This window comes from Coloeus monedula (genome assembly GCF_965178545.1).
Source record: "Coloeus monedula genome assembly, chromosome: 9".
Lineage (NCBI taxonomy): Eukaryota > Metazoa > Chordata > Aves > Passeriformes > Corvidae > Coloeus > Coloeus monedula.
Window position 1 is genome coordinate 1410478 of NC_138789.1, and position 116539 is coordinate 1527016.

Below are 116539 nucleotides of genomic sequence, written 5' to 3' on the forward strand. Positions count from 1 at the left end.
TGAGCTAATCAGCCACTGGATGGCCAACAGGATTGGGATGGGGTTTTTTGCTCTTGTAAAGCATGAGGTCTGGGTGAGACCTGAGCGAGCAGCGGTGCCGTTGATAGGCAGAGCTGGAGTGCTGTCATCAGCTGGGGTGAAGAGACAGGGGCATTGTGACCCCATCTCCTCAGGTTCTTCTGCCATGGTCAAAACTCACATGTGCTCCAAGATGCAGAGTCCTCCAGAACAAAAGCAGCTTGGCCTCAGGGCCAGTGGTCAGCTGGACATAGTGAGCTTTCTTCTTGAGGGACCACACTCCCAGGAAGTCAACTTTAAAATCCTTTCTATTATTTTTTTTTACCCACCACAATAAAAGCTTTGAAGCAACATCCAGCTGCTGCTGAGGAGAGCCCAGCAAGGGGAGCAGCAGCCTGATGGCACAGACAAGATGTTCTGCACCAGTGGTATAGCCCAGGCTCTGCGTGGTGAGGGGAGAGGGATGCAGGATATCCTAGTGCCGTGGTGCAGGATGGCCCTGAAGGTTCTGGTCCCAGAGAGGGCATGGAGGACAGGCTTCTGGGGGTGTTTCTTGCCTGTGTTCAGGCTCACACCTGCCTCTTCCTCTGGTAACTTTTTTCTTTGAAGCCAGAGAGCTGGGGTTGTACTGGGACACTCGGTTTGGTTCAGAGCAAATGATTCTCCACATCCCTGTCACTGCAGATGGTGTTGGAGGCAGAAAGCAGGTTCCTTTTAGCTTCAGCTTCCTGCCTGGTTTGCAGAGGAGGCAGCTCTGGACTTGCCAGCTGCGCACCTTTGATCCGGACAAGACTGGAGCCCTACAGTGGGATTTTTACGATGCCTGTAGAGGGAAATTTCCTTTTCATTTTTTTCAGTCTTGGCAGGAACACTCTTCAGCCTGTCTCATATGATTTTCTGCTTCATTCCTCCTCCTACCTGCCAAGGACATGGCTTGAATATTTGCATGGTGCTGAGAGGGAGGCGGCTGTGGTCTGCACCCAGTCACTGCCAGCAGCGCTGCGTCCCTGTATTTTCACAACAGCAGTTCAGTATCTTCCTGCAGGACCACACAGTGCTTTGCTCTTTCCTTCTCATGGGCAGACCTCTCTCCAGGGGCAGCTGGCCTGGACTGGGGAGCGGCTGGGAGCAGCCACCAGCAGTCAGTATGACCTGGGCATCCCTGTATCGTTGCTGTAATGAATGGGTCTAGCAGGGGTCATCAGACAAATGTCTGCTCTGTGCAAGAAGAAAGCCTCCTGGATCCTTTTGGCTTTTTCTCATGTGTTTGTCCTTACATTTTGATGTGCCTGATGCTGCCAAGTGCTTAGGGCTCAGAGCAAGACCAAGTGCCACCTCCATGCACAGGTATATGCAGGCAGGCGATCTGTACTGCGTCATCACTCCTTTTCCTTTCAGCCAGAGAGAATCTTGGCCAAGACACTTCTGTTTGTCCTTTTGCTTATCCCAGCAGATGCTGAGACAACTTTTAACTTCCAGCTGGGCAGCCATCCAGGCCTGGGCAAAGGGCACCTCTGCTCAACGCCTCGAAGGGATGCTTGAACGAAGGCTGCTCTGGCCCAGACGCCAGCTGGTTTCTCGCCAAGTAATACCATGTACATGGTCTTTATATGAAATGCAGACTGTTTTCCTTTGGGTAGCAGACTCCTCTCTTTTATTGCTTGCTAGGTGCAGCAGCAAGGATGGGAGCAGTGCCGTCTGCCAGCCACTCGCTGTGACGCTGCCAGGAAAACCCTGGACACCCCATGCATCCACACCTGCCTAGGTTACTTTTTCATCTGGCCCCAAGATTTACACTGAGGCTCTGCAGATATTTCTGTTCTGCTTCTGTGCTGACACTTCAAAGCCCTTGCATGGGCAACCAAAGCCCTGCAGCATCATCAGCCAGCTGGGCCAGACTCTGCTCCCTGGGCCCCGGCTTCCCCATGGTCTGGGATTTGGAGGGTGAGGGGAAAGCCACCCCTCCAAAGTCATTTGGCAGCACCCTTGCACAGCTGGATGGGGCCCAGCATCCTCGTCCCATGACGGACTGTGCAGGCTGCTGGCAGGGCTGTGCTCTGCCCGTTTGCCCGCCGTGGTGCCCCTGCAGCCGCCGTGCTGGCACGGCTGTGGGGCATTTTCACGGTGACCCTGGCTTTGTGAGGGCTTCCTTCTTGGTTTCCTCACGCTGGCTTTGCAAGTCAGAGCCTTGCCCAAGCCTGGATTTTCTTGCCCGAGTCTCTCAGCTACCACGCGAGTCCATCTCAGGCAAATGCCAGCAGCCACCATGGGGCACCAGACCGATGTGCCATGGGGGGCTGCGCCGTGGCTGAAGGCCTGACCTTGGCAACAGGTGTTGTGTGGGGCTTACCCATCCAAAACAGGTGTGCCCTGGCCTAGTGGAAGGTGTCTCTGCCCACAGCAGCAGGGTTGGAACGAGATGGTCCTTTTAGGGTTCCTTCCAACCTAAACCATCCTATCACTCTGTGATTCCCTGCAGAGCTGACCCCACCCGCATCTGCTGCAGGGCCCTACTGCTGGGCCTGCACAACATTTTCTGTCTTGGACTCCCAGTTCTTCCCAAGCTGCCAGCAACATGAAAACTGGACGAGAACTGTTTTCCAACCATTTCTGCAACCTCCTTCACCCCCTGCCCTTTCTTTTTGTTTTATTTCTGAATTAATGAGCAATCATTCACCTGAGATGAACCTCTGGGTCGTTAACTTTTCTTTGCTGCATCCGTACCCCTGTAATAGCATTACTACCTTTTACTTGTCGTGGAGTTATTTAACATATAAAGACGGTTTGGTCCTTTTCTTTACAAAGATGGCTACAATTCATGTTCCTTGATGTTCTATTAAAACTCTAATGTGACGTTTTACTACTGTAGATTGAAAGTAGGGTGCTTTAGGGTGAGCTAGCCATGTGGCAAGAAATACAAAACCCTTCTGGATTAATTAAAAAAAGAGAATAATAAAAAAACCCAAGGTTTTAAACAACAGCAACAAAATCATTGTAACACTATGTAAAACTCCAGATGATAATTTAACTGACTATTAAACGGAGCTGTTAGTAATCCCTGGCTCTGGCAAGCTGGAGTGTTTGTTTATAGTTTTGGTCCAGTTGATGTCATCTTTGGTCACAGATGAAACACTCCCAGCCTTTGAACTCGGCTGAGTCTTCACACAAGTTTAGCATTAGCCCATCTGCCTGCTGGGTTAGCCAAGTCCCAAACCACTCAGCACACACAGATGGAGCCGTGTCCTGCACCTCGCCTTGCCCACCTGCTCTGCCGGACCTGGGAAGGTAAAGATGTCTCCAGTCACCTTTGGGGGAAAAACCACACTTATTTACGCATCCTCGGCAAGGGCCTCTCAGCCCTTGATTTGCAAGCCTCCACAGAGGCTGGGAACTTGGAAGCGGCGTCCAAAAAAGCCTCTTTCAGCCGTTCTTTTAGTATAAAAGGGGGATGGAATGGTGCTGTCTGGTGGTCAGCCACCCCCAGAGCATGTCCTAGTCCATCTGGCAGACTTTTGAGAGAGGACTAGCAGCAACACGAGTGTTAACATCCCACAAAGAATGCGAAAAGCAGCGCCTGAACCGAGGTGAGGTCTGCCAAGGATGCCAGAAGCCACTCAGAGTGCAGTGTTGTGCCTAATGGCCAGGCCATCGGGACGTACAAGGGCAGGTCCCTTGGCCAAGCCCAGCGTGTATTGCCACCTGCCCTGCCAGAAGGGTGGAAGACCCAGGGAGAGCCTGGGGTTCCTGCAGGCAGACAGACAGGACACCTAGGAGGACACAGCGGGAATTTAGGGGCTGTAGCACACGAATCCGTAGGAAACCAGACTTCATCGAGTCTCATGGAACAACTTGACTTTTTTTTTTTCTTTTCCCAGTGCTAAATTGCAGGAAAATAAGCTAAAAATACACCCCGATACTTTCCTTCTGCTATTTTCCATGCAGTTAACCACCAGCTCACTGCACAATAAGCTGTGGCTATGTAACGAGATGGAGGAGGAGGAAGAGGAGGAGGAGGAGGAGGAGGAGAGGGTCTGTCTGGCAGCAGCGTGTGCAGCTGCAAGCCTAAACTGCTGTGTAAGAAGATCTCAGCACAGCTGGCTCATCACAAAATCTCCTCAGGGCTCATCTGGCCTGCAATCCATGGGGGTTTGGAGAAAGAAAGTGGACTGTAAGGGGCACGTCACCAGCACACTGGTAGGTTTTTAGGAAGGCTTTGGTGATATGTGTGTGTGTTGGAAGGGTTGGCGTTGGCCAGCAGGCCCTGTTCATCCCCAGAAAGCAGGGGGCAGCAGGGACCACTCCTTTTCAACAAATCTGGCTGCTCTCCAGAGTGCATGATCTGGGGAGCTTTGCCCTAGAGGGGACATTTGAGGTCACCAGGAGATGCTGTTCCTCCTCTGGGACTGAGTCCCTGTGCAAAGACCAGACACCAAGAAAGGACCGATGAGGGGCATCAGAGATGGCTGGAGGAAGAAAAGTGGGGTTTAAACACAGGGCAAGGGCTTTTTGGGGTTTCTCATCCCATAGGTACGAAGTTTACCTGGTTGCTTAAAGAAACAAAGAAAAAAAATCCCCAAATCTTAAAGTAACTTTATTGTCCTGGGTTTTAACTTTCTTGCCAGGATACCACAGGGTCCTCTGGCTCTAGTGTGAGCTACCTTCTGCTCCCCATGCCCAGGGAGGTGGGGCGTGAACACACACACACACACACACACACACACAGAGATTTCACTACATTTTAAGTGGATTAATTAGAAAAAGTGACCAGCCTTGACCCAGTTTGTAGCATAACCAGCAGAAGACCTTCTGCAAAAGTGTTCTTGCAGCTGATGGCACAGCAAAAGCTGCCTGGGTGGCACTCACTGGAGGTGAGTGTCCCTACACACCCCAAAACCTGAAGGAAATCTCCAACTGGGCTGTGACTGTTCTGGGAGAGTCCGTGGTTTGGGAAGAGGAGAATGTGTCTGACCGAAGGTGTCGGGACAGGCAAACCACCTCCCTGGCCCCCTTTTGGGTGAATCAAGGAGGCAAAAGAGATGGAGGATGAGAAGATTATTTATTTTTCATAGATTTTTATAAAAAATAATTATCAAATACAAAAAAATAAAAATAGCAGCAGCCTCCGTTGTGAATAAAACCCTAAAGGGGACAAAAACCGCTCAGTGTCGCTATAGAAGAACAATATTTCAGTACATAGAAGCTGTCTGGTCATGAGAAGCACAAATGTCTACCAGCCAAGCCAGCATTTCCCATCCCAACCCCCCAGTTCCCCTCTCCATGGGGCACAGTCCCTTCCCTGCACACACAGGCGAGCAGAGAAAAAAAAACCAATGGGATTTTCATGCCAAGAGGATAAAAATTTGGCATATAAACACATAGGCATGCTGACACCAGGCAGGGAAGGCTTTGTCATGGCAAGATGCTGGGACTTGAAATTCTGCTTCTGCATGTCATGCTCATCCCACGTCCCTGCTGTCCCCACCTGTGGGGGCTGCCAGGACCCCACTCCTGCTGTGTTGGCACCCCTGGGTCTCCCCTTTCCTGCACTGATGGAGCAGGACAGGCTGCCCGAGCTGCACATCCTGGGGGTGTTGGGCCAGCTATTATTTGAATTTCCTTGGGTTGCTTGAGAGCTGGTTTTTTTATTGAAAAGTGGGTATCTGATGTTGCTGCTCTCTGCCCAGCTGACGGTGAATTTTGGGGTGTCGTCACCTGTGCATGACGAGAACAGAAATGTCGGCGTCCCTACTGCAAGAGGGGATGGGGCTCATTGTCCCCCACCTCTCTTCAAATCCCTGCCTAGGCCAAGTAGATGGGGTCAGGAAAGGGTTTGGAGAAGGAAAAGGCATCTCCTGCCTGGATGCTGGCAGGATGTCCAAGCACCTCTGCCCCTACTCGGGTCCTCCAGTAAAACACAACCGTAGGCAGTGCCCGACAGAACAGCATGGGCTAGAGCTAGTGGAAGCCAAACGATGCCTTGAAAATTCCTGGTCTCTCCACACCGTGTCACCCTCTCTCCACCACTTCTTCACCAGACAAACTCCGGCTTGAAGCCTGTATCCAACAGCACAGGCCATGCAGGCAGGACACAGCCAGGCAGCCTGGAGTCCTTTGGTCCCAGCCTGCAGCTCACCCGGGGACACTGCAGTGAGTTCCAACTCTGTGGTCCCTTCTCTGCTCTCCTCTCCTCTTTCTATCCCTTTTCTCTGCCTCTTTGCAGCACAAAGCCATCCATGATACTCCCAGCTGGAGCCAGGCACCTTCCCTATTGCTGCCTTTATGCGGCTGGGTCCAAGCTGAGCTTCTGGGAATCAATTTTATGGGGGGCAGAGTTTCTTGCTGGGCTTCTTTGAGGCCAGAACTGAATCTGCAGATTTTCACTTAGTGCCTACAGGAGCAGGAGCCTCTTGGAAGTCAGCAATTGTATGTCCAGTGTGAGGGGCTTGGACAGAGATAATAATACTACTTCTGCTAAGGAAAATCTCAGTGAGACATGATGCTCAAAGTCTCCTGACAGGTTTTTTTTGGTCCCTTTGGCATTACAGGGTCTAGTCTCCTCTGAGAGCTGCTGACAACACAACTCAGTTGGAGCTCAGACGTGGGGGGAAGAGAAGAAGGACCGCCTCAGCATCCTTCATTCAAGCATCACACAGCTACGCTGGTTTGGCCTCTACGTCCAGTTGGGTGTGCAGTGGCTGGGGGAGTGAGACAGGGAGGGAGCATGGTGAGTCTTTGCTCCTATTGACCATGCAGTGATCCCCATGGACACACAGCCCTGCCCAGAGGGCTCTAAAATAATGTGTGATGGATGCCTGTGGTGCCCTTGGAATCTGCTGTGCTCACTGGGATGATTCAAGGGCACAGCAACATTTTTTCTCAACCCCAGATTCCTGATCCTGATCCACACCCTAAGCAGAACAAGGCAAAGCATTGGTAAATACCAAGGGCAAAACTTGGTCCCTGCAAGATGCCCAAATCACCTTGAGGTGGGAGCCTCCACGCCTGGGGAGCTCTCTCCTGGCATGGCCTGGATGTTTGGCTTCTCTCTCTGTCCTCATTCCAGCTCCCTCTCAGCAAGGAAGGGGAAAATCCCTGCTCCTCCTGTGCTTTTCCCAACGGTTTGTACTTCACAGCAGCATGGGTGTGTGATAAAGGATATCCTTTCTCAGCTTCATCAAGAGCAAAGAAAATATAATATATATTTATATATATATATTATATATATGTATATAGATATAATTAAGTTTAAATATTTGCAGAGAGATCACAACTACCTCAACCTTGCTAAAAGAAGCCTGTACAGCAGAGAGGGGTGAATAGTGACAAAATCCAGAGCAAAGACAGACACCCAGGAGCCAGACCAGGACAACCATCCATGGCAGCACCTGGGCTCTCGGCGTGGACCCTAGCCCAGCGTGTGGCTGAGGTGGCACCAGACCCCTGCCTGAGCCCCTCGCGTGGGCTCTGGAGGGAGCAGCGATGGGGAGGGGACCACGTGCTTGCCCTCCTGGGCTCCTTGGTGGCCTGGACTCGAGCCCTCCGTGTGCAGTCGCCATCCCCCTGCCCGGCTCTCCCTCACGCTCCTGCCCCTTGCCCCGCCATGCCCACGGCCCCGCCGCTGCCCCTTCGCTCCTGCGGCGCTGCCTGACCGAGAGAGGCCCCTCAGCTGCCGCTACTGGTTCTCCTCGGCCGCCGGGTCACGGCACGTGCACTCGTCCTGGTCGCAGTCAGCAGCAAACGGGATCACCTGCGGGACAAAGGGAGAGCTCAGCCTCCGCCCCGAGACACCCCCATGCACCCACAAGGCCTCTCCAGCCCCGCTGTGGACAAATGGACATTTTGGGCTGTGCCCAGTTGCTGGCACTGCCAGGCTCTGCGCTCGCTGGGGAATGGGCTCTGATATGACCTGTCTCCAGCTGAGTTTTGTTCTTAGCCTTTTCCTTTTTGTTAACGTGTTTCAAATTTTGTGGCCAAAGGTCAGATTGAATCTTGTGCCCCCAATGTCAAGCCCTGGGAAGAAGTGTCCCCTGATGGGTGTAAGATGTTCGGACTAGGGCTGGCAGTGGTGAGGCACCTCTAGATTTAGGTTTGGTCCCTATTAGAAAACCCCCTTCATCCACGTCTGAACCTGTGGACCTGTGACTCTTCCAGCAAAGCATGAAGATAATGCAGCCTCATCTGCAGCTCTTGGAGGAGCTCAGCCAAGCTCCCAGCTGCAGAGCTGACCTCCACACTGCCCAACATGAGGTTGTATTGTCCTTGTGCATGGTGGATTAAGGAAAGCCAGGCAGGAGGGAGGCTCTGTGAGCAGGAACAGCCTCCGTGGGGCAGGCAGTGGGTTCATCTCGGGCCACTCACAAGCTGGGCAGCTTTGAGACACCCCATGCAGGTAGGGAGGCTCATTGCACGTTACTTTCTCTACAACAACCGCATGTGACTGAGCAAGCCTGCGTCCCCTTAGCTGGTGGTAGCAGAGAAAGGAGGGAGGGCATGCGCTGAGCATCTGACTCCTGGTTGACAGTGGCCTGGTGATGAGCCATGGGAGCTGAGAAAACAGTTTCCTTCAGAGGTTTTATACACACCAGGCTCAGAGCCAGGAGTCTTTCTTACTGTGAAAACACATTTGATTTTTCACAGACTGGATCAGTGAAGGAATGGCTGGAGTGCTTTGGGGATCTTGTGATGTTTAAACCCTGTATTTCTCCATCTGCCTTAACAGAGATGTGCTAGAGGCTTGTTGAGCAGCTGATCTGGGACCTGTGGGGGATGCAAGCTGGGTCTGGGTCTCCTGAGAGCCATGGGACTGAACCCCTCCACTTTCCGCTGTGAACCCAACCTTTATTTTGGCCATGCCTTGCTCCGAGATGTCATGATACTGTTGTGGGGATTTCACTCATCACTTGGGTGTAAAGCCTTTTCTTTCCTATCTCAAGTGGATCTTCCCAGGATTTTATTTTTTCTTTCCTCTGTGTATGTATGCGTGATGAAAGGAGAAATGATTCGAGCTCCACAACAAAGATGAGAAGATCCAAATTCACATATTTTCGCAGTGAGAAGTTATTTCATGCCCTGTGATTTGTTTTGCTGTTGGATATGATTAGGAAGAATGGGCTGTGAGTGCTGGATAGCGAGTTAGGTGGGAGGGAAGGTTGTGACGGGAGACAAAGAAGGGTCTGAGCAACCTGAACGCCAAGTTGCTCCCTCTACACTATTCTTCCTTCCTCAGAGAGGGGAGGAAACATCATTTGTAGCAGATGCCAGTGGACCATACCAAAAATCCCCTGAGACAGCTCAATTACACAACAAGGTGACTTCTGACTCACCATGTCTAGCACTATGTCCTGTGGAAGTCATTTCTTTGGGACTTGTTTCCCAAAATGAGAGGAAATCCCATGAACCTCAGGGGGAGCTGGGCTGAAGCTTCAATCACACTGGCCTGTGTCCAAACCCCACTCTTAATCAGTGCAACGATGTCCATCAGCTTCAGCTGGCTTTGGTTTAAAATCATGGGTTTGTTCTCCGTTCATGGGAGAATTGCATTGCAGGCTCAGTTCCACAGCCAGGAAAGCCAAAGAACGTCGATAGCAGTCACCCCTGAATCCATAGATCCTGGCCAAGGCCCTGGGAGGTGCTCTCTTACCTTCCTGGAGGACAGTGTGGAGGAGCAGCAGTCCCCGCCGTCGTACTGGCAGTATGCCCGGTTGTTGATGGTGTCACACCAGCCGTCTGCTTGGAAGGGCTAAGGCAGAGAGGAACAAGGCTTTGTGAAAGGTCATTCAAAAGCATAAGGTTGCCCCCAAAAGTACAGGTCCCAGGTCCTCAGCAAGGTCCCTGTGCCCACTTCCACCATACACAACCCCCTCTTCAAAGCCAAAGGGCACCAGATATCCCAGCTGGTGTGGATGGGAGTAGTGGGTGTTCCAAGGGCAGCAGCTAGAGGATCATGGAATCGTGTCAGAAATGTTAAATGGCACAAGCAGCCATTCAGAAAACCAGTTTTTTGTTGTTTTAGTTACATGAGTCATCTGATCAGAGAAGAGAAACGAGCAGCTGGGGCTGGGAAGCAGCCAGCGATGGCTGGAAAACTGTCCCGTGCACCGGCTGTGAGCAGGGCAGCGCTTGCAAGGAGGGTCAGGAGCGGTCAGCAGCCAAGGTTTATTTATCACAGATACACACCAGCACCGCCAGGCAGCAGCTGAACGAGCCACAGCATGGAGAAGCCATTCGTTGATAGGGTGATTAGCAATTAAATGCTTCTTCCATTTCGGGCTCTCTGATGGTACTTGCTGGCCCAGCAACCATGGCCGACCTCCAGAAGGACGGTTTCCATCAGAATCGTGGAATCATGGAATGGTTTTGATTGGAAGGGGCTTTAAAGACCATCTCATTCCAACACCCCTGCCATGGGCAGGGACATCTTCCACTATACCAGGTGTCCTGTCCACTCTGGTCTTGAACATTTTCAGGGATAGAGTGGCCAAAACTTCTCTGGGCAGCCTGTGCCTGTGTCCCAACACCCTCAGAGTCAAAAATGTCTTCCTAATATCAAGTCTAAACCCACCCTCTTTCAGTTTAAAGCCACTACCCCTTATCCTATTGCTCAATGCCCTTGCCGAAAGTCCCTCCCCAGCTCTTGTGTAGCCCCTTTTAGTCCGGGAAGGTGCTTTAAGGTTTCCAGAGTCTTCTCCAGACTGAACAGGACTCTTGGTGGAAACCTGGCTATCCCGTTGTTCATGGAAACAGCTGACTAGTTTCATTGGATCTGGTTGGCTCCAAACAACAACCAGACTCCCAAAAATGCCCAGACTCAGCCTTTGATGATGGACATTCACATGTAGCACCCTTAAACTGAATGACAGCCTGCTGAAAAACACCACTGCCCCACAACAGCCCTGCACCCCCTGTGCCAAAGCCAACATGTGGGCCTGGTGATAATGCCAGTAAATTCACATGAAGAAACCATGCCAAAAGCAGAGAACCTATGTGGCTTTTTGTCCTTGCGACTCACAAGGAACAGAAATGGGCTCAACACAGGCTACTAACACTTTAGGCAGTAGCAGCAGGGATTATGGCAAACCACCAAGTCTGGTCTCAGGCAGCCACAGAGAGATCACTTTAGCCTGGAAGACCTCGGAAGAGCAATAGAAAGAGCACACCTTCCTGCAGCTGGGAAATTGAGGCACAGCCGAGTTAGGTAGCTCGCTCAAAAACAAAAAGGGATTTGACCCCAATCGTTGCTGTCACAAACCACATCCAGAGGAGACCAGGGTGCACTTTCTTCAAGGCAACAGTGTTAACACTCCTCTTCCACTAAAAAGCATCAGGTGGGTCTTAAATGATTGTGATCAAAGAAGGTTTCTTAGTCTCGAAGCAGCTTTGAGCACCGGGAGGGCTAGGGCAGGGATGTCGGGGTTGGCAGGTGCCAGGATGCAGTCAGGGGACTGGCCAGGGCCGCTGGCAGGGGAAGGCTCTTCTGGGTGTGATTTGCTTTTGCAGCCTTCCCCGCGGTGGAGTTTTTCCTTGAGCTTTGCTCCATATGTCATGAGTCACTGGCAAAACAACACCCGTCGCTTTGGTAGTTTCCATACAATTATGGGGAGGTTTGCCCATCCTGGCTGCACAGGTCTGAAACGATTTCCAGATCTTGCGTGCAAGGTGGGGGGAGGACAGAGGCAGGGACAGGATGGGGAAGGAGAGGCTCTCAGCCTCTCACTACACCTTTCAGGGCTAACTGCCCCCTCCTCTCACCCAGCCGGAGCCCGTACCCCACCCTAAACAAATACAGGCTCCTATGGCAACACTTGTTGGGGAAACTTAACAACTCATGCTCCAAATCACATTGGAAAAACATATGAAGGGAAAATAAAAAATGACTAATTGGACTCGAGGCTCAGGAGAGCCAGGCACAGGGTTTGGGGATTTCTGTCCCCGCTCCTTGCCTAGTGTTTGGAGAACATGGTGACTCCTGTGCCTTTGCCTTACTGGGAACCTCCAGATGATTTTGTCTTTGCAAGCAGAAAGAGCCAAGTAAAGTGCTGGTTACCCTCGAGGGCACAGGAGCCCTTGTCCTTGCATCAGTCTCATTTTGGCCTTGCAGGAATCATGGCAAGGGAGGACACAGGCGATGCAATGTGCTGAGGATAGGCGATGTGAGGGAGCAGACCCTGTACAGACTCTGCTCAGCCTGTGCTCGAGTCACACTACAGAAAGCAATGCCAGTGGTGGGAGAAGGCCACTCGCAAAACCACCTGACGATGTCGGAAGGTGCTGCCAAGAAAAAGGAAAACACCAATGCCCAGCTGTGCCACACGAAGGTGACGGATGTGATCCAGGGAAATGGTCAGCTGGGTCCCAACTGCCGGAACACGCACCCTGCAGCCTGGGGGGGGTCGTGGGCTGGTTGAAATGTCTCTTATAAACAGGGAAAAAATGAATAAGGCAATTGCAGCAGCCGCTCTGTGCTGTGTTGAGTGGTGGGGAGCTGCTGGGCCAGGCGGCGTGCCACCGAGGCAGCCAGGGAGACGGGCTGTGTCAGCGGATCTCCCGCTCGCCCATCCATCTTCCTTGTTTGTTCAGACAGGAGCTGCAGCGGGGCGTGTGTCAGCACGTGGAGGTGCAGCATCTGGCACTGCTGGGCCAGGGCCCTGTGCTGCCGGCACGAAAATAGTAACAGCAAATCAAGGGCTTGGCAATTTAAATAGGCTAAAAAAACAGAGGCTCTCAAAGCTGGGAGCAGGCACAGCTGAAAAGAGAAAAAATCGAAGGAGGGAAAAGAATGGAAGAGGGAAAAATATTGCAGGCAGAGGAAGGATGGGAGAAAGGGCTGGTTAGATCCCAGTGCATGCCAGCCAGAAGCATCTCTGAGTGCTCAGTGGGTCCATCTCTCAAGGATGCTGGGAGATGTCACGCAGGGTACAGTGCCTGTGCACAGTATTTTTCCACAGCCCTTGAAGAGTCCCCAGGCTGGCTCCATCCTCGGGGCTGCTGTCCTGCCCAGCAGGGAGTCCCCAGTGCCATCAGTGAGGAAGAAAGGCTCCAGGCATTTTTCTTCAAATCCACCTCACACGTAGGTTGATTCAGTGTGAAAGAGCACAAAAAGGTGCAACAGGTGAGTGAAAGGTGGATCATGAAGGCTCAATCACAGATCCCATCAGTGTTGTGCATATTTCAGTGTTGCATTGCCGGTGCTTGGGAGACATTATTTTCCAGGAATGAAGGTTTTGCTCTGGTTGAGCACACCTGAAGGCCCAGCCCCTTGCTTTTGGCCATCACCCCTTCCAGATGCTTTGGAGGAAGGTGGAATAAAGAGGGGAAAAAAAAAAAAAAAAAATCAGCATTCACCTGGCCAGCTGTGTAACTGAGGAGCTGAAAGACTCCCCTGATCTGAGGTGGAAAGTGCTTGTCATTTCTATCTGCACACAGCCATTGAAAGGCCAAATCCCAGTTTCCAGGAGTCAAGTCTAGCCTTAAGAAGCAAAATGCTTTCTCCCAGACTGGTCCAGGGTGTTGTGACTGTGCTGATCCACCCAAGGAGGGTGCATAGTTTGCTTTCATGGAGCTTCTAAGTCGGCCTGGGTTTTGCTGTCCTTTCATTTTTCCCTTTGGGAATTGGTATTCTGAGCATCAAGCTGATACAGCCACGTGGCTGAGAAGGCGCAGGTGTCTTTGCCCTCCTCAGCTGTTGCCTTGAAAGCACCCCCAGAGAAACAGGGGAACCACCATTTGGGCAGGGACCAGCCCTGGAAAAGCTGCTGCTGCTGCTGCCCTCAGACTCACGCCTCATGCCTCAGCTTCGCCACCAGTAACTCTGCTCCTGAGATGGACGAGTCACTAGTGGTGGGAAGCTCAGTTGGAAACCCCATCCCTTTGGTGGCAGAGGGATGTCGGCCCAAACCAGGGTTCACAGAACCATGGCACACGAGCCTGAGTTGCCCCAGGGCTGCAGAGTGCTACAGCTCCAGGGGTCTGGAGCAAGAGAAGCCATGTCCCAGGTGAAGGTGCTGCCCGTGGCAGGGAGGGACAGGCAGGGTGTGTGGGGAAAGGAAAGCATGGAGGGGCTGCAGGAGCCCTCCGAGAGGCAGAGGGGAGCTTCTCCCTGCCGGGTGTCTTTCCTTCCTCCCCACCTCAGTCACTAGCAAGATCTTTCCAAAAGCTCTGGGAGGCCCCTGGGAGGACCTGAAGAGTGCCCAAAGCCTTGTTAAACATCTGGTTCACTTAAAGCCCCAATACATCCACCACCCCAGCTTGGGTCCCTGAAAATTCCCCCTCCCATCCCTGTCCCAATCCCTCCAACACCCTTGCAAACCACTGTTCCCCTGCAGAAGACTGTCAGTCCTTAAGGCCAGAGATGTGACAGGAGCTGGCTAAAGGGATGCTATAGCACCGTGTCCCCAGGACACAGCCCTTTCCTTACACACATTCACGCTGGTGAGGCAGAGCGCCCGGTCATTCTTGGCTCTCCCTGCTTGCCCAGGGAAGTTGACTGGGAATGCAGACTGTGGGAGGAAATGACAATGTTCATTGTTTGGATTAAATATTTTTCTTGGCCCTCTCTCTGTTGCAGTGTCTTTTATTTTATTTTTTCTCCCCCCCTTGACACCCCGAGCACATTCACTTTCCTTCTCTCTTTTTGGAGGCTCTCTGGCACAAGGAGGAAATCGGCTCTCAAAACCAGAGAGGGACAGAGAGGGAACAGGTCTGGCTTATGCTCAGAAAGTTTTTTGGGATGTCTTTGTGCCCTGAGCAGTGAGCAAGGTCTACCTGGCCCATTGTAAAGAGGGAAGCAGGGTGAGCACCACCCAGAGGAAGAGACCACTAGAAATTTGGAAACAGGAACCTGGGACCAAGTGGCCCGAAGAAGAGAAACAAAATCCTACAGACTTAGTACTTCATTGCCCATTTTTATGTCTTCCAGTTTCTGTCCCCTGAGCCATCCCTCTGCTCCTTTCAAACTGTGGCAGCTGTCCCTTGGAGGTACATGCCTGTAGCACGGCTTGCTGGAGACATCATGGACCTGCCCCATCACCTCAGACACAGACAGAAAGCAAAACAGAGAAATTCCAACTGCTTCTGAGCCTGCTGGTGTCCCTGAGGCACTCGTCAGCTAAGCACGCACCTTGCTGATATCACATCTCAGGTCTCCAGCCCCAATGTCTTCTCCCCAACTCTCACTACAGAAACAGAGGCTTGTTGCTTGAAAACATGCTCCATACACCTGAAGGAACACTTCAGGGCAGAGGTGATGGGCTGGAGGGTTGTGACATCCTGCTGCCTGGTTTCAGCTCGTGGACCATCACTGGCACTACCATACCAGCTCCCAGCAGTCTTGGTGTGGAGCTCCAGGTGTTCTTCAGGACAGTGGGGTCCCTTGGACATGGGTTTCCTGCAGACAGCCAAGCTCATGTGAACCAGTTTGTGCTGAGGTTGTGCAGGATTGGTGTCTGTAGGGGGGAGGGAGTGCACAGAGGCTCCGTGGGCTGCTGTCGATGGCCATCCAAGGAGAGCGGGTCCTTGCCTTCATGGTGCCTGAAAGTGCTCCGGTGTCCTGGCCAGGATTTGGCTCAGACATGCTTCTGCTGTGGCACTTTGGACTCCTGCATGGGGATGTGTTTCCTTATCCCTGTGCTGCTCAGAGGCCTCACGTCTCAGCAGAGAGCCATCTGGAAAGGTCTTTGCACAGTCCAAAGGACAAGAGGGAAGAAAGGGATGAAAAGCTTGTGTAGATCACCGCATCGGAGCAGGCCTTTGCTTCCATCAAAACATCCATGTCTATGATCTATTCATGGTGAGCTCCTTAGCCTTGTCCTTTTTACACCCTGATCTCAATGCTAGCAGGAGAAGAGAAACAGAAGCAGGAAGGAACAGGGAGAGAGGAGCAGGGGAAGTTGCTGTGTGCCAATAGTGCTCCTGGCAAGCATGGTGGCTCCCAGAGATAGTCCCCAGTGCTCACCATTCACAGGGACACTGCTGTGACACACAAGGGAAGGCAGGACTTCCCATGCCACGAGCACCAGCCTGCCATCCTGCCCTCAGCAGCTTGCCTGCTGCATGGATTAGATCTGCTGCCAAGCCCTTTGTGCAAAATATGTTACAGGATAGAACGGGTTATGGAAAACAAGCCTTGAAAACCACAAGGGCCTCCTGACCCACTTGTATCTGGTTTCTGCCAAGTTCTTGTTACAGATCTTAAACAGAAAGAAAAACAATGTACAAGGGATGAAGGAGCTGAAGGGGAATGAATATTCGTGTTGGAAGAGCAGTTGGCTGGGCTACGCTTGGGGATGTTTATTATCAGAAACGACTCATTGATTTTTATTTCGGCGGGTGCTTTCAGTGGTTTTCCACTCTGTCTGTAGCACCGGCTGCACGACTGTGACTGCTGGGAGGGGGGAAAGCAGGACCTGGGCAGGGATGAAGGGAAGGCACCTGAACTGAAGAGGGTAGAGAAGCAGCACATCCCAAGTGCTGGCACAATGCAGCTCGGGGAAGCTGAGGCTGCTCCCACCTCTTCAGGGCTCCACCACCACTGGGGGTGTGTCTGGGTGCTGGAGCCCTACCCATGCCAAAATACCTCCCCATCTTTTGGGGTCCTGTGAGTCTGTCCCTGCAGGTAGGGGAGGGGCACCTGTCCCTTGTCCTTGCACCGTGCTGCTGTGTGATCAGTTTGTTTCCCTCTGCTTTGTTACTTAATGAAATGATGCTTCTACAATCACCCTCTATGTGTGTGCAGGGGACAGAGATCTTCTGACTGTTTAGGAAAAGCATGCCTCAGCTGAGATTTTTGGAAGAGGAATAGATTTCTTTGGGATTAGCCCCTGGAAGGCTATATCCCATGCTGAGCAGCCCACACTGCCCATGTTAAAAGCAGCATGAAAATGTACCCAGCAGGGATGTAAAGAACTCCCTGTCTTGCCTTCCACCTCCCCAGCATGAAGGGGTTTGCCTTCACCAGTCAGAGGCCAGGTCTGATCCAGAAGTGACCACTACCTGCAGTCCTTGCTCCTTATGCTCCCCCACCATCTGCACAGGCTGCATGAAAGCAGGGTGGAAGGTACAGCACTGCCTGGTCCAAGAGAGGAGAGAGTGATGACGTGTGAATCATGAGAGGGTGACTAAATTCTGGCCATGCTGCTCTAGTTGCTCTAGAGACGCTCCTTGGAGCGGCTGGCGTGCCTGTAGTCCTCGCTGCCTTAAGCCCCAGAAGCACGGAAGAGAATCTTTCCTGGAGCAGAGCATTCCACCAGCAACACACATTCCTTACCAGTTTCCTGTGCTGAGTTTTGCCATGGCACAAAAGCAGAGACCCCCAAGCCTGGGATGAGGGAGAACAGAGGGTCCCTGGCCCTGCTGATACTGAGGAGCAGAGGCAGCTGGACCCCAGCTGCAAGGCTTGCCCAGGGAACAAGCCTCACCCTGTCTCCCATCTCAGGAAAGAACAGCAGATTTTCAGTGACACTTCCCACCATCCTTATTGCATGTGCCTTCAAAAGGGTTAATTCTGACTGAGAAATGCTGGACACGAGCCACAGATGTGCCGAGTGAGGGTTTAGTGCATGCCGGTGGGAAGAGCCAAGGATCCTTCAGGGTCCTTCACTACCTGTTGGATCGGGAGACTCAGGAACAACTTGCAACCACAAACACACTTCAGTCCCTATTTAATCATTTCCATTGTAATACCTCAGGAAAACCACAAAACAGAGAACAGATTAACATTTTACGATTGTGATAACGTGACCAGCAGCATGAGAGGCCAGCAAGACCTTGTCCTCGTGCAGGGAAGACCTGAGAAATTCCCAGCAGCTCATGCTCACAACAGTGTTCTGGTATGGCCCATCTTCATCCAGGGCATGAGGCAGAGATCTCAAGTAAAGGTCCCTTCCTATTATCCCTTTATTACCTGCACATAATGACGTGCAGCTGGAGGTGAGAATGAGGCCAGCATGCTGCACAATGTGTTGGCTGCCCAAAAAAAGCTGCCCACGTTCACTCTGGTCACTGCAAGAGCAGCCTAGCTTTCTCTGAATGCATTTGAGCAGGACAGTGGTGGTTACCCCGTCCTGTGAACAACACTGGGTAAGCACAATGATGATAAAATAAGTGAACTTTTGCGCCTTAACCACATCTACAATGTGAAGCACAGGAGCCCCTGTGGTGGGAGGTAGAAGGGTGCAGAGGTAGGGCACTGCACAGACTAGGAGGTGCTCTGTAGCAGCCACGCTCATGCACAGACTGTTTTGGACTGTGGCAGGAATAGCCCAAGGGAGCAACCTGGATCTCTGTACATGCTGTCTCTTCCTCTGAAGCCAACAGTCTCACCTGCTTTTGAGCACAGGAGGAGGACGCATCACGGGTGATCACCTTGGGATGGGCTTAGGAGAACGTGACCCAGATGCTGCAAACACCTCCCTCACGGCAGTCAAACACACCACCAGGACCAAAACCACCTCCTCCCAAACCACGGTGGGGAGGAGGGGTTTCTCTCCTCCTCCACTCTCCTCTCCCCATGGCCCCAAGCCCCCTCCCTTGGTGCCGCCATCTGTTTTTCTACTGATGGCAGGGGACGAGATGTTCCGCTGGCCCTCGAAAGGCGAAGCGCGCTCAGTGCTAACTTGTATTCCTGACGGGCTCCTGGAAGGGTTTGCATCCATCCCTCCCTCCCTGAAGTACGTGCCTCGCTGCTCCAGCGCCGGGGAACTTGGCAAGGCACAGCAAGAGAGCGGGAGGCGGATGGATGACCAGATTAACAGAAAGAGAAGGGAGGTGGGGAGAGGAGTGAGAGGGATGAGCAGGCAGGCTGATCCACCGCCAGCGCGGGATAGAGATGAGCGAGAGTCCCTCTAATGCTACTGCACAGTGACTTGGACTTTCCAACATGAGGCAGAGCTCCAGGTGGAGCTGGGAAGGTTGAGCCTTGGCTACTGCTCCCATGCCCCGGCCTGAAGTGACTCCACCAGGGAGAGACGGTACGAGCTGCCAGGTGGCCTGGATTTCTCTTACGTAGGGTTGCTCCGCTCACTGAGGCATCCAGAAGAGAAAGCTCCCTGATCCAACACACACTTGGCAGTCAATGGAGAGACAACGGAATCTCCAAGGGGTGACTCAGACCTGAGGCGACATGGACAGTCCCCTGGAACAGCACTTCACTGCCCAGTGATGGCAGAGTCTGGGCTCTTAAAGGAGGTGTCTCCACTGAGGGACTCCTATGAAATGAGAGGGAACCTGGGACTAAGATGACCCACGGACATGGCAAGTGAAGCTGAACCATGTGTGTGAGGGGGGCCACCATACAGTGAGGACAGAGTACAGGTTGTGTTCTTTCTCTACCCTGCTGCTGCTGCCTGATGCCTCCACATCCCCAAGGGATCGGGGGAAGTGAAACAGCCTCCGAGAACTGCAGTGGTTTGGTCACAAGGAGGAGGGCAGGAGAGGAATAGGAACGAGGATGGAAGTCAGCATGGATGAGGTAGAAACCACATTCAGGGTGTTCTGTGGTCAAATAGGGAGACTGGTAACATCTCCCTTCTTCCCGGTGCCAAGCAGCAGCAATTCTTTGAATGAGACTCTTTCAGTAAGAGTTACTCTTTATGGCAAGACAATGACTGCTGTGAAACTCATGTGGGGAGAAAAAATGTTATCTAGGAAAATTTGGATTACGGGTCCAACCTTAACAGCTTGCAGCACCGTAGGAGGAAACATAAGGAAAAGAATAAACAAAGACATGGATGTGAGAAGTGAGGAGAAGGAAAACAGGGATGAGGAGGAGAGTCAAAAAGGAGAGCATAAGGGTGAAAGAAACTGAGGATGAATCTTCATTAGTGTTACAGTGAGTGACTGTGACCTTAAAAATAGGCCTGCCCTAATGAAACTGCTAAGAAGGAAGAAGGCTCTGTTCCACAGAGGAGGATCAGGGTATCTAACAATTAGTTAGATGACCTGAAGGACTAGGAAGAGAAACAGGATGACATTCTCCTGCATAAAATTGAAGGGCAAGCTCTTGCACTGATGGCAAAACATCTGCTGTTAGCTTGGTGCTCATCAGTTGGAAACAAAGGAGGAAGAGAAAGATCTGGGTGTACTTGCTGACCTCAGGATGTCTGAGCTGCCAGACTGATGCAACTGCAGGAACAACAGATATAGTCCTGTGTCCCATCAAAAGAGACATTTCCAGCACAAGGAAGCTTTGTGCAGGGCTTTGGTGAGACCTCGGTTGGAAGAATATGTACTGCCTGCTTGGTCATTCCTGATAAAACAATAATTGAAAGCAGAAAAACCATTAAAAGGTCTACAAGGGTAATGAAGAACATGGAATCTCTCCATCATCTGGTGGGACACTGCAGCATTTTGGCTTGGTTAACCTCATGTATGCCAAGAGTCCTGCCTAGGGCTGCTTTCTAAGAGTAAAGGAGTGTGACAAGCAAACAGGAACAGAAAGAGCCCTTGCTGGCTGTGAGCACGTTTGGGTGGTTGATGAGAGCACAGTGACTTACACTGAGACACTGGGACTGCAGGTACTCGGTGTCTCTCTCTCTCTCTCTCTCTCACACACACACACACACAAATAAGCTGGCATTTTTCATCATTCCCTACGGGATCTCTCACTGAAGACACAGAGCCAAGGTGAAGCACAGGGACTCCAGAGGAGGAAACACTAGGGTCAGTCTGGTGTACCTGAGCCTAAGGTAGAATCCTCACGTTTGTGTCAGCTTTGTGTTACCTGAGCTGCACAGGAAGGGAAGAAGCAGCACCTCACACTCCATCTGCTTTTTTGAAAGGACCAGCTCCCAGAGAGCACAAGGAGAAGTTCTCCCTCGCGAGCAGAACCACCACAGAGACAACCACTCAACCATCTGGTCTGCTCTTCCACCTGAGCCATCCCATTTCAAACACATTACACCAGATTTGTGCTAAAAGACGTGGTTTAGAAGGCTTAGAACTCCCAAAGTGTCAGAGGGTCACTCACTTCTGGTACTCAATCACCAAACACCTCTCTAGCACGCAGCACCTCATTCCCCCACTCTTACTGCCTGTGTCTCGCAGTAGACGCGCACAACACAGACATTGACTTTGGGCAATAACTGCTGCACCTTCTGCTGACCATAAGGTTTCCTTCCTGGGGACGTGCCCCCTGCAAAATCGCCCTTTCCCCCACACTTGAGTCGACAAAGAGCTGAGCTCGGCAGAACCAGTGAGGAAAAGCAATCATTCGCATTGAAATGAGCACAAGAAAAAATACAATCAGCAAACCCCAAAGCTATTTTTGGTGTGCAAACTCCATTTACATTTTCCCTTTTGGTAAAAATCCCAAATTTTCAGCATACAACATTCCAAAATTTCCCCCCTTTTTCCTTTTATCCTCAATCATAATAACAACTAGTGCTTGACAAAGACTGCCTATTTTTAATTTCCTTTGCAAACTGACTCCAGGCTGCCTATGATTTTCTCCTGCCTGGTCATTATTCAAAGCTAAATGAGTGGCTAACCAATTTCTGCAAGGAATTCTTTGTCTGCAGATTCTTCAGGAGCAGTTTGTTTTGCATGTACAAGGCTGGAAATCCTGATTGTTTGGTTTGGACAGGTGAGCCACGCAGGGCTTTTCTGGACCCATGTTACTCCAGAACTGCGGTTCTGGTTAAGGAAATATTCCAGCCTGGAGCCAGCTCAGGCTTTTGGGGGATACCCCTTGCCAGTGAAATCCTTTTGCTAGAATATTCCGCCTGGGCTGGCCAACAAGAAGCAGGCAAGGAAGGAAATGGGTTATTGTGCAGCTCTTGCTCCCCAGCATCGCCCTGGCTGTGGGGACCCTACCCAAGGATAGCTTCCTCTGCTATCTCCGCTCATCCAGCAAGCCCTGGCCCAGCTCGGAGCAAACACAAGGTCAAAGCAGTCTGGTGTGTGCTGGAGCAGGTCTTCACTGCCAGGAGCTCTCCTGCAAGGAGCAGGCACAGCTTGTGCTGGGGACAGGGAGGGCTTACCTCGCACGACTGGATGCAGTGGATGGCGGAGGGGTCCGGGTACCACCGCAGCCTGCCCGTGCACACAATGTTCTGGGAGAGAAGGAGAAGACAGCGGTTAGGTGAGGTGGAGGAGGGAGGGAAACAGCCAGCAGTGCTTTCTGGAGCTAGAGGGTCTCCTACAACACTGCACTGCTCACTCTGGGGCAGAACAGCAGGGACACCGCCAGGACCCTCTCTGCACCCTTTGAGGCCCACCAAATCCAGGGCAGCTGCTGATCCCACGGAGCAGGGTACATTGTTCAAGGCAGAGGCCAGATACACGTGTCTGTGTGTGTGTGTAGATGTATATTGGTTGGACTTGGTGATCTGGAAAGTCTTTTCCAGTCTCAGTGATTCTATGTTTCTATATTGATACAAAACTGGAAGAGGACAAAAGGAGAGGACAGGGATTACCTGAGAAGTGGGTTTGGCTGGCAGTGCCACCACAGTGCCTAACTTGGCCAGGAGCTGCTGCTGGGGGTAAGCCACACAAGGCTGGAGCCTACCATCATGTCTCTGTGTGATGCTGAATTCTCCAGCTTCTCAGCTGGTCATCACTCAGAGCCTACAACAATTGGCTCATGGATCCCTGCTCAGGCTCCAAAAACTGCATCCTGGGAGGACTCATCTCCCCAGACCTGACCTGAAGTAGATACACCGGACTCGTGGTCACTCTGAGGTTCTCACTGGTATTTACAAGGCACAAACTCAGCTGCTGCAGCCAGATGGACACAGGAGCGAGATGTGAAGGGCTCGGTTTCCCGGCCCTGGAACACACCGCCCTGCTCATTTAGCTGGGGTTTGTGGGGAACACTCATGATTACACAGGGGGAAGAAAAGCCCCACCGCACATGCAATTTCCTCCTTGTAAAGCTCGGGCAGGCTTTGAAATCTGAGGCCTCATAAAACAGCGTCTGGCCTGTGAAAGTGTCCTAGGATGCCCTTCACAGCACGGGAATCGCACTGAGGGGTAGGTGTGTTTTCTCCCAGCCTCTTCTTTGATAGGTCCAGAAGCAGGAAGACCGGCTCCAGCATTCCCAGGTGGCACAGCAGCTAGGGATGGGGCAGTTCTGCCCACACAGAAGGACCAGCTGCAGGTCCTTCTGCAGCATCTTTGGTCAAGACTGTAATGAGGCTGGAGCAGGATGAGGTCCTGGCCATCCTCAACCAGTGCAGGGAGGGCAGACCCAGAGGGAGCCATCCTAATGGGGCAAAGGCTGGGAAATTCCAGAGCCCACCAGTTCCTGCTCAGCCTAGAGGATGTGTGCATCCCAACCCCGTGGAGTTGTTGCGTATGTGCTTGTTGAGCAACTCGGATGCCATTTTAGCATACTCATATTAGCATACTCATATTAGCATACTCCTATTCCAGGCTGGGAAATCAGGGCAGAGAGACAAACTTGCTCAGCTGTGGGATGCAATGAATCAGAAAGCAAAACGGGACTGTGCCTTCCCTGTGTTGTTTGCCCCATCCTCTCCATCTCATGGAGCATGGCAGCTCCCGGGAACAGCAAACTGTTGGAGGCTTGGGGGAGCCAAGTGGGGAGCGGAGACAGAAGCCAGGACAGAGAGGAAAACAAGACAGTCCAGGGAGAGAGGTCCTGGCAGAGGACAGAGCTACTTCTTAAAATAGCGTCTCCTCTCCCTCCTCCTCCTCTCTGCAAAATGCCTCCCTTGCACGAAAGCCTGCAGCGGTGGTGAAAGGGAAGCCGAACACCACTGCCTCAACGGGCCAAGCCATCCGATCCCTCAAAGGCGAGGACTCCTTCCAAGGCCCGTGCTTAACCATCCCACATGCCCCAGGCATCCTCACCCCCCCGGCAGCGTCCGCCGTGGGTCTGATTCAAGGCGACGCACGGTAGTATCCACAGGCATGATGCTGGGCCTCCTGCGGCTTCCCAGGAGGAGGGGAAAGCATTTGGATGGGAGCACTGGCTCCTGGGAAGACTGTTTGCTTTTCTTTGTTCCACCTCCTTCCTTATACATCTCATTTTTATTTTAAGAAATATTACCCCGGCAGAGCTGCTTTTTGGTAAAGTCGTGCCACGGGGATCCAAACTATTTGAGCTATTTGAGCTGCCTTGCCTACAAAATGAGTAAGAGGTGGGGAGGGAAAGGCTCCCCTGTTCCAGCAGCAGAGGCACCCGCCTGGCCAGCAGGTCCTGGCAGCTAGAGACACCTTTCAGCTGACAGTGCCCTGCCTCTTCCTTGGCAGGGAAATGCCTGCCTGGGATTGCATCTCCGCTGCCAGGTAGCTGGGGACCCAGGCTCACACTGTGCCAGAGGCGGCTTCTGCTCTCCCAGCACACTGGCTGACAATAAACAGCAGCTTAACAGGTTTAGGCACACAGCACGTCCTGAAAAATCAGTGGGATTCTTGCATTAAACTTCACATATTGTGGTATCCTGCAATTCCTTGAAAGCTGGCTGGGGAGCTGATAGCTGTGCTGAACTTTGGTATAGGAGAGCAGGAGGAGGCGTAGCAGCACCCATTGCTTGTCTTTCCAAGCCTGACCCTTCTCCACCTGAGGCAGGAATTTTGGGTTCAAACACCAGATGGAGAGAAAGGGAGGTTCCTTCTCCATGCTGCCAGCAACCCCCCCCCTGCTAGAAGAATTCATCTCCCCTCTTACCTGGACTCTGGTGGGCTGCAGCCGGTGGTCCATTGTCTCAGCAGTGACATTTTTGGGCAGTATGACGGGGTCGCTGGGAGGAATGATACAGGAAGGAATGCACACAGCACCTGTGGGAGGAGGGAGAGCCTTGAGGACCTCACCAGGATGCCATTTTAGCATACTCATATTAGCATACTCTAATGGCTAAAAAGCATCGATGTCTTATAGGAGGCCACCAGTGATAGTAGAGACAGACGTGGAGGGGACCCTTTTCCTCCCAGCCTGGGACAGCAATTCCTTCCCCAAATCCTGAATTATCCAAGAGCCCCCAGGAGTTGTGCCCAATTCTCTTCTCCCAGACGAAAGGAAAACTGAACACAGCCTAAGAGAAAGACTCCAACCTTGATGGCAGGACATGGGACCCAGCATGAAAATAAGTCTGGCCTGGATGTTATGTGATGTTTGCTGACATGCTAAGAAGCGTCTTTCACAATTTTCCTACCTCAGAGAATTCCCACTGCCTTCCCACGACCCAGGAGGAAAACAAGCTGCAAAAACCACCTTGGAAAACCAGGTGTGATCCCAGCCCTAATCCTAGCCTCATATCAGGTCTGTCCTGAGCTTAACCTCAGTAGTCCTTGTCATTAGACTCTCCTCAGCCTGGTTTGCTGGTGCGTTTGCTTCGGAGTAACACGGGCTGTGCTCGAGCATCCTGTCCAGAGGGATGCTAGACCAGATGCAATGACTACGGCTGAGTTGTTGCAGCTTTTCCTGAAAGCACAAAGCAGCCAGGTCCTGCAGGCAGAAATGGAGGATGCGGTCCCTCATCTGGTGAAAGTGCCCTGTTACACTCAGCTGTCACTGCAGCTTTTATGGCTCTTGTCTAGGACCTGTCACACGAACCCTGCAAACAGCAACAGACGCAGCAAGTGGAGAGATCTTGGGAAAGATGGAGGGTTACAGATCAGGAAAATGAAGGCAAAGAGCTGGGTTTACCCTAAAGACAATCCCTGCTGCTTCTGAAAAGAGAGATGCTTAATGCTGGAGACAGCTTTAGCTTTGGGTCTTGCCCAAGAGTGCAACCAGGGTGAGCACAAGGCTAAAGCCACCCCTGGCTCTGTGTTTATAAAGATGACAGAAGAGGAAACAAGATTTTTTTTTTTTTTTTTTTTATTTTGTGGGGACTGATACAGGAAAAGTCACTGTGATTCCCAACTCCCTGGGACGATTGAGTCAACACCAAGTTTGGCTTTCATCTGCCCTCACCTATGCCATGCCCCTGCTCACACTTGTACTCCACGAGATTCAGCTCCGGGGGTGGTGGGCAGGTGCCCCGCAAGCTCTCACACAGTTTGAACTCCTGTGTCCACAAGCCCTCCTTAGTGCAGATGATGGGAACCTGCAAAGCAGAGGGAGAGTGGCTGGCATTACTTGGCCTGCCTGGGCACTGCCCATCCCTGGGAAGCACTGTGCAAGGACGGCCCTCCCACCGGCCACGTCCAGATAAACGCTCCCCGAGGCAGCTGGGTTGCAGCCATCTGGTCCAGCCTATGTGCACTGACCCAAAAGCCAATGGTGTTCCAGCTGCTGCTGGATCCCACCAGAGGGAATCAGCCACACTTCTTTTGACAAGACCCCTTCCAAGCATCGGTAAGATACCAGGTGGAAGGGCTGGCAGGCAGCAGCCTCCATCCCCAGGGAAGCCCCTTGGTGAACACAACTGCTGCAGTGTGGTGCCATCATCCCAAGTGAATGCTTTCACAGCAGCTCCCAAAAGCCACTGGAAACCCGCTGCTTATGCTTTCTGACCCTTTTCACCCAACATGAGCCGGCTTGCTTAGGATCACTGCTTTCCAGACAAGGTCCCCAGGGAGCCGGCGAGCATCCCCAGGCAGTGGTGCACCTTGTGCCAACTATGGGGCCCAGCAAGAACAGTTTTGGGCTTGTAGAGGGTCTGCTCTTTGGTGGTACAAGGGTATTTGGCCTTGGGGATGGGTCAGACTGGTGCAGGGCCCCTCTGCACAGCAGGACACAGGGAGTCCTGCGCTTCCCAGGTGCTCTGACACATGAGGTGTGGTCAATGTCAGCCTCCCCCCAGACACTCACCTGCTGTTCCTGCTGCTCGCAGTTGAGGACACACTGGCTGTCCAGCTCAAAGCCCTGGGTGCAGTTGTACATGCCCTCGAAGACCAGGGGCGGGGGCTTGCACACCACGGGGACACAGTGTCCCTCTTCCCACTGCCCGCTCTCCAGGCACTGGACCTTCAGGAACTTCCTGGGGAAACACAGACACCAGACTGGCCTGCAGAACCCCAAACACTCCATCTTGGCTGTACCAGGCATCCCACAGATGTCAGGAACAGACTGAAGATACCTCTTCTGGAGCGCAATCACGCCCTGCCATGTGTAGGACTTTCCCACACCATACAATCCCTCATCGTGGGCACGTCCTTCCAGACGGACACCCCATACTTAACCAGGACCCTTTCTTCTCCTCACTGGGGAGATTGCATTGATCTAGGGGCACTGGCAAGACTTCCCTTGCACTCGCCACCCCACTGCTCCCTACCTCTTGTGGTGCCCCATAACCATTCCTCCCACAGTCCCTGCAGGTCCTGGGCTGCTTTGTCCCATCGCCAGTAGCTGCATAGTTTGCTGTATGGAGTTTGCCTTCACCACTAAAAATCCTCTGGCCTGTGCCCAGCTACTCCTGAGGCTCCTCTTTGTAATCCAGCCAGATATGTCAATCCCACTCTTGCCAAGGGGTTGCCGTGCCACAGCACACCAGTACCACCCTGTGCTGCTAAAACAGCCCAGACACAAACTACGGAGGGAAGGAGGGAAGGAGGGAAGGAGGGAAGGAGGGAAGGAGGGAAGGAGGGAAGGAGGGAAGGAGGGAAGGAGGGAAGGAGGGAAGGAGGGAAGGAGGGAAGGAGGGAAGGAGGGAAGGAGGGAAGGAGGGAAGGAGGGAAGGAGGGAAGGAGGGAAGGAGGGAAGGAGGGAAGGAGGGAAGGAGGGAAGGAGGGAAGGAGGGAAGGAGGGAAGGAGCAGAGCCCACCCACTTTTCAGTCTCCCATCCCTGGCACTGGTAGACACACTACATCTTTTACACAGAGGCATCAAAACTGGTGAGGCATCAGGCTGGCTCTCTTGGCAGAGAACGTGTCACCACCTTGATGGGCTTTACCTGAGCCAGAGCTGATTGCTCCATCCTTAACGAGACTTTTCCCCCACTCCTGACCTCCTCTACTAGACAGCACACTCCAGCTGCCTGCCCCTGCCCTCTCCCACCACGGGTGCCAGCAAGCAGGGCTCCAGGCGCCACGTTAGGGAGTTTATAGCCTGCCACAGGTATGTGCAGAGGGCCGCCAGGGGTTAGAGGAACTCCTGGGGGAAGGCACTAAATTGCCCCTGGTTTTGACAGAGCATGGGGCCACCTATGTGCCCCCTAACACCTGATGCAGGGTCATGACATTGTGTGGGGCCACCCAGCTGCCCCTCAACACAGGGTGCAAGGTCACACAGCCTGGAGAAGCAAGGGGACCCTGTTTGCACCCCACTGCCAGACCAGGGGTGCTCCCTGTCAGATTTCTGCTGGGAACTCATGGATGAGATATTTTAGAGGTTTTTGAAGCATTCTCATATTTTAACATAGCTGCAGCTCTTGGAGAGTCCCCTTCTCCCTTCAGAAATCAGGGACCTGTTTTTTCTCAAGACCGTATAAAGGGGCAGTGGGTGCCTGCCAAGGTCAATGCGGGCTCCAGCAGGTAACACGGAGGCAGGCAGGGTAGGGAATGGGCCACAGCAAGTCCACTGGCACAGAGCTCTGCACAAATCTTCCCACCAGCCCACCTGAGCAGTGAGGGTTGCTGCAATATCACCCAAGCAGCGGCAGCAGCCTTGGATTAACTAAGGGAGCTGCAACTATGAAGTGTTTCAGAAAGCTGGTGAGGCGGAGGGACTCTGGATTCCATTGTAGGCATCTGTGGTTTCGGTCCATTCCTCATTTAACTCTCTCATTTGCCTGCCCTTTCCATGAGGATGACAGCCACTGCCTCACAAAGATGTCCCCATCAGACTTTGCCTTCTCCCAAATCTGACTGAATGCTTTGCTCTGCCTAACGTTCAAGGTAAGCAAAGGCACGTGCCAAGAAGTACTAATCCATGCTGCATATCCAGCTCCACAAGTAGCACTTTCCCCTTCTTGAACTTCCTGGCTCACGGGGTGTGATCCAGCTGTAGGACTGGCAAGGGGGAAAGCACTGGGGGTTACGGAGATAGAAGCAAACCGGTAGTGGGAAGTCCCTGCAACAGCAACACCTCAGGCACTGAGGCAGCTCCTTTGAAGACCAGGAGCATCCCAGCCACACGTGACTTCTCACCGGCCACTGCACCTCCCTGCTGCTCTCCCAGTCGTGGCGGAGGCCCTGTGCCCAGGAAGGCCTGGGGAGGTGGGTCAGCCATGGGGAGGACACGCTGTGGCAGCTGCACTTTGCACAGGTGCAGGCTGTGGTTTGCAGCCCTGTCATCCTCACAGGGGCTCCTCGCTTTGATGTGGTGCTGGAGTGACCCCAGTGGGAGCCAGCACCGTGCACGGCCTCTCACACCTCTCCCCATGGCCTCTCACACCTCTCCCCCTAACCTGCACCCCCCTCCAGAGCACCTTGCTCTTGGAGGCTCGACCCACTGCCAGCATCCATCCAGGGACTTCAAACACAGCCCAGGCTGAGCCCGGAGTAGAGGGTGGGATGTGGACCACTCCCACATATAGGAAATAAGCAGTTCATGTGGAAGCATGGAGAAGGGAAGGGAGAGGCTTTTAGAAAGAAAGTATATACCGAAATACACACAACTTCATAGAAGCTTGACATTTCCGGACCCCCTCCCACCCCCTAACTTCTTCTGATCTGGGTCAGCGGCACTTCTTGAGGATTAACAAGGAAGCCAGGAAAATCAGAGTCAACCCTCCAACCAGGCAAGCCTAGTGGACAGAGGAGGCAAGGAGACATCTGAGGCCAGCGAGGGCTGTCTCTGAGGTGAAGGAATGAGCACTTGCCCAGCTCCAGGAGCTGAGCATGCAGGGCCTGGCAGGGATCCAGCCATCTTCTGAGGCAGCCAGCCTGGGGGGAGCGGGTTTGCTGTGCAGGAATGGTGACAAATGAGTCTGAAGCCTCATCTTCTATGGCAGGAGACTTATGGCTTCAAAGAGAATAGGGGGAAAAGAGAGATTTGTCAGTAAATGGAAGGGAAGCTGCACCAGTGTGCGGGACTCTCTGCTGCTGTGCTCCGAACAGCCTGGCCAAGCTGGGCTGTAAATGCTCAGAGACCTTAGAGGTGGAAGTGACAGAGGAACCTGGTTGACAGCCTGGGTTTTCTTTACCTGGCTCTTTGGCCCCCACAGCTGTGTGTGTTTGCCTTTTATCTGCAAGGGGCCAGACATGGGCAGAGGCAGCGAGTGCCTTTGTGCCCACCTCACCTGTGCCTGGTGCCCTACTAAGCTGCAGTGCCCCTGGGTTAGAGGCCGTCCTGCTTGCCCAGCTGTGAACTTTCTGGTTTCCAGTTCCCGGTCTGCTGACTCCTTCCAGTCCCCATTTTCTCCTCCACACTCTCCCACCTCCTCTCCTTCTTCTTCCATGGTCTCTGCAGTTTTTGAGCAGGGGGAGAAGGAAGAGGGACCGACATCTCCATGGAAGCTCACTGGGGACTGTGCTGGGCTCCCTCGATCTCTGGTCAAAATGCAGGCTGAGACTTTCAAATCTGCCTGAAAATGCCCAAATGGTTCTTTGCTTCATTCCCTCAAGCTAGCAGAAGGAGCTCAACCCCTCACAAAGGCTGCTTGGAGATCACCAAATCTCTTATCTCCAGGGAATCATCCCACAATGGGCAAGTGAAACAAGTCCTCTGAAGGGTCTGACCTCTTAGGTCCCCAAATTGAGAGCATCCTCCCAATATCACAGTGCTCCTCTAAAGGATCTCCTAGCTATTATCACACAATCATGGATCTGTCTTGGGTTGGAAGGGACCTTAAAGATCATCTTGTTCCAACCCCCTTGCCATGGACAGGGACACCTTCTACCTGACCAAGCTGCTCCAAGCCCCATCCAACCTGACCTTGTCTATTCTTGTCAGAGAACTGCTTCAGATGGCACTTCTCATGCTGGGAACAACAGCAAGGAGCACTGTGGGCGTGATGCCCTTTTCCCCAAAGTATCTGACACCCCTGACTTTCAGGCCAGTGCTTTTCAATGCTACAGCTCTGGGTGATGCTGAACATTTCTCCTTGACAGTTCACATCTTTGTGTGATCCAGGTGATGGGTTGGTACTGCCATGGAACAGGTCCTGCCTGAATCCAGAGAGCTCCCATCACGAAGCACAAATGTGCATGCTAAGTTTCACTTACTACCCTTCCTCTGGAATTAGAAGTGCAGTGCCTTGGCAGCTGGAAGCCGGGCTGTTACATGGCCTCTCCAGGCTGATAACAGATCTCCTTTAGGAAGAGTCAAAGAAGCTTTACCCTTCATGTCAGCATTGTCAGTCAGATTAATCTGCCAGCAGGAAGGCAGCAAATTTCTGGCAGGATCTTGATTACACGATCAGTATTTCCTCAAGGATCCCTTGCTGACAAGCAGCGACTTCCCAAGGGCCTTTCCTCACCCAGGTTAACAGACAAAAGCATCTCCGAGACAACTGATTTCTTCATCCCTTTCTCTTCAGCTATGGGAAATGAAATTTCAACTATGATCTCAGCCCCTTCTAAGCATCCTTACGGCTTCTGAAGTAAAATTCAACTGAAAAAACAGAAGTGAGGGAATTGCATGAACATCCATGTCCAAGATCATCTTGGCTTGCACACAGACAGCTGGGTCCCAACCACGATTCAGGCCCGCATAAGGTGGGCACCTCCACACCAGGAGCAAAGTTAGAGCTGGAAGAACAATCAAAGGAAGCCTGACTATTATTCCAAGGGTGAAGCTAGTTAGTGGGCATGAGGAATCTTCAGTGTCAGTCACAGGTTATGCTTGACTTTTGTCCAATATATAGTACACAGAGAGTCTTGCTTCCTTCCGTGCATCGACACCTGTATGGCACTAAATCCTTTAGCAAGGCTTGTGCTTGCTGGGTTGGTGGAAAACAGGGAGACAATAGATCAAGAACTCAGTTTTCTGAGCCCAAAGAGACAGCAGAAAACCCCAAAAACCTGATGTCCAAGCCACCAGCTCAGACCCTACTTTCACACCAGCACATCAGGAACTTGAACCTCATCAGTGCTGGTTGCTTCCAGAACTCTCCATCACCTCACTCTCTCCAAAACTGGCATGATCAAAGAAACCAACCTCTCACTTGGGCTGCTCCCACCCTCTCCTTGCCAGTACTGAGACACCAGAAGGAATTCCAGCAATCCAGGAACTGACTTAATGGCTAGCAGCTGCTACACCCCACCAAGGGGTTTGTACTCCTGCTGAGTGTACACCAAGAGCTCCTGATGAGACGGTACAATGACATTTACAAGTCCAAGGAAAGGTTTTCACTTGGGGTGGGCCACTCATATAGGAGTTAGTCTGCATGACAGGAAAGCAATACTTTCCCTGGTTTTGTGAATGTGGTTTTTGTATTCCACCGTCAGAGATGTCCGATGAAGGAGCAGCAATGACAATTGCAAATGTGAAAATGTGATGTCAACACACATTGCTATGAAAACATAAACCACTTTGCATGATTCTCCTTGACTTGTCTCACAGGCTGCCCAGACCCACGTGGAAGTTACTCACACATCAGAGGAGCCTCGGGATCTCCCAGGGGTCATCATTTTTGCCAGCAGCTGCTGCAGCAGGACAAGAGGGGGCCTAATTTTGCAAGCTGAGTGGATCTGTTTGAATGCCCAGTGCCTGCAGTGCCACAGGCATGAAAGCTGCTCTAGAGTTTGCAAAGCAGTCCATGTGATTGCAGCCATAATCACCATTTGCTCAGCTCCCTTTGGCCCAAGAAATGCTCCTAACACTGTGAAAAGCTGTTTACAGAAACCACTTCCTTCATTACAAGGCAAGAAATTTGGCAACTGCTTCCCACTGCACAACAACTCTACCCCAGAGCAAAGAAGAGATGAAGTCTGCATCCAATTAAAACTGGAAGGGGGCATTAAACAATTAACACATAATTACCTGATTTGGGCTAGAATCAAGACTCTGGGGAGGACCCGGCCAGTGCCAGGGAATCTTTATTGACCAAACCCAGTGGGGACTTCGGCTGGAGGAGTCACAGACAAAATACTGCTTTACTCCCCAGCATCGCGACACTGGCTGAGAGCAGGGCTAGCGAACCACCAGGAATTTTTCCCCAAAGCATCAGGAAAAATCTTCCCCCATTGAAATGCCAATGCTACAGATTAAATTTAGCTGAGAGGCACAGCGGGTGAGACGTTAGCCCTGACAAAACACAGCCATTCATTCTTGCAGTGCCTCCGTTCTACGTTTTACCGCTTTTAGGACAGACAGGAGCTCCAGGAGTCTGCCAACATCTTGTAAATGTCTAATTACCTGAGAGTCTGCAAACACTTAATTTGGTGCTTAACTTTCACCAGTGAGGTGCACAGGAAGATCTGCTTGTTTCAGGTCAAAGTGCTTAACCCACACGTGTGTGCAACAGCACCTCGTTCCCACCGGGTTCACCCAGACCAGGGAATGCCTCTTGTATTTTGAGAAATCTCTCTGATCACAGCAAGCTGTTCTGCCTTCTACCTATCAAGTCAGGTCTTTGAGACTGCCATCATCCTATCACCTCTGCTCCTTGAGCACACTGGGAGGAGGAAAGAAATGGTGATAACAGACCTACCACAGACTTACTTCTTAGGCTTGTCCGCTGCGTTCTCGGCCACGTGGTAGCCAGGCTTGCACTTATAGCGACAGACTGAGCCCACATCGTGGTTCCCCTGCAGGCACCGAGGGACCAGGAGCTTGGCGTTGGCCACGGCGGGAGGCGCGTCACATTCCAGCTTGCAGTAGGCTTCGGGCAGCGACCAGAGACCATCCTCCAGGCAGGTGAGCCACTGGTTTGTTCCTGACCCCAAAAGAGAAGCAGCGTGTGGGGTTACAGCTGAGCCAGGGATGGAGCCCCGCTGAGGGGAGTTCAGAGCAACCAGCAGAAGTCCTCTTGTTAGAGTGTATACTGATACCAAAGGGGGCAACAAACATGAAGACCGCAGACTCCATCGCCTGCTTGGTCAGGCTATAGCAGAAAATACTTGAATGCAGACAGAAGTATGGAAGGGTCAACTTCTAGAGGTTGGAAAAAGGGCCTTGGTTCTGCAAATCTCCCCAGATCTTTCCCTTAAACTTGCCCTCTTCAGTGGTGCCTCAGGACAGCCAGGGGCCTTTGTGTAAGACACCTCTCTGTCATGTTCAGTTCAGCCCCCCTTCATTGTCCCCAAGTGCTTTTTGCAGCTTGTCCTTACCTATGCTGATCAAGCTGTCATACCCTACTACAGGTGCAGTGCAAGATCACAGAACCATGGAATGGCTTGGGCTGGAAAGGACCTTTAAAGGCCATCTGGTCCAACCTCCCTGTGCCATAGGCAGGGACATCTTCCACCAGATGAGGTAGCTCAGAGCCCTGCCCAACCTGGCTTTCAATGTTTTTAGGGATGGGGCATCTATCTGGGCAACCTGAAAGTCAAGAGGATGGAAAATGCCACAAGGACAGATGTGGGAGGCTTCACTGGTGGGAATTCAAACCACCCATCATTAGAGGTTTGGGTTGAGCATTACAGCCCAGCTCTTTGTTGTCCCTGGTAGACCCAGCTAAATGGGTGGCCAGAAACTGCTCGGCTCTGGGTGCCTGCGGGAAGTGCCCAGGACTACAACACCCACATAGTGTGGATGATGGATAGTTCACTGGGAACTACTGAGCAAGAAAAAGAGCTGGACTGGAGTGAATGGGACTCTTCCTACTGAGAGGTTTGGATCAGCACGTTTGTGGCGCAGCCAGGCTGCTCTACAATTCCTTCAAACATTCCTACAGAAATGCTTTTGGAGCGGAGACAAGCTCACATCTCTACTCAACGCTTGTGTTCCTCATGGGTCAAGGCTGCCAAGGGTCACGTCCCACCTCCGAGTGCCACACAGCCATGTCATCCTTTCCTTGCCTATTCTTAGCGTTTATTAGCCTTGACAGCTTGCTTGTAAGGATGCAAGTCTTGGGGGGGAAAAAGCATGGAGCATGTCCCTGCCTCAATGGCTCAGTTGTGTCAGCTGGACTCCAAGAGTTTCCCCACATGGCTTGGCAGCCTTGGCCAAGCACCTCCAGCCATCATGCTGGAAGTCACCCAGGGGCGCATCAAGGGGATGCCTTCCCACTGAGGGAGCCCACGGCAAACCTCACAGTGACTGCAGCTGTGAGTGAAAGATCAGATTAAAGCTCTGCCCTCAGTTGACCAACCCTAGGCAATGGGCATCAGTTCGTGCAGGATTTGTGTTGTTGAGATGACATTCGCATGCTACCCTTTGATCAGCTCACTCTGGGGATCTGCCACCATCCTCCCTGTCATGAAAGGAGACCTTAATTCTCTGCGGTTTTTGCTCCTTAGATTTAACTTTTAAAAAAAAAAAAAAGAAGTAAACAATTCTCATACATTTCAGTTATAAATGTCTCCATAAAATAGGGCACCCATTAAAATGATTTGTTGTATGTGATTTTTCAGAGCAAAGGCACTGGTGGAAATTCACAAAGTCCCAATGCTCGAAGCTGTCAAGGCAATTATCCCTGAAATCCCATCCAGCTCAGCCCTTGCATAGACAGAACAGTAGCTCTCTTTCTCTGACTTGGCTTAAAAAATTCCTGCGGCTACCGATGGAGTCGGCAGAATGAAAGCCAGGCCATGGTGTGTCTGGGTGGTGAACATCTCCCAGACCTCTCTGCAGCTGTGGGCATCGGTCTCTATGGCCTTATACAGCCCCAGGCCCCCTGAACCACAGGCTTTCCCAGAGCCACCAGGCACAGAGCCACTTCTGGCTCTCTGAAGTCCTGTCTGCCTGCATGCTGCTTGTCTCCATCACCCTGATGCTGGAGGCTGGACCAGTTATCAGGAGAGGACATTGCTACACCCGGAGGTGGATGAATAAAGGCTGCCTGCCAGGGGATGGGAGTCAGAGGGAATTATCCCCACACTAGGATGCCTCTGCTCCAGGGGGAGGGATACCCATAGTTTCAGGAAGCATCACAAGAGCCCATCCAGCTGGCAGAAGCCAGGAAAAGTGAGAAATTCCAAGTAGCAATGCTCTGTTTGAACTGCTTGGGACAGGCATGGAAAGGTAGCATCAAAAAGGGTGGTTAAATGTCTCGACACTCCAGACCATACCTTGAAGCTTGGCTGGGGGGATGCAGGAGAAGGAGCATCTCTGCAGGTAGGTGGTCCCCGTGGGGCAGGAGAACTCGGCATAGTACACGTGGGACTGGTCAGGGACACGGCAGTCAACGGGGTCACAAGTCACAGATCTGTCCCACTGTCCCGAACTGCACGTCAGCACCACCTCCTGCTGCAGAAAAAGCAAAGCTCCATCAGACTCCCAAAGGGAGCTTTGACCTACAGGTGTGCCACCACAGCAGAAAGGTCTGAGCCAAGTTTCAGGACGAGGAAAGCTTTCCAACATTTTTCCTCCCCCACTGTGCCCTTTCTCCCCACTCCAGACAACAAATCACGAAGCCCTGACCTGCTCACAGGGAGATGTGTGGGGTGTGAGAGCAGCACATGTGCCTTGGGGTAACAATCCAGCCACTGTGCATGTTATGTTGTCTGGCCACATTAAGGAAAAAAGGAAAATCCCTTCAAGATACACTGAAACCTCTTGAGCTAAGCTGTTCCCAGCTCTGTGCACTGCAATTTCCTCCCCTAAAAGATCAAGTCTTACTTCAGCTGTTGTCAGAAAGCTCTTCTGTTGATTGTTTTCCCCTAAATGTACCAATTCCCTCATGCCTCAGCCCACAGACCCCACTGAAATCATATAAACTCATTTACAAATCCTAATTATACAGCCCCTCTTACTCAACTGGGCAACTGCCTGACATCAAAAACCACCATGGTCCCACCACTAAATATGGTCAACATGTGCTACAGGCTTCATCAAAACCAAGTGGTGGATGATGGTTTGCTGTGAGCAACCGGGTTTAGTGCAAGGTGTTCCTAGCCACAACGGGGGGCTTGGACCAAGTGATCTTCTAAAGGTCCCTTCCAACCCCAACTGTTCTATGGTTTCCATTCCCAAACTGCTAGCCCCAGCCCAGCAGCCCTCAGCCAGGGGCTGCAGACCAATATTCCTGATGTCCCTTCACTGGCTGAGCACAGCCGAGCACATGACCTTATCCTCCCAACCACCACGTCTTGATTGAACCTGGATGTGGTGGCTCTGAAGGACATCATTAAATCTGAGTCCAGCACTCCCAAGTGTGCAGCAGGATCATAGTGTAGCTGAACTAGGTGGAGAGGATGCTTAGGAGAAGAGCTGTGTGCATTTTCCTAAACAGGGTCACAAGCCAGTCATCACTGCAACATCCCTGGAGGGCTCAGGGCAAGGCACTTGCAAGCTGCCCTCTGCTGTGACAGCCACTTGGGGTAAAGCTCTGTTCAGAAGTTTCCCATCTCACTGCCAAACACAGGAAAACTGTCACCCGAGGCAGATTTATTTTGTGTGGTTTCATTTCGGAGAATGGGAACATTTTGTTTTCCCTGGGCATGCCTTGGCCCACAGACCCCGTGGCCATGTAATTAATGACCTCCCAGTGATGAGCAGCGCATCTCCAGCTGTCCTGGTGCATTTCCCAGTGCCCACCTCTCCTTTGGCCAACACTGCAGCGTGGGAAACCTGCCTGCCAGGTGTCACAAGCAGATCTCCAAGGAGAGGAAGGGTCACCCTGCTGACATGGCCCAACCCACTTCTGTCTGAACCAAGCAAGCCCACGCTCTCGCTCAGTCTGGCATGTAGGCCAGCTCAGCCCCAGAGACTCCTGTTCCCCCCTCCAGAAACAGCCTAAGGACAGGACGCTCTGTCCCTACACCCCTGCCAAGGTGACTGCCTGGACCAAAGCAGCTCAGTTCCCAAGGACACATCATCCCAGGTCTCCTCAGTCAACAGCTAAGAGCTGTGCTGGCTCGTGACTTTAATGAGGTAACCCCCAACCCTCTGCAAAGTGGGACAAACTCTTTCACGGTGACCTCTGTGCCATTATTGCAACACAACACAAAGGAAGAAAAGCTCTCCATGCTCTCAGCTGCCTCTAAATATAGTTGCTCTGCAATGACTTCATTTTTTCCTGAGCCACTAACTTCAGCTTTAAGAGAGAAAACATCCCAGGGACGTTTAACTCTCCAAGCAATGTCCGTCTGGAAAGCAAAAGTATCGACCTCTCCCTCTGCTGGGGTGCATCACCCTGACTTGGGACATTCCCTGCATCAGCCTTTAGGCTGGCTGGAGCTTCAGTGAGCTGGGATTTGCTGGGAAAGCAGCAAAAAGGTCGGGGCTGGAGGAGCAAAGTGGTCTGTGCTCTCTCCAGCCACCTCAGGGTGGTTAAATCTTTTTCATCTAGGTCTTGGTCCCATGGGCCATCCTGAGGCCCACTCACCTGTGTGGAGCCCAGCTTCTTCCCACCACTGGAGTGGAGGACGAAGCCCTTTTCGCAGGCAACGGTGCACGTCATGTGCCTCGGGCCGTCGGAGCTGCAGTTGAGGGTGGCAGCGTGAGCCAGCGGTGGCCGCGTACAGCTTCCCGATCCTGTGCAGGAACCATGGGCACAGCTGTGGAGGAGAACAGAGGAGGGATCAACCAGTGGCTCCCAGGACTACTTCAGCAAGGAAGGGCTCTCTCCAGGAGGCACTTGTGTGGAATGAATGCTCAGCGGGTCACAGATGCCCAGAGATGCACACCTATCCCTCACAGCTCCAGCTTCTTCCAGGCTTGAAGTCTCCTGACAATGATGTCAGGAGAGTACTTCATCACAACTCTGTTTCAGCTGGACTTCATCCCAGCCCACACCTTCTCACCAACCTCCACCATGCTCTTCCAAGCTGATGAAAGGAGGCACAGCTCAACGATATTCCAAAATTTGTGCGCCTGCACACAGGCACAGAGTGTGCACGCTGCCGGGCACCAAAGGAGCTCACTGCAGGTAGACCAAGAGAACAAAAGGAGGGAGGTGACAAGGAGAGGGGAGCCAGAAGCTATACCTTTGTCTAACCTTTGAATCAGATATGTCAAACTCTCTATAGGATACTGGAGAATCCAGCTCCAAGGAAAGGTTTAGCTAAGAGGAAACCTCTGCAAATATTAGGGAATCATCTTTGAGACGTTCTTCAGGTCCTGTGCAGTCCCCCTTCATATCCATACAGCTACACCACAGCCTGTGGTGGAAGGGAGGAGCTGGATATACCACTGGCTCCTCAACCCCACTCCTGTCACCTTCCCCCTCTGCTCTGATGGTCTTCAGCACCTCTGCTCTTCCCACAGGCCAACACAGCACCCCAAGCCTATGCATGCTGATGCCAGGCTCTTGGGGACCAAGACCATCTCAACATGCACCTGTCCAGCTCCACAGCCTCAACCACGGCCACCAAGGTGAGATGCAGCTAAAGGGAAGAATAACCTTCCCCTCAGCACCACTGCAAGGTGCAAGAGGTCCCAGGAAAGTTTGCAATGCATCACCCATTCCTTGGTTTGCAATGCATCGCCCACACCTCCTCCTCATCACGGCAGCAGTCATTAGGTACTGACTATTCAAGCATCCCAATTCCATAATGAGAACCAGTGCTGGCCAAAGGGTTACAGTCTCCATCAGTGAAATGCAGCCAGTCGATTAATTACCTGGGATGGAACTGGGACAAGATGTAGGGCAATACAACAGCTCCATCAGCCTGGCTTTATCTGTTACCAGGTGATACAGGTGCAACACCCGACCCCAGCCCTCCTCAGTCAGGGACAGAGGTGCTGCATGCTCAGGCAATGATCGGGGAGAGAAGGGAGGGAGCTGTACCTGAATGCCTCGCTCTCCTCTGCTCCCTGCTTGGCACAGGGCTGCCGGCTGTTTTCAGGCACTGCCTTTCTCCCAGCGAGGCAGAGGCCTCTGCCTCTTGCCTTTACTCAACGTTTCCAGCCAAGGATGCACAGAGCTAGAAATACCACAAAAGACACACACACACAAAAAAAATAACCCCAAAAACCAGCAACCCCCAAAAAAACCAAATGGGTACCGACGCAGACGTTAAGGGAACGCAATGTGCTGTTGACTCTGGACAAGTCCACCGAGCCAAAGACATGGTGGAAACCTGCAGGCCACAGCCCCAAAAGAGCCGGTGGGCACAGGAGGGGACCACAAAGGAGAACAAGAAGAAAGGGGCTGTTTTTTCAATGCAGACCTGTTTATGAAGTGAGAAATGGTTTCAGGGCAGCTGCTGCAAATTCTTTCACTAGCTTATATTTCCATTTGCTTCCTTTTTAAAGAATTTGTTTTATGAGTGCAGCGTTTGTCAGGTCATTAGCTTCTGAGGGCATCTGGTACCAATTGTAGCCCTCTCCCCTCCCCTCCCGCAGTCACCTTCTCTGGGCAGTTGCTCTGCTCCCTGCCTGTGCCCCTGGCTCCTACTTGCTCCTGTCCCCAGTTCCACTGCCCAGTGGATTGAACCACTGTCCTAAACTTCCCTGTGTGTTTGTCTCTGGGCACCCACATCCTCTTTCCAGCCTCGCTTCTCCATTCCATCTCCTTCCTCACCAGTCAAAGGTACACAAGGACATGCAACCTTTCCACCAGACCAGGCTGCTCCAAGCCCCCTCCAAACTGGCCTGGAACACCTCTAGGGATGGGGCAGCCACAGCCTCTCTGGGCAGCCTGTGCCAGGGCCTCAGCACCCTCACAGCCCATGGTCAGGGTGTTGAGTTACGGAGCTCGCGCCCATCGCGGCACGGGTTTGAGGGCGTGCCGTGGCATCCTCCAGATGCATCCAGGCCAAGTGCTTGGCTGGAGCAACTCTGCTGGTGCTGCTGGAGAGACAGCACGTTGTCTGGGGCAGCCTTGGCAGTCGGGACAACACTGTTATTAAGTAACAATTAAACGAAGCGCTAATCCTTTTGAGCGCTACCGGGGACATTTCGGTTTTCCACCAGTTCAGAAACGTAACCAGCAGTGTGGTAGAAAGTAGATCAAGATTATCAGCAGGTTTCTTACGTATTATAAATACAAAATGTTACACAGGGTAGTTATGCATAAGAGATTGATAATTACAGGTCATAACAGCAAAATATTTCTGTTTATATACATCACATATATAAACACTCACGCACATGTTCTGTATGGGCATTAGAAATACTAGAAAGGTTTGGGTTTGAAAAATTACCTTTCTCTTTGTCCCCAAAGATGACTAGCTTAGCACTGTTTTCTCTGTGATTAACAACACCCCTAATCCTACAAATACCCCCTAGATTTTGTTTTGGAAATGATCCGAGACCAAGCAGCTCAAATTCTGAGCAGCTGTGCTTGTCCCACACCTAGCTTTGAAGTCTGGTGCTGCTCTTCCAGACCAGAAGGGGAGCTCACATCACTGAAAGCTGTCTGATTTTCTCAAATATATCAATAACATTAAGAAATACATATCAACGCAACCTGCAGACACTGCCTTGATTGCTTCCTTTATCAGCATCATCACAGCTATCACTGCCGTACTTGGGGCCAGGACACTTTTGAGCCTGATGGGGAACGAGTGCAGGTCAAAAGAGAAAAGAAGCCCTGTGATCTGGCCTCATCATGATCCACATGCTATGCCAGGGCTCGGGTAAAGTGATGGAATAAATGACAGCTCCCAGACCCTGGAACACCCTAACAAAGGCTGGACAAGGAAATGGTGCAGTTAGCCCAGTTCTGATCTCAGCATGAAGGAGCTCTTTCTGCTTTTGATAATAAATGAAATTCCTGTATCACAGCTGCAAACTCTTGACTTCTGCCCATTTCTGATTCAGGCCATATAAGATGTGGGACAAGCCAATATTTTTTTACTTTTTTTCTGCCCAAAACATCAAAAAAAATTTCCACTTCTATCCCAGCATCTTTTGAAGCTCAAACTAATGATTTGTCAACAACATTTTTACAAAATATCAAGGTTTTTCTCCTAACTTATTTCATGTCAGCACAAGCCTGCACGATACCCTGGGCTCACCAAGTCCCACAACTTAAACATCAAAGAAAGTTTCAGGTCTGGAAATCTGTGAAATTCTGCCTAGTGATGGCCCTAACTGCTCCAGAACGGTAAGAGCTTTGTTCTGAAATGGGAACAATTCTATAAACTAGAGCAAAGCTTTTCCTTTGGAATCCTTCATCCTTCTAGAATAAAAGCAGCAATAGAGCGTGTTAAGCCAGTGGTGGCAAAGCTAGTACGGTAATACTACTTTGTTGTGACAAATCCCAAATTCTCAAAAGCTGAAATTTCATGTTTTACAGCAATTACTTAATGCAACACAGAAAACACGGATGGATTTACCCACGTCAATTTAAGCCAAGTGAAATGCAGTGCAGCTGCCTAAAGTATAATAAATCATCTGCACATTGCTTCAGTGTCTGCTCAAGCTTTCAACCCCAAGATTGCTGCTGAAACATCCCTTATCATCAAGCTCCAACTCTCAACAGCAGAAACTTGTAAGTTCTTCTCATGGTGCGAATTTTTGGGAGAGGGGGGTTACAGGAGATGTTGACAGAAAAGTAAAGGCTCCAGCCAAATCTCCTGAAGTTAAAAGTCGTCACTGCACATACTCTGGTGGAGTCTGGATTGTAACACCCAGCATCAGCGAGATAAAAGGCGTTTACCCCAGTGCGGTCTAGCAAAAGAGAATAGCTAGGAAATGAGAAAAGGTGTTTTGGAAATACTTGGGAATGTCTCCCTTCGGGCGTGTTTCCCGCGAAGGTGAAAGGTCCCACTTTTCCAGTCAACCTGATGGCAACCATCCTTGTGGGAGCAGGCTGCGTGTACAGACCCAGCGGTGGTGATGGCTTCTTGATTACAATCTGCACTGAGGTTGCCATCTCAAGAAAAGGTGTTTGCTTCCGTACGTGACTCCAAAGGAAACTTTGCAAAAAATAACATCCCTGTGAGTCATCTGCTGTCATCTGCCTCAGAGACAGAAAAAAGGCCCCAGTAAGACATCAAATGACCTGTTGGCCCTCTGTAGCCATAGCAGCAAAGAGGGGAAAAAAAGAAGGAAGAGTAGATAAATGCATTTCCAGGCAGTTCCTTTCCATGTTTTTTTTGTTGTTTGCTACACCAAAATAATTGTGTAGAGGTACAGAAAACGAGGTTGAATGGGATGTCAGGTTTGGTCTAGTCACCTTCCCAACCCAAGCCAGGACAGGCCGCACCCAAAGAACATCTTTATCCCTATCAGATCTCCACAGGAACACACTCTACCTCATTTTCTCATCTTGTCCAGAGGAATTAATTTCTGAGCCACATCCATCACCATGAAAGACACAAAAATAGCAGAGGGATTTCAAAAGGGAGCTGCAAGCAGAAGCCATAGCTGGGCTGCAAGGCTTCTGCTGTAAGATTTAAGAACGAAAAAGTATTTATCATGACAGAGAGGAGACAGTGAGAGCATGTGATGGCTCTGTACAGACACACTGACACAGAAGAGTTCTCTGCTGGCAGGAGGCATTCAGACCTTTCCGACAAGGACGGAACAAAAGCAACAACTTTCATCTTGAAATCAGAGGCACCTTCTCAGCAGAAGGGGTTACTGGATATGAGAATAGCTCAGCAGGGGATATGGTGGACTCATCACCTCCTGCAGCTCGTGACAGGAGATGAGAGAACCTTCTGAAGGATGCATTTAATGCAGTTCCTGTGAAGAATCCCTGTGCCTGTGTACGGCATCAGGAAAGGCAGGGCAGAATGGGGGAGACTGGCTGTAGCCGAACACCGAGGGCTCTGCTGGCAAACCTGGGCTCTCCCGGTGCTTGCTCCCTTCTCCACTGGACATGGGAAGGACAGAAGGCTTCGTGTGATTCATACAAGGTCCGTGCTGGTAAGAGAACAAGGAATCGAGATCAGGTTCCAGGGTACCACTGGGAGGTGACGCCTGTGGCAAGGTCAGAAAGGAAAGGTGCCTTGCACCTCGCACAACTGCTCTGTGCTGTAACTCACATTCCCTCGAAGGGCCAGGGCTCAGCTCTGCTTGGAACAAGTGTGTCAGACCGGGGTGCTCCTTTCCAGGAGGTGACACCAAGCACCCTGTTTCAAAGCTGTTCAGCTACTGTGCTCGACTCAAGATCAAATTGGTGAAAAACTTGTGCTGGGACATATTTTTCCCTAGGCGAGACTGGCTACTCTCAGGGAAAGGCAGAAAACCTCTTGAGCATCCCCAAAAAAAGCCCATACACAGAGCACTGATCTCAAGAAACTTACTAGGCTGCAGAGAGCAAAAGGGATGGGGCAGTCCATGGAATGGTGCCTGGCCATCCAAGGGTTACCTGTGACACCTTCCAGCTGGACAGCAAAGCCACCAGTTAAAGTGAGTAACACATTCTACAGCACAGCCTTGGCCACTGCTGCCCATCAGCCAGCCAAGGACCCACAAGAGAAGTGCCAGAGGTCAACAGGCTTTGTTGCTGAAGGAGAAGCACCCTCCAGAGGTCTCAGAGGCAGAGGTGAGCCCATTCCCCAGGAAAGGTGGCCATCAGGACCCTGGAAACATAGAACCGCTTAGGCTGGAGAAGAGCTCTAAAATTGAGTCCGACCATTAACCCAGCAGTGCCAAGGCCACCACTAAACCATGTCCCCAAGTGCCACATTTACTGGTGTTTTAAATCCCTCCAAAGATGGGGACTCCATCCACAGGACACCTTAAGCCAGAGGCAAAGAATCAGGATTTTAAAGTCCTTTCCAACCCAAACTATTCTACATTTCTGTGAAATAAGACACCAGCATGTCTACCCAGGGTGCCCATAAATCTTCATACCATCACACATGCAGCTCATAAACTGACCCTACATAAATTTGATGCCTGGAAGAAAGAAAACAAACCAAATAAAACCTGTTTGGGAAACAGCCCTCTCTACTGAATAAAGTGTATCAATTGAAAACACGTAAACAACTCCCTCCCTCCATCTAATTTTCTCTCCCTCACATCCATTTTCCATACCAAAGGAATCCAAACCAGTCTCCCCTCGATGCCTTACACCCACTTTTGGGGAAGCAGAGGAGGGCATTCGTACAGGAAATACAAACGCAAAGCAGATCGCCTTTTGTAGCACCTTCCTATGAATTCACCCAGGCATTTCCCAGCATATGTGAACATAAAATAAAACACACGAAAAATAAAAGCAAGCTAAAAATAAATGTAGCAGAGGAAATGAAAAATGTTCCCCTGGTTCAGTGTATAGCCTGTACCAAGTTAAACAGGAGGAACTCTGGCTCAGTTTAAAAACGCAAAGAAAAGGATGAAAACCGGGAGACTTTGGGTCTCCTGGGTGGAAACTTGTTAGAAGTCTGATTTCTGCTCGACCTCATAAGGTTGTGATTGGGAGCAGAATGCACAGACAGCCCCATATCTGCTGGCAGAGACAGCAGAGAGGGGTTCCTGGTGATGACAGTGAGGACACCACACTGCTTTGGTCTGCAAGTGCTCTGCCAACCTTCAGCACCTCGAGTAGGTCCCAAAGCAGAAGGTGACACTTTCTTCAAAACAAGCACGTGCTTTTCTGGAGTCAAACACCTGCAGCATCCTGGCCTGGAGAAAGCTGCACTAGATCAGCATAAACACCATCTCTATGCTTTCTGCAGCCCGCAAAGCACTGCGAGATCCTTCAAGATGAAAGATGCTACAGAAATACCAACCTGTCACATATTTATTATTTTGGCAAGGAGCATTTCTAGGCTGAAGGCAGGAGACCCCATTGCTTTGTTGCTTTTGTTACTGTGCTTTCTCAGGTTATTTTAGGAAAGCCCTCACACGCACATACTGTGTACACGAGGCTGGGTGCGTGCAGACGGTCAGTTCAACTCTGTGCAGGAAGAACATGGATGGTCTGCGATCTTTCACACTCAAATGTCTCTCAGCCTCTGAAGATTTTCTATTCCTGGATTTTTATAGGGATCTCCCCCCCTCTCCCCCCCACCAGAGACCATCTACCTTATATGAAATGAATTGTTAGCCTTTAAAAATACTGCAAAGCATTCCTTTTGGAGATGGAACAGATTTTAAAAATATAATAAAGGGGGGATACTTGAATGTTTCCTGACTTAACAGAGGAAGATCCTTTATCATTAGCATGGCCACTTGAGGCTGAGAGCCTAACCCCCCTCCCCCCGAATATTCAAGACTTTAATTCTGAAAATCAATACTCTAGATAGATTTTTTCACTCTGAAAACTCTGGGAATCTGATTTACTTCGAGTATTTGCCAAGGACACACACATACCCTGCAATTCAGCATATTGCTGTGAAGTCAAGGCCATGGGGAGCCCATGGGACGGCAACGAGAGGAAGAGGAGACACGAGCATCCTGCTGGGCCCCTGGAAAAGGGACACAGCTTGGTGTGCCTTGGCAATATGGGAACTGGCCTGTGCTTCAGCTATAACGAGACTTTTATGAGGAAAACATCTATTTTCCTCTCTATTTGCCCCTATATGGGCATCTCCTCATCACCAGTCACTGCTCAGCTGTGACCAGGGAGTCTTTTCCTCCTTCCAGCCACTTCTCAGGGGAAGGGGGAAGCTCTCAAGCAACAAGAATGCAAAATTATTTTAAGGGATGAGAAAATGTAATTGAAAAACCACATCAGTTGGCCAGGGTCTTAGAAGCATGTGGGTACATTGCTGTAACAGCTACCAGGAGGAAACACGCTGCATTTCAGGTGAACACTGATCTTTTAATGTAAGGCTGAGAATAATATTTATATTCTGACTCACTAAGATTTACGTTTCTGTATAAATCACACATGCACTTAAAAAAAAAAAAAAAAAAAAAAAAAAAAAGTAAAATGCCACTTCAGGATATTCATGGCTTCCAGAACTCTACATAAATCAACTGTACCACAATTCCACAGACTTTAAGAAAAACACACACACCCATTTGTTATCAGGGACATTCATTCATCCAGAGCCATCAACAGAAGGAACATGACAAGAGCAGCGATGAGATGACCTTAGACAAAGCCCTTTTGTGCTTAACAACCCCAAAGCTCAACTCAAAAATCAGAACTCCCAGTGGTGTGGTTTGAGTAGCTGGCTGAACTGGAGCCCTGGATCAGCACATGCAGGTAACTTCAGGGGGCCTGTGACCCGAAAGCGAAGCCACCCTTGGCAGATCTGGCTGTCGTCATCCCCTCCACCCTTCTAGCACCCAGGCTGAGCACCATCCCATCACCCCTCCTTGGGCCTCCAGCTCTGCTCGGCACGCTCCTCCAGCCTGGGTGAATGGAGTCTGTGTTGGACACCAGTCCTCGCCCGTCCTTTTGCCAGCACAACCCGCTCGGAGAGCGGTGCCCTTCTGCAAGCGCCGCCCCTCGCTCGCTGCTTTGGAAGGCTTTAGCAAAACCCCCCAGTGATAATTTCTCAGCCATTTTCAAACTTCTGGTTTTCCCACCAGGAACCCGTCCTTTAGCGCTGTTTTGTACAGGCACAGAGGCCACGCGCAAAATCTGAGTTTCTGCCTTCCCACTTGCTCCAGCAAGATAAGCAAATCGAGACCCGTTACATCAAATCTCCCAATAATACCTCAAAAGCCATCTGAGGATAGTTGCAAAGCACTCAGTGAGAAGGTAAAAACTCCAGAATTCAAACACAAATTCCCAGAGGAGACCCTGGGCGGCCACTGGGACGTGCCCTGAGGAGACCGTACCTGTAGCACCGATGGCCACAACCCTCCTCATGCTGCAGGAGGCAGGTGGTGAGGGGGTCAGAGGAGCCAGGCTGAGCCAAGGTCCGCAAGGCCACGGCTGCGATGCCCACAAGCGGAGAGGAGAAGTTGAGAAGCACCGAAGCCACCTGTGGGGATGGGTCCTCCTGGCTGTGGGTCACATCGATGACGAGGGGGTTGTGCTGACACGACAGCTCATACATCCCTGCGAGACAGGGCAAAGAGAGAAGCGACTCGCCCAGCTCCGGGGATTTGCTTTTGGCTCACATCTGCGCCCCCCACATGCCAACAGACCAGCTTGGAGGGCAGAAGATCCTGCACGAGGGGCAGGGCACAGCAGTGAGAGATCACAGCCGTGGTGGCGGCTCCGGGTGTCCCTGCTGGTGTCACAGCCCACAGGCTGCTCACCTAAAGAGCGGTTCCGCCCATCGGTGTCAGTCAGCTGGACGGCAACCACCGGCTTGTGCTGCTGGCTTGGGACAGTGCCAGAGGAGGCCAGGAAAACCAGGAGAGAGGTGGGCACTGCAGGTCTCTCAAAGCAAACCTAGGAGAGAGGGCAGGAGAGACTCTGAGAGCAGAGGCACACCAAATACAGCTTCTCAGATCCCATATAGGCGAGAGAGAGAAAGAGCGAGAGCAGTAGGACAGCAGGAGCGGGCATAAGGGGTCAGAGACCCTGCAGGGCTGCAAATGGGTGCAAAGGTGGGGGCAGGGGAGGGGGAAGGGAGGGAGCCAAAAACAGTCCTTTCCCTCCTAATTTCTCTTCTCCCTTTTGCTAGCCTTCTCCTCACCTATTCAGTCCCACTTTGACATAAATTTACAGCATCTTCACAGCATTCACGTTTGCTACTCTTTAAATTGAGCAGGACCCAGATAACTTCTTTCCTGGTCTCCTTTCACCAGGCTCTGACTCCCACCCCACACAGAGCTGGCCAGGCAAGTGAGGCACCCAGAGAAAACAGCTACCAGCCTTACCACCAAAATATTTCCAATTAAAAAACCCCAAAGCCCAAGAATGTCCCCAGTACCCACTGATACGGCAAACTGTCCACCAGCCAACACGTGGAAAGGTTTGTGGGAAGAAGCCCTGCCTGCTGGGAGAGCCAGCAACTTGCCACTTGTCTACAACCCTGAAGGCAGCTGGAAGTAGCTGGGACTCTCATGGTATCAGTCATGGCAGAGCAGATGTTCTTTGGAAGTGAGAAGACAGAAATATTTTTCTCCCCCACCCTGGTACCCTCCCTTCCCCCCAGTGCCGAGATGTGTTTTGATCAAGATCTGCCCAACACCACGTTTTTGTCGAGTGCTGGCGTGAAGGAAGCCCAGAAATTCGAGGCAAAGGTGTATTTGGAAAGAAGACAAGTCCTGGCCAGCCAGGCACAGCCCAAGGAGCAGACTGTGGGAATGGAGGGGACAACCACGCAATCTGTGATGGCAGCCTAGCCTCAGGGTGGTTTGTGCCACGTCAGGCATTGTTCACGCACGGGAACAGGAGAAAACCTTGGGCTCCAGCCCAGGGGTCCCACCCTGCAGGGAGGTGCTCAGCAGCAAAAGCCCTGCGAGAGAGGCCCCACTGCTGTCTCCTCGCTCCCTTAGCCAGGGCTCGCTCACTTACAGGACTGACGTGGCTACAAGGAGTGGACCAGAGGGCTCAAACATTTTTATTTGGTATATCCCCACTGTCTCCTTTGGTGAGGTAAGTGGGGGAAGAAGGAAAAGAAATAGGAAAGCAAGAAGGGAGGAGAAGAAAGAGAGAAGAGCCAGCAGTGCTCACAGACAAGGAGCACCCCCCCAAGACAGAGCTACAGCTGTGATGCCCCAAGGACCTGGCTGATTTTAACCCAGCCTCCAAGCGTGGTCCCTCAGGGGAGGAGAGGTAGTTGGAGAAGTCAGGTGAGGCTTTCCCAGGAGTGGAGTGGAGAGTTCAGTCCTTCCCTTTCTACAGTACATCTGCATGAGGCCGAAAGACGCTGGCCCCAAGTTAGGCCAACAGCAGCTAACTTGATTAACATCCCAATCCTTTTCAATACATATTATGTGCTTGGCCACAGCAGGCTATCTTCTTAATTTTTCTCCCTCCCTCTCCCCCTTTCTTATTCAATTTCCTGCATTACACACCCTGACTTGCTTACATGTGATTTTGATGTCTTTCCTCGTCAGATGTATTAAAAAACTGATAACAAAGCATGGCTGGAGATCTGCAGATGGTAACGATTCCCACGTGCAGACAGACCCGAGGGGCACGGCAGATGCTCTGTTCGGTGGCACAGACACACACACACCTCTGGCCCCCAACCTAATCACGGCACGACAGCGAGCGTGGTAAAACACCAGCACCGCTTTTCCAGAGCGGCTGTGGGTCCCTGGAAACACTCAAGGTCTGATGGAGCTCTGAGCAAACTGGTCTAGTGGAAGGTGCCTCTGCTCATGGCAGTGGGGTTTGAGCTAGAGGGCATTTGAGCTCCTTTCCAACCCTAACCGTTCCACAATCCTATGAGCCAGCCTTTCCCTTGTTCGTTGGTGCCACCTCTTCAGAAACTATTCCTGCCATCTGATGAGTTTTGTGGTGCAGCTCTAGCCCAGGTGACACAGGTGCAACAGCTGTAAGATGGCCCTGGCAGTTGGCAGGCACCAAACACGCCCTGCACGTGGGTACACATGTGCATCAACAGCACCATTCCTGTCCGGGCAGGCAGCTGTGCTAGGCAAATTGTCAACAAAAAGCTCTCTTTCCTAACCCAATATGTTACCAATCAGGCCAACTCTTAAAAAAAAAAAAAAAGAAAGAAAGGCATATTTATTACTAGTCCATAAATAATTTTATGGGTGGAAAATAATAGCACTCCTAGAGAGAGCACGGAGAACCAGTAATGAAAGTCTTTAGTATAAACATCCACAGAGGAAGAGAACTGACCACAAGCTCCAATAAAACTGTAACATGTTTAACCCCTGCTGAGAAGTGGAAAGCCAGCTTTCATCTAGGTAAGGCAGAGGGGGAGGATTACTGCTTTCTCCTTAGCAAAGGAAGGAAGGAAGGAGGCACGTTTGTCATGGCCAGAGACTGCAGCCGGAAAGTGGGTTGTGAGCACACAGATGAGGAAGAGAGGGAAAATTGCAAGAAGGTTAAAGAAAGTTGCTTTGGAGAGACAGAGGACCTCAGAGCAATACCCGTGTTTATATTGACTCTGGTTTGATGATTCACCGAGCTGTCTGAGCATCTCGGGAAAGAGGCCTTCTCCAGAGAACCTTGAACTAAACAGGGAAGCTACCCCTTGGAGCACAGAGGGAGCAGCATGCCAGAGCCTGGCTTTCCAGCAACACAAGGCAGCAGCCACAAAACCTCTAAACTGTGCCTGTGGTCAGAAACCCAACACTGTAAAAATCCCAGTGGCCTAGCCCTCAGCTCTCCTCTGTCCCTCTCCTCTACCTGCTGGGACAGAGGGGTTTGACCCTCCCAAGGGCAGCCCCCCTGAGCCCCTGCTGGGCTGTAAGACCAGCCTCTTGGAGCATAGAAGTGCCACCTCTGGTCTGGAGTCATCAGAAGGACCTGCGTGCCACAGCTGATTGCTGTGGGCTTGGGGTGCTCAGGACCCCTCAGGACGGCAGAGGGCATCCAGCTGCCCTCTGCTGCTCTTCCCAGCCATGGGGACCCAAAGGCAACTAGGACTTCAAACACAGCCTGTGCCTACCCTTGGTGGGTGTTAAAGCACAGCTTGACTGCGAGGGAAGGTCAGGAGCAAGTTGTTTCTCAGCCTCGAGGCATTTCTGTGGTGGTTTGGTTTCATGCAGTCCTTCTCCTTGCAATCTACCCCAGGATGGGTTTGCTGTTCACAGTGGGAATGGGGCATCTGTGTAAGATCCAGACACAGGATTTAGGGGTTTGCAAGGAGTTCAGTAGGACATGAAGCACTATATGAGTAGTTTTAAAGGTTGCTCTAGCTCCTACGGGACAGAAAAGGATGGGTTTTGTCACCAGTGCTGGGTAGAGACAAACAAGTCCTTTGTGCCTGACCACATGCCCCCACTTACCTTGAGCCAAACCCCCTCATCACCCAAGAGCATCTTCTCATTCGGGTCCTGAGCATTCTCTGGGCTGGGAGCACAGGGAAACCAAGCAGCCTGCAAAAAGTCCTTTGGCACCTCATGGAGGCGGGATTTACACACCTGGAAGAAGAGATTTATGTCAACCCAGAAGGCTGCAAGGGAAGGAGAGAAAAACAGCACCTACAAAACCTCAAGGAAGATTCAACAAATGTTGAGAAGGACCCTGAGGTGGCTCCTAGCATGAAGACAGTTAGGATGTGGCTTCCTAAGTGACATCTCACTGCCCACACATGTGCACGGAAGGCCTTTACCATTTTTGGAGTGCTGTAACTTCGTTGTTCAAGCATCTCGTGGTGCCTGCAGGGCTGAGTAGCAAACAGTGAGCCAAGCTGTGAGCTGGTAGTGAGACCAGGGCATCCTGATTTTGGCTGGGCTCATGAGATACAAAGGAACAATTCATTTGCCTGAATAACACTCTTCTGTTCCATTCAATGCCCTGTGGCACCCCAGACAGCCCCACAGGCCTGGCAGACAAAACCTGGGAGATACAGGTGTCACTGTCAAGGAGCAGACACCTGAACCCAAGGCACCTCATTAGACATGTATATCTGCGCAGTTTAATCATGCTGCAGGTCTCAAGAAGATTGTTCCTCATATCAAGTCAGTAGAAACACACGTGTAAAGGGATAAATATGATCTCTTTACACATTTCTTGCCTTTCTTCAGCCTGCTAGGAAAGAACATACACACCACGTTAACACCGATCAGGCAAAATCCCCTCCAGGCTCTGCTCCAAGGCCCATATGAAAGATGGGAATTCTCCCATTGATTTTTCTTTGGCTTCAGATCAGAGGGCTTGGGAGCACAGTACAGATGCTGATGTGTGCGTGATTTCATCCTTTCAGGCCCTGACCTTATAAGGTATTAGACTTACAGGATTTTTTTTTTAAGCCAACAGTGGGACAAGTCACACGCTCCAAGTTGAGCGTTTGGCTGGTGGGATGAGGTGGTCACTGCTCAGTGAAATGCACGGCTGGGGGAGCTGCTCCCTGCCAGGATGAAGCACCTCTCCATGAACTGCGGTTCCTGAACTCAAGGCCTGATGCAAGAGGAGTGTGAGAAACGCCCAGGTCCTCCACTCACTCCCTGGCTGGGAATGTAGTAATCAATGAATGCTTCCAGAGCTGGTTTTGTTTGTGCCTTCCCCAGCACAGACTTTCCCAGAAAAGTGAGTGGTTTTGGTTTGTTTTTGTCCATGCCTTCACTCACCTTCACAACAGGCTCTCCAGTGACCAAGGAAGCAGGGCAGGACTTTGCATCCTGCTGGGAGGCATAGGCTTTCGCTGCCCACAGATCCACGTATCCCTCAGGAGTGTACGGGCCACAGTCCAGGATGCTGCTGGTCCTCTCGAAGGGCTCACACACACCGTCCCCGTCGTGAACGTAGCACAGGCTTGGCTCCCCTGCAGGGAGAACGGGGGTGAGCTGCTGACAAACCAGGCTCCAGGCACTCACACCTTGTTACAGGAGGTTTGCAGTCTCTTTAGCCTGGGGTTTTCCCACCACAAGGGCCTGACAAGATCCGTGGATCACTCCGGCTGCAAATCCAGGCTCTGTTGCGATGAGGTGCATCGCCCTCTGCTCCAAGGAGCAGGGTGAATTACATACAGTTCTGACTCCTACCTCGAAAGGAGCCAATCCATTGGGACCTGTCTCAACCCACTTGGACTCACCGACACAGTTGAAGCCTTTTTCCTTTTTACACTTCCTGGAACACCCATCTCCATCCAGCAAGTCCCCATCGTCACATTCCTCCTCCAGGCTCCTAAGAGGGCAACAGCCAGATGTATTAATAGCACCTTTGACTCAACACCCCTGTGCTCCTGCCCAGTCATGAGCGAGGAGCCTTGCCTTGGTTCTTTTTCTGCAGAAGCAGTTTGAAAGGAAGAGCCACACGTGGAATTAGATAGACAAGAGAAAACACCTTGCCAGGGGATAAAAGGAGGTTAAAATCACAGCATTTGGGAGCAGACATGATTGTACTGTGACTTTCCTCTAAGACCTGAGGCAAGAGCTATGGGAGAATGGAAGAAGTAGAGAACTAAGCATCAGGAAGATGTGTTGCTGGAGAAAGCAAGTTTTGGAGAGGGCAGGAGATTCTGAAATGGGGCTGAGGTTTCAGTGGGAGCTGGAGAAGGAGGTAGAAGGGAGAGACAGAAGGTTCCTCTCCCTTTCCTCACAGGGCTAAGAAAACTGGTTTCAAATGAAAGTGATCATGAGTATCCTGGAAGTTGAAGTCTGAAGAAGCTAGAATACGAAATAATTATCTCCCAGGTAGAGCAGGTGAAGCATTGGGCTCTCTCACCATAGAGGTGGTGCATCCCCCACGATTTGGGGTCTCTGAGCAGAGACTGGACAGCTCTCTAAAGGCACCTCAACATGTGGGACTGCACTTGTTGCAGAACCTACTCCTGCAGGGCCCTGTGTGAAAAGCTGCACTGCCCACTGCCAAAAGCAGCTCCTTAGGGTCAGACTCTGCAACAGTTCACTGAGATGGGCCAGAATCCAAGCACTGAAGTCAAGAACAGAGGCTGCTCAGGCCGGACCCCTCAGGGAGGGCATGCCTCTCGAAAAGACCACCTCCATCCCCTGCGCACGTGGCACCTTACAAAACACAAGCCCTACAGCTCGGTCTGCTGCGGGGATTCAGTGCAGCATCCTCAGCTGTGTACCTGTGTGTGGAGGACCCACCACCTGCCGCTTCCCTCTGGGGCAGGATGACCTGACAGCTTACAGAAGCTCAGCTGAGAGCTTGAGTTTTTCGACTTACGTGGTCACCTTGCCGTCCCCACAGTAGGGCGTTCCATGCACGTGGACGAGCGGCGGGGAGGCTTCTCCCGAGGTTGTCCCAGAGACCACCTGCACCTGGTAGCGGTACACCTGCCCAGGCACGACTTCCCTGCAGGAACAGGGAGAGAACTTGAGGGAAACAGCAACGTCTGCAACACTGAGATTTGCTCGCCACAGCTCTAGATACCACGTGCATGTCCATGCAGTATCACAATCTGACGTGTCTTCATACTCAGCCAGAGGCAGAGCGTGTGCGAAGAGAGTCTTTTAGGACACGCTGCTTATTTCCCAAGGGTCTTAGCTGAGGAGAAGCAGCATTAGCTTGAGTAATCATTTCACTGGTTGTATTGATGGGAGAAATGTTTTACTGATTGTATTGTTGGGGAAAATGTAATTTTACGGGTTATATTGATGGGGAAAATGTTTCTGGGTGTAATGAGCTCCTTCTAAGTTAACCTGGGCTCGTGCACAAGGGTTGTGCTGGCACGGTGGGCCTGCCACACGCCTGCTCAATGGCACTGGATCCAGTAATTCCCAGTGCAGGGGGACAGGAGGAAAACCAAAACAGAGGTGAAACCATCCAGGGGTTCCAAGACACAAGACACGAGGAGGGAATCAAAGCTGGCTCAGACACCCCCTCAGCCCAAGACAGAGCAGCCTGGTGACTCACGTGTCGACAAACTGGCGCTGTGCCTGCAGGGGGGTGGCAGGGGACCCGTCTGCAAACGGGGGCTCACGGAGCAGCCGGTACTGGATCAGCCGGCAGGCCGAGCACAGGGAGCTGTGGGGCACGGAGCTCAGCAGGGCCGTGTCTATCTCCATCCTCTCGTCAAAGGTGTAGATCTTAACTCCGGACATCTTCTTAGGGATATTGAGCTTCACAGTAAAGGGGACGTCACAGAAGGTGTCCAGGGGGCCCAGGTGGATGGACTCCCCCTGCTCTGTCAGGATTTCAATGTCGGACAGCGCCTTGGGGGAGCCCGTGGAGAGGTACGTGGTCCAGAGGGTGAGAGAGTCGGGGTAGACGGGGTGCAGGAAGCGCAGCTCCAGGATGCAGCCGTCCGGCTGGGGGCACGGCACCGTCATGTTCATGTCGTACAGGTGCAGCTCCGGGCTCCAGGCCTGCAGACTGGGCTCACAGGGCTGGTCCACGTCGGGAGGACCTGGGACAAGCAGGAAGCTGGTGAAAACCAGGGGGCAAGCTGGCTTCAGAGGAGACCCACAGGGGTGATCTTCCTCACCCATCTCCAGGCTGTAACTGCACACCCGTGTGGGTTTTCACCCACTACAGGCATGTCCTAAACTGGTGGCACCTGCCCTAACATCCTGGAAAGCAATAGTCCCCCCTGGTTTCCCAGCTGCTGGGTACTTGCACACATACACAAGGCTGAGCAGGTCTGGTGTCTCACAGCCCCCTCAGATGGGAACAATGGTATCCACACTGCAGCTGGACGCAGCTGAGGAGCATGAAGCTTTGCTCTGTAGTCCCACAGGTGCAGAAATTTTGCCAAGGGCACCTGAATGCTCCAAGCAGAGCAGAGACTGAAGCTTTGCACAAGCACATGCCAGAACATAGTCAGGAAGGGACCAGGTCCAAAGCAGGGAAGCAGGTCTGGAAGGCTGATTTTCCAGAAGAGCCTCCAGAGCAGTGCCCGGGCTAACCTCAGAGCCCCAGCCTGCCTCCCCTGACAGTGGATTAGCACTCAGCAAGAGAAATGGAGTTCTGGCCTTTCAGACCCAGAAAGGATCACTGGAATTTATCATTCTGTAGTAGAAATACCCTTGTCTTCATTAGCCACTGGAAGCATTTCTTAGGGCCCAGCACCAATTCAAAGCCTTAACACATTTAACACAAGTTTCTGAAACCCACAAACTCTCCCTTTTTATCAGAGCAAACAAGCACTTGTGATAACTACAGACACACAGAACCATGTCCTCTGGCTCTGCGTGGTTCAGCAGCAGCACACGCACCTCACACAGCTCCCAGGATCAGCTCCCCTGGTCTCCTGCCTCCTCTGCCCTGCTCTTGGAGGAGCTGAGGCAGCAAGAAAAGCCCAGCAGCTCCTATGGCAGCTGTGTGACCCTGAAAGTCACCAGCGTGCCCACAAGGTGGGTCTCTAAACCAACAGCTGGGTCTCGGCACAAGAGAAGCTGTAATGCCTGGCTGCTGTTCACCTTGCTGGGGAGGAATGGGCTGCCCAGGGCTTGGCACAGACTCAGCACAGAGCTCCTCTTGCTCTCTTTGGACAAGACTACATTAAAGTCTGCAAGTGTCCCTGAGGTCCCACAATCTGTATTTTAAGCTCGATTTCAGTTACATGTTCCTCCTCCCTTTGGTCAGTATCTCTCAACACCTGTCTGAACAATGATTTGGGTTAATACTGGCGTGCCAGTTGGTTTGTCCAAAGCCAGCTGGCCATTAATCACCAGGTTTCTCCTGGGCACCAAGAAGTCCTTCCTGCACTACAGAACCCCTGCAAAGGGAAGACAACTGATTCTCTAAAAGAAAAAAAAAAAAAAATGAATAAAATTGTTTTCTTGTACCAGCAAGATTCTGTCTGGGGATTCACAGACAGCAAAAGAGAGGAGACATTTTACCTTCTGCTTCTTCTGGGGTCCAGTAGCCAGAGGAGTCGCAGACCCGTGGGGAAGAGGCCTCGTGCACGTACTGGCGGAAGGTGCCGTCCTCGGCACAGCTGTCACAGAGCGTGTCCTGCTCCCTGCTGACAGAGCACAGACACTGCCATGTCAAACCTTCCACCCACGCCTGTCCAGGTGCCGTCAGGCAGCACGGTGGAACAGCAGAGCTAAGGCCTCAGAAACTCCCTGACTGCAATAAAGCTTCTTCAGAGACAGGGAAATAAGGGTGGCCCTGGGACAGGCTGGATTTCACCTCTCCTCTTCTCCATGCTCTCTGGGTAGTCTTGGATGGAAAACCTGTCCCCTCCCCACCAGTCAGAGCGAACAGACCCCACACTTCCCAGGGCAATGCCTCTGGACCAGAGTGGGTGCAATTAAGGCTCTCTCTGCTAAACCCAGAGTCAGGTTTTGGCTTCCCGCATTATTTTAATACAAACCAGTCACAACAATGTCAATTCCTGTGCTCTCCAAAAAAGATAAAAGGCCCCTTTCTATTATCAAGGCCAGCCTCAGCCACTTTCCTTGACCAGTTCATCTCAGGGGACGCAGGACTCCCACAATGGATCAGCTCCTAAGCCAGTTAAGAGTGACAACTTGGGACGGCTCAAAAGTGCCTCCCCTTACAGACCCATGGTTTCCTGCTCCCAAATCACTTCATCCCCCAACAAAGCAGCTTATTTGGATGACTCAAGGCTTGCTAGCCCTCAGAGCCTCTCCTGTCTGTGGGGTGACTCTTGCACGTGCTCTTGTTACTCCTGAGCAAAAAGCCCATTGCACAGAGCACCCGTCCTTTGAAAAGTCAGCAAACACCAACCCAAAAATGCCCCAGCTGCCTTCAAACAGCATTTTCCTTTTAATTACAAAAGACAACTTTGTGAAGCAGCTTCAAAACAAGTTCAAAAGCTCTTTATGTATGTGCTTATGATCCCATAAGCAAAAAAAAAAAAGTATATATATATATATATAAAGTCTCACCACCTAAAACCTGGCGGAAACTGAAATATTTTGGTAAGAGGGGCTGCTGAACAGAGACACTGGTGGGTGTATCCAGGTTTGGTGGCTCCCTTTTAGTGGGGAGAAGACAGCCAGCCTCCCAACACCCATGGCCATGCACTGCTCACCAGCCAAACAACTCTGGCTCCTTGGCATCATTTCTCCGGCTTGAACAGTTTCCTGACTTACCCCCAGTTAGCTGCTCTGCGAGTCCGTGACAGCGCTGGGAACGAAACCCAGCTCTTGTGGTTCGAGCTCCCTGCCTTAACCACAGGGCTGCATTTCCTCCTGGTAAATAGCTACTTTATACAATAAGTGCTAAATTAAGCTCATTTTTCATTCCCTGATTGCACTCTGGGGTTTAAGAGCTGGCTTTGCCTCCTGATGCTCTTTGGCTTCCCCTCCCGGCACCCCGACAGCAGGAAGCTTGCAGGAGAGCCCATCTGCCGGGGGGCCATCGCAGCAGCCTGGCTCCTGTGCCTGAGGGCTCTGCTGGACACGACCAGGGTGGGAAGGGGATTGGGGGTCCACGCCACAGAGACCCCTCGTCCCTTCTAGCAGGCTCCCGTGCCAGCCCAAGCGCACGGCAAGCACAGCAGCCTCACCTCTCGTGGAGGACACCGCTGATGGGAGGCAGCCAGTAGATGCTGAGGGAGTCCTGTGTCTGCCCCGTGACCATGGGAGGCATCGGGATGGGCGCCGGCTTCTTGCTGTGGCCCCAGCGCTGGTAGACCAGGTCCAGGTAGCAATGCATCCGGGCCACCTGGTTGGGGGTGAAGCTGTTGGTGCAGTCATCGTCTGCGGGAGAAGAGAGGCCGGGCTGAGGGTCGGGGCACGGCGACACGCACTCTTCCCTCCTGGCCAGACGTTTCTGGTCACTTCTTCTAGGGAAGGCTGGGAGGCACCAGCGGGCGGTGGCTGTGCTGCCGGGGCTCTGCGGTGTCGTGTGTCCCCGAAGCCACAAGATGGCACTGCCTGAGCAGCTCCGCGCCCCTGCACCTGCCCGGCGCCAGCGCCGACACCTGGGCAGTGCCACCGCCCGCACCGCGCCGCAGGAGCGCCAGCGCCGGGAGGGAAGCGCTCCTCCGGGCCCCGTCCTCCTGCATGCCAGGAGAAACACCAGCCCCCTGCGGCACGCCTTTGGGAGCCACGCCAAAAGGGGTCAGGAGGTTAATAATTAACAACAACAACAAGAATAAAAATAGCTTCAGGACTGGAGAACAAAGGCACACGCAGAGCAGCCTTGATGCATGTCCAGGGACCCACCGGCCAGAAGGGAGGGATGGATAGAAACAGCCCGAGGGAAGAAAGTGGCTAAGAAGATGCTGAAAGCACTGCCTGCCACATCCCAACACATCTGGAGGGACCATGTTGGCTAGGGAATGAGGGAAGGTACTACTGGCAGAGGTGGATGGGAGGGAAACCCAAGCTTTAAGGAAGATGACCCCTTGTGAGTCCCAACAACGATGACTCGGTACCTGTGTAGCTCATGTAGTTGTTGAAGGGCGTCCCCGTGAAATGTGTCTGGCCACAGGTGTCATTGGTGGGGTCGGGATCCCGGCAGAGTTTACTCTTTGGGGCGGGGGCAGTGTCGGCACAGAGGTCTCCGGTCTCCATAGATGGAGTGGTCTCCCTGCAGGGATCATCACAAGATTCCCGCTCGCTCACTCCCTTAAAGACGTGGTACAGCCCCAGGACGTGTCCCACTTCGTGGATCATGGTGTTGGTGTGGCCGGGCATACCGTAGTAAGCAGGGTTGAGGACAACTCCGCCTGGAATTGCAAGTACAAAGAGCATCATTCCACGAAAGGGACAGTGGGCATCGTCATTACTCACCTGTGAGAGGTGAAACTCCTCTCATTGTGCTTCCAGGCCACAGACAAGGGGCCAGATGGAGACCCAAAGATGGGCATATTCAGCTTCTTGTAGGACAGGAAGAGGCTCCTTTGCCCTCTTGGACTGGAACATCGTGGGTGGTTTTTCTTCCCCTCCTACCACGTTATTCCGCCCTCAACACCTTCAATCATTTCAGCTACCGTTTCCCTCTGCATCGTTTTTGCATGGCTGTAATTCCGTGTCTGCTTTGGATCACACAACTCCACAGGAGGTTTGGAGCCAGGGCACCAAACCGAGCCGTGCTGTGACTTTACAGGGATCATCTTTCGAACCAGAGGACAGAAGTCCTTCCCTGGCCTAGACAGGTGTCTGAGGCGGGCCAGCTCCCACGGCAGGCGAGGACCATGAGGTGCTGAGCAAAGTCCCGGCACACCCAGCTGTGCCAACCAGAAGCCAGCTTCAGCACAAACCCATATGGAGATTCATGTGCACTGCCCCCGGCCCCTGCTGAGAAATCACCCACGACCTATGGCTTCAACCTCCAAACCAGACTCTGAGGGGTAAACTAAAAGTCTCATGAGGTGCTGTTGAAATCCACTAAACTTCTACCACAAACCTGACCCGAATTCAGTGTATTTTATAGTGGGATTTCCCAAGACACAGCTTCTGAAGATCTCTTCCTCCCCTTCAGAGGGGTCTGCACGTGAGCAAGGTGCACCAAGTGAACCCAACAAGAGCCTCACAAACCATCACAAACCTTCTCCTCTTCACTGGGGCACCCCAACCCCTGACTCAAGGCAACACAGAGGGGCAGTTCGTCCCCAAGCCAGTTTGGTGCAGGTTCAGCTGTCAAAGATGCTGGAGCACAGGCACAGATCAAGTCCCCCAGAAACTGTGCCAGAGCTGCCACCTCATACTGAGAGCAACAGCATGGAGCTGGACAGGACCCATGGTGATCCTGCCCTAAACTGACCTGTGGCTGCAGGACAAGTTGCTTTTCCTTTCCTGTGAGCTCGTCTGTGATGGGAAGAACAAGGATCAAGGATACTGACAAAAGCCAGGTGGAACAGAGCCTTCCCTTTGCTCACTGCCAGCATCTCCAGCTCCTGACCTGGGATGAACACCCTGTCCTGACAGCTCTGTACCACACCTGCTAGGAAACTGTCCACAGAAGGTGCTCAAGAACAAAACAATTGGCTTCACTGGCCTCCTTTTATTTGCCTCCTTTCTTTTTTGCCCAGATTAAAATCTCTTTGGAATCTCCGCATTTTTCTCCCTGTTTTGAGGTTTTTCACTGGCCACTTCCCCCCCTTTTTCTCTTGACATTTTCATGCTCCATCCACTTTTCCATGCTGCTTTAGAGTGGAGGAGCAAGGGCTGGGGAGTAACAAGACAGGGGTGCTAAAAGCAGACCCCAGTGTGTGCCCAGGCTGACTCCAGGCAACTCCTCCATGTCTCGGGAGGCTGTTTTTACACAACCGCTTTTAACCCAGACAGCTTGGATGGCAGCGTGGTGAATAGTTGGCTCCAGCACAGCTTGCTCCCTTCTCCTTTGCAGGGCCCTGGAGGATTTACTGTGCCAGCTTCCTCACGGCAGAGCCTGTGCTACTGCATCTCTGCTGATGAGCACTGCCCTGCCAGCAAAGTTGGAGCTGGCAGGTGGCCACAGCGTGATCCTGTCTCCAGCCACACAGACTGCTTGAAATCTGCTCCTGGATCAGCTCCGTGCGCTACCGACTACCTCACGTCCTCGAGGACGGGGCATTCCTTCCAAGAGAGCATTTTCTTCAGATCGCAGTGTCTCTGGCAAGGCACCAGCAGGTCTGGGACTCCTATGGGGGAGCCATGCTGGGTGAACACGGAGCTGGGGGCTGGAAAGGGACCTTCAGAGATGCCCTGAGCAGTTCTCTCCCAAGCCCTTCCAACAAGGGGTGAAGAAATAAGGGTGGCGTCTTCTATGGAACATCCTGCGTGTGTGGCCCAGGGAAGGGCTGAGAGGCACCACTGACCTGTCAAGTGGCACCGTTTCTTAGCTCAAAATTCATGTTTATTGCTCTTCCTTCCCACAGCGTGGATCTTCTGTCCAGGGCTTGAGGCAAAGGATGGGTCACAAAGTAGCTGCAATTCCCTTTCTTCCTAGTTGTGAGACAACAGAGCAGAGGACTTTGCATCCCATCAATCAGCTCTTGACCCTTTAGTTGCCTGGAGATGGGTCACAAGAAGGTACAGAGGTTGAAAAATCCTTTTGGGGACCTCCACGTTCTGTGCTGTCAGCTCTTAGGTCTCTGGAAGCCATCGCCCTCTCAGTTACCACCCTGGTAAATGCTGTAGATAGCAAAGGGCATCCCATTGATGGGAAACCCAGTGGGCCCATAAAAAAAAAGAGCCCTGCTTCTCATTTCAATCAAAACAGGGCATGAGAGAAGAGAGAAAATAAAGAAAAGGCATCTCTACAGCCAAACCCAAGCCTCAGCAAGGCAGGGGGGCTGCCTGCCCAAAGGTCTGAAAGGAGGAATGCACACACAGAAAGAAAATAGAGTTCATAAACAAGTAAATGAGACGTGAAAGCCCTGCACGCATCCTGCAGCAGTAACCACAGGGAAAGGGGCTGAGCACCAGGGCGCAGGGGGCCCTGGGACCAAGCAGCCCAGCCCTCCTCCCTGTGGAAACCCCACGCTCTTCCCATGTGGTGAATAAACGGGATTCCAGTACAGGGAGGCAGAAAACCGTCACAAGAGAGGGGTGCCAAGGCCGGGGTACCCTGTCTCCTCCCCTCCTCTCTGCTGGCTTCCCCTGTCCCATTCCTCCCCCACACTCCACAAGGACGACCATATTTTTAGTACTCATTTTAACAGCTAATTAAACGGCAGAATTAGAAACAGCCTGAGAACTCTGCCTTCCAGAGCGTCCCTATCCCTTCATTCCCTGTCCCCACTGCTCCCTGATGAGTTGGGAGGGCTCCCAGCTTCGGACCAGGAAGTTCTACTTCCCCTCTGCAGGATCCTGGCTGTGAAGGCAAGATGTGGAATTGTTCACAACATCCCAACAGGACCACCCTCCCCTCTCTCTCCACTGCAGATCAGGCATTCCCTTCTCACCTCTGCCTCCTCCTGCCCTGGGAGAAGGGTTAAATTGGGCCTCCAGTGCCTGAGAACCGGCTCAAGGAGGTTCACAAGGTCAGCATTTACACAACAAAGCTAAAAACTTCCATGTCCCTGTGGTATCAAGGGGGTCCAGCACTCAGAGGCAGGTGAACCAGGGACTTCTTTGGACTTGCTCACCCAGCCAAGTCCGGGCATCTGGAAAGCTTCAGGTCTGACCCCACAACACCTTGTCCCTCCAGGCCAGACCTGCCAGCTGCACGACCTGCTCACGTCCCCAAGGGCAAGCCTCCACTCTGAACATGCAACAGGAGATTCCCAGCCCACCAGTACAGCCAACGATCCGTGCTGGTGTAGAGCGTGCTCCTCCTTTACTCACACAGCCCTGGAAGCTCCTGCTCCCAGGACGTTCTCTGCTACCAGCCAGGATCAATGGCAGTGCTGAAGGACTCCCAAAGGAGCCAAGCCATTCCTAGGTCAGGGCTGTCCCAGAGGACATCCTCAAGTGAGCGCAGGAGCTTCAAACAGTGAGGCACAAAGCTGAACCTGCACTGCAGGGCCAGTCTGCCCCAAGCACTGAGTCACAGCAATTAATGGAACAAACCCATGACAGTTAGTCAGACAGGAAGATGGCCATCGCCTAAGGTACCTCGGGTGGAAGGGCTGGCCCTCCTTCAGGATCCACTGACCTCTGCCAGATATATGAGCTGGCCTCAGCTTATATAACTACAGAAGGTATTTATAACATCAAATGTTCACAATTCCCTTGCCTTTCGACCATGTTTATGCAGTTCACATGTAGCTACACATGAAGTTTAAAGCATCTGCATTATTACATTGCTGGGTTTTTTGAACAAGGCTTTCCACCACAGAAAGCTAAGGTTTTGTTGGTTTGGTTTTTTTTTTAAGGAAGTTCCTTGACTCCTTCTGCTTTGTAGTTAAAAAGATTTACTTCTAAGTTCTCAGAAAACTCATTCCAGACTCCAAGAAATCTGAATTTGCGAGGAACTCACTGTGATTACGGTGGAAAGACTGAAACAGACAGTATAGTCACAGGGAGTGGTGCAAACAGACCTGAGCCCTTCTACCTCTGCTGCTGTCTGGCAGCAAGTTGTCTCTGTCTGGGAGCTCCACAGCAGCTGAAACACAGTCTATAGAAATTTCATAGACCACTTCAGCCCTCTCCAAGCCAGTAATTACCTTTTATGCTTCATTGAAAGTAGTTGCTGTTGGCTGTATTATTGGTAAACTCTCCCTAAGCCTTCAGAAAGGCTGCCTGAAAATTAAATTTACTCAGGAAAAAAGTCTGGAGAAGAGCAATAGAACTGTAAGTAACCAGCACACGAACAGTTGTGTAATTTCTGGTAGCCCCAAAGGAGCATTTTGAAGAGAAGGGGATGAAAAACAAAGTTCACTGAAGACTTCCAGAAGGTGATGACACCAGCAGGAAGGTGAGGAGGACCCTCTTGAGAAACACACTCAAAGATCATGAAAAAATGGTTTATAAGAAAATCAAAATCCAGATGGGCAGATTAAACAACAGCTGGAGAAGGACTGATGGAGAGCAAGAAACCCTAGTGATTTTTGGGCTGAGGCAAAGTATTAAAATAGATGAAGGGAAGGCAGTTGGAGGAGAAAAAGTCTCACGATGCTTCTGCTGAAAACACCTAAGAAAGTCCAGTTCAGAGAAACAAACAGAGCAAAATCTGACCAAGCCTCTCTGGGGACAAGAGGCAGTTTGGCTTCTCAGAGAAGTCAAGGAACCGACTTGATTCATGCAGAGAACTAAAGCAGGAGAGGGTCTGTCTGTGTGTAGGGAAAAATCAGCATGGCATTTCTGCTCCATGGGAGCAGACAGTGGCGTGAGGGGTGCAGGTCTTGCATGCTGACCCTCACATTTTAAGGTCAGGGTAGACAGGAGATTAGCAAGATCTAGCACAAGGAAAGGAGTCTGTCTTTTTGGAGACAGACCCCTCTCTTGTGTATAGACCTGTCTCCACCCGTGGCCACAGTTAGGTCCCTAAGCTCAGGAATTTTTCTCAAACTGCCATTAGCTCCTCCGAAGGTTTTCCTTTCTCTTTACTCACCACTTTACTTCCACATCTACTCAGATTCTCCAGCAGCCTCTTGTGAGAGTTTTTGTCAAAAGCCGCATATGCATGGCCTCCTCAGTCCTAGGTTTCTTCTGTGTGGGACAATAATATACATTGTGCATGGTACAAAGCAAGTGATGATGTGGTGGAGCTCACTGTTTACAGAGAACAGAGTCTGCCACCCGCCCTCCCGAGCTCATTAAATCTAAAACCAAGGACAGTCTTGAGCTGAAGTCTTCAGTCCGTGCCAGAGCCTTAAAGAAGCTGGGATCCAGCTTCATTCTTCACAGCTCTGGCACCAGAGTCAAGACAACACCCCTTCTCCCCTGAACCTCCACGCTAAAACCCTGATCCAACATTTCCAGATGGTGCCATTTCTCGTGTCCCTGGCTGGACACGAGCGCAGAGACTGGAGCTAAATGCAAGCTTTTGATGAGACCAGTCACCCCAATTACCCCTCTGTACAACTGCTTGCAAGCCATTGGAAGGGGTCTGAGGAGAACGTGTGTGGCTGAAGCACTTGCTGCAGTCAGATGATTGTCAAGCTGAGCCTTGGAAGTGATTTCTGGAAGCTGGAAGAATAAATTTCATGGAGATTTGCCTTCCTCAACAAGCAGCTGTAGCCATATGCTATTGAAAAAACAGCCCTGAAACCCATTGAGGGAGGGAAACTGGCAAAAAGGAACTTTAAAACAGGTCTTTAACAGCAGTGTAAAACTTTTAAGGGTTGAACATCACGCACTTGTAAAAGCAGAAGGTCTAGGTCTGCTGTGCAGGTGTCAGGAGTAATTATTTCCAGTTACTTATTGAGAAACACTTTAGACATTTTGACTGCAAAGTGTAAAGGGCTTTGCCAGAAAACCCCGACACTGAAGAGGTGGTAGGAAGGGGCAGGAAAAAGAGAAACAACAGAAATAGCAGAAAACACACAAAACAACCTCATTCTAGGGAACCAGTCGCCATTTGGGCTGTTTTGCAGCCTACGAGGACTTGCCTCCAGCAGGTAGTAGGCCAAGTTATAAAAACATGGTAAAATTTGATAGCTATCCTCACACTTGCAGCTGGATTCGGAAGTGGCTGGTTCTGGCTGCTGCCTGGGCAGCGCTGGGGTTGCTGAAATCTGCCATCTCAGCTCTGAAAACACTGACACTCCTGGTTTATGTCTGTTTGCTATTACGAGCTGCAGAGTGAAGTTCACTGTCTCCAGAATCCTAAAAGATAGACCTGGAAGATCCAGGAGAAACCAAATGTAAGTCTGGAGCCCTCTCCAGAGCCTGCACTCGTGGTAAACCTGTAATCCCACTGCCTCACCGCCTTCACCACCAGAAGTTTCTCATAACAATGCCGAAGTCCCTTGCCAGTGTGTAACCTCACCCTCTCACCCACACGGACTCGGGGAGCAGGCAGCTCTCTTCCTTACTGCAGCAGCTGTTGGAACACCCAAACCCTGTTATCATGACCTTCATATCAACCATCCCCAACGCTGAGGCACAGCACATTCGCCTCTTTTTGCCAAGTCAAGGAAGAGAGAGGAAAACCAGTAATTCTGAGACGCCGTGACTGGGATAACTCACTTACCCAGGTGACTAAGGGCCTCTTTATCCCACGGCCAAGTGGCAGCACCAGCCAGCTCTTCCCTCACCGAACTGGCGAAGTAAACATTGAGGAAATGGGTGCTGTTCAGCTGCAGAGCCTCCTTCAGCTCCTTCACGCTCATGTACGCCCTGCAAGGACAAAGGAGAGGAGACAGTCAGCACACAGTCCAGCAGAGCGAGGAGGAAAAGCAGGAGGCCACCCACAGACATCCTGCAAAGGGTGCAGCACACCTGGAGACATCCTCAACTCTCTGAAACCGAGAGCGCTTCAAGGCAGAGAAGAACTCAGCATTTCAACAGGATGTCCTGTGCCACTGCAAGCTCTGCTCTGCAAGGTTCAAGTTCTGCTGGCGAGGGGTTTGGGTGGGGGTGGAAGGCACTCGTGCAAGTCTGAAGAAGTTTTGCTAATTACAGTGGCTTTGTTCACAAGTTCTACTCTCAGAAAAGGTGTTCCAACTGTGGGGACAAAAGAAGCCCCACAAACGAGGATAATAGGGGAAAAAACAGGAGGAGAAAACAGGAGAGAAGAAAGGAAATGAACAGGTTGGTCCTGCTGGGGAAACGAGAGGGGGTTTGGCATCAGAAAAACAGAATTTGAGGTGGAGGGAGAGAAGAATGAGTCCAGAACTCCAACTGTTTCTAACAATGGGGTTTTCAGGGGTTGCCCCTGATACAGGGCAGGACAGGAATGGACATCAAATCTTACTGCTGGGAGCAGAGAGGGTTTGTCAGCTGGGGCCAAGAAGTCTCCTCTCCAGCTTCTCTATTCTATTTGGACTTTCATTCCATCCTTTTCCACAGGAAAATCAGTATGCCAGAGATGGCAGTACATGGCAAAAACAAGGGTGTACTGCAGTGCACAGGCACATCTCCCATCAAGACACATCCCCAGGTATTGCACAAGGAAGAGCATGAGCAAAAGGTATCTCGGAATTTACTCCAAAAAAATTAAAAAAACCAACCAATAAACAACAACAACAACAAAAAACCAGAAACAAAACCAAAAATGCTCTTGCAGCTCTGCTCAAAATGGACCTTGGAGAAGACTCTGCCTGGGTCTCACCAGCACTGAGCCGGGCCCTCTTCACATCAATCTGCCCCTCTGCACATGATCTGAATCTTTCAGAGGAGGTCTGGGATATCTGCAGAAGCCAGCAGGGCAAAAAACAAAATCTCCCAAAATAAGCTTAGAGGGGAGAGGGCAATCTCTGGAGGCAGATTCATCAAAGGGAAGGTTTAGTGGGGAAAGCCTCCTGACAATGCTGCTGGCTGTCTCTCCTCGCATCTTCAGAGCTGGGAATAAAGAGTTGCAGGAGCAGAAAGAACACAGGAATGGGGATATCCAAGACATCCTTTTCTAAAGGCCACAGGAAGGTAACGGGCTGGGAGAGGTGGGTAGGCACTAGGCACTGCAGCAGAGCAGTGACACCCACGGGTGTGTCTGAGTGTCCATGAAGTGATCCTCACAATGTGCCATATCTCAGCACTTGGAGACCAAAAATTCCAGCAGCCAGGAAAGTTAGGTTTCGCTCTTCCCTCTGTGTGACTGTTCCTGCACGGGTCAAAAGCCTGTATCCCATTCACCAGTACACCAACAGTCCCAGCATTGGTCTTTAGGGAGTTCATGTCCTCAGCTACGCAAAACAATCAAGGTCTAACTTAAAATCAGCAATAATAATTCCAATGATAATAGCAATGGAATCGTAAGGCCTTGGACTGTGCTGCAGCTGCCAGGTACTCTTTTAAATGGACTTCAGTGATCCTTGTAGGGGCACCTTAGATCTCAGGATATTCTGTAAATCAAGTACTGCCATTGCCACCATCTGTGCCACTAACCTCATGGGCTGAGACAGGATTGGGACACATTGTCTCCACATTTCTATGACTTATGTCTAAGTCTTCAAAACCTGAAGACCCTGGCCCACAGTTTGTGAAGCCATTCGTTTAAGAGATTCTGAGCAAGAAAAAAAAACCAAAAAAACAACTCATGGAAAGGCTTTAAATACATCACCGTGGAATGATGATGGAAACACACCATTGTGGAAATATGTCATAAGAATGACTAAACCTGCAGCATGAGGCCAACAGCAACATTAAGGTGGTGGAAAGCATTTCACTTATTCCCATGCTTCCAGGAGCAGTTGGCATCTTTGAGCTGCACGGATGGATTATGAAGGCAGCACAGTCGTTTCTCCACACTGAGCTCGCCATGAAGGAGCACCAGCTGTCTTTGAACAAGCTGCTGCTGGTGGTGTCCATTAGCAGAGACGCCCATTAGAGTGTTCCTCACCATGGGGGATAACAGACAGAAGGCTGGAGCTGAGCACGGGCTAAAGGGAGAAAGGCACGTTTTCATCTGAGAGGTGAAGTGAGAGAGGAAACCAGTGAGATGTGCAAATGCTCTGTTTGAAATGGCAAGATCCCTAGTCAAGCTGCTGCTACACCAACAGGCTTGTTTAGAAAGAGAGAGGTTGCTACAGCAAATTGAAGAGGAGGAGGAAAAAATGAAAAAAGAAAGGATTCCAGAAATAAACTAGAGCAGGGCAGCATGTGGAACAGAGCTGGGTAAACCCAAGGGCTATTTCCCTGGACCTAGAATAGCAGAGGCTTTCAAAAGCCACTGCTGACTTGGGAGGTGTCAGATAATCAGGATCTTCAGCCTGCCTCTACCAGTCAGCCCCAAAAGACCATCCCAGGCTGGAGGCATCTCACCCACCTTCCCAGGAGCTCTGAAGAATCAGTTACTTCAAAAAAATCTTGGCTGGGCTATGTGGCGAGATGAGATGACCAGCTTGTCTTCACCAGGCCCCGAGATCTCCCACCACAAAGCAGCATTCCCAGAACACTTTCCCCAGCCACATCAGCTTGTGGAGAGAAAACTCTCCCCACCGGAAAGGACAAATTAGGAGAACTCGATCCCTTCTCTGTGATGTCTCGCCTGAGCATCCCAGACACGCGCCACGCTGACGCCATCCCTTCAACCCAACCAAGACGGGAGCAGGCCGGGAGGAATAGATAGTGAGAAGAATAAACAAACCTGAAGGACATACTTGTGGCATGACTCGGAAGGAATAGAAGCAAAAATTTCATAGAAATAGAGCATAAGGAGGGGGAGGGGGGAGAGAAAGTCTCCTTCACTCATCAGAGCTGCTCGGGGGACACAGATTTAAAAATAACATCAATTCCTGACCTATGATATCTCGGAAAAATAGCCCCAAAGCCTTCCAGGCTATCCAAATTCCAAGAGCCGACGTCAGCCCTATTCAGAGGGATATTCCTGCAGCCCCTCTTCTGGAGACATGATGTTTTTCTGGCTGTCGCCTGCCGTTCCCTTGACATTAGCAACATTTTTTGTCAAGGCTTGATTATAAATAACTGTAATTCCCTCCATTGAGAGATCTGGATGGTTCAGGGATGTGTAAGGGTGAGAGGGAGCAGTTCCAGCACTGAGCACTGCTCGGATGGGTTGGGTGGGCAAGGAGAAGAAAGGACCCTAATTTCACCCCCTGTGGCACAGAAAGCACAAATATCCCACTAATGTCCCCAAAGATGCAAGCAGAACAATTCTAGAATGGGCAACTCCAACTCCCCTTAATCTACATTTCCTGCTGGCATCCTTAGGTTAGACAAGGAGCATCCCACTGGCATCTGAGCCTTTTGCTTCCTGCCAAGGTTATGCTCTCCCTCTCCTTCAGTGCTTTGGGGATTTTTGCTGAGGAGAAGGCAGAGCAGCCTTTGGTCTCCACAAACAGCCTAAAAGACAGCACTCTCCTCTGCTTCCCAAACAGTTTTCCAAATGCCTGCAAGACTAGAGTATTCCAAACGAGATGGTATTTCCAGCAGGATGGGCACCACAGTCCAGCATGGAAGCACAAAGGAAGGACAGAAGGATACACGAAGGTACAGCTATCAGCCGAGGAGCAAAACCCAAAGTGAGCCCGAAGAGTAGGGCAGAGGATGGAGGAGACAGAGGTGGGACATCAGGTTTGCCAGATTCCACGTGACTGTTTTTCCAAGGGCATCCAAAGCTCAGTGGCGAGCAGCCAGCTGTGTGGTGGTAACGCCTGGACCTGGTGGGGAGCACTTGCAGCCCTGGAAGAGTGGAGCGTGCAAGAAGAAGAGTATGTGCAACAGTAGAGAGAGATTAGGGGTGGGAGGGCTATGGAATGACATTATTAGACACGAGTATGGGAATGAACACCGTCCAAAATGACGGTGTTTGAAGGGATGAGTCCAGGAATGATGCACTCCCTCACAACAGGGGGTATTGGCTCAGAGTTCTGCTGAACGACACTGCTTGATGACCTGACTAGGGCACCACACTGCATCCTGTTTTACTTGAATGGGACATAACCAGGGGCTGCCATCCTGTGGTGCTTCTTGCTGTTGAAAAAAGGAAAAGAAGAGGGAGCAGCCTCAGTGACTGTGACCACAGAACAGCAGAGTCAGAGACCCCGCTGCAGATGGAGGGGATCTCCACAGGCCATGCTGACCCCCTTGTTCAAAAACTGGCCTATTTAGATCACATTGTTCAAGGTCACGCCCAGCTGGGGCCTGAACAGCCACAAGGACAGAGGTTTCCAAACCTTTCTGGGCAACCTATTCTAGTGTTAAAGCATCCTCAAGTTAAAAATAATTCCTCCAGTCTAATCCAAATTTCTCACATTCCCAGTTGTGTCCATGGCTTCCTGACAACTGCCTTCTTGGAGTCCTGCTCCATCCTCCCTGTGTCACCTCATCATATCAAAGGGGAAAGTATTGAATGGCTGTAGATCTGCATGGTAAGCTCTTACTGCACTAGACCTTACCTTATTAAAGACCCAAAGCTTCCTTTCTGAGCAGCAGAAAAATCACACTCCACCCATGATCCCTGGAGAGCTCACATTCCTTTCTCATGCTTTTCCTTGGAAAGTTTTGTCCTGACCACAGGGGAGGCAGCACCTTCCTAAACCATGGTTGTAAGTCAGCCTCTAGGCTGGCTTGGTCACAGCAGACAACTTGATGCACTCAGGAGAGACAGAGCTGTTGCAGCTTTTCCAGCACAAATTCCTGGGAGCAACAACAGGACCATGGCTGGCGGACAGGTGGGAGGGAGGAGAGGATCTGCTAATCCGTGGGGCAGCAGAAAGCACAGTGAAGCTGTAAAAAACAAGCCTGACGTGGGAGAAGGTGGGAGAAGAGGGGCAAGGGGGGCACATTTTACATCATAACAGGAAGCCTTGGAGCCACAAAGTGGCCCCGACCAGCAAGAGGCAAGAGATGGCATCTCCAAATGAAAAGCAAGGCCAGCACATACCCCCTGCAGTACCATAAATCAAACTGAGTTCTCTGGGTGCTGCAAAGGGTGCAGCGTGTAATGCCACAGGAATTCCACTGCAATTCAAAAATAGGAGTCTTTTCCCAGCAGAGCTTTCAGAGGGGATGTGGGAGTGGGGTTGGGTGGAAGCTGTCCAAGTGCCCTCCATGGACAACTGGAAAATACTTGAGACCCAGCCAGCTCCAGCTAACCATACAGCCTAAAGAAGTCACAGGGGATTCCTGGCTCTGCTTTCATGTCCTTCAACCACTGCAAGGAAATTCCTCTTCCTACTTCCTGCAAGCAGAGAGGCTCCCTTTTCCCCCAAACCTCTGCTTGACAAGTGAGGAAACCCTCAGACTTCCCAGAAACGAGCACCAGTCTGCCAATAACATTTTCAGTGTGTGGGTAACACATTTCTCCAAGGCTACAAAGGGTTAAGGACAAACACAGCCACCTTGTCTCTGAGTCACAGCTCAAGCCACGAAGACAGGTGCTGATCCAAGCAGCATGAACACTTTGGGAGAGAGGACTCTAAATTCTTCGTATTGTCCACGCAGGGAGATACTCACTTTGGCTCTCCATCTGGAGGACCATCTTCCATTCTGGCCCACCAAAGGACTCCTCTGCATGGTGACTCTTCAGCAGGGGGTCTAAATAGGCAAGCATCCAGAGCCGGGCTCTCTGCTTGCATAAATGAATGGTTCCTTGCTAGAATTTGGGAACCCTCATCCCTGTTCTCATCTCAGCCTTGCCTCCCTCCTTCCCTACCACAGGCAGAAAAGGCCACCTCCACAGCGTAAACACGGGGCCACAGATGGGCACTCAGGTGGGTTACTTGATCTGCTTCCAGACGAGGCTGATGATCATTCTTGTAACTGCAGCTGCATCACTCTGGGTTTACCTGCCCAAAAATTTCTGGCATAAATGCAGCTGGGGGGATGCTGTGTTTTTAAGTCCTTTTGTACTTACTAAGACTACTTGCATCCCCATGACCACGTCTGGGAGCTCTGACTCCAGTCCAGCACTCTGCTGGTATGCCACAAACATCTCTGCCAGCATCATGACAACTTGACAAGGCAGCAACATCCAAATGACTCTCATCTGGACAGGCTTTGGTAACACAGCCAGATACAAAACACATGCAAGATGGGAAGGGAAGGCTGCGAAAGAGCCAGACATTCCCCTGGGATCACGGGAAGCACAACACTGCTGGAATAATACCCTCTGTAGTGCTCAGGAGTCTTTCATCAACTTCACTGGGGGCTGGACTCCTGCCAAAGAGCATTTGAGTCCACAAGGGATGAGGACATCACACAGTTCTTGGACATGCCTGGAAAAATCCACCTCTGAGGCACTGACAGCACGAGTAGAAGAGCAGCCTAGGAAGCAGCCATCACTGGCAGCACAATTTAAGTCTTGCACGGGTAGCTGAGTATCAAGATGTCAAAGAGGGTGAGAGGGTAAAACAGGATCCTTCAGGATCAGGAGATTCCCTTAAGCGTGAGCAATTCCTGTTGGATTCAGAATTAACTCTCAACCTCCATGTGTGAGCATGGGACTGAAGCAGTAGCAGACGCTGAAGGGTCAGAGAGCGGCACTGGCAAAAGCTGCAGATGGGATCAGGAAGACACAGTGTAGTTCAAGGCTGTGACCCTTCCCTATAGATTTACAGGGGAAAGGGAGCTGGAAGGCTGCAGATCCCTAGCACGCAGCTCTGTTACGTCAGAGGGCAGTAGGCAGCTTCTTGAGGTCAGATTTGGGAAAGAAAGATAATAACATTAGTGTCAGACCAGAAAGCCTGCAGGGCATTTTGCCCTGAGGTAGGCTGAAGAGTAAGTGCTGCTAACAATGGCATGGCCCAGATATTCCTGGAAGTGTTGGCTAAAAAGTTGTTCACTAAATCATCACTGAATCAGCAAAAGGCAATGCTATTTTAGACCTGGTTTTGGTAAGCTGTGTAGAAATTATGAAAGAGCAGATGAGAGAAAGAAAACTTGGCCTGAACTTATGATGAGTTGATTCAGATCAACTTAAATGGAGGGACAAATACAAGTCTTGAATGAAGAAGTGAAAACCAGGACTGACCAGCAGACACCGCTCCACCAGAGCCATCAGGGAGAACAGGGTGAAGTGGAATTCTCTGAAATCAAAGTGACTCCAGCGAAAACAAAGAGTAAAAAGATCCTTTTAGAAATAAGGGCGAAAGAAGGAAGAAGCAGATCTGCTGAGAAGGGAAAGTGGAGCTGAAGCTCAGTGTAACTGAGATGCATCCCTGGACAAAATTACAGTGTGGTCCCCACCTTTATCCAAGTTTAAACATGTGGTAGTGGAGCAGAGCTCAAGGTAAAGACAAAAAAAAAAGGTGGCAGCAGTTGGATGGGGACTTAAGTCTCAGTTTGACTGCACGGAAGATGAACGACTGGGGAGGTGGCAAGTCCCAACTCTGGAAGTGTGGGATGTAGGAACACAGAGCGGGGGGAAAAACACAAAAGGAAGGAATGCAGAAATACAAACATTCATAGATAAACAAAACTCGGTGGATGTAACACATTTGCAGGGGAAATGCCACCCTGGATGCACAGGGCCCATGATTGGAGAACAGCTGACATTGTACATGTCTGAGAGGGCGAACAAGGATCACAACAGGCTGATCGGGTTGTCATCTCTCTAAAGACCTGTTCCCACCTGGTTCTCTTACCTTTAAAGGTGATGAACTGTTTTTGTGCCTCTAGGAGAGTGTTTTTGAAAACTCCCAGCACTCACTCCTTTAGCCTCCATGGAAGCGAATCCCTTCCAGCTGAGCCTTGAGCAAGACACAATTTACTCTTCAAAAATCTAAAACCTCTGTCTCAGCACTAACCACCAGCAGCACAGCAGGATCCAAAATCCACAATACTGTCATCACTGCAGGCAAGACTGCCACTAGCCGAGCTATTACAGGTACTATTGGTTTGTGAGCAGCAAGTCCAGCAGTGCCTCATTCCTGGCTGGCACATCCAACACTTGCATGAGGAGCAGTCCTCTACACATTCCAGGAACTTCACGCATGACCTGTGAGCTGCTGTATCATTCTTCAAACAAGCATCTGGGTAGCTGAAGTCACCCATAAGGATGAGGTTCTGATGACTCAGAGCTTAAATGTCTCAAACATTGCTTTGCTGGCCTTACCATCTTGGTTTGGAGGTCAGTAGCAGATCCCTACTGTAACATGCCCCTTTGATCTTGACTCAGAGGCATTTGACAGGACTTCCACAACCATCACAGCTGACTTCTACACATTCAAGGTTCTCCCTAACATAGAGCAAAGCCACAGCCAGGCACCAAGGACTTGTCTTTGCCTCTGCCATCACAACAGGACACCTGACTTTAGGAAAGCTACATTAATGCCTCCCTATCAGCCTGCCCAGAGACTGTTTGCTTTTCTGCCACATGCTGCTTTCCTCTCTGGATCTTGTTACAGCTCTGCTGACAGCTTACGTGAGGAGCAAGAGGGCAGCGACCAGTTTCAAGGCTGCTTGCATGTGGTACTCATGTTTCAGGGTTTGAACTAAGGATGGTCCCCCACTTGTGTTGAATACGTGAGAATAAGCCTCAGCAGAGGTTAACCCCCAGCTGTGCTCTCACAGCACAGTGGGCACCCTCAGGACACCAGTGCCAGCAGGGTGCACATGTGCATCAAATGCTTGGGTCACAGAAAAACACTGGGTTTGTGATGTTTGCACCCCGAGGGCAGGGCTGCTAGCTGCCATGCATGTGATGGGCACCACAGCCTGCCCAAGGTCCCTTGGGATGGCTGTGCTGGGAATCCCATGTGCCTGGGTAGGCTTCCTGGGTGTGACTGAAGTACTACCAGCCCTAGGATACCTTTGGAGGAAATAAGGTTTTTGAGAAATACTCGTCAGGACTCAGGTGCCAGCATTTTGTTCAAGTTGCTTTTCCAGTTCCCAAAAAAATGCAAGAAGGCTGATGGTTGTGGCTGTTTGATAGACCTGTAGTCATTCTCTCCTGAGCTCCCGGAGGAGCCAATACTGCACTGCAAACAGCATCAAGGCCAACCACCAATAATCCCAAGTGGTCAAGTGGTCCTGCTGCCTGACACAGAACCCATTACAAGACAAAGTCCCACAAGTTCTAGGGTTAGTTGTCCACGCTTCACCCAGGAACAGGAGCCCACATGCTCCTCGTCACCTGCCTCAAATTAGACTCTCTTAAGGAGGAAAGGACTAATTCACTGCCTTGTCTCCTCCACTCCCATCACAAACACCACCCAACATCACCGCACTGCTGGAGGGGAAGGGCTGTGTTCTCGCAGTGGCCTCATGGAAGCATCTAGACATGGCCCCATAGCACAGACATCATCGCCAGCAAGAGAGGTCTTGGGGAGACAACGGCAGCAGGAAGAGGGGTGCTGGATCAGGCACACACAGCAGAGAAATCCAGGGCTGTGGGAGGGAGAAGAGGGCTGCAGTGAAGCTGATTGAAGGAGGCATGAAGGGAGACAAACAAGGCAAGCATGGCCTCTGGCTCAGCAGGGACTACCTGACCTCTCCTGCAAGGGCCACGGCAGCTTTCAGCTGACGCCGGCGGCGAGCCTGCATCCTGAGAGCTGCTGCTGTCTGGCAGAGATGGTAAGCAGCAAAGCCCTAATCTGGAAGGACAGCTGGATCACAAAGCTCCCCATGCTCCTCTGCCAAGCCAAGATGTGGGAGCCAGGGCTGGGACACCTTTCTTCTGCACTTGCTGCATGTCCTGAAAACCACTGCCCTTTCTCATAGGGGGCAACAGGCACATCGATGGGTCCCAGGCCTTTGGGCCACCTCCCAGGATGGGCCTGCCAGAGCTGTAACTCTCCAGCCCCAGTGCTCAGCAGGGACACCTGGGCTTGCTCTGCTGTGCTTTTAAGATTGGCAAAGATCTTGCCTCCCATGCATGGAAAGAAGCATGTGGCCAGCAGGGCTAGGGAGGGGATTCTTCCCCTCTACTCTGCTCTTGTGAGATGCCACCTGCAGAGTCCCAGAGCTGCAGCGTTTGGGGCTGCCACCATAAGGAAAATGTGGACCTGTCAGAGAGAGCCCAGAGAGGCCACGGGGATGATCAGAGGGCTGGAGCACCTCTGCTGTGCAGACCTAGGCAACACAGGGAGCCCTGTGCCACCAAGAACTGATCCACATACTTAGCATTTCTTACAGCACTTCAGCCCTAAAGCGTCATTTGTTTCTGCCAACCAACCAAAGTCTACACACACTCGAAATTTAATACAAAATAAGGTGAATGTTCCTAAAAAGCTCCTGCAGGGCTCTAGCTTGGAGCTTGTGTTAGCACTAGCGATTCAACCCATGAACCTTCCTTTTCACCCCCTCAGGGAGGACAAATCCACGCAAGTCCCATAAACTTCCTGACTTATATGACAATTCTCATGTTGCTTAAGCATAATGGGCCATCAACTTTCCCCTGGGATAAATTTGTCCTGGCAAACTGTCTTTTAGTGCTCTACATCTTGGGGGAGTTGATAGCATTTAGGGTTTATTTTAATGGGAGTCGGTAGCCATGATCAATTGTAAAAGCTCTATTTCCACGGAAATGGGGATTTAATAGATTTTTGAAAATGCTGGTTATTGACCCAATGGGCCTTAATGGCTTAAAAACCATCTGATTGTAGCCTGTATGAGTAAATGCATATGATTTTCAAATGAATACTGGAATAGGTAGTAAACACCCATTTAAATGGCAGGAACCTGGTCAATAGGGAGTTTCCATTTGCTTGTTTGGGCTTTCTATTTCTATCTGAGTGAATCATGGCCGTCTCTTCCGCGGAGAGGCTCACCATTTCCTCACGGCTGAGATCATCCTAAAGCACACGGCCCATCTGAGCCCCACGAGGGGACAGGGATGTCTTTCATTAGACCAGGCAATGATGCAGAGCCGGTCTCTGTGCACAGCCGGGCTCCCAGATGCTCCCACGGTGGGAGCAGAGCACGCACGGACCATCGCTCACGGATGATGCGCCCATTGCTCACAGGAAAACTCCTTGGGAGATGAAGAGGGACGTGTGTGCCTCAGACTCTTGGGTCTAAACCCAACCCACAGGCTGACAATCCTTCAGGGAAATTCCCAGGCAGAAATCTTGGTTTGTCTGAGGTTAACACACATCGAAAATATCAACAGAAGTGAACTCCAAAGGAATGCACTAAGTGCTCAGATGTAATCTTGGAAGCAACAGACAGACTAAACTCTGATATTTATTCCACAGAGCACTGACTGAAGCCTCCCTGCCCCAACTAGGGCATGCATTTAGGGTTATCACCCCCAACAGCCCTCCAAGGACTACCAAGGCTGCAGTTATTCCCCATTTTTCCCATCACTGGAGCAGCTCCTTTCTGACTGCATTTGTTGTGAGCCTACAGGAGCACAGAGGCCCAAGATTTTTACCTGTTTGAAACAAAACTGTGGGTTCAGCCACTGCAAAGGGGAGATCCAAGGACATGTGTGCAGTACAGCAGGGCTGGGTGACCATCATGGCAAGATCCCTTAGAACAAAGCAGAAAAAAAATCCCAAGGACCTGAAAATCCCCAGATTTCAAAGGGATGTCTGTTCTCCTGATCCCTCTAACCTTCCCCTTCAAAATCCCAGTGAAGCAGCAATTAGAGAGTTCAGAGCCACAGACTGTTGCCTCTCCTCCTCATCAGTGGAATAAGCAAAGGAGACAAACGCTGCAGCTCCCCAGCTGCTTCCACCCCAGTAATGTGTCTCCCACTTCCATGCTCAAGTCTCATGGATTGGTTTAGGCTGGAAATGACCTGACAGACCATCTCATTCCATCCCTCTACCATTGGCAGGGATGCTTCCCATTAGACCAGGTTGCTCCAAGCCCTGAGTAATCAGGCCTTAAACACTTCCAGGGATGGGGCAGCCACAGCTGCTCCGACACGTCATCCTTGAATACGTGGAAAGAGCTGTAGTTGCACTTAGTTAGTCGAAAGAATTCAAAAAAAGGGTTAAAGATCCAGTTTGGAACCACTTAGGGGAAGGAAAAGAGCCCTGCCTGGGAGAAAGGCAGTGAAGCAGCAGCTCAGGGAAGGAGGGGAGTCCAGCCTTGCCCTCCAAAGCCCAGCACAGGCAGCATCCCAGCTCCAGCACCCACCAACAACCTGGGAGAGACTTGCTCTCCACGGCACAGGGTAAGCACTCACCTTCCTTTGGCAATGCCAGTGCTGGCTGGAGTTACACAGAGTGCCGGAGAGAGGGCAAGCAAGAAGCAGCAGGGGAAATGGAGAAATATGTTTGCAGCCCTGTGCGGTTTTGGGAGGCAGAACTCAACGGTGGCAAGTTATTCTAGAACCGGTTCCAAGCCAAACAAAGTCAGGGATGGTTCCCTTTCTGCCTGGATTGTTTGTTTCAAAGCAAAATCAAAAAAAAAACCATCCCAGGCCAGGACCAAGTTTTACAGGTCTTTTTTGCCTAAGGTTGCACAGATCAGCCCTGTCCCACCTAACCCACAAGAACAGACCTGTAAATTGGTTCTCTTCCTTTTTGCCTACAACAGAAAGATAAAGCAACATTCCAGGCTTAGGGGGGGACACCTTATGGTTTTGGAACACAGCCCAGGGTCGCCAGGAACCCAAATTTCACTATCAATTTTTATAGTGCAATTCACAATCTGCCGAGGTCAGGGAGAGGGGATAACACCAGCGGGTGCAGCTCCCCTGGGCTCCCCCAGCACGGCATGGGCTTCACATGGCCGAGCAGTGTCCCAGTGCCAGGAGGCTCCTTAAAGCCCTCCAGACAGAGGGGAACTGTGCAGCTTTGGTGCTTGCACTTAGGCAGGACAGAGCAGCTTCTTCTCCTTTCATTAAAGGCCTCTCTTCCCTGCCCAGGGACTAGGAGGCAGGAGGCCAGCATTAATGGCAGCACCTCATTACTGCACAAGTGGGGGGAAGATGTCCAAGACTTCTGTGCCTCAGTTTCCCTGGCTGATGATTACCTTTGCCCACAGCACAGGCAGGCGTTTGCAAACATCCTGAAAGATGCAATCTCTGCTGTGCAGGGTTTTCACAGGAGCTCAGAGGAGTTAGGCACCCACATCTCACTGCTGCTCAAGGGAAAGCAAGCGTTCCGCTCTTCCCAAGTGTCTCCTCCTCTCCCACAGCACCCTGCTTTTCACAGGGCAGATCTCAGCTACTGGGAAAGAGGGAGAGCTGTGGACTGGGTAAGATGGTGAAGGTGACCCTACAGCACATGTGGCAGTGAGGAGGTGCCTAAAACCCAAGAGCTGGGACTGGCGCACATCACCTTCAGCACCAGGCCTCAGAGAGGGAGGCCATGGAGATCTCTGCTAGAATCAGTCCAGGCTGGAGAGAAACACGGACTAATGTGTATCAGGAGGCAGCCTGGTCACCTCCTGACAGGAGGCATGGCTGGCAAACGGGGGCCAGACCACAAACTGGTTTCTGCACAGATGCAGAAGGCAGAACCCCGAGCTTGAGGCCATCTCCAAAAACAGCCGAGGTGACAAGAAAAAAAAAAAAATTAAAAAATCAGTCTCTCTCCTTCATCCAGCCTCCCTGACAAACAGGGCAGCAGAAAAGGCACCACAGACACTGTGAGGCTGGGGAAGACGAGCCTGCAGCCAGCTGCAATGAGTATCCCATCCCTCAGCAGGGCAGCACAGGCCAGCAGCAGAAGGCAACAAAAGGGTGGCAGAAGACCAGGGTGCCACCCTTCCAGTCCCTGGCCTGTCACTTCTGTTCCAATTCCTGGGCACTGGCAGGATAAGGATGCTTTAACAGGCCTGACAGCAGTGGATCAATGTGCTGAGCAAGGATGATGCTCCCAGGGCATTGAGCTAACTGCTCAAGAGGAACCACACAGCCCTGTGTCAATAAGCCCCTCCTCGTGCACTCTTCACCACAATGGCAATGCCTAGTCTTCCCAAAAGATCCAAAACTTTGCTACATTCACCCTAAACTCCTCACTAAAGGACAAAACCTTGCAAACACGATATTGGTCAGAAAGGGCATTGAGACAGAGGAAAAGAAGAGAAATCTATTCAAGCCAAATGTCTCCAAGTTGCTTTTTATGTGCATATATTTATTTTTTTTTTAGGGTAAAACCAAGTCCCAAGCCTCCAACTTATTTTTAGATCCAGGCAACTGGGTGTCCCAGCCAGAGCACAAAGTGCACAAGCCAGTATTCTAAAAATGCCTTCCTCACAGATATAAAAAGGACACAAGATAATTTAGTGGGGAAATTCTGTAGTGTAACAATCATACATTAACAGAAGAAAAATAAAAATCCAAGGCTGCCTCTCATCCCTGGCACAGCCCTTGGGAGGCAGCAGTCACAAACATTCAGCATCCTCATCCTTCTTAAAGCCTCCAAAGCGAGTCCTCTGCTTCACACCATCTCAGCGGGTTTGGGTGATGCTGGACTCCTTCCCTCTCACCCCACTGCCCTCTGGAAAGGGGCGAGTTGATTTCCTAAATAACAGTGGTGGCTGGGCCAAGGAAAACTAAGAGCAGTATGTTCACTTAAGGACTCCCGTGGCCATAGCTCAGGCTGCCAACCCAGGAAGATTAAATCATCCCAGAGGCAGCACCAGCGCCAGCCGCCGGGGTGTCCCCCCAGATGGCTGCCGAGCCCCTGCCACCTCGGCTCTTGGGGTCTCACGGGCCTGGCCAGCGCCTCAGCTGGTGTCCTCCACCCACAGGCGAGGGTACAGGAGGATGAGGAGGAGCCCTGGGGAGGCCTAACAAAGAGTGACCCCTCCCAGCCATCGGACACACGCTGTTCCTTCACAATTGCCATCCCAACACAATCGGCCCCCCTCAAGTGAGCCCCCCGAGTCGGTGGTGTTTGCTAGAACAATAGCTCACATCTGGGACAGCTGTTTTCCCCGAAAGCACCCGGGCTGCCTACAGCCACTGGGCAGGGGTCCTGTGCCCTCGCTCACACGCGGATCATGTTCTCCCTCTCCCACAGAGATGTGGTCACCCCCGGGGGGACCTAGCAGGTTCCTCCAGGAGCACACAGCCCGGCAGCTCCAGGCTCACTGGAAGGCTTACGGGGGCGAGGGAGACTCATCCTCCCACAGAGGCTTGCTGGAAATTAACCCCCGAGCCTTCGACCTCGGCAAGAAAAGGAGCGCATCGCCGTGATGTTATTCCCTAAGTTACCACCCAAAAAAAAGCAGGGAAGATTTGTGCACATCACCAAGATGGGAGTGGGAGCCACCCCTTGGAGCTGGATTCGGCTATGCTCCGGTGCTGCTCCTCCAGCCCTGTGGGGTAACACGACAGAGCTCTGGCCCCACCAGAAGTGGGTATCACATGGAGCCCTCTGTCTTTGGAAAGGGCTCCCGAGAACCTGCACGGGCCCTTGGCACCTTAGTGCTTGGTTATTTCCCTCTGGAAAGAGGTCACTCCCACAGTCCCACTGCCCTCCAGCTGCTGGATGGGCTGAGTCAGACCCTGCTCTGCCACATGTGCCTCGGAGGGAGTGTCCATGCTGGAGCTGGCACCACCACCTCCTCTGCCACAGCAGTGCAGCCTCCCACCATCCCAAGTCTTCCCTCTCGGGAGCAAAATCCCACTGCTGGGCTCCTGGAACTAAGGGTGGTAACATGCCAAACACCCCCCAGTGAGAGAATATCCATCTCCAGACTGTCCAACACTTTGAGAAGGCCAAAAGCAAATCTGGGGTCTTCACCCCCAAGCTAGGGCTCTGGGTGGGCTGAGGCACAGTCACATGGATGCAGCCTCCAAATCCCACCACAGGCAGGTGACTTGGGAGACATCCTGCCCACTTGATAACGTGGGCTCTACCAAAGACATCCCCTCCTATTTTTGCTAAGTTTAAAAACTGTTAATCCACAGGAAAGCTCAGAGAGAAGGGACTTTCCTAGAAGGAAAGGAAAAGTTTTCCAATGAGCTCAAATCCAAGCACTCAGGAAACTTTAAAGCAGCCACCAACAAACCATCAGGCTCCAGCAAAAAGTCCTGTTTACTCCTGCACCCCCACAGTCCCAGCAGGTATCCTAGAGAGGAGAAGCAGCAAGCTCAGAAGCCAGTGAACCCATCACTGCCACTTTTGGGGTCTCCAAAGCACTCCCCTCCTCACCCCTTAAAAGCCCCAAGCCCAGCACTTGAGGCTTGGCTCTTTGGATACACCAGGACAATATTTGGCCATACATGCCACTAGGACTCCAAGAGGTGCCAGCGGGAGCTCAAAAGCAGCCAGAGCTCAGGTCCTGAGTAGAGAACCTCCTAACCATGCTTTCTTCATGGGACCAACGTAGTCTCTGCCACTCCACAGGCAGTGAGAATCACTGAAAACACCCTCTCCCATGCACCCTTCCAGTATCCAACCACCACAAGCAGCAGACACCTACCACCTCCAGTTGAGTCTGTTCTCTGCAACATCGCCAGTGGCCTGAGGTCGTACCCAACGCTTTTACTTTTGCAATAACTCTGCACATACCTGCCCTCTTTTGCACTACGAAAGACCTGCTAAGGTTTCCTGTAGCAAGGGAAGAAGAAGGGCAAGGCGGTAGCTAATTTGAATGCTGTTTTTGCTGGTTTACCATCTGGTTGGGATTAAGGTCTGCGCAGGTCAGCTCTGGCCCCTCATTGCCTCACCTGCTCTCAATTGGACACCCTCTAAGCCCTCAGGTCCAACCTCATTCAGCTGAACATCTCCTGACGAGGGGCTGCTCAGGTGCCATGGGATGGCTCAGAGCAATTCCTTCTTCCTCAGGGGCTGTCCACCAGAGACTTTTAGTGAGGTTAATCTGGATCAGCTTTTGAAGACAAGGATTAAACTGCAGGAGGTTCCCAAGCAGCCTTAACCCAATTAAGCACCAGTCCCTTAGGAGGGAGGCCAGCTAAGCTTGCGTTAAAGCCCATCAAGTGTCCAGTTAATCAGGTACATTTTAACATCACAGCCTTGGTCATGCCAGCGGAGGCCACCAAGCCTGGAGACACCTCGTCCTTTTTCACCTCCTTTTGTCACTTTGGTTATTTCTGCCATTACTTTGGGCAACAGGATGAAAGGCCCAGCAGCTCTGCCCTTACCCACTTTGCTCTCCAGACTCCCCTCCGGTTTTTCTTTCACATTAACTGTGTCACACACCAGCTTCTCATTGACTAAGTGCCCGAGGGGGAACCCTTGCTGAGTGTTAATTGCTGCTAATGAGCTGTCGCTGCTTTCCTTCCAAGAGCACCAATTACAGCAGCACTCAGGCTCTGTGAGAAGATGGGAGCCTGCAGAAAATCAAGGCAAATTTTACTCCAGACCCTGACATTGGACTGCCAGCAACTCCTGGAAAACACTTGAAGTCAGGATAAAACTGGGTAAAGGATGATAGTCAGTAGCTCTCCTGATGTTGCCTGTCCCCTTGTTCCTCATAAGGTGGCTAAGAGGTGAGTGGGAAGTCTGTGAGTTGCTTCCCATGGGCCCTGCTTGGGAAGCAAGGGTGCCTTGCAGGGATGTCTACGCACAGCTCTTCACCCGAGGTCTTGCTCAAGTCTCCCTCCAGCCACAAACGCACAGTCCTGCTGGTGGGTGTCACCCGTGGGTGGTGGCCCAGCTGGCTCCCAGCTCAGCAGGGCTTGTCTTGTTCCATGTACTACCAGAGGAGGTGCAGGAGAGACTCAGCAATGTGATTCAGTGGCTGCTGACACCATTTCAGCATCAACCCTTATCCCAGCTCCTGCCTTGGCCACAGCTGGCTCCCTTCCCACCACAGTTTTCACAGAACCCTGGCATGGTTCGGTTTGGAAAGGACCTTAAAGATCAATTCCTTCCAACCCCCTGCCATGGGCAGGGACACTTTCCACTACGCCAGGTTGCTCCCAGCCCCATCCAGACCTGCCTTGGACACTTCCAGGGACCCAGGGACAGCTACAGCTTCTCTGGGCACCCTGTGCCAGGGCCTCCCCACCCTCACAAGGAACAATTTCCCTCTAATATCTAATCTAAACCTGACCTCCTTCAGCTTAAACCCATCCCTCCTTGTCTGTCACTACACACCCTTGTAATGAAAATAGTAATAATCCATCTTCCCAAACCTCGTTTCCCTCCCCTGGGTGAGGGTATAAGCTGGCACCAGCTGTAGCCCTGGAATAACGAGATATTCACCAGCTAAGAAGCACTGAAGCCATCACTGTTCCTCAGCCCTTCCCTCTAATTTACCTCTCTCTAAGCTGCAGCCCAAGAGGGAATTTTAAATCAGGGATATGTTAAGATGGAAAAAGCTTTGCTTGAGTGCTCACAATTGTGACGGACAAGACACAGTATTGAGACCCTTCATATTGAATCTCTCTACAGTGCTGGTAAAAAGCTGCCCAGTGTCTCACTCTGACTTTCTCAATTCAATTATTTTTGGCTGTGCTAAGAAACGTTCACACCCAAACCACTCTTTGTGAAAGCCTTGAAATGAAATGGAGATTATTTAATCCATGAAAAAAAACCCCAAGATTTTTGGTCTTGCCATCTTGATCTGAAAGGAGATGCAGAGATCACCTGCAGTGGGGAGGCTTCCCTCTCCCCTGATTCTCCCAAAGCCACAGCTCCCTCCTGGGCTCTGGCACAGGTGTGGGAAAGCAGAGATTTCTGGGTGAGCAGCAGCCAGCTTGCTCTCCTTCAGCTACAGCCCCAGAGCTGTTGTTCGCATCAAAGCACCTGGCTCCCATTGTGCCGCCTTTCCGCAGTTTGTTAAATTTTATTTCACATTATTTCTCCCGTTCTGGCTTCCACCCTAAAAATCCTTCTGTAAGTTTGCCAGCTGCCCTGCTCATTTAAGTATAATACCTTACAGCAAACAGAGCAGCACTCAATCAGCGGGAGCTCTGCCTGAATAAACCCCTCGGGCTGAGGTCCCCTGCCTCTGTGTCTTGGGGTTCACCCACCAATTTTGGGGGACCAAACCTGACACCGACCTGGCCACGCTCTTCGGCAAGCACAAGTTCACCTCGGTTTTTCCCAAACACACACCCCCTAGTTTCCCAGTGGCTTCCCCACAAACATTCTTCCCCAGAAACCATCCTCAGCAGGGATGAGCACAGCGAGGGTGGATGTCCACCAGCATCGCCAGATTGCATGGGGCTTTGAGCAATGTGGTCTAGTGGAAGGTGTCCCTGCCCATGGAACTGGATGCACTTAAAGGTCCTTCCCACCCAAACCATTCAGAGACTCCTTTTTTCTGTGCTCTCTGAAGAAGCCGGCCAAAAGCAGCTCAGAAGACCTCAGTGGCAGCAGGATTCAACTCATGCCCCCTCATTTCCCAAATGCCAGGCGCACTGGATTTCATGTTTCTGAGTTTGGTCTACAAACAATCATTCTTGTCCTCTGTGCAGACCAATGAGGTCTGCAGAAAGAAAATTGCAAAAGATTTATTCCCCTAGTGATCCCATTTTCCCATTCCTTTCCCACAGAAGCTAGGGTTTTTTTTGTTTTGTTTTGTTTTGGTTTGTTTTGTTTCCCAACTTTCAGGGGAAAATCCTGACAAATGGAAGCCCTGATTCATACCAGCAAAAATTTGGCCAATTTCAATTTAAGGTGGAGCCCTTCTTGCCTGAGGATGAAAACATTTCTCTAACCGCACACAGAGGCAAGGACAGAGCCTCTGCCCTGCCAAAGCCAAGGCCAAGTGGTGTTGGGTGCTGATGGCCACCACAAGTGGAGAGCTGTTGTGCAGCAGGCTTTTCATCTGCTCAAGTCTCCCTCATCAGGGAGGACCTCCCCGTGGTCAGGAAAGCACTGCCACGCTGGCTCACAGCATGGGAAACAAGGGGACAGGTGAGCACAGGGTGGCCACGGTAGCTGTCACCAAAGAGACTTCCAGAGGTGGGAGAACATCTGGGCAGGGTTGCTTGGGCAGGGACACGGTGTGATGGCTCTCTGTGTGGCTGGGAAAGGTTCCCCATCTCTCTCCTACGTTTTCTCAGGCAACTGAAGGATGGGCGAGAAAGGCTCGGGAAGGGAGGAGGGAAAGCATTGCTCCTCTCCCTCACCGCTGACAGAGACACCTGCTTCCCTCCTCCCTCCGTGTCCTGCCTGGGAAGAAGCTGAGAGAAGAAGCAGGCTTGGGAAGAAGGGATTTATGGCTACAGCCTCTCTGCTCCCACAGCCCAGGGAAAGAAAAGCGAAGGAGGAAGAAGATCAAAGGACAGATGTGTCCCTAAAATGCTCCCGTGCAGCTTTTCTCCACAGATGCTGCCACGTGTGCTGCACCACTCCCGCTCCAGCAGGCACCTCTGCCTGTCACAGCACGGAATGAGTTTTCTCTGAGACAGAAATGGCTTTAAACGAAACATTAAAAAAAAAGGAAAAGCCACGGCTTTTTTTCCCCCTTCCCTATCTCCATCCAGAAAGTACAGTTGGCAGAGCCCCGAGTGCTGGAAGCCATCAGCAGGGCTGTCGGCACTCCAGAGGCTCCAGCAAGGAGGGCAGGTGGGTACAAAGCCACCGACTGCACCAAGGACGCTGCTCCCAACAGCCCAGGGTCCCCCATCATGTGAGTGGCTCTTCCTCTCCATCCCACCCCCTGCTCTGACTCCAAAGACCCCTGGGGAGAGCAAGAGTCCCCTAATGCATCATGTTGATGCTCCGTGGGTTTTAGTCCATGTGTGTTTTAAAGTTGTTTTGCACCTGCAGCACATGGTGAAGGCACACGGCCTTCTCCAACCAAGGGAATCTCCTTGCAGACATCACTCCCCCAGGGCAAGGTTCAGGAAGGCTTAGGCACACCCACCCACACCTTTCCAAATCCTGTGCCTCACATCTTGCACTGCTGGGTTGCCTCCTTCTCCCCACCCCAGCACTCAAAGAAGGCATTTTGAACACAAATGAAGAAATCAGACTTTAGACACATCCAGGGAAGGTGGGGAAGGGCAGCAATTCCCCAGCTACATGCCTTGCAGGGGATCAGGGTAAGCAATATCCTTTGCACGGGCTGTTCTGCCCACCCCAGGGATGCCCACAGTCCCACTGGCATGTAACCAGAGGCTGGCAGCTCTGCACTGGGAATCCCCCTGCGGGGAAAAAACACTTACTGGCAGGGCTTCACAGAGGGTGCCATGTCACACCATAGGATTTACTTCTTTGGATGGCAAACACACCCACCCATCCATGGGAAAACACCCCTCTGCCTTCCCACGCCGGAAAGCCACTGGTCAGAAGCAACACCCAGATGCAGAGCAGAGGGTGGGGAGAGGGCGCATCCCATCCCTTGACACACCACCCCCCACAAGCCCCACGCCTACCGCTGGGGCGAGTCGGGGTCGAAGCAGGTCCTGGTCACGTCGGTGGCCCGCGGGTCACAGCAGTCGCCGTCGTCGAAGTCGTCCAGCATGTTGTTGCACTCCACGTGGCAGACGCCGTCGCGGCGCTTCCAGGAGAAGCAGCGGCCGGGCCTTCGGCAGTCGCCGCCGTCGTAGCCCGTGAGGGGATGCTCGCACTCGGGGTCACAGCGCTCGTTGCCCACCTTGCTGGGCTCGCAGCCCAGGAGGACGGCACGGCGGCGCAGAGAGGAGTTGTGTACGTCCAGCAGGCTGAGCTGCCAGGAGATGTTGTAGGGCCGGAAAGCTTCGCTCAGAGCCCGGTGTTGCCGCCAGATCTGCTCCCAGCTGACCGTGGGCCGCCCGCCGTCATCCTCCGCCAGGTTCACCACGCGGTACCGCACCACCTTCCAGCTGCGCAGCGGCCAGTGCTGGTTGTAGTGGGACACCAGCTCCACGTTATCGCAGGCGGTCTGCCCACAGGCAGGGGGGCCCAGCGGCCGCAGGATGGGGGATGGCGGGGACAGCAGCACCCACTGCTGCGGGAAGGCACCCTCCCGAAAAGGCACCCAGCATTCCTCCGGGGTGGCAAAGCCAGCGGCCAGAGCCAGCCCTGCCGTCTCCTCTGCCACCTCCTCTAGAAAGGAACGCTGGAGGCGGGACTGGGACAAGGCACCACGCCACAGGGCCAGCCCAGCCAGGTGTCCCCGGAAAGTGTGGGTGGTGCCCCAGGCGTCCCCCCCCAGCAGCAGCGTGCGGCAGGAGGACATGAAGGCACTGTGCAGGGGTCCCTCCTGCCCGCCGGCACGGCCGACCCGCACCCCATCCACGTAGAGGGCCATCCACCGCCCGTCATAGCTGGCGGCCAGGTGTGTCCATGCCTCAGGGCGGTAGCGGTGGTGGGAGGTCACCTCAGTGGCGGTGGCTGCCCGGTCCGTGCGCAGGGAGAAGAAGAAGCGGGCGTCCTTCTTGCCGCTGAGCTGCAGGGCGCGAATGCCCAGCGCCCAGCCCTTGTCGCTGGCTGAGTGCGAGCAGTTGTCGAAGACACCTGCGGCAGGTCAGGGACAGGGATGGAGAGAGAGAGGAGAGCTGGTAAGGACCAGAGAGCACCACCACTCCTCCCTGGAGCACCAGCCGGGTCCTCCGCGGCAGGGAAATGAAGGTGGTCAGAGGCTGGGCAGTGGGTGCTCCACCAGGGGTGACACCCCAGCCCCCACTCAGAATCATTTGGATGAGTAGGTGGAGCAGCCAGGAAGAATGGCAGAGCCAGAGAGACAGGATGGAGAGGGGAGGAAGAGCGTGGATGGGAGGAGAGGCTGAAGAGCGAGGTGTTTCTGAGTCGCTCTCCGTAGGAGTGCTCTGGCGGGATGGGATTAGAGGCTAAGCTTTTTATCTGCAAGCCAAAGCTTTTAAGAATTAGAGCACAGCAACCCAAGGCAACACAGGCTCCCCCAGGGATTGCTTCCCCAACAGCTTCCAGGCAGATTTACAGCTCTCATTTATGCTCCAGTTTCCCTCCCAGTCATGCATCCAGTGCTGGCGGGAGAGGGCTGGAGAGGGATGTGCTGCCTCCAGCCTGGCGAGTGCAGTCCTCAGCCCCTAAGGTCACCTGCACATAAACCCACTCCCAGGAACAGCCTCTCCCTCTGCTCCCAAGCATGTTGCAAACCTATTTTAGGCTGGGCAAGACCTGGAGCTGTGCTGACTTTCCCCCAGACTGCTGAGTGCCCACAGCGAAGAACCAAATGCCCTTGGGAATCGGTGCCTGTAAGGCATTTAAACACTGGCAAGGGTAAAGGGACCTGCTGCTTGAAATAAATGCCTCTGGGCTCCTGAACCACCACAGCCAGGACGTTCATGCAGGTCATTGGCTGAGGTGAACGAGCCTGAAGTCACTCTTTGAGCCCCACCAGTGGTGTCTTCTAAGGGCCCCCTGCTCTCCCATTCATCACCCCTACAAACTGTCCCAATGCTGACAAAACCTGCTGCCACGCCCAGAGACTCTTTTCATGTTCCTTCTGGGGTATTTCCTATTCTCTGTCCTGTTTTTCCTGCTGCATGGATTCTCCTGCCCCTTGCTGTGCCATTCCCACTGCATATACTGCCTGCCCATCTTCACGGCATCAGGACCCCGTGGTCCAAAACAAAGCACTCCTGCCTGTGCCACTGTCTTGCCTGTCCCTGGGGATGGCCCACCTGCTGCTGGAATTCCGAAGAGGCCAGCAGAGAGAAGCAGAGGTGTAGAAGAGAACAGGAGAAGCAGGATCTCCTGGCTCTCATCCAGGGGATGTGTCTGAAGCCAGGTTACCATGACCCCACGTTTCCCCCTCATAAACACGGCTGGCAAAGGTCACGTCAAGCCCTGCTGCACCCCAGGAAGCAGCACCCCTCCCTCCATCCATCACTTTCATTGAGGGCGAGATGGGTGGTGGCCCCAAAACCATCCCACGGCCGTAACCACCCTGGGCATGGATCCCTGTCACTGCTCACTACAAAGGCAGCCACGCACAAAGCCTCCGTGGGCGGATGGGCTTTGGCCAGCTCTTGTTTTCTGGTGGATTGTGAAAGGGAAGCAGAAAGACCAGGAGAAGCTGAGACAGGGAGAAGCCAAAAAGCAGGAGGCGAGCAAAGGAGCCTTGCAGAAGTGAGGAGGCAAAGCTGGGGAGTACTTTTGGGCTGGGTGCTGGCTGAAAGGTGCTGAGACCTGCACGCTCGAGAGCCGTCTTTTGGTTCTCACTGGGGTTGAGGAAACAGGGGTTGGTACCTTCTCCCTTGGGAAAACTCATGCAGTTCACCTGGAAATGATTCAGAGTGCCCCAAATTTGATTAAACCCTAAGACAAAAATGGGAAAAACAGCATCAGGGGTGGAACAGCCCCTGGGGTGGGTGTAAGCTATCAGCCTCACAAACCCATGCTGGAGCCAAGCCAAGACTGATGGGTTCAACATTGGCCAAAAGAAATTTAAGTGAGTCCAGAACCAGGTATAAGGACTTCATCAAAGTCCTCAAAAGGACTTCATCAAAGGGATGTAAGTAAGGCCAAGGCCAGCTCTACAACGGGGAGGAAACTCAGTAAAGCAGCAGCTGGTGCTTCCTAGACATGGCCAGGGATGACACCTCCACATCAGCAGCGGCTGCAGAATAGTGTAACAAAAAAGGTCAAGCACCAGGTCCTGACATCTCTCAAGGGCCTTCATGACAAATCATCAGAGGAGCAGTTTCAAGACCCCAGAGTTTGCCAAGGAGCTCAGTATTTTGTCCTGAGGCAACCCACCAGAAGGGAAAGAGCTGTTTGTAGAAGAAGTACGAGGTATCTCCTCAGCAGCTCTAAGTACAGTGCTGCCTCAGGTCCCTCAGGTGGGAAAGGGGAGCTCTAGCCTGGTTTATGCTGTTCACCTGTGCCTTAGGTAACACCTTTGGGGGTTGAAACAAGAGCTGTTGGTAACAGCACAAAGATTTTGAAGAGGAAGGTACCTGCCAGGGAAGGTCATGGAGCAAAAGCCCACGAGATCAAGTGTGCCACTTCGTAAGAACCACAGTGCAGGCAGCCTCTCCCACTGGGGCCAGGAGTTCTGCAGCACAAGGGATAGCTTTCAGTTGTGCTTTGAGACCCAGATACTGGGGGAAATTGGCTGCCAAAGCTCCAGAGCATCTGACAAAGGCCAGGAGCCTCTAGCCATGGTCATCCCTCAGGCTCTGCAGTGGGAACTGCAGGGTCCCTCATGCATGGTCATCCCTCAGGGTCTGCAGCTCAGGGACCCAAGGAGGACATCTGGATTTAGCAGATGTTTGGGACGGCCTCCGGTGAAGGATCTGACCCAACAAAATCACCTACAATCTGAGTAAAAACAAACCTCAGCCTGGCACAAAGGGGCATCCCTTCGGGTTCCCCAGAAGCAGAGCAGGCATAGATGGAGGGGAGACAAAAAAGGTAGGAAAGGTAACAGCATCACGTGAAAGGACTCTCATCTGCTGCCCAAAATGAGTAGGACAAGGAAGAAGGACAAGTTTCCTTCCCTAACAGTGGCTGTGCCAGGGTACTGGGGTTATACCCCAGCAGGAATCCCCCCATGAAAGTGTGGCTAAGAAGGATGAGCAACCCCATCCAGGGTGGCCCTGAGGCAAAATGTGGCATCTAGGGGAAAAAAAAGCGCCAACTCCTGAGCCTTCAATCCAAGCAGCCACAGCAGCTTGCTTTCCATGATCAGAGCTGCTCAGCCTGGCCTTACTTCCCAGGCACTGATGCTGGGAGAGCTCAGCTCTGCCCTGCTTTGCCCCTGCCTTCCCTCACACATGGACACTTGGAGCATCTCCAGCTCCTCTGCACCTTTGGATGACCTCATGCTCAGCTGCGTCTCTTTCGACAGAGCAGGAGCAGCAGATCAGAAGGAAACTCAGCACCTGCCGAGGGCTGGCAGCTGCTTCTGTCACCTGCTCACACAAAATGCCAGCAGCACGGGGCTGTCCCCCTTTGGCCACCCACACCCGGGCCCCTTGGTCCCGACTGCAGGGAGACAGTGGGAAGTGAACAGTGACTCAGGCAGCCGGAGGTTCCTGGGGCTGACTCAAACCCCGGAGCAGGGAAGCTGGGGGATGTTACCCGAGTGAATGCCAGCGCTCACGGGTGGTGCTTTCAGCACTAACAACTGTCCCGCCCTCCAGACGAAAATTAAAAAATGTAGAATAAAAAAAAATAATAAAAAAACTCTGCTGGCTAGCTGGGAAACTCAAAACCCAGCACCTGCAGGCCAGACCTCCAGATGCAAACAGCTGTGCTGCTGATAAGATGACTAGGAATTGTGCTCCACGCATCCCAAGGTGCTGCCTGCCAGCAGGGAGGCATCAAGGATGCCGACAGGAAGGCGGGCAGCGAGGTGGATGCCAGGGAGTTTGGTAGTTTGCTTGAACACGGCTGTTTCTCCCCTCTGCCACAGACTCCAGCCCGTGCCTCCTGCTCTTCCACAGCACAGGTGGGGTTCTTGCCCTACAACCGAGGAGGTAAATCAATGAAAGGGGCCAGGCAAAGCAGAGGGAGGTTCAGCTGAATGATCACAAGCCAAGGGAGAGTTAGGATAGAGAGAGGGATTCCCCAACCAGCTTGGCTGGGGCAGCACAGAAACACGGGGGCCTGCACTGTGGGGACCCCAGACATCCTGGCACTGCCATCTGTTCCCAGCCCTTCCTAGCATCCCTGCACTGCCCTGCCCAGCTTGTACCCAGACACACATGCCGGCACAGCTGAATGAAGCACCGCTGCAGGAGGTGACATCTGCCCCACTCTGTGCCTGTGTGCCTGTCTTCTCTGTCTCCTCAGCTTCTCCACCACAGGATCGTTAAGGTTGGAAAAACCCTTTAAGGTCAAGTCCAGCAGTTAACGCAGCACTGCCAAGCCCACAAATAAACCACGTCCCTAAGCACCACATCTATACATTTTTTTAACACTTCCAGGGATGGTGATTCCATCAGCCCGTTCCAGTGCATGACAACTCTTTCAGAGAAGAAATTTTACTTAATATCCAATATAAACGTCTCCTGGCACAATTTGAGGTAATTTCCTCTTGTCCCATCACTTGTTACTCAGGAGAAGAGGCAGACAACTGCTACACCCTCCTTCCAGGTAGTTGTGGAGAGCAATAAGGTTCCCCCCGAGCCTCCTTTTCTCCAGGCTGAGCTCCCCCAGCTCCCTCAGCTGCTCCTCATGGGACTCGCTCACCCCTTGCCTGTTCCTTAGCGCCTGAGGAGGCACTTCTCGGTGGAACAAACCCCTGGGTCCCCCCCTGCCCCGCAGCCGTCCCGCAGAGCCCTCGGGGCCGCAGCCCGGGGGATCGCACCGGGGCCGGGCCGTGAGTGCGGCGCGGCTGCCACCGTGCGGCCACCGCCCCGGGGACCCGCCGGGAGCCCCGGAAAGCCTCGGCGTGCCCCGAGCAGGACAGACTGGTGGGCTGGGGCGGAGGGGACGAGGATCAGGGGGAGCGGATCACCCAGAGGGACCTTCCAGCTCCCGGCGAGGGAAGAGGGAAAAACGAGATGGAGCCGGGGCGGGATGGGGGGGCGGGGGGGCGGTTGGGGTGGGGAGGCGGGCTGGGAGGACGGGGCGGGTGGGAACAGAGGGGAGGGGATGGTTTAGGGTTTGGTCTCAAGGGAAGGAGGCATATTCCACGCCTGCGGTGCTGAGAACACGGGTGTGGGCGCGGGGTGTCACCTGCCAGAGCGGGGAAGTCAGGGAGTGCCCCGTGCGGATGTTCGAGGCGGGTCGGGGGGTGTCGGGTCCCCATCCCTCCCTGCCGGGGTTTACCTGCGATGATGGCCGGGTTGTTCTGTCCGCCCTCCGCCTTCACCCACAGCTCCAGGGTGAACTCCTCCCGCGGGACTGCGGGCAGCGCCTCCGCCCGCGCCGCCAGCTGCTCCCGGCCGCCCGAGAAGTACAGGGCGGGCAGCGGCCGCTCCCGGGGAGGGTCCGGCACCTGCGGCTCCCGGCCCCGCCGCCTCTCCCCCCGGCTGCGGCCCCGGCCCCGGCCGTCCGCCTCGCCCCCCGGCTCTTCTCCTCCTCCCCTGGCTCCCCGCGGTCTCCGGCCCCGCGGGGATGCAGCTGCGAGCGCCCCGTGCGCGGCGGGACCCTGCGGGTACAGCCCGTAGGGGTGGTGCGGGGGGGCGGCGCGGCGGCTCGGAGCCTCCATCCCGCACCCCGAGACCGGCGGGGGCTCCCCGCGGGCCAGGCTGAGCGCCGCCAGCAGCAGCGCGGCCAGGGGGGCCCCGCCGCGCAGCATCCTCCTTGGGAACGAAGTTTGGGGCGTGGGAGGTGGGGGCCGAGTGGCCCCGGGGGAAATGGGGTGTTCAGGGGGGCGGCGGGCGGCAGCGCCGGGGCACAGTCCCCCGCCCCCCGCCGCAACTTTTCCCCGGCACCGCTCTCCTCCCTTCTGCTCCTGCGGGAGGAGGAGGAGGAGGAGGAAGAGGAGGAGGAGAAGGAAGGCGAGAACACCGCGGCGGGGACCCCCCTTCTGCCTGCAGCCGGGGTTCCCGGGGCACGGCGGACCCTGCGCGGCTCTCGGCGCTGCCCGGCTCTGCCTGCGGGAGCGGGGGATGCGTTAGTCGCCCTTATCTAGAAAGCCCCGAGGCGCTCCGCTCCCCCCCCCACCTCAAGGAGGGGTGTGGAGGGGGGGCTGCCCTTATTTAAAGATGATTATGTCCAATCTAATAAACCCCGAGCGGAGCATCGCCCTCCCTTCCCTCCGCCCTCCCGGGCGCTGCCCAGGATGCTGGCGGGGAGGGGATGCGGAGGGGACACAACCCTCCGGCCGCCGGGTCCCCTCCGCACCCCCTTCCCGCCCTCGGGTTTTGGGACAGCACCTGCCCTGCCCCTGCCCGTGTTTTCTTCTGTTGTAGCTCCCGCCTCGCTTCCATCCTCCATCTCCATCACCTAGAGGGGAGGAAAAGAAGCTGGAAGGAGGGGAAACCCTCCCTCAGCCCTCCCCCGGGCGAGGGGAGAGGTTGTCTTGGACTCAGGGTCCCTCCTCGGCAAGAGATTTTTCTGCTTTTTCTCTCTTTTATTATTTTTTTCCTTTCCCAAACAATGACACATGCAGAAAGGTGGGCTGGAGGTGCCTCACCTGAGCAAACCACATCCAAAAGCCAAAAAAAACCCCTACGAGTGCACCGAGGGAGTGGGCAGCAGTGTGAGAAGCATCCCATCCACCCTCTGCCAGAGGGTACAGCACCAGCGCTGCTGGGGAGAGTTTCTCAAAGCATACAGGTGAGAAAACAAACCCCCAAAGTTTCCTTTTTGTTCCCAAGACTCCCTCACACCAGCACATGGCATGGGAGACTGGGAAAACTTCAGCACGGAGATACAGCGAGATGAGAGGGTTTTCTTTATTCTTCCTTTTCATTATTATTATTTTATATATTATTTTCTTTCACTCCCCAACACTATCTGTGGCGGTCAGTCTGAAGCAGGGTTGCCAGCGAAAGCTGGGAGGCCCATTCCAGGGTACAGGCTTTCAAACCAGCAAGGCAGGAGGGAAGGGATTTAAGAATAAACGGCAGGAGCTGGCTGTGTGGGGTTGGGCGGGTTTTTTTGTCTTCTCAGGGTGGGAGGGTGATGGGAAAAAGGGTGGGGGACTGGTGCTTTTAGTCGGGGGGAGATAGAAAAACGCAGTGCTGGAAAAGGTTGAGGGTTAGGAGGGGTGAGCAGAGTGCATCTCCAGCTGCCGGGGAAAGAGGAAGGTGGCTGTGAGCACACAGAGAGGTGGTGAGGGCATGGCAAGGCCGGGCTGGCGGGATGTGAAGAGGAAGGGAGGACACCAGGGAGCGAACAAGGCCAGGCAGAGCAAGGATGCCTCATGCAAAGGTGTTCAAGCAACTCCCAAGGACATTTGGGGCGTGAACCACATCCAAGCACAGCACCAACACCCACTGCTTGCAGGGAGGTGGTGAGAAAAGGTCTGCAGCTCTCCTGCCTGCACCGACTGACCCAGTGCCCATCCACTGGCAGTGGGGACATGCAGACAACCCAGCTCAGGGCTTGGCACTGGTGAGGTGGCCCAGCAAGTGTTGTCCTGGGGCCAACGCCAGCAAGCGCTGCTTGCAGTGCGTATTCGTTCAGGAATGAACCAGGCTCCCGATAGCCCTGTCTACCAGGGCCTGATAAGAAAGGATCCCAGGGGATGGCTAATTTTGAATGGTGGTGGCTTTATTAAGAGGCTGTTTATCCTCTTGCCACACAACATTCTTCCCCAGGTACTCCAAAGAAGCAAGACCCTCAGCAACGTATGCTGCCGTCCGAGAGGTTTGGCAGCACTGCCCCCTCAGGGATGGCCTAGCTGGGATGAATCCAGCATCAAAGCAATAAAACCCTCCAGAAGTGCGCCCAGGCAGGAGCTCTGTATACAGGCTCTGGCCTGGGCTAAGCTGCTCCCTTGCAGAACGACACCCACAAACAAATAGCTCTGCTGTCTGCAGGGTTGGGATGCACCAGGAGCTGCAAAGCCCACCAAGCAGCCCACTTCCTGAGCAGAGGAAGGCTCCTTGCTGTGCCAAGCCCCTGTCTTCCCCTGCTCTGCCTGTCCAAGCCTGAGGCTGTCCAGATTTAGGAGCCACCGGAGCTGAGCAGGAAGCTGAGGCTATGAATCATTATCCCATGTTGGCTCCTGAGCACTCTCCACCCAGGCAGGTTCCCCTGGCAATCCCTGCCAAGGTGGGGCTGGTGAGGATGAGGACACCAGGACAATGGGGGCACATCACTGGGCTGGCTCAGCACCTGGGGAGCAGACATGCTGGGATGCTGTTCCCATCCCAGCACCACTGTGGGCTACAGAGGAAATCCGTGTCATTTTGGTAATTTTTATTTGCTTTCCAAAAACAGACAAACAAACAAACACACAAAACAAACAAAAAACCAACCAACCAAAAAAAACCAAAACAAACCAAAACAACAACAACAAAAACCCCAATTAACTGGTCACTGAGATGATTTTGCTGCCTGTGAACCTGTGAAGAGAAGAAGGCAGGGATTCCAGGGTGACAGGCTAGTGGCAATGTGCCCTCAGCATGTTTTCTGTCTCTCAGGGAAGCAGAGTGAGCATCTGTTAGAGATCCCAGCTCAGAGCCAGAAGGTCTTGGCCAAGGAATGCCACAGCCTTGGGATCTTCCATGGAGATGCTCCTCCCAGACAGGGTCCTGCTGCAGTTCAAATCTGCTGCTGATGTTCAGGAGCAAGGAGAAGGATGCTGGGTGGGAAGAAGGAGGAGGGGAGAGTGGTGTCAGAGGGTCAGTTTGGCGGGATATTCCTCAACCCTTCCACTCTCATTGTCCTTCCTGGCATGTCCTTGCTCTTTGGGCCCTCTGGGCTGTCAGTCTCCGCAGTCAGGGGTATTTGGGGCAGGGATTGGATAAGACAGGCTGCTGATGCTGGGACGGAGCAGGGGCCCAGGAGCCTCTGGAGGGAGGCAGGGGGAAGGGGGAGCCCCATCAAAGGGAGATGCTGAGCGAGGGCTCTGGGATGGTCCCAACACAGGAGTGAGGTACCCAGGGCTGGTCCAGCCCACACTGGGGGAAGGTGAAGGGCAGCTATGGGGTGCACTATAGGGGGAATGGACAAGATGACCTTTAAAGGACCCTTCCAACCCAAACTATTCTATGATTCTAGGATTTCAGCTGGAGCAGAGGCTGAGCCTTGCTTTTCCCCACGCCTGTCAAAAGCCATCAGCAAAAGCCTTCCTCTCCCTCCACTCCTCCTCGGGAAACCGCCAGTGATCTTGACATGGGAATAAAGGCTCTGGGAGAATCCAGCTTTTTTGTTCACGGCCAGGCAGCCAAATCCCGCAAGCCTGAGACAGCAAGCCTCAGCAATCAAAGCCACGAGCGACAGCCGACCCCGCTCAGGGCACAGCCCCAGCCCTCCCTCCTCTCCCTCCCCAGTTCTCCCGCTTTTCCCAAGCAGATTAGGAGCCTGTTCAAACACTCAGGACCCCCGGAGGTCAGAGACGCTGGCCTCCCGCACCAGAGGTTTGTTTGGGAACTCGCTGAGTTTCCTGCTCCTGGTAGGTCTGGAGATAAGCCCTGGTGTGCAGCCGCCGTCTGGTGCCAGGGCCGGTAGGAGTCCACAGTCGCACACCGCAAATCCAGCAGCAAAAGCTCCAGAGCCACGGAATCAAAGGATCACAGAATGGTTTGGCTTGGAAGGGACTGTAAAGATCATTTAGTTCCACCCTCTTGCCATGGGCAGGGACAGCTTCCACTATCCCAGGTTGCTCCAAGCCCCGTCCAGCCTGGCCTTGGACACTTCCAGGGATCCAGGGGCAGCCACAGCTTCTCTGGGCACCCTGTGCCAGGGCCTTCCCACCCTCCCAGTGAAGAATTTCTTCCTAGTACCTAATCAAAACCTACTCTCTTTCACTTGAAGTCATCTCCCCTTGTCCTATCACTCACTACATGCCCTTGTCTAAAGTCCTGTCCTCTGTGTGTTTGTGCCTTGCATATGGGCACATCTTGTAAGGGATGAGAGACAATCACAGAGACCTCCCAAGGGCACTCCCCTGGATTCTCCACAGCCTGGGAGGCTGGGTTCCCCTCATCCTGCAACACTCAGTGAGGTTTCCCTGTGCTGTTCAGTCCCATGAGTTTGGTGACAATAATTTCTCTGCTGAATTCAGCTGTACCTGCCTCAAGCCTTTAACAAGCCATGTACACAACCCGAACTCCTTTGGCAATGGAGCCAAGGAATGAATTTGAACAACAGCAAAGGATATGTGTGCTGCATCGTCCTCATCCCTCACAGCTGCCTCCTCCCCTGTGCTCTGAGCCATGCAGCCTGTAATTGGTGAGGGAAGCAGGAAGGCAGGGAGTCCACGGAGGAAGCCAACTAGCCAGGCAGTCATAGGGGCATCACCTAAGGTGCTTGGAAGCCGGTTCGCTGCATCACCATCGGATGCAGCTATTTTGGAGCAGCGTTGGACATCATGCCGGAGCTCTGAGCTGCAGCAGAGCTGTGCTTTGGATGGCTCTTGCAAGCTTCCAGTAAAAGGCATTTACTTCCAGTTGGGAGGTGAGGATGGTGAAGATGCTCAGCAGCTCACTCACGTCTCTGCGCAGGGAAGATATTCCCTACACAACAGCCTCCAAGGATCTTCCTGCATCCTGAAGTTTCACACTTCACCAAGAACTTGCAGGTGCTAAATTAAGACCTGCTAGAGAACAGGGCATGACCTTTGCCAGACAGGGTGTCTCAGATATTGAAAATTATTCCAACTGCTGACAAAAGGCAGGGGCTTATCTGCCTTTACGTAATGTAGCTCTGCCAGCAGCCAAGGAGAAAAAGCATACATGAAAAGGCAGGGGGGAAATGGAATCAGCTTCTCACTTCCATTCTGCTCCTGTCGTTGGGGAGTTTCAGCCCCATTAAGTCAGGATAGTTAGTCCAAGCACAGCTCTGTATCCCAGCTCAGTGGGAAGCATTTGCCAAGGGATGCCATGCAGCTCCTGTCCCTGCAGCAGAGGCAGGATCCCAGAGGAGCTGTGCAGACACCGACAGGAGGAGCACATTGGTACAAACACAGCAGGGACTGGCTCAGACTTTCAAAATCCCACCCCAGCAGAGCCAAGTCTGCTGGCAGGAGCTCCAGGAGAGCACTACACTCGCGGCAGCTCTGGTGGCCAGGTGGAATAATGACACGGCCTTGCTGCATTTCCATCGTCCGTGTGCCCACACCAACCCCTGCCTGTTAATCCCTGTTGGAAATGCTGCTCACACGATGGCATCACTTCCTCAATCTGACTTTCCTTGCAGGAGGGTCAGAGCAATTACCTGTACAAACCTCCACCGCCTCCCGATAGCCTTCACTCTGCTGCTGCATTTTCAGGCACTTTCCATGTGTCGCCCAGACAGAAAAGCCATTTGCTGGAGCCAGTCGATAAGACATGGAGTGAACACCTTATCTGGCACTGGTATCTGAAGGACGAGGGGAGGTAGAAATGGTTTGTGCCACCCCAGCGCAGATGCAGAGCTCAGCGGTTCCTCAAAAGTCATACTTTAAAATCTCTCATCTGATCCCAGCTAGGGAACAGCTGCAGCAAGAAGAAAAGGAGCAGAAGTAAACGAGCACAGTGGCTGGGTGGAGGCAAAGGGGCTGCACTTAACTTTGCTGTCCCTGTCCTCAAGGTAAAGCAGGATTTTTGGCACTGTGAATTAGAGGTGCCACCTTATTGTTGATCCAAAACTCACTGTCATTGGGACATCCTCCATCCTGCAGAGAACCTGCTTTGTCATTTGGCAGTGAGCAACAAAAAGAAGCATGGAAGAGTCAGACTCGGCTCTTAAAAGTTGGCCAGCAGGGTTTTAAGTATTTGGGTTTGGACAAGTTCATCACAACAAGGAAACACATCTGTCTTCCCCATTCATTTTTAGAAGAGACAAATAAAAATAGACTTTCCAGAAGAGCCACAGACAGGGTAGAGAGGGGGATGCAGCCATGTGCCAGCTGCCAAGGAAGCTCACAGCCTCCAGCTCACAACTGTGCCGTGGACCTGCTCCACCCAGGTCATTCACGACCCACCTTGGGGCAGGTTGGAACCCTGGTTAAAATGTGGAAGAAAGGATGGGCACACACACACACACGTTCTTCTCAAGCAAGAGAAAAAAGTGGTTATTGCAGGCTGGGGACATGACACCTCCTGGTTGTCACTGGAGCAGGAAAGAGACCAAGAGATGCACTCTGGCACCACCCACTATCCAGCAAGTTTTCAGTTGCTTTTTGGGTTGCTCTTTGGATGTTGCCCACAGTGTGGTTTTGCACCTGCATTGTAGGAAGTGGCAGCAGCCCCAGGTGTGCACCCCCAGGCCAGTGGCATCCTGGTACCTGTGAGTCCAGACATGTAGCAAGAGATGGAGGTACCAAGAGCATTGCCTCCCTCCAGCCTTTGCAACCAGACTGGGTTCCTCCATTTCCCATAGGACTTGCATTGGGATGTGTCCTGCCATGCTGTGCCTCCTGTGCCAGTTGGCTGAAGCCCTTGAGTCTTTGGGTTTGTGTTCCTGAACCCTTCAGTGTCTCTGTCAATGGTGTTGTGATGATGGTCCACCACTGTGGCCCACCTTGAGCACAGAGAAACCTTCTAAGAATGTTTGGTGCTTTTCTCCTGAGATGTTTGTGGCATTTTTTACCCAATTCTAACCCTGGTGCCACCTCCAAACCTTCTCAATCCAGAATACTCACCACAGCTGCTGAGCAGAAGAGGGCAAAACATGGGTGTGAAAGCCTTGGTCAGGACAAGATCTTGCTGGCAAGGACCACCCCTTCCAAACCAGAACCTTCCTCGGTGCTAAAACGCATTGCATCTCTGTAGCCTGCTCTCACAGTCTTCATCTCAGCTCAGTCAGAGCTAATAAGCTCTTTTATCTTTATCCCTAGGTCAGGTTTTCCCCTCAACCATTTCTGCGACTTCTTTTGGAGCTGTAGATGCATGAGTGACCCCTGGTTGAGGAGGGTTACTCAAAGCCATCTCTGATCTCCTTTCATGCCATTGGCAGAGCTGGCCAGCAGCACTTCCAGCTTCTGCCAGCCTCACTGTGCTGGCAAGGAGCACAGGAAAAGAGCAGGAGTCCCAGTCTGGGGAGAGCTGACAAAATCAGTCATCTACCACTTTGGAGGCAAACCCACCATCATGCCAGTTAAACATGAAGAGGAGAGGCTGTTTGTGCCATGTCCTTCCTGTGCAAGCCTCCAGCTCCTGAATCTGCTGCTGGAGAGTCCCCTGCAGCTCAAGATCCCACATTATCTCCTTCTTGCAGCCCACAGCACTGTGCCCATTGCTGCAGCTCTCCCACCATCACCCACAGCGATCCTTTCCCTCCTTGCCTTCACTAGGAGAGTCTGCAAACATGTCATGTCCCATACCGCTTCCCAACTAGGCCTGGGGGCACTGGGCCAGGCAGGAGGAGCTCCAAGGACGCAGCAGTCCCTTGAGCATTGCCCACTGGCCAAAGGGGTCTGTGCCTGTGTGCTGCCCCTAGTCAGAGCACAGCTCTCCAGCATTGCCACCGGGGACTGTGGAGGAACGTGCTGCTCCACAGACTGAAGGCAGCTGAGAAGAAAGATAAAGCTAAAGCTTCATGTTGCTGGGATGTTGGCATGCTGGCACTCAGGTGACCCTCTTCGTTCAAGGTGGTTTTCCGAGCAGAAAACCTCAGACCAAACTCATCCAGCAAAATCCCTGAGCACAAGAAAGAGTTGTCCCCATAAGAGGCTGTTTGGCAGCGTTGCTGTCCCATGCTAGTTCGAGGGATTAAAACAAAAAGACCCTTTTGCTCGTACAGAAGGCCTTCAGCATCGGCTGTATTTTTCCTGGGATTAAACCGTTCTGGGGAAAACGTGCTTTTCCAACCTGCTGCTGCCCCTGGGCTGAGAGGGGATCCTGGCTGGATGGGTTTTCCGGCTAACCCCCTGCCCGCACAGGACTGATTTCCCCCGCCAGGCTGCCAAAGCACCACCAGCAGTGGAAGCTGAGACGTGTCCGCACCCCACCGCGAGGCCACCGTGAGCCCCGAGCGCGGCGAGCAGCGCTCCAGGCGCATCGCCCGCACCAGCGTGGCGGGGACCCGGCACCCACCGGCCCCGGAGAAGGTGCTGCGGTTCTTGGTCTCCCCCCAGTGACCACATATGACAAAGCAGCAGGTCTGGCTCATGCCGGGGATTGCCAGCCCCACGAGCAGAGCTCCTGGCTCCCAGAACGTAGTGTGTGATTACCAGGTAATTATACTAATCATTATTTCCCCGAATCCTCCCCACGGGCAAAGCCCTCTCGCTGGTGTGCAGGCTTGTGTTGCCACTTTTGGAAACAAGACCCTATTTCTCCCATACACCAGCACTTGAAATATATATATTCATTCATTAAGGAGCACTGACACCACTGTGGCAAATGACCTGTCAACAGATTTACAGCAGGAAGTAAGTCACTGCCTCCGAGCCTGCGGTCTTAATGTAATTAAAGTCCTCTGTTCGGAATTCGTTGCTAATTAATATTCATGCTCTGTTCCCCATCTGCCATTCCATGTTACTGGATCCTTCTGAGATTGATCTAAGGGATATTAAGGCAGCAAGCAGACAGAGGGGTTGCCTGGTGGGAAGGGATTGAATCAGCTTTTGGTAGAGGAGCAGAATTGCATCCAGGACCCCAAATACTTTGGGAGGGGATGGCTGAAGCATCATCCTGGCTTGCTCCATTGCTGAGGGCAAATAAAAGGTATGGTGAGAATGATGGATCAAAAGATAGACACCACTGGTTCGCTCCTGGAGTCTCTCAGGGCTTGCTTCAGTCCTCAGAGAGAAGTGAGAAGCATCTCTGGAGCTGGGTGCCAAGGACGAGCTGGCAGCTGGTGCTGTGAGTGAAGCCTAACTGAGATGAGTCTAATTGCTGGCCCTTGTGGTTTGGCCTGGGGGAGCAGCCATGGCAGCCCAGCCCCATGAACCAGACCCACAGCGCAGTTATTTGGGGGTGGAGGCTCAGAGGGAGTCCCCAGGGAAGCCATACTCACCTGGGCATATGCAAGGAAGACACAGATGTGTGGGGTGTCGATGGACACCAAAAGGCTTTCCCAACATAGTGCAGGGCATGCGAGGATATTTGCAGGGACACTGGCCAGCTTCTTAGTGTGGGCTCAGCCCTTGCAGTGACAGCACACCAGATGCTCCTCTTACAGCAGGCCATGGGCTGTGCCTGGCCCTGGATGGGCACTGAGAGCTTGCCCCACCCCAGCACAGGCTGGAGGTCTCCTCCTCTAGGACCCGCAGCCACTGTAGCATTTCCACATGTGCTCAGCATGGATCCCAGCACGATCAGACACCCACAGGAACAGCCACAACTCCTGTACCAAAAATGCTGAAACCAGGCACACACTGTCCACTGCTGTGGGTAGGAAAGATGTCCCATGTCACAGCCTGAGAGCCTAGTGGTTGCCATCCCACCGAGCACATGGGCTGCTGTAAATGCAGTGCTCAGCAGCATGAAGAGGCCAGGCTGGAGATGTAGTGGCCCTGGCAGTGGCCCTGTAACACTCCACAGCCCCATCTCCAGGTGCTGGAGGTATGTCCCTCGTACTGACCCATATCACCCTACCACCCCATACCCAGATGCTGGGGATGCCAGAGTTGAGCATCCTTTGAAGTTAAGGGCACTTCATGCTCTGCAAAGCCTCTTGAAGACCCCTCCTGTTCCCAGGATAGCTGGGGGTCTGTGGCTGGTGCAGACAGGTAGGCAGCTGGAAGGCAGGTCTTGCAGTCAGCCTCCCTCAGCAGGAGGGCACTGCGCCTCTCCTTTTCCTGGACACCTCCTCTTCCCCAGGAAAGGTGTCACAGGGACAGGGTGTCTCAGGATGGAGGTTCCCAAGGGACCAGAGGGACTGGGGCTCTCAGCTGATCCCTGAGTGACAATGGCTCTGTCTCAGGAGCACTGTAAGTGGGGTTTCCTCAATTAACAAAGTCCATTTTGAATGGTTTCTAGATCCTTAAACACAATCGTAGGGCTTAAATTGGATGCACCCTGCTCTGCAAGCTGAGTCCTGCTGGTACCGCCTGTTTATATATGAACAATCAAAGCGATTTATTCCTCTGCCTGAAGCATGGCTGCTCTTTGGCCATCCATCCATTATCCTTATCTATCTGTCCTAGTTAGGAGCTGAGCAATCCATCTCACCCACCCTAATGTACGCCGAGCGGCTCCGCACGCCGCCGCGCTCCGAGAGGGCTCTGCTGGAGCAGACAACACAGGCCTGGTTCTCAGCAGCACTAACACAATTCCACTGACGTCAGCCAGAGCCACCTGTCGTCACCCTCCTAGAAAATTAAAGCCTAGGATGGGCAGAACCAAGGTGGGCTCTGAAGGGATTTGCAGTTGTAATCAGGACTGGATGTGCCAGCAGGCGTGCCGTGGAGCGCGTGGACCCTGTGCCCTCGGTGTGCAAAGAGCCCAGTTAACCCAGAGAACTTCTCGATTCTCCTGATTAAATTGGAAAAGGAAAGCAGTGGTGTTGTCTTGGGGCATCATCTTCTTGTTTGAGATGAAAAGATCACACTGCTCCTGTGCCACATGGGTAAGCAACAGTGGCAGCTGCACCCTGGGTCCCCACTGTCCCTGCCTGGGATGCTGCAGAGGGGCTCAGGGGGTGTCTCAGGTAATAGCAGCGTGCTGCCCTCCTGCCACATGGGGAAGAGAGGTCCCACACCCTGTAGAAAGTGTAGCACCGTGAGGATGTTACAACCCTGGAAGTGTTCAAGGCCAGGTTGGATGGGGCTTGGAGCAACCGGGTCTAGAGGAATGTGTCCCTGCCCACAGCAGGGGCGTTGTAACAAGATGGCCTTTAAAGGTCCCTTCAAAACCAAACCAGTCTGTGATTCTATGATCTGTGGTCATCGGGAATTAGTTCAGAAAATGTGTTGCCACCTCTCTTCTCATCTTTCATTGGGGACCAACAGCTGTGATAAGCTGAAGCTCCTCGTCGGCAGCAGGCAGGTGCCCAGCAAGGAGAAGTGGATTTGTGCTCTCTGTCCCACTGTCTGTTGCCATCCTGGGTTCTGTGGGGACTGTTTAATCCCACAGCCATGGACTGGGGAGTGCTGAGACTCAGTCGTGCAGGAGACACGGAGGGTCTCCACCCTGCAGAAGACATGGCTCAGGGAGGATGGCACTGGAGCTGCACACCACGTGGTGGGCACGTCTTGGTCAGTGGGTTGGGGGACCACTGCTGAAACTATCACTAAGAAAAATAATTCTAGAAGCTTAAATAAGCTACAAAAGGCACAGTGTCCCTCTAAGGAAACCGGGAGGGGTTTGCAGGTCCTCTCCAAGAGGGTTCTTTCTCCAAATTTCACCTCTTCAGGTGAAGCACAGGGTGAAAGAGTTTTCCCAAAGAGATTCAGGAAGAGTGTTTGGCCACAGGCAAACCAAATGGCTTTCCCTTCTCTCTTGGAAAAAACTGGCCCAGTTTGGCTGAAAATTTCCACAGAAATTCAGGTTGGGGCAAACCCCTGGGAGACAATTTCTGCCTAAATGTCTGTGTTTCGTCATTGTTCTGGGTACTGGGAAACATAGCCCCTTAATGGGAAGTATTGGGCCATCTCAGTAACAAGTAGTGTTATCTGCCCTGTCTACAAGCAAACAATTAATTCTCATTAATTTATCCTCTTTGCCTTTGAGGAGGATTTCTAGACTGGTGGGCAGAGGAGAGAGAGAAGACAAAAAAGAGAGAAGAAAGCGATGGAATTAGCCAACCTCCTCCAGACCTGAATCACTCTAGATCTGTGAGACGGCACCAGGCAGAGCAACGAGAGGTGTTAAGGGCTGTGGTTAGGAGACCTCTGAGCTCATCTAACAAAGAAAAGGTTCCTGCCACTGCCATCCCTGAGCAGGAGCTTGAACAGTTGGATAATATAAGAGGAAGTTCCTGGGTCATGGAGGACAAGCACAGGGTGATAGGAGTAGGGCAGAAGCACTTCCAAAAAACAGTCCTGGAGAGGGAAAGTCAGGTGTTTTTGTAGTATTTGAGACCATTTCCATCTGTGCAGAGTGGGCAAGCAATGCTCATGTTGAGATTCTCCATTGCATTGGTGAATGTGGTTTGCAGCCTGTGTGAAAACAGGACACCCACAAATTTTTGTGAAAGTGCTCAACTTGGAATGATTTCCAGCCTGAGAAATTCATGGTTTGGAATATCCAGGGAAGTTCTAGGTAAGCACCTAAAATTTGAGGAACCAAGGCAGATCCAGGCCCTTCAGGCCAGTGCCTACAGCTGGGTACCAGGCAGCACAACTTGTTTCCCCACTTCTGCAGCCAACTTGGTTGGTTGAAGTGGGACGAAATGACCTCCCTGACCACGCACCTTCTTCAACATCACCATGGTTGGATGGAGACACAGGTACTGAGCATCACTGCTGCAGCACTCGTGGAGTCTGACCCAGTGAGCCACCAAGATGTTTTGAGCCATGACTGGCTGTCTTCTGGAAATTCCTGGGTAGATTGTGCCAAAAAATCACCCAGGTTCGACAAATTTAGCTTGCTGTAGCGTCAGATGACTCTGTCCACAAGCCAGGTTGATTGCATAGCCGCTATAAGAGCAGGGACAACAACCACGTGCTTGGAGAGAAACCCACAAGCCAAAAAGGTGGTTTTGTGCAAAGAAACACCTTTCACCGAGCTTAAGTCAAGCAATGAAATATTCATAGGACACTAAAGCAGTGGGCTCCCTGGCTACCTCCTTATGGGAATCCAATAATACTGGAGACAGCCTTAATTCAATATTCAAAAAGCCTCTTTCTCTTTCCCTCTCTTTCCATCCCCTCCATGTCTATTTGGGTTCAGAGACCTTTTGGAAACCTCAGTTTTATATGCTGGATGCATTAGTGGAGAAAGAACGGTGGAGAGGAGAAATGGGGGGGGAGAAGCGGGAGCACAAAGATGGGGATCACACACAGGACAGCTGGGGATTTCTGGTCCCCAGGCAGCCTGAGGATGCTTGGCTGCAGGATCTGAGCCAGCTCTTCCCGAAGGCACATCAGCATGGCTTTTGTGGGGCAAGGCCCACACTTGTGCTCAGACATGGCTGTTTAGGGGTCAGCTCTGGTCCAAGAGCTGTGTAGCCATGGCTGTGTGGTCCTGTGTTCCCACAGACAGACTCACTGCAGAACAGGCTGCCCTGCTCAGCTGCGGTCGATGTCAGCAGGGCTGAGACCATTTTTGGTTCAGCATCTATTCTGCAAAAAGAAATCACTGAAGAGGGAGCCTTTGTCCACCAGCATGGACTAAAAATTGGGATAGTTGGGCCCAGGTGCTGACAGGGATAAAGCCCTGAGGCCGCAATGACGTGGTTGCTGTTCTTATGGACAGTCAACATCAGTCAGGGTGAGGACGTGGATGCTGGCAGGGCTTGAATGAGCCGTTTGGGTGCTTCCTGGCTGTTGCTGATGCTACAGCTCTTGATCCCCAACATGCCAGAGCAATACTGACATCCTCTTCCCCATTTCAGAAGGAGGCAGAGGTCATGTTTTGGGTGGAATTGCACTCAGCTAACCTCCAGAAGTCAATAGGGACATACAGCTGCTCCATGCCAGGAGATGGGCACTGTTCTGTGCTGCAACCGGGTGTGAGGGAGCTGTAGCTCTGCCGGTAGCACCTTTCTTCCAGTGTGGGAAGGGACAATACTCAGGGTTGTGACCAAAGCTCCTCCAGCCAGTGAGGGTCCAGGGCATTGCTTGCTGCCTCTCCAAATACAAAAATAGGGGGCAACAAAGGATACAAGCAGTGGGACGTTGCTTTCCATACCATCCATGGACACCATGGGGGCTGGATGCTGTAGATGCTGAAGCTTCACACCCTTGAGACAAATTCAGGGAAGAAAGTCCCCTGTTTGTTATCCGTAGCTTTGAATGACAATGCTCTATACATGTTGAAGCAAAGTGAAGATTTAGAAGAGCAGCAGCTTTCCAAGCACTTAGCAGAGTATTCCCCCACCCAGAATTCTTTCCCGGAGACTATTTAAAATTCAATTATTTACTCCACAATGAACTGGTTATTTGGTTTCTTCTGGCATCTCCCAGTCACGAATGCCCTCAAGCAGATCAGTTTCGACCTTCAGAAAACCTTTCTATTAGCATTTGATCTTGTCAAGCCCTTTTTATAGCCACTCTTAAAGCTAAGTGGGAGCCGCTTGATGGTTACCTGCCACGCTGGAGCACGCAGACAGAGGCCAGATAGCAGGGACAGGGTACAGCCCTTAAGCAGGAGGCTCCAGAGCACCAAAGGTGGTACAAACAATGCACCAAAACTGTGAGAAATGAACAAAAGTCAAGTCCATGCTTGTGTGCTGGGGTGAGGATGGAGAGTTCCATACTGCTCTGAGCTGCTCCCCATCTCCAAGGCAAAGCAGGAGCCCTTTCGGGAAAAGAAAGATGAGCCATGCTCATCCTGCTGGTACCATCACCCTGGTTTGGGGGCTGTGCTGGTGCATCCCACAGAAGGAGAGCGTGAGCAGGATGCCTGCAAGTCCTTTCGCACCTTCTGCAAGAGCCTGGCACAAGTGAGGCCCCGGCCAAACTCCATCAGGACCTGACATGCTGTCTCCCCTTACTGTGCTTTCCACAGCAGAAAAGAGATTTCTTCCTCCCTTCCTTGTCCTAGCATCTCCAGGCCTGATGCTGATCATGCAAACACAGTTCTTTCTCCTTGCTCGTCTTTCATAGATTCTGGTTGCAGCTATATTTGCAATTATTTCAAGACTTTCTGCCAAAGAACCAGTCCCACAGATTATTGTTTTGTCCAGGACATTTCCCTGGACACTTGGAGCCAGTGCAGGTCTCCTGTTGGGATCTCAGGAAGCTTTGTCCCTTGACTCTTTGATGGTTCTCCAGCTGCATCCCAGCCCTGTCACCCCATAACACTCACTTCCTGCCCCATCTGCCAGTGCCTTGGGGCCCCCCTCCCCCCTTTGTGACTTCAAGCCAGGTGGAACAGCTGGACTACATCTTCTGACGGGAACAGGAACTTTCTGCTTCTGTAACACTTGGCACTGCCTGGCATCACCTGGCCCACAGAGAGGAGCAAAGGTGCAGTGCACCCAAAGGACGCTCCCAAAAGGCACTGCTGATTCACTGTCAAACAGGAATTTGATGGTGTCAGGCTCAAACTCTTCCTTGTCCAATGTAGAATCTTGGATACAGCATGGCAAACCACAACCCTAACACGGATACAGCTGTGATGCCTTAGCACTGCTGTGCATCTGGGCTGGAGAGGTGAGGCAGGTGTTTTATCCCGTGGCAACGTGTCCCTGGAGTAGGCATTTACCTACTCGAAAGGTAGTTGGTTTGTGGTGAACAGAGATGACAATGCTTGCTTTTCTCCAGGTTTTGAGTCCTATACTTTAGCTCCCAGTTTCAGAGGTCCAAACTAGGCTTTTTCTGGTATATGGGGTATTGTTCCATGATGACTCTTGGTGAACACCCGGATATAGTTGATGGATCTTGCAGACTACACAAGGAACAGAAAGCAGAGACATGCATTGATGCTTCCGGTGGGAAAGTAGGTTATAAAGCACATCCACACAAGGTTACGTGGGAGATGTGTGGCACAACAGGGACAGGATATGGAGTCTACAGTTACACCCCCCTCATCTCGATCCCTTTCTTCACAAAGACAGCTTGAAAAACCTGAAGATCCCTCTTTGCCCAAAGCTCTTGGGCTGCTGGTGGGTGAAAGACAAGCTCTGCCCCGTGCAGCAATGGGTGCTGGGGTATCCCCACAATCCCACCTGCTCCCAGCTTCTCCCTTGATGAAGCCCCCGAGGAGGTGGGGCCACCCACAGACCCATAAGCCTTCCAAGAAAACCTCTGTGAGGAATAATGCAGCTGATGGATGTTGCCTGTCTGCATGAATCATCTGCCAGTAGGTCACGAATTACTCAGATGTGTCTGTTATCCCGAATTATTCCCTGATTCACGTGGCAGCTTACGCAGGAGTTCCTTGATTAGATTGATCAATATCGAACGCCCTGGCTTGTTGGTCTGACCTTCTCATCCGTGTAAGCCTCCAGGCTATAAACCATTCTTATCCAAAATCTTGACCTCATGTTTAATTCTATCACCGTTGACGTTAATGGAAGTTAGTTAGGCTTGAGCACGCACTGGAAGTTAAGCTTTCCTGTACCAGGGCCTCCATGCATTTCCCAGCCCTGACTGATGACCTGAATTCAAGGATGCCTTTTCCCTGGCTTCGACAGGCTTCAGCTTGGCACACGCATAATTCCTGGAATCAGTTCTCCACCACTGATGATGAATCAATCATTTGCTTTCTGAACATGTTCCACAGAATTCCCTCAGCCTTCAACGTGCTGGCAGGCTTTCCCACCACAAAATTAGTTGGCTCTACAGCTCTTGGGATAGTGAACACCCCATGTATGGTTCCTGTCTGGAAGCAAATGGATTTAAACATTTGAACTTTTGTGGGATGATCTTTTTCAGCAGGCCCCAGACTTGGAGAGCCAGACTCAACAAAAAAGGGTTGATGAGCAGAGGGTGGCTGAGGAGAAGGAATGGTGCACAGGGTTGGGGTATTGACATCGGTCAGATGCCTGGTGCAGTCTAGAGAGGGCTTTTACAGGTTCAGCAGAGCCCTGGGTACCTGACCTCACCTGAGTGGTTTGATGGAAAATCCCTGTGATGCTCAAGGTGAATGCACCTCACATCACATATCTGTAAGACTGGTTGGTTTGCTTTGTTGTGTAAAGCCAGAAAATCATCCAGGCTCCCTCTCTGGTGAGTGAAAAGACAAGCTATAGTTCAATTGAGGAGTTGATTTATCCCAGGTATTTGGGACAACTGACACAGATGGGATGGATAACTCGCACACAGCTGCTCATTCAGTCCTTTGGCCATTGAGGGACACTGGGCAATAGCTTTTGCTGCAATAACTAGCTTTGGGATGGCTGAAGCAAGATAAAATTAATCCTACCTCTTGGTGCCCACCTGCACCTTTGCAGATCTCTCCCAGTGTCTGAACATCCCATTCTCCAGGGTCCACTTCCACACATTATTCCCCACGGCTGCTGCATGAGGAAGGCTGCATCTTCACAGCCAGCAGTGAGAGAGGAACAGGCAGGGCACCCCAGACCACAGGGCAAACTCTCATCGAGGATCCTTCTGCCAGGAACAGGGACTTCCCACAGTATCTCCTTGTGTTTCACTAACTTTACTGGCAGAAAGCTGTTTCCTCCATTCTTTGTAACTCTTTTGCTGCAGCTTAAACCAATCTCTTCTCGCCTTTTTCTCAAGACACGCTTTTTTTTTCCTTTTGGGGCAGTTTTGGATATATTTGGAGCCTCTATACCCTCTCCTCAGTCTTCTCTGCTCTTGGTAAACTGCCCCAGCTCCCTGGTCTCCCCTTGCTGGCTAGTTTTTCCACACTCACACAGTAAGTTTCTGGTATTTGTGAGGCCACTGAAAACCAAGATTCATCCATCCCCACAAGCTGATTGTCAGCACCCAACAGAAGAGCCCAAAGTCAGATTGAGAGCAGCCTTGCAGGGAAGGACTTGGGGGTAGCAGTGGGTGATGTGCACTCACAGCCCACAAAGCCACCGTGTCCTGGGTGCATCACTGGCAGCAAGGCCAGCAGGGCCTGGCAGCCGATGCTCCCTTCTGCTCGGTGAGACCCTGTCTGAAGCACTGCATCAGCCCTGGGGTCCCCAGCAAGAGACAGACACGGGCCTGTCAGAGGGTCACCAAAAGAGCCCAAGGGCTGCAGCTCCACCCCTTTGAGGAAAGGCTGAGAGAACTGGGCTTGCTCAGCCTGACAAAGAAACTCCAGGGAGACCTTATTGCAGCTTTTCAATAGCTAAAGGAGCTATTCTTTTTCTTCAATAGCTAAAGGAGCTATTTCTTATAAAGAAAATGGAGACTTTTTACCAGACCATGTCATGATAGGACAAGGGGGAATGGCTTCCAACTGACAGAGGGCAGGTTTGATTAGATATTAGGAAGACATTCTTAACTGTGAGGGTGATGAGGCCCTGACACAGGTTGCCCAGAGAAGCCATGAATGAGCACTGCCTCACCCCTGGAAGTGTTCAAGGCCAGGCTGGATGGGGCTTGGAGCAATCCAGTCTAAGGTGTCCCTGCCTATGGCAGGGGTTTGGAATGAGAGGATCTTTAAAGTTGCTTCCAACCTCAACCGTTCTGTGATCCTCAGATTGTGATTTGGACTTTAGAAAGGTGTCCCTGCTTTCCTAAAGGCACATGACTCCAAAGCCTGGTAGGGAAATTCAATAGCCCAGGGGATCCCCAGCACCTCTGGCAGTCACATCACACCAGCTTGAGTGCCAAAAATGGGGCTGGGGGAAGCTGAAGTCTGAATGTTGGCCCAATGTGTGGGTGCTTATGTATTGGCATAATAGAAAACACATTTCCAAAAAGGAATAAGTCATTTTTTCCAGTAATTGTTGAACACTGCCTCTCTTCAAACTATTCATGAACAGATGACAACTTTCTCTAATCATTAGTCCTAATTATTTACTCCATCTTTCCTATTAATAACATGCAGGCAACAGATTGACAGTAAACAGCTCCATGCAATTATTTTGGTTAGTGAAGTTTGAAACAGAAGCAGTGCCAGGTATTTCTGATGGGGCACAGATTGCACGGCACATCCCTGCCTACCCACCACGTGGCTATGAAATCGTAGAACCGCATTTCTGGTGTGAATGCCCCCATTTGCAAAAGGAACGTGTGCCAAAAAGCTGCTGGTTCCCAGGCTCAAAGGCATTTGTTTGAATATCACTGAACAGTGAATACAAAGAAGGACCAAAGCAAACATATTTTACAGAGCTCAAGAAATCACCAGCCTCAACTTTGCAGGAAACAGCTTTCTCTAGGTCCACAGTGTATCTGTGTATTGACAATAAGAAAATTTCCCACCTGAAACTAGGAGTGATTTATTGCAAGGGTACATGCAGAGTAGGCAATATTTAATTAGCATGATGTCAATTAGCTACATCACCTTGGTTTCCTCCATTCACACCATGATATAAACATAACAAGGCACATGAGCTGTATTTGCAACTCTCTGCCTTTCTTTCCTTGTTACCTGGGCAAGGATCCTGGATAACACCAAACCATCAGTAAGTTACTTAAGGCTTAATGGTTTGAAGGGCATTTGAGGCTGTAGCCCTAGATTTCACATTTAGCAGGAAATAGAAATAGGAATCTCCTTTATGCACACAGAGACCTTAATTTAAAGCCTTAAGGCAGGCAAAAATTGACTGCTCCCAAACATGCACTCATCCCCTGGAAAGGGCAGCTGCGGCATTAGCTCCGGACAAAAATCCCTGCAAGAGGAAACGTATTGACTTCTGATGGGGAGAGCTCCTGTCTTGGTTTTACATTCACTCAAGATGCAGAGTTTATTCAATTATCAGCTGTCTTTAAACTGGAATGTGGCTTCACTCCAAATATCAACTGGGCAGGGGAGATGATGACAACCAGGTTAACCCTTTGTTTACCTTCCAGCTAGGCTGAGGGTGGGCAGCAGGATGGCACTGAGCAATTTGACATGCATCCACCATGCATCTCCAAGGTTAAAGCTTTTGGCTCAGTTCCTCACACACACAGAAAGGGATTTGACGCTGGCTATGCCTAGGAGGACAGGTGGAAAAAAAAAATCCATGTGGTGTGGTACCCAATGGGAGGATGCTCTGTTCACAAGCCCCTTTTTGTAAGGGGATCCCATGCAGTACAAAGGACTCTCTGTCCTCAGGGGAGACCCAGGGCTGTAAAAACAAAGAGAGACACCGGGAAAGCGTCTGGTTCATTATTCCCTTCTGAAAAGCCCTCCAGCTTTTTAAAGGAAGCCTCTGGCTACTGAGGGGAGGGGTGTGGATTAAGACTGAGATTCATTGGAAGAGGCAAAGGGGAGAGCTGGCAAGATTTAAATCCTCCCCAAATGCCTTGGGAAGCATGGAGGGTTTTGGGCTGGCAGCCGGGCCCACATGCCAGCAGATGGGGCTCCTGGGAGAGGTTAGAGCTGCAGCGGTATAGAACACTTTGCTCCTCTAGGATGCATCTGAAACTCTTGAGTGGCACCACTCCCATAGAGGTTACTTTAATGCCACTGGTTTTGCTGGGGCTGTACAGCCATGCTCACCGGTGGCTCTGGAGAGCAGCAAGATGCTGGACAGAAAGCAAGCACCAAGCAGTACAGTTTTCTGAGTGCTGCTCAAAGTCTATATTCAGCCAGAGTAGGAAGGTTATGCTGTATTTGGGATGTTAAAGCCCAAATCTGCTGCTTTCCGGGAATCCCTTCTGTGTTACACCGCTCTGACTCGAAGCTCACAGCACTATCCTTGCCTCTTGCTGTTGGCTGAGATGCTCCTGCAAAGCAAGATTTGCTCTCGAGGGAACCGAGGAGCAGAGCCCTTCCCGGCAGCAGGCAGAGTTGGGAAGCCGCGTCCGTCCCCTGCGAGAAGGACGGTAAATGGCCTCTTGCCTTCGTCATTACCTCGCAGAGATGAGTCTGGGAAGCAGCAAGCTGCAATAACCGCGTACGGAGCATCTTCACCTGGGCTGAGTTTGCCCTCTGATGGCAAGCGCTGGTACTGAGAAGAAGCAGCTCTCAAAACCATGTCTTCCCCACTCCGGCTGATCGCCCTGATGCTAAACCGGCATGGTAGAGTGCTGCTGCCATGAAGGCACCTTCAGCTCCGGGGCTGAAGATTGTCCCAGTGAGAGCAGCTTCTCCTTGGTCACGACAGCCCAAATTGTGCCCTGCCTTACACAGGGCTGGGGGGGACAGGGGTGGCAGAGGCCAACTGAGGCACTGCAGGGATGCTACAGCAGCTCAAAGCACGTAACAAGACCACAGAAATTTTTATATGTATATATAGACTAGCTTAAAAAAGAAACAGAGAAACAAAGGAAAATAAACTCCTATGAAGACAGGCTGGGAGAACTGGGGGTGGTCAGCCTGAAGAAGAGAAGACTTCAGAAAGACCCTAGAGCCCCTTCCAGTGTCCAAAGGGGCTCCAGAAGAGCTGGAGAGGGACTTTGGAAAAGAGCCTGGAGTGGCAGGGCAAGGGGGAATGGCTTCACACTGACAGAGGGCAGGTTTAAATGGGATATTAGGAAGAAATTCTTCCCTGTGAGTGTGGTGACGCACTAGAACAAGCTGTAGTTGCCCCATCCCTGGAAGTGTTCAAGGCCAGGTTGGACGAGGCTTGGAGGAACCTGGTCTATTGAAAGCTGTCCCTACCTATGGCAGGGGGTTAGAACTAGATAATCTTTACG

At 52.1% G+C, this 116539-nt stretch overlaps 1 protein-coding gene across 1 annotated transcript; it reads right to left on the reverse strand.

The window, feature by feature from the left end:
* Window positions 1-7690: 7690 nt before the first annotated feature.
* Window positions 7691-94996, reverse strand: PAPPA2 (pappalysin 2; the record flags this gene model as incomplete). The annotated part of the gene is made up of 22 exons (XM_082287186.1): window positions 7691-7765; window positions 9659-9757; window positions 21990-22061; window positions 24644-24753; window positions 25892-26024; window positions 26732-26900; window positions 33467-33680; window positions 35977-36154; window positions 38235-38406; window positions 47486-47708; window positions 47912-48047; window positions 51533-51667; window positions 52817-53010; window positions 53281-53372; window positions 54378-54506; window positions 55068-55560; window positions 56996-57117; window positions 58636-58828; window positions 59509-59802; window positions 66639-66784; window positions 88215-89277; window positions 94525-94996. The coding sequence occupies 22 exons, from the start codon at window positions 94994-94996 to the stop codon at window positions 7691-7693; spliced, it is 4914 nt and encodes a 1637-aa protein (XP_082143312.1).
* Window positions 94997-116539: the final 21543 nt, after the last annotated feature.